The 143,678-nt window shown below is 39.0% G+C and overlaps 9 protein-coding genes across 15 annotated transcripts; 4 read left to right on the forward strand and 5 right to left on the reverse strand.

Annotated features, from left to right (window-relative positions):
• Positions 1–6,843: 6,843 nt before the first annotated feature.
• On the forward strand, positions 6,844–9,865 carry gsx1 (GS homeobox 1). Its single transcript, XM_042431762.1, has 3 exons — positions 6,844–7,040; positions 8,462–8,999; positions 9,109–9,865. The coding sequence occupies exons 2-3, from the start codon at positions 8,621–8,623 to the stop codon at positions 9,459–9,461; spliced, it is 732 nt and encodes a 243-aa protein (XP_042287696.1). The 5' UTR covers positions 6,844–7,040; positions 8,462–8,620; the 3' UTR covers positions 9,462–9,865.
• A 5,411-nt stretch (positions 9,866–15,276) lies between these two features.
• Positions 15,277–30,424, reverse strand: arhgap31 (Rho GTPase activating protein 31). Of its 5 annotated transcripts, XM_042430412.1 has the most exons (14): positions 29,804–30,424; positions 29,478–29,564; positions 29,008–29,180; positions 25,657–25,759; positions 24,929–25,073; positions 23,028–23,110; positions 22,824–22,931; positions 22,466–22,608; positions 22,171–22,381; positions 21,851–21,972; positions 21,426–21,482; positions 20,625–21,275; positions 20,370–20,518; positions 15,278–19,877 (listed from the first exon to the last, which is right to left on the reverse strand). In XM_042430412.1, exons 2-14 carry the CDS (start codon positions 29,525–29,527, stop codon positions 17,796–17,798), a joined length of 4,077 nt encoding a protein of 1,358 aa, XP_042286346.1. In that variant the 5' UTR covers positions 29,528–29,564; positions 29,804–30,424; the 3' UTR covers positions 15,278–17,795. The 5 variants fall into 5 exon arrangements, with proteins under 5 accessions (XP_042286348.1, XP_042286346.1, XP_042286345.1 ...); XM_042430411.1 differs by lacking the exon at positions 29,804–30,424 and having other exon boundaries at positions 29,478–29,787; XM_042430413.1 differs by lacking the exons at positions 29,478–29,564; positions 29,804–30,424 and adding an exon at positions 29,276–29,471.
• A 5,744-nt stretch (positions 30,425–36,168) lies between these two features.
• On the reverse strand, positions 36,169–43,305 carry b4galt4 (UDP-Gal:betaGlcNAc beta 1,4- galactosyltransferase, polypeptide 4). The gene is made up of 7 exons (XM_042430416.1): positions 43,224–43,305; positions 41,155–41,688; positions 40,126–40,358; positions 38,634–38,821; positions 38,389–38,511; positions 38,146–38,250; positions 36,169–38,028 (listed from the first exon to the last, which is right to left on the reverse strand). Exons 2-7 carry the CDS (start codon positions 41,414–41,416, stop codon positions 37,899–37,901), a joined length of 1,041 nt encoding a protein of 346 aa, XP_042286350.1. The 5' UTR covers positions 41,417–41,688; positions 43,224–43,305; the 3' UTR covers positions 36,169–37,898.
• A 4,318-nt stretch (positions 43,306–47,623) lies between these two features.
• On the reverse strand, positions 47,624–52,313 carry casr (calcium-sensing receptor). Its single transcript, XM_042431779.1, has 6 exons — positions 52,129–52,313; positions 51,728–52,034; positions 50,685–51,524; positions 50,353–50,583; positions 49,064–49,187; positions 47,624–48,968 (listed from the first exon to the last, which is right to left on the reverse strand). Exons 1-6 carry the CDS (start codon positions 52,311–52,313, stop codon positions 47,833–47,835), a joined length of 2,823 nt encoding a protein of 940 aa, XP_042287713.1. The 3' UTR covers positions 47,624–47,832.
• Positions 52,314–57,038: 4,725 nt separating this feature from the next.
• zgc:175280 (cationic amino acid transporter 2 family protein) lies at positions 57,039–61,884 on the forward strand. Its single transcript, XM_042430466.1, has 11 exons — positions 57,039–57,414; positions 57,526–57,681; positions 57,905–58,061; positions 58,219–58,352; positions 58,453–58,675; positions 58,933–59,069; positions 59,164–59,266; positions 60,370–60,503; positions 60,595–60,761; positions 60,996–61,104; positions 61,215–61,884. The coding sequence occupies exons 1-11, from the start codon at positions 57,045–57,047 to the stop codon at positions 61,355–61,357; spliced, it is 1,833 nt and encodes a 610-aa protein (XP_042286400.1). The 5' UTR covers positions 57,039–57,044; the 3' UTR covers positions 61,358–61,884.
• A 582-nt stretch (positions 61,885–62,466) lies between these two features.
• kif20a (kinesin family member 20A) lies at positions 62,467–71,179 on the forward strand. 3 transcript variants are annotated; one of them, XM_042430461.1, is made up of 19 exons: positions 62,467–62,673; positions 63,562–63,742; positions 64,193–64,318; positions 64,414–64,533; positions 64,826–64,964; positions 65,135–65,310; positions 65,901–66,000; positions 66,415–66,627; positions 66,998–67,109; positions 67,199–67,273; positions 67,399–67,542; positions 67,657–67,825; positions 67,961–68,113; positions 68,338–68,477; positions 68,722–68,824; positions 69,166–69,364; positions 69,454–69,545; positions 69,645–69,782; positions 70,456–71,179. In XM_042430461.1, exons 2-19 carry the CDS (start codon positions 63,575–63,577, stop codon positions 70,828–70,830), a joined length of 2,742 nt encoding a protein of 913 aa, XP_042286395.1. In that variant the 5' UTR covers positions 62,467–62,673; positions 63,562–63,574; the 3' UTR covers positions 70,831–71,179. The 3 variants fall into 3 exon arrangements, with proteins under 3 accessions (XP_042286395.1, XP_042286397.1, XP_042286396.1); XM_042430463.1 differs by lacking the exon at positions 70,456–71,179 and adding an exon at positions 70,285–70,311; XM_042430462.1 differs by lacking the exon at positions 62,467–62,673 and adding an exon at positions 63,229–63,362.
• Positions 71,180–71,303: 124 nt separating this feature from the next.
• Positions 71,304–77,567, reverse strand: cdc23 (CDC23 (cell division cycle 23, yeast, homolog)). Its single transcript, XM_042430464.1, has 16 exons — positions 77,420–77,567; positions 76,813–76,885; positions 75,820–75,957; positions 75,647–75,689; positions 75,445–75,550; positions 75,206–75,338; positions 74,767–74,944; positions 74,572–74,669; positions 74,256–74,337; positions 73,624–73,777; positions 73,340–73,459; positions 73,172–73,247; positions 73,017–73,078; positions 72,761–72,839; positions 72,119–72,238; positions 71,304–72,030 (listed from the first exon to the last, which is right to left on the reverse strand). Exons 1-16 carry the CDS (start codon positions 77,530–77,532, stop codon positions 71,878–71,880), a joined length of 1,728 nt encoding a protein of 575 aa, XP_042286398.1. The 5' UTR covers positions 77,533–77,567; the 3' UTR covers positions 71,304–71,877.
• A 32,667-nt stretch (positions 77,568–110,234) lies between these two features.
• Positions 110,235–135,627, reverse strand: LOC121909776 (GDNF family receptor alpha-4-like). Its single transcript, XM_042430465.1, has 8 exons — positions 135,138–135,627; positions 123,948–124,214; positions 123,712–123,804; positions 123,241–123,610; positions 117,089–117,198; positions 116,433–116,567; positions 114,908–115,044; positions 110,235–112,219 (listed from the first exon to the last, which is right to left on the reverse strand). Exons 1-8 carry the CDS (start codon positions 135,190–135,192, stop codon positions 112,019–112,021), a joined length of 1,368 nt encoding a protein of 455 aa, XP_042286399.1. The 5' UTR covers positions 135,193–135,627; the 3' UTR covers positions 110,235–112,018.
• Positions 135,628–140,068: 4,441 nt separating this feature from the next.
• si:dkey-251i10.1 (uncharacterized protein LOC100038774 homolog) lies at positions 140,069–142,453 on the forward strand. The gene is made up of 4 exons (XM_042431310.1): positions 140,069–140,277; positions 141,140–141,626; positions 141,721–141,861; positions 142,014–142,453. Exons 1-4 carry the CDS (start codon positions 140,167–140,169, stop codon positions 142,169–142,171), a joined length of 897 nt encoding a protein of 298 aa, XP_042287244.1. The 5' UTR covers positions 140,069–140,166; the 3' UTR covers positions 142,172–142,453.
• The last annotated feature ends 1,225 nt before the right edge of the window (positions 142,454–143,678 follow it).

Genomic DNA, 143,678 nt, shown 5'->3' on the forward strand with positions numbered 1-143,678 from the left:
CAAACTCATTCCTTTAAAGAGTGGGTACAGTTTAATATAATCTCAGAACTTTACTTTAAAATATTGCTTGAAAAAACGTTGCCAGTACATCATTAAGGCTTTTTTTATCATGTCTCTGAAAAGTGGACAGAATGGCATGACAACGGTTTAATTTCTTTGAAAATGTCAACATTTAAAATGTCAAAGTTTGTGCTGACAGTCAAATGTTTGTGTCCTAAAAAATGAAAACAATTCCAAAACAATAGTGACTCCTGAAAAGAGGCTAATGTGACATGAATGGAGAGGAAATGGGCCAAACCGCAGGAGGTCATTAATGAGAAAACCATAAACTTTGAGAAGTCACAGTGGTTTTAGTGTCTGCTTCCTTCAAGACTCTGAACTGTTACTCCTGAAGCTCATTCTGATCCCGTTGTTGAGATAAACACACTGAGAATGAGGTTATCTTGAACTGCTGGGCTGAAAATGAGTAAGTAATGGTTACATGAGTAGAGTGTTTATCTCCCCCTCCCTCCTGCTCTAACTCTCTGACCTCCCTCCTCCCTAACCCTTACCCCCCTCGGTGGTTTCCCATGGGCCTCCAATTGACTCAATTAAGTGAACACACAAATACCATATGCTTAAAGATGTTTTTTTTCTCAACCAAGCACAAAACAACTTGGCAGCTGCATTAAGGAAGCATACTGGAGCAATACTTTTGAAAAAATAAAACTTCAGATTGTAGGAAATTCTGCTATTTACCTTCGATTCTCTTAAGAAAGCCCACTGGAAACATCACAGCATCAAAAATGAAAATTGAGAGAGAAAAACAGCAACAATGAAGGAAGAGGAAGGGTGAATGAGGAGAGGGATGGGGGGAGGATCAGAGAAGTGAAGTGAAAAGGAGGGAGGAGTAGCGAGTCTCCATCAGAAGTTGTAATACTGCTTTGTTTTCCCCACAATAAAGTCTCCTACATGTTGGCCTACAGCACAACACTCGGTGGAGAGAAATGAGGCAAACAGAACATCGCAAAAGACGCTTTGCATTCTTTGGCTTTTGTACTTGGGGACTGTTCGTGAAAGAGCAACAGACACAAAATAGTGAACAAAAGGGGGGGGGCAGTGTGGATGAAGGCACTATTACCGACATCCCCAGCACTTTGAACAACTTGTCAGCGCAGACACTGAAGCGACTGCATTCTGTCACATTTGTGTACAAACCCCTTGAAAGGGCTTGCTGACCTGCCCATATCCCTTTATTGGGGTTCAAACGGCAAGAGGCATTCATTGTGTCTGGGAGAGTTCATTAAATTCATTGGTTTGACCTGTTATTTCTAGGCCAAAAGTCTGCTGATTTGGAAAAATGTGAGTAAGCCATACGTAATAGCCTACTGACCTTTGCAGGGTAACAAACCCCTTTGAAGAGCATTTCAAGGCTTTTATATGAATAGGGTCAAAGGGAAAGTTTGAGACATATCTATACCAGAACCAATGGATTTACATCAAAAGGGAATTTGAAATAATCCAAAGATATTTAGACCTCTAATGGCTCTGTGGAGTTTCTTCTAACAATATTTTGACCAAAACCCAACATCACATTATTTTACATTCACGAGGAAAGTTCGAGGATTGATGAAACGTGTCAGAAGACACAGTTGGAGAGTCAATAGTTGACAAATCTATTGTGTATGAGTATGAAGGACATTGGATGGTAAATGGTATTGGTTGATGCTATTTGTCTTATTCTGAAGTCAAAAAAGTTCACAAACATACTTGACCATTTTAGTTCCCATAACATCATCACATTTAGATGTAAATGTCCTCATTAGGAAGGCTAGACTGTCAGGTTCGCATCAGTTTCTCATTTATTCTTTATTCTCTCTGTTTGCTTTAAACAGCTCTCTTGCATCTACAAAGTGATAAAAGGAATCACGAACACTTAAAGAGGAATGCCAGTATTACCAGACCAGTGATTTCTAGAGTTATAGCCGTGTTAAAATTTACAACCACAAATCTGAGAAGTCGATGATTCAGAAGTTAAATATGTGTAAAAGTAACTCCAAGGTAGAGAGGTGTTTTGTAGTGTCAAAATGGATGCCAATCATATAAATCCAAAAGTCCAAAAGTCTGAGACCACTTTCCCAGAAAGGGTGTGGACAGAGTTCAGTTAAGGTTTTTTCTATTTCTAGTTCAGTTCCCCAGAGCTCTAAGATTTTTTGTCAGTTAACAGAACAGTATTGGAAGCTAAGCTGAGGGAAGCCACAAAATATCCAAAATGTCTCAGCCTACCACATCTACAAGTTCATGTACATGATTAAGTGTTTATACTACTGTATAATGGTGTTTGTATTGTTTATATTAAAATGCTAGACATTCTAAATTATGGCTGTAGCTCTGACAGTCAGCCAGGCCAAAAAATGAGTGTTTTTAAACCAGTAGAGCTGAACAAGAAATACCACCACTACTAAATTTGCTGCCCAGTTTGGCCAGCCACCTATTGAGGCAATATATATAACATAAACATTTTTAATTTGCTTTTGGCAGTGTCCTCCATTGGTGAGCAGATTAAACTTTGCAGTTTGGAGGTACGTTGAGTAGACTGGGACTGCACCAAACAAGCTTGGCAGTTTAGTTTTCTATTGTTTTGAAAACCAATCTTCTCTCTCAGACTGTTGACTTTTATGATTACTGCATGAACATCTGTTCACAACAAAGGTCTTTGTCAGATATCACTTTTTTTGATAATTAGTTATTCATACAATACACTTGGTTGCTGCAGTTTCAGATCTGACAACCACACTGAGACTGTCAGGCCAGTCTCAGACGGGCATAGCTGTGAGGGTGCACCTAGCAACAGCACTTGACCTGGACTCAACCACATCAGAGAGATCTACACGGCGGATTGAGCCATAAATTTAGCAGCCAGAAGAACCACATTGAGAAAAATATTGTGAAATGCAAATTGAAAAGGAAAAACATTTGAATGAACCAAACTTTTGAACATGTCAGTCACGACCATTCTATTGTTTTCTTGTCAGGAATAGTTGTATTTGATGCTGTCTGCATGTTTTGTATTACCATTTGCATAAACAAAAACAATTCTTAGTTTCATTTTAAACACTGTTTTTTTGCATGCAAGCTTCAGTGAATATGGTTGAATACAATAATATGTGTTTCAATTTTGTTTAAGTTACATTTTCAAACACAGCTGACTGCAGAAGTGACATTTACATGCTCACACCTGTGATCCTCCGACACTGCGAGGACTGCAGGTCCATGATGGAGGTTGCTAAGGAGACTTTTTAGGAACCACCTCAGTGAAACACGGCTCAAATTTTGCAAGTGTCAGCATGACGTATGACGCGTCGTTTGTCATATTCACGCCGCAGAGATGTTTCAGTGTGTAGTGTGGCCTCTTGCTTTTCATTGGAAGTGTTATTAAGTTTGAGTGTGTGTGCGCTGAGTGTGTGTCAAATGTAATTTAACATTCCCACCATAATTAATCCTACGAATTAAATATACTAAAACCTATATGTGAGTGAATATACACAACAAATAACACAAACGACAAAGAGCAACTCAACCTTGCTGGCTTTGTGTTTGTGATTGAATCTTATGTTTGTATCTTGCAGTATTTAAAGAGGTTGGCTTGTAATATCAGCCTTTTAAAGGTGATGTGGACAGTCAGTCACTGATGATTAGAGGGTGTATTATTGGATGGCTTTTTGGAAGTTAAGTGAAAGTTTAGAGGGGACAGTTTAAATCAACAAAAAGCACATGAAATAAAAAGTAAAAACCACAGAAGAATATTTTTAAGGAAGGGACAAAGAGTTTGGAGGTTTTATTGGAACCTATCAAAATTATGAACATGGTTTTGGCTCATGTATCTTTGCTTTGAATTTGTCTGACACTTGTGGAGGAACCAGAGTATAACAAGTGATTCAGTTGTGTTGTCTGACATTTAAAAAGAAGAAGCATCAGTTTGTGACCTCCATTAGCCATAATGAGTTTATTTTGTCCGCAACCTCCTACGTGCTTATTTTCACCACTTTCAATAATTGTTGTCATCATTTTAATTTGTTCCCTTTTTTAATTTTCTTTTTTGCTGGTCTCAGCTTAATAATCTGTTCCTGGACTGAACTGAGCTAAATATAAGTCCAAGAAGAAAAAAAAATTCAGTAACTTCTAATAGTATCTAAAAACAGTCCTTTGCACTTGTGACCTCGTCTTCAGAATGACCTGAAGCTATTGTTGCTTGCGTTATGATTTTGAGGTAGCAACTACTCTGGATTTAAGCAACTTTAATACTGCTGAAAACAAGTTGTGTATTATGATTAAGAAATTTACAAAGCTATATTTTGTGATGAAATATAACAGCTGTCTCTCCGGAGCATCTCAATACCTGAAAATTTCTGAAAAATATAGAAGCATTTCAGCTAAATTCAATCACAGCAAATAACTCAAAAAAGAGTGCCTCCAGGTTTTAAATCTCAGTCATGTGTCAGAGATCTCTCATCCTGTGATTTGTAGCTTTTAAAGAGAGTCACTCCTATTCAGTCAGAAATCAAATTACCACTCTAGGGCCGTTTAAACAGGTGAGCACCTTATCAAACACCCACTTTTCTGTGTACAAGCCAGAAAATGGCAAACCCGAAATAAAATGGTTTCTTTTCTTGAACCCCGTCTTGATTCTGGTCTTGGATTGATCTAAAGAATAGTGAACCAAATTTACAGATGTAAGGCTTTTTCATCGCCTATTTTTTAAAAAGATTTTTACTGCCATGTTTTGCATGCACTCCTGCTGCAAAAAAAGTAACTGTTGTGTCAGTGAAATTTGGATCACAAAAAGGTTCATAGAGCAAGAACTGTGAGACTTCGGGCTTTTGAATGATATCTAGTTTGACACGGTTAAGTGAGCATTCAACTGGTTGTTAACCAAAATGTGGTAACAAACCTCATTCTTTGTATTTCGGCCACTGCATCAATTAAACACTGAAGAAAAACATGGTCGAAAACCACATTTTCAAACACAATACATAAAATGATGTTGTAAAAAAGAACATCTGAAAACAACTTCTTGTGTGTTGAAAAATGTCAGTTTGATTTGCTCAATGCCTCGATGTTTCTTGTTATTTAAGGTAAAGTAAAATGTTATGAGATGTGTTTAATTGTGAGGCCATGCTAAAATTATCACTTAAATATCTCTCCAACCCAAAATAATCATACATTTATCATGAAATACCTCGTGATTCTAGATGCTATCAGTCACTTTTCAGCATAATAAAATACATACAAAAGATAAGATTGTTGGTTCTTTAATTCCTTGTATTTACAACTACAACCAAACATATTTTTCATATAACTTCCTCATGTTCACTCAAGTCCATGTTCACCTGTAGAGCCCTTATTTCTGTCACATTATGCTACCTCAACTGCCTGCATCTCTTTGTCAGTCTCCCTCTCTCTTAAGGATTCATTAGTCCCTATAGACTCCAGCAGCCTAAACATATTGCACCATTCAGCCGGTACTTATGTGTCATCTGTTATCTATTGGACTGGTGTTTGTGGTGAGCATATGAATGATAATCAGGCCTTTGTGTGTCCATAGAGGTGCAGCAGGATCTGCAGTCTGTGATGTTGCCTCAGGGGGAGATTAGGAGGGGCAGCCGGCCCTCTGTGTCACGTCGACAGTCACAGCGCCCATCCGCGGCTGGGCCAAACCCCACTGGGACCTTAAATCCTGTTACACTGTCAGCTAAAACCATCATTTGTATTAGAGATGTGTGGGTGTTTAAGTGTGTGTACATATTAAGCGAGGGGGGATAGTATCTTAAACTATGAATTATTCATACCAAAAGAAAAGGAGATATTGACTACATCTCCATAAACAGACTGCTCTCTTTATGTCATCAGGCACGAGATCTTTGGATATAATTGCATAAAAGCCCCTGAAAATGTGCTTCTCCAACAGGCACAGCAGGCACTGGTCAGCGTTATCATCAGGGGTGAATTTGAGTGATGGCAATTGTTCCAACTTAATATCTTATAAATAATTTACTATTTCAGGGGCATTTGCTTTCCCCCCCTTATCAAACACTAACGTTAAGAAGCTTTACCAACCACACAGCTGTATGCTAGTTACTGAACACATGAAGCTATGCTGAATTAGTTTGGCTCTTTGCTTTAGGAGGGAAAACACAGATGTGATGATGAATCTTATCATAAGTGGCTATAGATGTATATTTTTGTAGCTTGGAAGTACTGCAAAAAAAATGTAATAGAGTCTTTATAATGTGAGTGGGCTATTTCCCTCGATTATTTATCTATCTCAGTAACAAGTGATTATGGAGAATGAGATTCTTTGCACTTCTGGCCCGCGCCTCCAGAGGGAGGTCAAAACTATTTGTCAGTCTCCAGTTGGGATTGCAAATTAGGATGAGCCTCCCTGCGTGACGACCCATGAAACCTCTATTCCTATCCACGGGGTGACTTCTGTACATAATTTGAAAATTAGAGCCTTTGATAACATCTTTATGTTGAGCAATACATCAAGCTGCCAGCGGCCATCCAGCCTGTCTGCACGCAGTAGAAAAAGCTGCGTTTTGTTTAAGCCAAATTACACACAAATTAGTCTGTTTTATTCAATCTGGCAAACTCTTGAGAATGAAATAGTGCTTTAACATATAATAGAAACAATGGTGTTTTTTAATGGTTTGTTTTAAACACGTCATTAACTCATTAACTAATTAAGAATCTGATAGAATTGTATTTACAGGTTTCAGACATTGCAACGCGATTGGCAGACTGCTAAATGGCAAAAATCCTGGCAGGGAATGAAAGAAAAGACTAATAAAAAAATTTAAAATGGCTCTTGCAGATATAACAGGTTTTTGTTCGAATGACTAGATCTCGTTAAAGGGTTTAACTGCTCCTAATTTGTACCTACTTTAATGGCGCACCCTAATTACAGGTCCTGTCTTTATGGAAGATTAGTGGTGTGAAGCTGAGCACATTAGGCCTCTTTTATGAGGAGATAAACAGATCATCATCACACCGTCATGTGGGTATGTTTTGGTAGCTGAAGGGCTCGTTCCCTGGACGTGATAATTTATGGGAAATGTTGCAGGTGACTAAAATAAATCTAAACAGATCATGAATTAACCCCAAACAACACATACCTCAAAAAATCAAAATGAATACTGCAGTTATGCATGTGGACTCGACTAGCTCACCGTTATTTTGGCCTCGTGCAAACATAACGTCCCGAGGCGTTAGCTTGAGCCCAGTTAAGGATGTAGCTAATATATTTATCATTCATTTTAAGATATCAACAGATTATTGGTTTGTGTTCGCCTACCTAAGAAAGAGAAAAAAAACAGTAAACTCGGAGGAAGAGAAATCACATTCCACTATTTACTCACACATTACGGGTCCCGTCCCTTTGAAAGTCTTGTTCAGAGAGCCTTAAAGTGAAAGAAAATGTTTTCCTATTACTTAATTCAATCAGAGCGCGAGGCGGGGGCTTCACGCGCCGCGCATTGGGCTCCTCTATGACAGAGTCGCCTTTGTTGCGTCTATCCGCCGCTGTCACACACTTTAATTCGACTCTCTTTCTCTCTCATTGAAAACCCTCCACAATGACATTCAATAAGGGCCACAGAGTGAAAACCTGGTTATTTTTACATATTCTTTCCCCCGACTCGGCAGGGGCCCGAGCAAAGGAATTAATCACTGCTCTTTAACAGCACTGCCTTCAGGCAATGACTTGTCCCTTTTTTTGTGCCCAGAAATGACACATTAACCTTAAAATGGATATGCATAAACTTTACATTCAGCTGTTGCATTTATGTTTTGCGCTGTCAGTAAAGTAGCCACACATGTACAGAAGACTCGTCAGGCTGCACATGACGAATATTTAACCACAGCCACATGTGACACATATATACAGAAATTAATATAAGAATGATGGCTGTTTATTCAGGAAAAAAAGACATGAAACAGTATATGTTTTACTGACTTTACCTTCTCGTTATCCCACCAGATAGTACAGGCATAATGAACATATAATTTTGAAAGAAATTGATGGGAAATGTTATTAAAATGTGAATTTTCTGAAAGTTTTCACGAGTATTCTCCTCCCTGCCTTTGCTACACAGTTTAAAGACTATAAGATATAGTAACTTACACGTACACATACCTAATAGGCTGCTTAATGTCTAAGACAAAACTTGAATACATACACTGGCTTTCCGAATGTGACAGAAACGTTTTCTCTCGCAAATTTAAGCTGTGCTCTATGATAAAATGAGAGTGATGATAAAAGGGAGAATGGGCAGTGCCGCCTCTTGCGGCGTGGGTGGGGCTGACAAGAATAGACTACATTATGCAGTTCATTTAGTTAACAAGTGAAATAATGGGGAAGCGTGCAGTGGGAATGCCGAGAGAAAGGCACAAAACCCTATTGAGAGCTCTTGGCCGCTTACAGCGTAACCGTCACATGGCCGAACCGAGTCCACGGCGGCTATTTAAGGAGCTGCTGTGCGCCTTCAGCACCACTTCGCTGTCCACAGTCCCGAGGAGAGCAGGCTGACACCACGACGCGCCGGCTTCAACTTCAACCACGCTGAGCAACAAGTTTGCAAACATGCCGAGATCTTTTCTCGTGGATTCCTTGATTTTAAGGGAGGCAAGCGACAAAGGAAACGAGAACAATCCACCTTTATTTCCTTACGCCGTGCACTCGCCTCACCACCCGCACGGGCTGCCGGGCTCCTGCCACTCCAGGAAAGCCGGACTGCTGTGCTTCTGCCCGCTGTGCATGACCGCGCCCCAGCTCCACCCGTCCCCACCGACACTGCCGCTCCTGAAAGCGTCTTTTCCTCCCTTCACCTCACAGTATTGCCACTCAGCTCTGTCGAGGCAACACTCTTCATCCAACAGCGTCAACCTCAGCCACGGACCGGGGATATATCAAGCTGCGTACTCAGTCCCAGACCCGCGGCAGTTCCACTGCATCTCAATCGGTGAGTATTTTGACTAAACGAGTGCTGCTGAGTATACAAAGCCACATTTCACCTGCTTTTCATAATATCTGCGTGGCTGACCATCTCATTCTTCATCTTATTTTCACAGAAAACAGCAACGGCAAACTTCAGAGCAGCAAACGCATGCGCACCGCCTTCACCAGCACACAACTTTTGGAGCTGGAGCGAGAGTTCACCTCCAACATGTACCTGTCCAGACTGAGGCGCATCGAGATCGCCACATACCTGAACTTGTCCGAGAAACAGGTGAAAATCTGGTTCCAGAATCGCAGAGTGAAGCACAAAAAGGAGGGAAAGAGCAGCGGCCAAAGGACTGGATCACATAACTGCAAATGCTCGTCCCTGTCAACGGCGAGATGCTCGGAGGAAGAGGAGGATGACATTCCCATATCTCCTTCCTCCTCCGAAAAGGACGACGTGGACCTGTCCGTCTCTCCATGAACTCCACCCTGCCTCCCCTTTGAAAGATTTTGGTCCTCATGGTTTTGAATACAGCCAAAAAAAGACTGTTCCACTTGTGTTCAGTCGTCTGTACATAGAAAGAGAATATTTAATCAGGGAATTGCCCTGAATTATTGTATAGCTGTATACATGTTGTACGTTTTGTATGTAGTTTTTTTCTGAAAACGGTCCATTTGTTGTTGCCAATCCTATGAGTATGATAGGCATATTTGTAAAGACAAACCCAAAATGACAAAAAAAAACAATAGCAACATTGTTTCTTAGTATTTTGGGGAAGACAGTATTTTGTATACATGATGAATACTGGTTAGATTCATTCTGTGTGGATGGAACTGTGACTTCAAACTTGGAAAGCTGGAGAGAAATTCCCTCACTGTCACATCGCTGAGATCACCCTGAAAATTATATCTTCAGTGTAATTGAAAAATATTTATTTATTTAAAAATGTTGATACTTAAATAAAAATATTTCTGAGCGGTATAACCTGCGTTGTCTTGTGAGTTAAATGTTTTGGTCTTTACGCGCCACTGAGCGCGCACAGTGGCGCACATGGTAAACTCCAGCCAGGTTGATATAAGCAGTTTGGACTTTACTGGCTGCAGAAATTCAAATGAGGGAAAAAGTTGGTGTTGTGAATGTTAGATAATGACAATACTGTGTGACAATTTGGTCAAAAATAGTAACATTAATCACATCTCTACACATTTAAACTGACTGCGCTGTATGTGGGAACGTGTGGATGTGCGGTGCATTATTAGATATTTCAGACTCAGTTTCTTTGCAATTTTAAGCAATATATATTTTAATATTACTTTACATTAAGGTAAAACTGCTGTGCACAATGAGTGTTTGGTCTTCATGTTATGAGAAGATAAAGAAAAGGTTCATAATTTTTGCTCAAGGTGCCAAAAAGAAATTGGGATGGATAGTAATTTTTTTTAGATTCTCAGCCTGTCCTGCACATTGCAGACAAATAAAATGTGCTTGTGTATTCTGGGTACATTAGGCCATATGAGCTGAACTACATCCTGAACGAGTAAATGAAATGCTCGGTAATCTTTATCACGCAGAGGTGATAAAGACATTGTGAAAGGGTCCTCTTATGGGCTTTCCCTGGGGGACACTCAACCCAGATATCACTGCCTGGTCCTTTGGAGCTCTTTTCAAGTTTCACCCCGGCTGAAATGATCTGTCTCGTGTGACTGAGTTAATAATCAGCGTGGGTGTATAATGGTGCATCAGGATCGTGCATATCTTAAGATATCGATCTAACATGAAAATAAATGAGGAAAAGACACAGTTTGGTGTCCATGGCCCACATTGTTCTATTGTTAACGCACCAGTGTGCTCAAGTTTATTGTCGCTTTTATGAGCTCCAGGTGCGTTTTAGCCCTAATACAAGCCTCTTCTACTCAGCCAATATTATTTTTAAATAAAAAAACATAATTGTTAATTAGCATGTCATTTGATTTTGTTAATAGAAAATAATTAAAACCACAAAATGAAATACTGTGCCATGTCAAATAATACGCAGCATTCTAAGAAATAAATCCAGTCTTTTAGGCAAAGTACTTCTGTAGGCTATTCTGGTTAAATTAGTCTAAAATTATGTATATTAATTTTTTTTACTGTAGTTTAAAATATCTATAAATATCATGTCCAAAAAGAGGATACTATTGTTGGTTTAGCGTAAAGTTCCAGTTTTGTTCGCCTATTTTACGCACCGCTGCAGCTGCTCTGTGGCTGAATCTTTGCTTCTTAAAATGATATTTATTATGTTGAATAGGCTTTAAATTATATTTGCTTCCTTAGAAACGTATCTCTGGACTTTTTCAAAGGGAGAAAAAACTGTTCTTAAATTGCGTACAGCACGTTATCTGCATCAGTGTGCCTTTTTTGGACGTGAAGTTTCACTTGTAAACTTTCATTTAATTGTTCACTTAACCATTTTAACAAAACTCTAATATTTGCATTTGTTAAGATATGGGATTAGACTATTTTGTTAATTGCACCATAGAGCCCCATTTTGCTCACAACGTCCTCTGCAAAGCGCCCTTTATCCATTCAATAGCCCGGGGGTATGCGCCCTGGGGGAGCTTATACGCTCGGTGCTCCAAATGCTCAATTTATTTATTCTTAATTTTGTGCCGATCAATTCATTGAAGCAAAAAGGACTACGGTGTCTTTTTAAAAAGAAGAAAAGGGAATTGTGGACGTAACCTTGACGGAGCTGAGGAGAGGGCTCCCCTGACGCTGGAGAGCCGCTTGAGTCAACAGGCGCCCATCTAGCAGACTCGCCCCTGTCTTTATTCTGGCTAATTTTTTATTTACGGCTTTTCTTTGACATGTCTCTTATCTATCAGATTAAAAGAACAGCTTGTAACAAATCAGTCTGCACGATTTACAACAGCATTAAAAGGGGACAAAGGGAGCAGGCAGTCAGTACCTGAGAGTCTGGTAGACGGCGCGGCGCTGCAGCTGATTCGATGGTTTGAAAATACGCACGAAACAAAATACTTGAATCCTGAAAAAGAGCCTTTGTACGTTTCTTTAGAAATCAAGCAATTCTGCATGACAAAGGACAATTAATAAGCCGTCTTTTCACGACCAGCAGCTGGTTTCCCCGTCAAGGAAAGTTGGAAAAAATTCAGACTGAATGCGCGCAAAAGCCCTTTGCGCGCAGACAGCAACCCAAGGTGACCCATTTGGCACAGTTAAAATAACCAAGCCGAGGTAAAAGCGAGGGAACTGTCAAAAACATTTAAGCTGAAATATCTTGAAATTGCAAATCCCTTTATGTGGAGGGACGCTGCCGATGTGGGTTAGTCGTACAAAGGAGGTGGTTAAGTTGGAGAGGCTTTGGAAACGGACACGTGGCTTCTCAATGAGAGCTCTTTTGGACCCGCGTGGCTTGCTGTGGCACTGCACATTCAACTACTTTAAACTTATCCAGCTTAATAAATGTGTGTAGTCAACCCAACATGTTAACCTGATAACTTTAACAAAATACTTTATAAACCTTTAAACACTTTAGCACATTTATAACGTGTTTGTTTACTCGTTTTTACAGGACAAACGCCTGCTGCTCCAGGCTTGAAACCTCGCTTGTAAATGTGAAGTACTGAGTTATTGTTGGGAGAGGGAAGACTATTTTCAAGAGGATGCTTTTTTTAAAAAGCATCAAATGCTTCAATACGTTTTTATCTTCAAATGTCATAACTTTGTGTGTGTGGTGGCGGTTTTTATTTTGCGTACAGCTGCTTTTTTTGCCAATAAACAGCCTATTGGAAGAAAATAGTTTACTGACATAAATATAGAAATCTGAGCATGTTTATCTTATCTGAAATGGCAAAAGTTTTACATTTGCATTAATACAGAGAAGGCAGCTAAATATAAATTCTATAACAGGTACTTTCTCCTATATTTTGGCACAACTTCACACTAACAACTCGACATGGATCGATGCAACGGCAGCAGTTTAATTTGCTCAGGATGTTTTTTTTAAAGGACTGTGGTTAAAGTGGGAAAATTCAACAGCAACACGTCTCATTATGGAACTGTTAGTGGTGACAAAGTGTGTACATCCTGCTCAAGTGTCAGGGAAGGAAACCGCTCGTCATTGCCTTGAACTCCCGAGTGTTTTCTGCTGCAACATTTGAACCCATTCAGCTGTTCATAATCTGTTTAACAGCTAATCAGTAATGTAAGATGAAGGACTGGCACGCAGCTTCACTTTTCCTCAGTTCGCCCCTCTAATTGAATATTCAACGCGCGCACCGCGCTGCTGCCTTTTTTCAGCGTGGTGAGAATACGCCTTTTTAATTCTCGGTCCATACACAAGCAGTGTCAAAGGTCGAGAAATAATGAACTGCGCAGACATGGAAGTGACCTCTGCAAGCGCCACCGCTCGTCCAGAATGAATGCTTCTAAGGGAGATTTTGTTAAAAATATATATATATATTGTGACATTTGGGTAAAATTACATTTGTATTTTTCTGCCATCGTAACGCGTTTGACTGCTGTCACCTTCAGTCAGTACACATGTGAACATAGACTCAGCAAGATGCAAACAGGCGCTGATCAGTGATACTCCAACACCCAGGTAAAAAAAACAATTTTGTTTATGTGGACTTACGTACGTAGATTAAAAATGTACTGTATGTACATTTGTTGCAGCAGGCCTTCACTCTGTATTAGTAGGATATTGATTGTTTCAAACAAATATTTAATACACATACAACTTGACCTGTGGGTCCATAATAGTTTTTTTTTAATTATCTCATTGTGAAGCTTCACTCTACTTTAGGAAACAGCCGAGAGGATTCAGTTGAATCAGTGTGCCAGTGATTAGACTTGGTTGTGGTTTTAATATACGGAAGCACGCGGTGTAAAGTAAGAAGTTATTTTTAAAAGGACGACAGAGAGGCAAGTACAAGTTATTTACTGTGCGCACAACCTGAGTAGACGCACAAACATATTGGTATATGGCTCGCAAAGAGATGGCGTTTTCCGTCATAACTGTCACATTTCGACCACAGTGTTTGTCAGTAGTTGGGACATTTATGTCTCTACAGCACACATCATCGTGTCTGTCAGCATGTTTTCAGTAGCTCTGTTTATCACGCAGCTCAATCCTGCAGTGTGGTGCAGGAGCGCCATCTGGTGGCAAAGACAAGACACAGTTTGGAGATTTTGTTCATTACCAATAGATAATACACAACCCTGCTGTGGGGAATTTTGAAAAAAAAAAACCCAAAACTTTGTTTTATTGATAATTAAATTAACATTATTTTTGTAAAACCAGAGAATAGGTCATGGGGAACTGGCAGGGACTGTAAACCTCTAACTGCATTTGGCAAAGGCGCAACCATGAATGTTTGACTTATTCAAGGCAGCCACCATGCTCAATGTTTTCACTGTAGTCAGCAGTTTTATTTTTGTATGATATGGGAAGAAAAAAGCAGGAGTGCTGCTAGGTTTCAGCCAGACCACATATAACTGGGTGCAGTATCACCTTTGATCTCCAATGGGCCCCATCCGTCTCAGGGGCCCCTTGAATACTCCTCATTCACACAGTAGCACAATCTCTTTTATCTTGCCCCTCTCTGTGAGCTGCTTTCTGGAGGACTGTATGAAATTCATGAAATTCTAAAGAAAAAATAGAGGTTAGTACACCCATGTAATATATTCAATACCTCAGTTGTTAGAAGGTTACTAACAACTGGACTGAAAAAATCAAAGTCACTAAGGCTAAAATTAGACAGCTAAGCGAGTGAACTACATGCTAGTAGTAAAAATGATACTCAGAGATACTTTTTGACAATATCTTTAAATATGTATAACTTGTGTGATTGTATTCCCATATATGTGCTCACTTAAAATATGAGAGAAGAAGCAAAATAGAGAAAAGAAGTGTCTAAGTAAAGATTTGAAGAGAGAGAGGTGGAAGAGGAAGAAAAGACAAATGCTTAATTACCTGAGTCGTGTACAGTGTAAAGCCTGTTTCACTTGTCAAAAACACTGCAATCAGTAGTTTCCTCTCACTCTGAGTTCTGACTAAGTCTTTAAGTCTGACAACAAGGTGATTTGGAGTGCCAAATGAAACCAACAACACCTCCAAATAACATGTTGTTGCAATGAAACAATCATTGCAACAACATGTTATTTGGAGGTGCTTACCCTCCAGTCCTTACCCTCTCTCATGATGTTTATCAAAGTGCACAGTGTAAATCACACAACTGCTGTTTATTTTGTTTCAAAAATCTTTAAACTGACCTGCTTTATTGTGGCTCAGAGTTCCCTGAAGTGTAAATCTCAAGTAACATTTAACAAAAATCAGGTGAGTTGAATTTTACAGTGTTACAATGTTACAATGTCACAGCTTGACACTTTAGGTTTTAGTGAATGAGTCACATTAACAGAACCACTGATTGATGTGATTTTCAGAGCTTTTTATTCTCATAATTTTTTGTTGTAACAAAACTCACCAGGTGTCTTACAGTATGTACATTGCTTCAGGTGCCATCATCGGGATAATTAAGGCAAAACTCCACCTTAAAATCCTCAATTCACTTGTTTTTTTTTCCTCCTGTGAATACAGACAGTTCACTCAGTGATTTTCAGTATCAACAAGTATACAAAAGTTACAAAACCAAGAAAAAACACTGATATCCCCATTAACATACACATGTTTTTTTTTGAATAAACACTATAATCATTTGTCCAATCCATTCAAACTACAGTATAAAATACACTGTGACCTCTTTCAACATCCAAACTATGTTACATGCAGGGTGCTCACCCACAAATAGCACAAATGGTAATCATATCAGATCCCGTGTTTGTAAAATGCAAAGAAAAGAAACAAAACCCTGTTTTTTTCAGATGCTAACATCAGACTCAAAGCACCATCAAGGTCCAAACACATTGAATACAGTCAGCGTGCACACAGTCAACCTCCAGTTTACAGTCAGGGGAGCAGCTCCAGGATTTTACTTTACATAGATACTCTTTGCTTTTTTTCTACAATGCTGGTTTCTCATTATTGTCAAAAACAACAAATTAAAAACTGCCTTAAAATACAAAGCTTACAGAAAATAAAGATACACATGAATTAAAGTCCTTCTGTGGGTAAATACTATTAAGTTTCTGATATATGTATATCAGAAAAAGGATTTTCCTCTTAAATATCAGCTAAAAATCACATTGATCTCAGCTTATCACAGAGCCAAAAGTTACATACAGTATATTGTTTTACAAGTATAAATTTTACTTAATGTTATGTGTAAGTTATTAAAGGAATAAATAAACACATCTTCAGCAATATCTTTCCTGCAAACTACATGATCAAATTCATGGCTGTTAAACTGTTTAACAGTTTAATCGTCAGTTTACCTTTTTACTTCTTGTTAACCTTTACTGTACACTTCCTGCATTCAGAGCCCTTAATGTCCACCTCATGACCTCATGCATGAATATTTATGTGAAGATGTAATAACCTAATACATTATGAACTTTATACAGTGACCAAAATCAATCCATCAGCATGTCATAACATCGTTGACACAGAGAGAAATGCAACTTGGCCCTCACAACTTTATGAAGATGCTGGAACTGCACCAAACCAGAATAACGTCTATTGAAACATTTTCTGGTGCTCGCAAAATTGAATCCTGGACAAAAATGATTTTCAGTCAAGTTTAAGCAACTAATCTTCATGAATTTTAAGTATGATGTCCGTAAACCATTATTCTGCTGCTAATTTGTTAGTTAACAGATGTGATTTTCAACAGTCAAAGGCTCTGAGCAGATCTGGCAGTGATGCACTGTGACTGTGTAGTACCACATGTTTTAATGTCCAAATATCAGATATACTGTAACTTGAGTATGAAACTAGAGCTGCAACGATTAGTCGATTGACAGGAAATTAATCTGCAACTATTTTGATAATAGAATAATCATTTGAGTCATTTTTTTAAGCAAAAATGCAGAAAATTTGCTGGTTTTGGCTTCACAAATGTTAAGATTGCATGCTTTTCTTTGTCTTTCTTTGGGTTTTTGGCTGTTGGTTCGAAAAAACAAAACATCTCAAGGCGTCATCTTTGACTCTGGCAAATTGTAACAGTCATTTTTTTAGTTGCAGCCTTATGTGAAACTAAATGTCTGTCATTCTTAAGTCACCTCTGAAAACATTTCCTTCATGTCACATTTTAAGAGCGCTCAAATACATCATGGCTTTATAACAGGGTTCCCACATCTTCTTCAACATCAAATTCAAGGACTTTTGAGGCCCAATTCCCTCAAATTCAAGGACCCAACACAGCATAGTTGAGACACGGATCATGGTTAATTACTGTTACAACACAGAATTTTTATGAGAACTACAATGAGAACTTTACAGATGCTCACAGACTATGTGGTCTCTTGCTTTCTCTAACACAGCACAGATATAGCACAATATTCTATTCTTGAACAAAATATATAAATTCAAGCACTTTCAATGACCCATGTCTATTTATGTCTACTTTCAAAAACTTTCAAGGCCTTGATTTTTTTCTCTCACAAACTTTCAAGGATTACAAGGAACCCATGGGAAACCAGTTATAAAATCTCTCTCAAATACTTCATGGTTTTACAAAAGGAATCATAATTTTAAACAAATTCTTGATCCTTCAAGAAATACATACATAAAACAAAATACTATGATTTACAACAGATTATCATATCATCTTTTTTCAGTTTCCATAAAACTTTCCTTATATTCTGTGTCTATGTACAAACACTCAGTCTCATAATCAGTGACTGTGCCTCCAGTCACTCTATCTGCCTGTGGCTCCTGCTGTCAAATATCATCGATCTCCTCTGCGGCTGGTAGAAGCAGCTGGTCGACGTTTCCAGTCTCTGACCACTTTTTGGAATAGTCATTTTGTTTTGAAGAGCGATCCCCTCTGGCGTCTTGAAATTCTCCGCCATCTCTTTAGAAAACGCATTCACAGCTGATGTGTCATTCATGCTCCTGATGGATGACAGAAGCTTGCCGTCGTCGCCTGATGGCGGATAGTCCATGATGGGAAAGGGAGGGCTGAGCAGGATGAGACTCTGCGGCCTCTGCCTGTTCCTGAACGATGGCCTTTGCATGATGTTCGTTCTGTTTGGTCTGGGGCAATCCACAAAGACTTCAAGACTGGGAGCATGTCGCCTTGTTATGACTGGCAGTTCTGGAGTGGACGTGGTCCTTGCAGACTCGGCAGATTTCTCTACATGTGGGTGTCTTTGGTGTTTGGGAGCTGGCTCTTTATTCTCCAGCTCCTCCTTTAGATCTGACATCATCGGAGGAGGTGCGGAGTTGCTTTTCTCTGCGACCATTTTAGGATATTCCTTTTCTTGTTCCTTTGCTGCATCGACATCATTCTCGTGTCTGGAGTGAGGTATCTGACTATACTGCACCTTTGGAGGTACGACAGGCACAGCTTTGGCCTGGCACGTTTTTATCATGAAGGCGGTTCGGACTGATGACACGCTGACTGGGGCTGAATTTCGGCGTAGAGGCGCCTGGCGATCATTCAGAAACAATTCCAACTCCGAGGGTAGCCCGTTATTTACAGCTCCAGTTGAGGACAGTAATCCTCTCTGACATGAGGAGAACTCCGATGAATTGCGGTTCTGCTGATTAGATATGTCTCTAATGTATCTGTGCCCCAGGTCCAAGTTAAGAGAGTATGGCCTGTGCTGTCTGGGAAAGCTCTGTTCCTCTCTTCTCTCTGAAGCAGCTGACTCGCAAGAAATCTGTCTGTAAAACCTCTGAGATGACTTCTGTTTTGTTGTGTTGCTCTTCCCTGCGTGAGCTTGTGTTGCATTACTGCTGTTCACACTGACCCGTGTAGGTATTGATGGCAAATACGTCCATTTTGTGTCTGGTTTGCAACTGGAAGTTTGAGGAATGTTTCCTGAGAGGCGTTCAGTGCTCTTAACGAGAGATGTTTTATTAGATTGTTTATTATCGAATGAAGGAGATGACGTCTTTCCCTCCTCTGAGCTCAAAGGCTCCGCTACACAGCCAAAGGGTGACAGCTGCTTAAACAGTTCCTCCACGTCAGGTGAGTGCAGAGGACTGGTAACCCACTGCTTGGTGGAGCTAAGATCCTCCCAGGGCTCCACCAAGTCCAGCTCCTCTGAGGTTGCTCCGCATCCTCCTTCATCGTCGTCGAGGTTTGGCAGCTCCAAGGTCCTACGTCTCTCCTCCAAACATACTGAAAGCCTCTGAATGAGTTCCAACTCAGGAATCACAGTCTTCTTCACTCCACCACAGGAGACGTTTTTGTCTCCTTCAGGAATTTCATGTTTCTCTGATTTTTTGTGGGGGTCATCTGCTGCTGAGAAGCCCCGAACTGTTGGAGCATCCTCTAACATCAAATGACTTTTAACTTGAGTTAAGCAGGTTTCCTTAAAAGGAAGTTGGCTATAAGCTGGATCATCTTTCTTCAGGGATGTTATATTTGGGGAGATCTGATGCAGTTTCTTATTTTTTTTATCCAGCATTGCAGCAGGGCAGACATTTTCTGTGTTTCCACCGACAACTGCATCAAAGTTTTTGTGAAGAGAAAATGGGATGTCTGACTCTGAGGGTTGTTTCTTTGCCGAGGCTGATCCAGTGGCGATAAAGTGATCACTCAGAGAGGTATTTGACGAAAGATCCCTACATAACAAAGTCAGAGACGGAGAGCTGCGGCTTCTTTTTGACTTCACATCCATCGTTAACTTCATGTTTTCACAAGTGTTCTTGGAGGAGGAAACAGGCTTAAAAGTCTCATCCAGCAGGTCAATTTCAGGTTCAGTTATCTTCAGTTCTTGATTGAGATCAGACCACAGCTCTTTCCCAATAGAGGATCCCATGTCCTGAGAAGTAATGAATAATAAACAAAAGAACAGAAGATTAAAAATAACCACAGTGAGGACACCATTCATTTCTCAAACAAAACAAATAGTCACCATATAAGCAGATTTCACAGCTCTCATTACCTTTCTAGAAAACTGAATAATAAAAGAGTTGGAAAAAACACAACTACCGTAACTTTAAGATCTCTTAATTTAATGCAGGAATATGTGAAATCAGAATACAGTGCTACTGTTTCACCAGTAAATCCCAGCCATTTTTACTTTGGAGAGTTGCAGGGACCAGTGATGAATTTGAAGGCACTGACAAGTAGCCAAATCTAATACCACGTGGTCCGCAATTTTCAGACTTTGACTCTTTTTTGTTTCTTTTAAATCTTAATGAACTTGAATTCGTCAATTTATCATAAATCAACAGCACCAATGAATGATAATGTCTGTAATTCTGCTCCAGTAGAAGTACCATAAGCTAAAGTTCAACAGCAAATGATTTACCTGTTGCTTTGCTGTAGGCTGGTTGTGCAGTTCTTTCCCAGGAGATGGCGCTGCATCTTTGCCTTCTCTTGCATTTGCAATGGATGGCTGTTCCAGTTCAGAATTGTTGATCCCTTCTTGACCTTCTTGCACTACTTCTTTGCTTGTATCTAAGGGGAAAACATGTTTTTAACTGTCTGTACACTACATTTTATGACTTGAATATGAAACATAACAACAAGCATTTTAAAATGTGATAAAGGAAGAAGCCCTCACCCTCTGGTGGGACTCTAGACGCCGGCTCCTCCATGTTTTTCTTCTCTGTTCCTTCCTGCTTCTTGGGTTCCAGTTGGGGGAATGTATTGCTCTTTCCACTGTTGCTGCTCTGCTCCGCAGTCTCCTTGCAAGGTTTCAGAGCGGCTGCAGCTGCTTTTTCCTTAGCGTGGCCTCTGCACGGCGTGCTGTTGGAGCTGATAACAGCGGAAACGCGCAGTGGCACGGACACAGCGAAGGGCTCGGATATGTTGACGGCTCTTCGCTGATGCCTCGGCGAGGATTCCAGAGGGAAGAAACTTCCTGGGAAGGAGGGTCGAGACGAGCTGTTGTGGGAGGAGCCTGAGTACAACATCCTCCTGTTTTTCGGAGACGTGGGCTTGTAGCCGCTGCCGTCATCACCTTTGAACACCTTCAGTTGCTCTGGTAGTGTTTTTTGAGGGGGAGAAGAAGCACCCGGTGACCCCTTTTGGTTCATACTAGAGCTCCAACCTCCTGTTGCCCCGTCAGCTTTCTTCCCTTTAAACTCCCAGTTTTGGTCATGTTCATTCAGGTCATAGAGCGAGTCAGATCCCAGCGTTCTGGATTTTACATCTGGAACATAAATGCTGCCGGGTCCACCAGTTGGACTATTGTTTCCTGTTCTGTCATCATCTGTGGAGTAACAGTAATGTAAAAGATAAATAAAAACTGTAAAAACTATATTTTCACTGTAATAGATTCAACAACACCAATTTATAAAGAGGCAAAGACAAAGTTGTAGTTTGTAATATTTTCATGAAAATTATAATATCAAGGATTTACCTGTTGGTAAGGAGCACAAGGACTCCATGCTCCTGGATGGACGAAGAGCTGCCTTTTCTGTGGAAAAAAACAATAGAGAACACTTTAGCCTGTAAAATTTAAGAACATGTTTTGACACATGGACTGAGTTACTGTTAAAATTTCCACTAATATGGAAATGGTTTTGGACATTGCCTGTTTGGCTTGTGATGCCTTAATACACAGTGATATCTTCATGCTGCCTCTCATGTCTACAACCAAAAAATGATTTTTTTTCCATCACAGCTGGTTTCATTTGAATATATTTTTATATATTTTCTATAGGCCTCAAGAGGTGACACTATGTTGTATTTCACAAGAAAAGAAAAGCAAAAATGAATATCAGAGAAAAAAAAACCCATAATGTGTATGATTGATTATTGTTGACATTCTTGTTGGACACTCACCTGTGATCCCCTGTGCCCTTATGAACACGCTGCCGTTTCGGCTCAGTTTTCCCTTTGAGTCGACAGACCTTCCCAGGTTGAAGATGGACTTCCACTTCTTAGATTTCCCAGAAAACTTTCTCCTAAAAGATAAAGAGATTATTAAGCATCAGACAGCTTGCTTTCAATAAAAAATACACTGATTTGCATGAATTAGGCACATGTGCACACATTTATTGTCAAATTAATCTAAAATCATAAGTGCATCAAACACCCTGAAGCATATGGTTTGTAAATTAAACTCATAATGACTCAATAGACTGAACCCAAATCTGTCATACTTGCTGTCTGATATGTCTATGACGGTGTGGTAGAGCGTTGCAGTGCTGGTATCAGGCAGACTGTTCTCTCGCTGACGTTCTCTATGCACAGGATGGTTTGGACTTAAGGAGCGGGCTTGGGCTTCTTCCAGGCTCATCAGTTTCATCGGCCCACACTGACCACTGATCGGGAGTGTGGCATACTTCTTCTCCCCACACATCAAAGTTGGCCCTAGAGAAGTATAATGAGTCAGTTCATTCCAATACCAGTTTGAAGGGCTCAGTGGTGATTGTTTGTATTTTAGGAATGTCGTACCTTCTTTGGGTTTGATTTCCACAGAATCATCGCTGAAGATCTGCTCTGTGTTGTTTAGAATAAACTCAACCACTGACTGTTGTATCCGCACCTCCTGGAAAGCCATGTCTCCATTACCAGAAGAAGCCTCAATATCTTTAGATCTAAGAAAAAAAAAAAAAATTGAATTTCAGATTTGTTTCCTATTGCATATACTCCAAAAAAAGCAAATTAAGTTCATGAAAGCTATGTATGAATAAAGGAGCAAATGAGATTTTAAAAAAATCCTCTTTTGGATGGGGGTTGTAACATTACATTACATTACATTTTGCATTGACAAAAAAAAGTTTTTCAAGCACATCTGTTTAATGAAACTCACCTTAACAGATTTGGAGCCCAAACCAGGGCCAGGTTGCGTGTGTGCATGTTTGTCTGGGTGCTTAAGGTTGCAAGGTGGGCCAAGTGTTTGGTGAGGTACTCCAGAGTCCTGAGAACAGTTGACAAAATAAGTAAAACTTAGCAAACAGGACTATCAATTGTACAATTGTCTTAACTGTTGAGAGTGAAAAGGGCTAAAACTCACTTGAAGTGAGGGGTCGGCAGTTCTTTGATGACCTTCTGAATGTGAACAAGTCTTTCATGATCTCCCCGGACCGAGGCCGCTTCCTGCATGTAAAATAGACACATATCATGTCAACAAAACTCCAGGATTGGTAAAAAAAAAGAGACTTGAATCCATGTTCTCTTTTCAGTTTATGAAACACAGTAAAGTAGATTTTAATCACTACTCCACCCTGAATATGAACTGAATTCCCAAGCTTGTGGTCTCAGCCTGAGAATTATCTTCAATTTGTCCACAAAACCTCCATACATACCCTTAAACCAACATGACCTCTAACATCTGGTTTTTCTCAGGTTACCAGTGAACAAGATCAATGCATTGATGGACTGCAGGGTAAAGCTATGATCTCACTGCACAGCTTGTCTGACCTGGACCTTCCCTGCTCAACACATGTAAACAAACACATGCTGGTGTGCGTGCAGTCAAACTAATGTGATTGAGGCCCAAACAGCTGAGCAAGTTAGCTGCATTTGTGAGTCATGTGTGAGTTCATAAACATAAGTTGTTCTTCAAACATGCTCTTGTGCAGTCTTGTGGCAGAAACACAATTCCCCCAAAATGGATAATTAACATTAAGTATGGCATGACAAATAAATATCACAAAAGCTTCCATGCCAACCAAGTATCTGAGAATGGATGGGAAACACTGAAATTAACTTCAAATTAAATATTACATCCAAAAGGTGCCGCATCAAACGTGCGAAAATTAATATCTCGTGTTTTACTCAATAACACACACAACATCAAATATGCAGCCCATCTGACACCCAAGGAACTCTGCTTAGTGCTCATGTTCTTGAGGATGACTATATTCTTTCCAACAAAACTTGAGAAAAAAAAAAAAGTTTTACAACAGGGCTCTTGTGTGTGTATTTTTTACACCATGTGAGGAACTGATTTTTCCTAAAACACTGGAGTTTTCAGGCACGAAGCAAACACAAGCAGCACGAGATGTACGAATGCCAAGTTATGCAAATGGCTCGGCGAGGTACACAGAAAGCTACACAGAAAGCTTGAAGCAGGCCTTACAGTTTGGTATTTCTGTTCCCTTCTCTCCTGCTCCTCTCTAAAGTCTCTTTCACGCAGTTCATCCAGAAAATGTTGCCTTAAAGTTTCTCTCTGGTGCTACATGTAGTGATCGTATCTTCACAATTTTGGCCACACAGGTTGCTAGTTGTGTGTGGAATTGACTTTAAGATCTCAGTATACTTAGTGTTTTTGCTCTTGCTTCATTACAAAACCCTCATGTGACCCAAAAAGGGTAAAAAAACAAAATGTTTTTAATTTTTAAGTCAAGCTCTTAAGTCATATACATGTATGTGCATCAGAAAAAAATGATTTGGTGACAGAGTAGGCCACAAAAATCGCAAACACAAACAATAAAATAGACTGTAAACACTCAGTTTCTTACAGTCTATTTTGTCATATATGGAGGGACAAATGTTCATGATTATGAGGCAGAAAAACCTTTAAACTTTTAAATGATAACGATGATAACGATAATAAGCCAAACTGGCAGGCAGCAAGCCAAGTCATATGCTTTGTTTACAGTTCAGCTGACATCTGCTAATGGTGTTATTTTCTCCAGGGAGGAGATTTAAAGAGCTGATCAATAGTGAGCCAGAGAGCTGAGGTTACAGTCGTGAAAAATCATAATAAATACAGTCGATATAGCGTTGACACAAATATACTGAGGGACTGTGTGGAATAAATAGTGCTTATTGACATCTGGTGTTTTGGTTGCCATTCTGCCTGTTAATAATTACTTCTTTGTACTGTCAAACCACTTCTGGGTCACACAGATATTTTTTTCTCCCCTTTAGCAAAACTGTAAATGTGACATGAATGTGATTTGTACTTACAGTGAATTTGCTGTATAGCTCATATGTGAGCAGAGGATTGGGTAGCTCCCTGAAGTACAGCTTACATAAGGAACCCACACAGTGGATGTCCTGGAGGTACACTTCCTTTGTAAGGTCAGGGCACGCCTCAGAGCTGAATTCCTGCCTGCACACAAACACACACACACACACACACACGCAGTTAGCTGAATGCTTTGATTGTTTAACACCCTTGCTAAGTACTGTTGCAGTATGCTAGATTAAAGTGTATCCAGTCCACTAATGTTGTTATAGCCAAAAAAAGAAAGCTCAGTGATAATCTGAAAAAACAATATTATAAATATACCATGTCTATTAATATATTTTGGACCCTGAAGATAAGAAAATCAGCCGGACAGACATTTATAGGCATGATTTGAGATAATATTTGATTTAGCTTAGCATCAATTTTTTCGTGATTTAACTGAGGATAATTGGAGCTGTTCCAAACAGGATGTATACACCAGTGATTACAGAGGATGAGTAAAGCAATAGTAAGGGCCTGAAGAACATACAGCTCACAACCGGTAGACCAAGATTTTAAAAACTCATTCTGTATCATGAAATTATTCTTTTTACTTTGTATCAATGTCTAATATTTTCTATGACTTGAGGTTTTTGATGTACAGTAACATCAGAAAGAGCTGTTAGTACTGCAAATCTTGAGAAAAACATTAGCGTACAAGAAACGCGTCGCATGAAGTTAGTACCTGAGACGCTGGATGTTTGAGGTGACCCCCGACAGCCTGTAGATCCCGTCCACAATACCATGCTCCTCAATAAACTCTGCACATTTCTTCAGAACCTGAGGAACTTAAGTTTAAAGGTTGTGTTAGTCATTTCTGCAAACACTCTGACATGTAAACACTGTTGGGGAGGCATGTTGGAGAAACTTAAACACATTTTTTCCCTCCTGTTTTAGCTCTTTGACAGTGCAAGTACTGTTGGATTTGTGGGTGATTCAGGCCACATGAAATCTTAAAAGCAGGAGAAGGAAACGACTGTCAGTGTAATGTTTCAACGGTAACAATGCACATAATGTTAACTTCATGGTATGGGGTTTGTTCCACTATGGCCACTTTCTATTCCTTAGGGCCGCTGATTGTAGGTGGACTTTGACAGGAAGTTAAAAATGGTTTGTTTGTTTCAGAGGAAGGTTGACACACCCAGTCCTTGTAGCTGGTATTACTTACGACATTTCCTCTAATAGAAAACGGCTTTTGAAATGTTACCACTGACCTACACAGCTCCCTGGACTACAGTACATCACCCTCTGTACACAACCTTGTTTGGATGCACTTTTTTTTTTAAATCACCAGATTTAGCTGTTGCTCAGTGTCTGTTAAATCACATGCTTTGATTCAGTCTAAACCACAATTTCCCTTTAGCTAATAGTGAAAATAACAAATGACTGCAAATCTGAAGCTGACTGTGTTGTATTAATGATCACATAGGGATTTTTTGATGACCAAACTTAAGATCAGCAGTATTTTATCTATAGTTTCCCAAAGCGTGCGCAGACTGGTGCAGATTAGAAAAAAATCAAATATGGATTATTTGCTGAAACTATTTTCAAATATAAAGAATAACAACTTCAACTGGATCAAATTTAGTGTCTCACATGGACCAATGCGTCAACTTTTACCTTCTCAGTAGCGCATTATATTATGAAGTTATGAGTAAGTAATGATGTGTCAAAGAAGAAGCTTAATATCCTTTGAGTGTTTAGGTTATACAGTATGTGATATTTTTTTAAACCTTTTGATTGTACAAATGAATGTTTTTATTTTATTTCATGATGCCCATATAGTTGGTTGTTTTATCGGTGGTTCCTCTACCCAGTTGTAGACTATTCCAGGATTTAATTACACTTTTATGTTAAATGTCTCATGGTGGTAAGTACAAACTGATCATCCTGCAGACAACATGTAGAATCCATCCTCCACAAAATGAATGAACATTTTCGGCAATGGCTAATTTCTCCGTAATCACCATGGACACCAAGAATCTGCCATTTACATTCTCATGGGTTAGACTTAATTGGACTTTCAATTACATGCTTGTGGTCGAAAGCTGGATGATGAACAACTCTGGAGCCTTCATTTAGTGACTCTCAGTCTGCACTGAAGGAAGATGTCTGCTTCATGTAGTGGCAACAAAATACAGTTTGACTTTCGACTGATTTTTAAAGATACTTTGTGACTCAGACTCAGTTTCGGCACGGAGTCAACAGATGCAAATTGTTTGTTTCTGCAATAATATTCAATGTTCCATGAAATGCTGAAGCTCCAGCTGCTGCTCAGTGGTTGGCTTTACAGAAACCCTTAACAGCCCTTCCCAGTCTCTCTCCTTTTGTCAGGTTTTACAAGTTTGCCTACGCAACAACACAAGGAACATTTTATGGTAACATTGTTGTATGATGACTAAAGCACTTTTAAATGGTTCATGACCAGTTTCGCCAAACCTTTGTGTATGTGTATTTGCAACATTTCCCTCCTCCAGAGGACAGTTGACTCACTGCTTCTAAAATAATGGTAGTTTTGCAATAGGGACATGACATATATGTTCTAAACAAAATGCAGAGCTTAACAATTATTATTTTTGTCCTCATGAGACAGGATGTGTGAGCTTTATACCTTTTTTTGTCCGACACAGCATTTGAAATCACCCTCAAATGCTAATATTGCCAATAAGATATTTTTTAGCTCTTTGAAGAGTTTGTTATATCTCTTCTTATATCTCTATATCTATCGCTGTTATATGACAAATCTTAGAGATTATCAACAATTTGTGTTATACTGAAGTGGAGAGAGTGTGATGTTAGCTGTCAGGTTCTATTGTATTATAATTACTAAAGAAATGGGGATATATTCATATTCATCTTATCAGAGGGATGTACTTAATTATCTCTGGCTGTATGTAAAGATCCTCAATAATATCATGAGACTGTGAGTGTTTGAGCATGCAACTTAACATTGTGCTGGATTATCAGTGCAGTTGTGATGCTAAATAGGGATCCACTGGTTGTCAAACACTGTCTGTACACACTCTATACAGCTATACAGGCAATATTAGGGCATCAGGTATACTGCTCACAAATAAAGTTTAAAATAAAAGTTAAAGGCTTTTTTATGGTCACTAGTATCTAAACTGTCTGTGTCTGTGTTAGGTAATCAGTGCCTTCCAGTGGTATTCATCATTAAAATGCAGTAACAAACTAATGCTCCTACAATTTAAAAAACACAATACGTCTGACGGATATCTATGACGGAGGGGTATCCAAACCTCCTCCCTCACTTCCTGCCCTGAATGCCCCGCCTTACATTGTGGATATGTCCACCCCAGCAGGTCCTCCTCAAAGTTATCCTCAACACAGCTATCCATATGCCTGAGTTGACTCTGCACGTGGTAGATTTCTGTTCAATCTTTTCATGACATCATATTGCTGCCAAAAAAACTCACAGATGATGGTTGTAAGAAAAGAACAAAACATATGATCAGCAGAAGGAAAAGACTAAATAAAAGTAAAGAGTATAAACATCTACAGCAAACCTGACTGCATAGTTGAATATGTGATCAACCTCTGTTCTTTTTTTCTCTCTTTGGCTCCTTATTTTCTCTCCTCTATAGGCAGCAGCACCGCCCAGTCTTTTGTCAGACACAAAACTCGTCATAGGAACTATAGTCACTGTAGGAAATTGACACAAAAAAATTAAAGTGCCACACCCAAAGTCACCAATGGCTATTTAATACAGCCAATAGTTGAATGAATGGTCTTACTAAATGTAAAACACATGTATACTCACAATTCATACTATATATGTAATCCTTAAGCAAAGCCTGTATTATGTAAAGACACTTTTTTGTCTTTACTGTCCTAATTTCACCATATTATGTGTATATATAAACTATACTAATTTAGGAAATGACTAATAAAACTCAGTATAAATGTTATCTTCTCTGTATGAGTCAAGTAACTGATGTAAGAAACAGGAGGTACTTTGATGATAACTGCTTGTAAAGAGTGTTAGATTTCAAAGAAAGCAAAATAAAAAGTTTACCATCTTGTCCTGAGTTCTGGAGATGTTCTATCAGGTCACAGCCGAACGCATTTTCACTTCCTTTCTTTTTGGACTTCTGCTTAGTCCCTTTATTCTTCATGTGGCTCCAGTTAGTAGTCCAGATGATTAAAACAAACAGATCCTTGGAAGCGCAGCGATCGATCCATATGAGCCTGAGAAAGGGTGAGTTTGTAGGTCAAAAAGCAGCCACATAGAAATCCCAGCAATCAGCTCCCAAACGTCTGCATCCGCTCACATTCTGACTAACCACACACTGTTGGAGGCTGAGAGCAGAAGTGACGTCACTTTTTTAACTTTAAGTCCTTTAGATAGGCATTACTTTGAGTGATGATCAAAGAAAAGACATGGTGTGACTGTTGGTTCGCTGGGACGTGGCAGTCCACTGCTTTATCTCTGAAGGATTTGCAGAAACAGCATTAGAATCGGTTGGTTTCCTGTTGTTTTTTTACCCCCAGCCAGTCCTCTCTGCTCCTTTATATCTCCTCCTCTTTTCCTTCATTCCACACAGTCTCCCCTGTTCACTGGCTTCTCTGTAGCTGAGAAAGCACACATGAATCAATACGAGAGAGGCAAATCATCTCAGGAGCACTTCATTTTTAATCTGATTTCCCTTTTAAGATTTTTCTAATACTGTATTCTATGTTTAGAGATGGACTCGTGGCAGTGGTGTGGCAGGGATTTTTGAAATGTTGAGACTGTGTAAAGGGGAGGGAAGTGAAGTGAGGGGAGGAGAACAGCTGACTTCTGTTTCTCTCCTGGTTTAGGAATTACTGACCTCTTTTATCCAGTTTTTTTCCTCATGTGCCCAAACTCAGTGCTAACGGGAAAGCTGCTCTCTGCCTTCCTGATTGCTCCCAATGTATACAATTTCCTGTGCAAAGAGCCCAGGCTCGAAAACAAAAACAGACGGGTTCTGAAGGAAGAGGGAAGTGGGAGGTGACTGAAGTGAGGGCCTGAAGGGCACAGATGGGAAATGGGGGGAGATTGGGGGGGTTGGGGTGACGAGATGGACACATGGTTCTCATTACTAACTGCAACACATTTTATCTTTTTAAAACTTGACCACAACTTTATAAAAAAAAAATAGTTGATTGCATTAAAGGTGAAGTATTGATGTTAGTTTTGTGAAGTAAAGTAAGTTTTCCCCCAGTAAACTTCTGTTACATCCTGTCTTAAGCAAATGTAGTCTTATTACATCATTGTATTGCAGTGTGTTGGCTAAGAGGGATCATGAAAAACTCCATGTGAAGTGATGACATATTCCTCATATTTGAAGACTTCGGTTTCACATGTAAAATTACAGATTCTAAAACCCAAATTCCATAAACTGAGGTTTGAAATTTTGCAGCTGTGAAATACCAAACTGTCCTTGTGGTGATATTTTAAGACCTAATCACTGATTGCAGTATATTTACCCCTGTTGGACCACTGTCAAACCACAACTAACCGCAATGATTTACTGGATTTTTCAAAATTAAAAGTTGACATAAGAACTGAAAGCAGAAAAGCAATTCATAGCATAGCTTTACATGTCTGCTGCATTATTGGTTTGGTTTGGGAGTAAACAGAAGTTTTTGACAAAGTTTCACATATTCTGATTTACAAATGTGACACAATACCATGCTGGCTTGGTTATTCAGCCACTGGCATACAGTATGGTGCTATTGATCTCATACATCTAGTGCATTATGAAAAATGTAAAATTGCAGACTCAAATGATGCACAAGAAGTACGGTTCCTAAATCCATCAGGCCTTAAGAGCATATCAAACCTTAGCATATTTGAACCTGCAATAACGGATTTTTTGGCCACTGAGGAACATTAACATATTATCACCTTTTAGTTGATATGACAAACTTGTTTGCTGAAAGTTGCCTTTTTTCACATCCAGCAGATACAGCGCAGCATTAGCATTCATTTGGAGTCGTGTGTCTGGCTACCAGGTGTGGTGGCAGTTTCTGTAATAAAGACTCACAAACCAGAGGATGTTTTTCTTGGTTTAATACACTTGCAAGCGGGTACAATACCAGCAACAGATACATAGAGTTGTCTTAAGTAAAGTACAAAGTTATGCTCTGAGCAGTCCATTATTATACTCTTAGCAGATAGATATGGACAACATCCTCTTCAGTTATCTCTACACTCACAGTTTGCTATTGTTTTCTCAACAGACTACACACACGCACAGTCCATCACTGTCCTTTCAACGGACAGGTGCAACCGGCCTGTTATCTCTGCAAAGTAGTTTCACTAAAACATCACCAAAGTATAAATGTACATAGCAAAGTATCAGAATAAGTATAACATATTGTATTTTTTCCATTGCACAGGCTAATGTTAAATCCAATATTCACTCTCATTTTAGCTCTGTTTTGGTTTTCACTAACTCCTGAGGAAAATATTGCTCTAAAAAATGCTCCACTATGTTCACCAGCTAATTGCTAACACTGTCTGTCTGTTGTTTGGTGCTGAGCAGGGAGTGTACAGTGGGTTTTTAGGGTTTTATGCTGAAACCAGCTGCCTGCTGCATGAGAGCAGTGAGAGTAAAACAAAAATTTGCAATTTGGAAAACCAAAATAATGAGCTGAAAGTTGCTACGGTATAAAGCTCCATACACCTTTCACAGGCAAGCAATCATGTGATCCATTGTTAATAACAAGGATGGTGTGCAACACCTAGTTTACTTTGCTATGCTAACTGCTATGCTAGTTAAGTATTCTAGTTAATTTTGCCTGTATTCTTGGAAAAAAAAATTGTGCGCAGATTAAGCACTGCAATCACCCATCTGCTCTGCCTGATTATTCTTATTCAAGGTTATGGATGAGCCTATCATAGCATACACTGTCTCAAAGGAAACACAACTGATAACACACACACACACACAATGTACAAACATTATCTAGAGTTTCCATTGTACCTGACCTGGATGACTTTGAACTGTGTGAGAAAACTGGAGCATCCAGAGGAAATTCACACAAATGTGCTGCTGGGCTGCTGTAAAAATATACTGCAATGAAATAGTTTGACATTGGCAGGCATGACTGATAAATCAATTTAAAAATAGGTTACTTTACATCTAATAGTTGAATCTTTTGAGAACATGTGTGAACTCAACTAAAGTCTAGATAAAGTCTGGATTTTATATTCAATCTTGTACGTATTTCTTTCCCATACATTATTGCAATTACAAGACATTTACATCCCACCAATGAATTCATACACTCTTGTGTACAAGAGTTACTATATTTACAAGCATGAACAATACAGCACACATCACCACTGGCATTCTTTTAGCATATCTGAATGGACTAGTTTGTAGAGTAGATCTCAGTGTTCTATCTTGTAGAGTTGATATTTTTGTGCTGAAAGTGTTTTGTGAATGTCACATGTGAGCTAGATGACCGGGCCTGGCCTCGACAAGACAAAGCTTTCTTTCTGCACCATAGGAAGAGGAGATGACATCATTCTGTCCATACAAAGCCTCAGACATCCCGCTCTTTCTTTGCACGGGTAAAAAAAAAAAAAGAAGTCTATGCTGAGAAGATCTGAATAATAAGGGGTTACTTTTGTCCTTACTTTTAGTACATGTCCTCACTGTGATGCAATATCTTGGTAGATCTGCAGCACAATTTAGCTTCTGCTAAATGTGAGGGAGTGGAAACTATGCAATAATCAGGGAAAGTGATTCAAATTACAAAATATTCCTTTGTTGTTGATTTGAAGATGAAGATAATGTATTTCATTGATAATACAGTTCATGTTATTCACTGAGATAGAGCAGAACAGTCTAGTCAATACTTGTGATGAAAAACTCTACTCCATGATGGAAATAATCTCATTAAAAAGTGTTCAGAGTTTAAAGAGAATAAATCCAGGATTGACTGATGCAAGTCGATTTTTTTTCACTTGGTTGCACCCTTCTTATAACATTTTGGCTCATTCTTATTTCAGTTGCACCGAAACAGATGTGTGAAATATATAATTTTAAAAAAAAATGCAGTTTACTACAAAACCAAACCAAGTTTCCAGCAGACATGCAAATCTAGTGTGACATGCAGCTTCATGTCTGCATTATTTTTCTGGCTTCTTCTCTTGTATTGATATGCAACACATAACGTCAAGAGTGCAGGAAACATTTTGTCCTCATGCCTCAAACAGCTAGCCTAAATTTTGACAGAAATTTGTGGGCTGGCATTGTGACATTATAAATAATGCGGTTACTGTGTGATTCCAAACAAATAAAACTGCACCATTACGCAATGAAGGCATGGTGACAGTTCATGTTTGGGATACCACTGTCTATATTTAAAACACAGTATAATCCTCTGATAATTTAAGTGTTGAGTACTCCATAAAGGAGAGTAAACTACTTTTAAAAATGAGGAGCTGATTTTATTGCCCAAGATGATGCTGACTCATAATGGACAGTGTTCAAGCCCTCTTACGATTCGAGCCAACTCTGAAACTGGAAACATTCATCACTGTGCACTCACATTCAAAGCCTGGAGAATTAAATATCACAACAACTCCCTATTTAATCATGTCAAATCATATAATCATAAGAATCATACAGAATAAATCCACAGGTTTCTGTCCTTGTTTTTTGAAAGTCAAAAAACTGTCACATCAGACTGACATAGGTTTAAAAATGTGTTTTCATTTCTTTTCTCTTTTTTTTTTGCTAAGATTTGTTTATTTTCCCTTAAATGGTCTGCTCCTGTGCTGTCCAATTTTTCAGCCAAACAGAACTTAATCATATGGTTATCGTTATGCATTAAGGCTAATGTTTCACGAATTGCCTGTAAATAGAATCAATCTTTCAGTAATTAACAAGAGACTTCACTCATGTTTGCAATAATGGATACTGTGCTCTCAAGGCCCTCCAGTGGTCAGATCCATGCACTGCAGGCTGTTGCCATCCTCGTGGGACTGTGCCTCTTTTATGTAACCTGTATCATACCTTTCATAAGTTATTTATGCCATTCCAAATAAGCAGGGAGAGACTTTTTAGAGGGGGTTCATTTGAACCCTGAAACTATCCATAGAAAGGAATTTGAGAGTGGGGCAGGGAGTGGTGGTCTGGGTCTGGTCATGACTTACATTTCCAGATAAAGATGTTTAGGATCAATGAAGTCACTGCTGACTTTCACATTGAGTGCTTTCCTGCACGCAAAGCTGTTCTTTGTCTACTGGTCTTTATTTGTTTACCACTGGACACGTACAGTGTAATAAAAGAACACAAGGACAATACACTAGGCTCCTAAAAAAAGTGTGATGTGTGGTTTAAATTACAGAACTGATGATACCCCCATCTGAAGCATTATTAAAAAAACAAGGATATAAAACATACTGAAAGTAAATAATAATAAATATGAATATATATCATTAATATTTATAACAAATATTTTATTGCACCATCAATATATCCCAAACATTGCCATCCTTATGCACTCATGGTTGTCACTAACAAAACAAAATAATCAGGAGCATATACTATCAGATAAACCAAAATTGGAAAGCGGAAATGCATAAAACCATAAGACAACTGATAAGAAAAAATACGATTTATTGTACATGTGTTCTAGAGAGAAAATAATCATTTAGTAGTGAAATGCAATCTCTCATCTCTGCCATGATCTGTCTTCTCCCATAAACACAAACAAAACATGACATCATCCAAAATCAACACACAAACATTCAAAAAGAATCCCCCCCAAATTATGGCATCACATTTAATTTCATTTAAAAATTATTCATATAAAGCACAAATTCAAAAAAAACGTTAACGAAATATCGTATTGAGAAGTTGTAGTTTAACTTGTGCACTTACATTATTTTCACATATAAAAGTTTTGAACCCACAGTAGAAAAAACAAAAAATCAAAGACATTCATTCAGGCGTGGAGATGCGACCATGAAATTAATGGACGGTCAGACCACCAGTAACAGAAAAGTTGTAATCTGGTATTTAAAAATGTATATCTTTAACAATGCTAAGTCTCCTTCAAGAGCTTCATGAAGGGAAGTTCACTTCATCAACAGTTTACACATACACACAGAAAATTTTGAAAAAAAATGTAGTTACTATGAAGCTCTAGTCTAACGGTAATGAATATGCATATATAACAAGGAGTGGCTCATGTAAACTAACAAATTTTGTCAGTTAGTAATATTGCTCAGTCTTGAAGAGAGTATGATTTGCTGGTCAGATAAATAAAGTCAAAACATACTGTAGTCGCAACATACCAGCAGCTACACTACCGTAAAATATAAACGAAGTAAAATGAAGTCATTTATTTAATACATTTGATATGAGTGTATCAGACACATGCAATAATGAGAGCATAACTATGCAGATTTCTCTAAACTTAAATTTCTTCACATACTACATAGTAAGATAAGGTCATTTTGATTGGTCTCTAAAAGACTGTGATTATAATTTAGAAACTAAAAATAATAAATAAGAATCCACCACCCATCAAATCTTCCTTTAAAAATCAAGCATGTAAGGCCTTATATAAAAACATGCAGTATAAGAAATCATATTGTATCATTATGGCTCAAAAAACTACTTTTCAAGAAAAAAACATCCAAGGACGGTCAAGGTCCTTAAGTTCTGTAAATAAAGGCAACCAAGGCCTTTTTAGTGTAACGCTAATAACTATTATTATTTTATAGGTTTATTTAGCCAGAGGACTTTTTCAAAACAGGACTTTTTCACAGTGGACATTTTGAAATGTCATAATAGGAAATGCACAGGTGTAATTAATAACATTAATGATGACTGCATCTCATTTCAGCTAACCAGGTCCCTGAGCCATCGTTAATGTCATTACTTACACCTGTGTTTCCTGCTATGACACATCAACATGTCTGCTGTGAATAATCATGATCACTTTTTTCATTTTAACATATTTCAACAGAATATCACTTGATATGATCAGCCCTACATATATTTTTATTGCTTTTCAATGGTCCTTGAGTTTTCTGAAAAAAAAACCTGAAAGAATTTCTGTTTCTTTAAAAGGTACACTGTGTAGGACTTTCCTTAAAAATAATGTATAGACTCGTACAAAAATAATCCCTCTCAATCATCACTCATGACCAACTAAAAGTGTGTGGTGGTGTCTGTGTCTACAGAGACTCTGCCCTCTGCTCTCAGTCTGTGTCTGTTTGACTGAGGGAGCTTCTGGTGTCGTTGAATGTTGTGTTTACAATCAGCAATGGACATATCCTACACAGTATGCCTTTAAGCATTATGCACACCTGTTGTCTGCTGTAGGACTGATGCAAAACTACTACATATCATTACTCTTTTCTCAAAGTAATTACGTTTCCATCTTCTATCACTTAATTTGTGATAAAAATCAGTAACAATTACGGTAAATAGAGGTCTTGCATTGGACAGAAGTTGCTAGATGGGGAATTTTTAGTCTTTCATTCATCTTTTAAAAAGGTGTCTTCTATCAACAGAACACCAGAAACAGCAAACCTTTTGTAGCGTTGGCTTTGAGTTTGGCATTTTTGTCTTGTTGTAGTCTTTAACAGGACATTAACTAACCAACATTTTCACATTAATTTAACCTGAAAACACTTCCTCAATTTGATGTGATTTTGATGTGCCATTTCTCATAACTCTACTTAACTTGGATCAATTTGTTGAGATCTATTTTCATTTGGAAATTAAGAGTTGTTAATATTCAAGTAAAAGAGGATGACCAATTTCTATAGTTATTGAAAGAAGGCAATAGTTTTCTAATATGTGATACACCAACAGTATCACAAGGCTCTGTTGTTGTGAGTTTTTCTACCACCTAGTGGTAAAAAAATATAATCAATTAATACAGCTTTATATAATTTTATGAACTGGTCCAGTGTTCTCTTTACACAATATTACACATTGTCTACAGTTTGTAGTTAACATGTCAGTCTCAATAAAACAAACATCTCTACTCAGCTACCTAATAAACGCCTCATTGCTTGTAAGAGTTCAAGCAGCCTTGAATCAAACCTAATCATTAACTTTAAACTCATAGGCTCTGCACACTCTCACGGGTGTTCTCGGTTATGTGGCTGACCAGACCTCTGTGCAGGTTAAAGTTGGGAGGAGCTGGGAAATGTGTGAGGTCAATACACATTATGTACTAGTAGAAATATTAAAGGTGCAAAGTGTCCTTCCTTAACAGGAGTGTCAAATTTAACATGAGCATGAGGAACGCAATTAATCACAGTCAATAAACTCCCACAGAGTCCTCAGAAGAGGTCTTACTAAGCAAAATCAGTGACAACACCTGTGTGGGTGGACAATGGGTGTGCAGTGTTTTAGAGAAAGTCACTGCATCCACAAATGAAAGCACACAAAATACACATTGTCCACATGTTGTAGGCTTTTATATAAATAAAAATGTCAGCATGTTTAATGCTGAGGCAAATAATAAGGCATATATTAATCAAAGATTGACAGCTGAGTGTTTTAGCAATACATTTCAAATACAAAGACTAGTTTATCAGCCAACTTCTCTGTTTGGCCGAAGCCAATCTTTTCTTTCAAACATGTTTTGGCAGGCTGCATAAAAAGGAAATCCTGGAGTAAAACTGGTATTGATATGAATAAATGAAGGCAGCATGATGTGCAAAACTGTGCAAAGACGAGCCGGCCAACTTCTTCAGTGACTGCGGTCGCCAGCTGAGCTTAATTTTAATATGTAAACAAAACAATGTGCATTTTGTGTGCTTGATATGTGCTATAATCCTGCACATATGTAGTAACTTTTCTGCACTCAAGGGCCTAAACATAATCTATAAAATATATACCATAAAATGTTTGGTTTTTTTGGTCACAGCAGGGCTTCCTGTTTGAAATCTCAACTCTACGGCTTACCGATGTCCACAGTAACATTCACATAAAGAGGCAGCCTCTCTAATGACATAGTCTTATATGAGCAGCTATTGAGTCCGTCCTTTTTCCATACCTGTGGTGTTCGTCCTAACAACTTCATCCTGGAAGGTAAAAAATAAGAAGAAAGAAATGAAGCAGCACAAAACAAATACATTTAAGTCAGCCACAACATATAGAAACAAGTATAACAAATGATTCCCATCTCTACATTCACTGACCTGTCTTTGTTTATTTCATTGCCACTGTCTCGTTTATGAAACACCATGGTGTAGCGAGCTATATCAGCTGGCGGCCGCACAATCTTCATTTTCTGCAGCTCAACCCTGTGCAAGACAGCAGACCCACATGTAACGATGAATGAATGAATGAAGGAATATACAGTATACCACATGTGCTATACATGGGTGGAAACAAACACTTTGAATCCTAAATACTGTTTCCATCACTTGTTTTTGTCTCACCTGATGCGAAGGTCGTCATCTTCTCCGCCCCAACCCCAGTAAGTGTTTGAAAAACCATTCACTTGAAGAAACTGGTCTTTGGTCATGGCTGTGACTCCCCCAAAGTAGCCTTTGTAACGCAGCCTGAGAATGGAACAATATAAAGAAAAAATACATTTCTTGGTTGAAAAATGATATCAGAACAAATATAAAGTTAAACCATTGACTCATGACTTACAGGAATTTACTCTTCATCATATACTTACTTGTACCCGGTTGCATTCCGGCCAACCACCAAGTGTTTGGGCTGCTTGTCACAGATATATAAATTATAATCATTTTCAGGAACCAGATCCACATCATGGAAGATGAAGCACTCCCAACTATAGTCCTTCAGTGCCTCCAAATACCCAACATTCAGTAACTTGGCACGGTTAAAAGTTGCATCACCAGCCTTTAAAAAAAAACAGAGAACAATAAAAATTACAATCTGCTATTGTACTTTATAGACTGGGTGTTGTTCAAAGTTCAGTGTGGATTTATGTCTTCTTCTATTACATCTAATGTTTCCTTATGTGTTATCCAATAAAAAATGCAAATGTTTTAATAAGTAGAAGGTTCAAAGTACAGGGTCAGTCTTGTTCTTGAGTAACTTTCATGGTAGAGATGGTGTCTTCATATTCAGGATATTATAGGAAAATAGTATGCTTAGCAAGTGAATGTGGTTTAATGTGCTCTATTCCATATACCAGACACCAAAACATAAAGCGCTTCATACATGAAGGCACAAAAGAAACAAACTAATTTGGATAAATATGTGGCTGTGTGTGAACACTGATGCACTATTGATTTGCTTGTTTATTTTTTTTTTTTAAACATACTTTCATAACACACACACACACACACACACACACACACACACACACACACACACACACACACACACACACACACACACACACACACACACACACACACACACACACACATATACACGCAGCCCTTAGGTACAGTATTTACCTGCACCATAGTTTTCCTTCTGGTAACTCATAAAAAATCATTTCCTCTTGAAGTACTAAGAATGTTATTTAGTTGCAGAAGATTTGCCTTTGGCATGAGAAAATGTTTTGGCTCACTTGTGTCTTTGTTTCCAGCAGCAATTTCAGTGTTTTTTGTTTTTTTTTGCTGGAAATGACTCGTTGTATATTTAAAGCCTACAAGTGTTACACGTTTTAAGTCTCCATTAGAGATGCACTGATATGAAAACTACCAGCTAAAACAGATTTTCAATTATTTGGAGAAAAACACTACATTAGCCAATTTCATTCTCCTTTCAAGTTTTATGTTTAGGTGCAGTCACATCACATTTGGTCTCACATGTTTTTATTTCTTTTTGATTGACAGTACATTACCGGGACTGATAATCAGTTTCTTAAGAATTATCCAATATTCTGTACATTCATGCAAATTTTCACTTTTTGGTCAATAAACTGGTTTAGAGGAAAGTTAGCAAACATGTTAAAAGGAGAAAACTAAAAGTTAAATGGTTTCAGATATGAGCTTAAACTGCTACTAAACTAAAACAATTACTAACACTAATAATTGTATAAATCATAAAATAAGAACTTTCAACTTCAATGCAGTCCCTTGATGAGATAAGCCAATCATGTCAGTTCAACAAGCATCAACCCTGATATTATAATAATTTCTTTCACATGAAAACTGGGACATAAGACTGAGCATGGTGTAGAGCGATACCTGCTGGATGACATAAATGGCATAGTGCAGCTGCTGCCTCTGCAGAAAGGGGTGCAGGTGGTGCAGGAGGTAGAGGAGGTGTCTCTCTCGGTTGCGATGAGGGATGAGTATGGCTACGCTCTGCCTCGCTGTACAGTCTGGGGGCTCATACTCGCCTTCAGTCACTCCTTTGTTCCCATTCTCCACGTCCTTCATTTTCAGAGAGGATTCAAAAGACAGCTTCAGAGCCCCCTCTGTAGAAACAGAGTTAAACAATTTAATCAGAAATCTGAGCCTTATGTGTGTCTTAAATATGATTCATTATAAACAATAATCAGAATAATTCATGTGCACAGTATCAGATTTAAATGAGGCTTTGCAGAATAAACTATTTAAAAACAGTCTTCTAACCGTTTAATTTCAACTAGTCTGCTTGCTTGTTGATCTTATACAGGAAACAGGAAGGATAACATGTAGCACCTACAACTGCGTTTCACACATGTTTTGAGAAACACTGGGGAAAATTCCTGAACTGTAGATTAATTTGACATATTTTCTTCTTATAAGTAAAAATATTTAGCATAAAAAAGTATAACACAAAATTAAATGACAAATTAAAATAAATTAAACAATAGATTCTCCAGTTTTAATCCTATTATCTTACATCCTTTTAAATGTTGTTTTCATCATTTTTGTTTATGCATCCCACAATTTCAACCATCGCTTTATTTTTGAGAAACTAAGCACATCAAAGTGATTCTAATCATAGATTATTGATTGGCACAAACCCTTGTCTGTTTTTTATCAGATAGCAATGAACTTATCTAATCTACTAGTCTTTCATCTACTTAGTGATGAAAGACTAGTAGATTCTTTGTGGAGAATTTACAGAAACTGCAAACACACCGTTCCTATTTAGCAAGCAGCCATATTTAATTTACCTCTAAGAAGATGACTACATTTTTTCTTTTAATTAGCCAAATATTAAATCCAGTAAAACCATAACAACCTATACACAGAAAGTCTGTCATGTCTTTAACCTAAACTTACGTAGCAGTGGTGACTCTTGAGGGCATCCGACTTTTGACGCTGGAGTATTTAAGCGATCTTGCGTTGGCGTCTGAGCGTTAACTTTATCTCTCAGATTGTCTCCTTTGACAAGAGTCTGTGTTGTCGCAGATGAAACCTGAACTGATTTCACAGTTTCACCTGAAAACGTTGCAATCCATGCCAGCACCGAGAGCGAGAGAAGGAGCAGCACAAAGTACTTCCCCCTCCGCAAAATCTTGCACACGGGTGAACAGAAGCCCATGGCTGTCTGATGTGAAAACGATAAAAGTATTGACTGTCGATGCTGTTAGTTATAGTTTAAGATATCTCCTCTGTGCAGGACATCTCAGCAAAATACTGACAGCCACAGTTTCACTGACCAGTCATCCCATGGCGATGAAACATGCTGCTGAATTACAAATCAATATATGATGATCACTATGAAGTAAGGAAAACTTATTGGTGAAAATCCATCGCTGAACTCTCAAAATCCAGTTTCAGGAGGTGAGGACAAAAACTTGAGATCTCCGTCAACTGTTAAATTGATAAAGAGAGAACAATGTTACCGCAGAGAATGGGTATATTTGCACAGTAATCACTCATACTATCTCGACTTCTCGTGTAAAACTGCATCCTGAAAGGGCAGGTTCTGGTTTTGAAAGAGATATATCTGTTACCTTTCATACGAGGACAAAAAGCACCCGATGAGATGTTATCTTAGAAAACAAACCAAGTTACTTGTTTGGAGCTTTTTATTCCACGCTCCCCATTTTTCTTTTCTTTAGTTTTGTGTTCAGAGTCATTTAATCTGTTACACCGTATTGACAAGGCTTCCTCAAAGGTAATATAACACTCAGTAACTACACACCTGTCTGTGTCCCCTGACAAAGTTTAGTATTATATTGCAGGGCTGTTTTACCACACCTTTCTCCTCTCCTGTTTTTTTTTATTTCATCAAATATCCTCCATGAAACGGAACTCTCACATGTGATCGCTGTTAGCTCATATTAAGTAAGGCTGCAATTTACTATTATTTTTCATTGACGATTAATCTGTTGCTTATTTTAGTGAGAGACTAATTAATCACTGGTCAAACAAATGCGAGATAATAATGAAAAATGTCAATTTCTCAGAGTCCAAGGTGACCCTCTTCAAATTTATTGTTTTGTCTGAGAAAATCAGCAAATCATCACATTTGAGAAGCTGGAAGCAGAGAATGTGTGGCCCTTTAACGTGATAAATGACTTACACTAAAGACTAGTAATCATCATTGCACGTCATTATATTTCTGTGTAAATTATTGATTAATTGGCTAAACGTCTCAACATATTTGTATAACAAAGCTGCCCAGTTTATACACCGGAGAGCAGTGACCATGAACAGTTGCCTTCTAAAAAAAAACATAAAAAACCAAAACACTGGTTAATCTTACTTAACAATACAAACACAATAAGGCAAAAAATCCACTATACTGAAGGCAGGTTTTGTGGGCTGGTTTGTATTTTAACGTTGGCTAAATTTACGTACGAGCAACCAGCAACTAGAAAACACATAAGCTAGTGAAGCTACTTCTATTTATTGTAGCTTATTAGTGTTCGTTGTCCAGTGTTTACTATCTGTTGTATCTAGCAGGAAAACTTAAAACTAAAAGCTTTGACATGATCTCCCCTGGTTGTCTCCATCATCTGAGCGTGTCTGTCGTGTATTTTTGAGGACTGATGAGCTAACGTTGGCTAGCTCTAAACAACCATAATACTTATTCTATTCGTATAAAGACACTAGACAGGACATACAGTTACCTTTCACATCATCGACAGCTCCTTCTTCTCCTAAACATTGTCCATGTTTTATGGAGTAAAAGCGAGTTGGCTGAACTAACTTGGCTGTTAGCTAACGGCAGCTGACGAACGCGGATGTGTAGAGTTACTTTAAACTGATATTAAAGTTAAATATTAGCATTAACAGTCGAAAGGTTAAAAACAGTATGACCAGCACAGTGTGTACGAGCCCGAGTCTGTCATCTGCTCCATTTTAATGAAATTATTAATATATTGGTTGGCACATCTTACCTTTCAAGCTAGCGTTACTCCTGTCCAGGTTGTCAACGCAGTAGCAAACGACAACACTGTCAAGTCAACATAAATACACCTACCTGCCTATGTGTCTTTCCACAATAAAACCTGTGAGGTCAACATAAATGCACGCACTTCCTCTGTGTTTTTCACAATAAAACCTCACTCACGCACAACTCACAGATGAAACTCACATTGACCATAACAGGATATTGGGAAACAAAGAATATAGCCTCAAAGGTGCCGTGTGTAGGGTTCAGTGTCATCAAACGTGTAGGTGAACCTACGGTGGCTGCGAAAACACGAAAGGTTTGTCAATTCTGAGCTACTGTAGAAGCTACTGTAGAAAGATGGCGGTGCAACATGGCGGACTCCCTAGAAGAGGACCCGCTCTCTATGTAGATATAAAGGGCTCATTCTAAGCTAACAAAAATACAACAATTCTTATTTTCAGGTGATTATACACTAATTAAAACATATTTATGAATATTATGTTCCATACTATATTCCATTTCTGCCAAAATTTGTTTTAATGATGTTGACCTTGTTTTTGGCCCAGGATATGTGCTGGTCTGTGTTTTGTGTTAAACTGTGATATATATCAAAATAGTCTACAAAAGATAGTCAAAATGTGTTCAGAGTTTAGTAAGAAATACCTTAGGATGTCTTTGTACCCGTTTTATTTATTTATTTATTTATTTTAACACAGTGAGTAGTTGGAAGTGCTCTGATTTTGAAGGCAGCGTCGACAAACAGGAAAAGGTTGTTCTTTTTTAGGTAGCTTGATAAAGTTCAGCGCGTGGTATCTATGGTGGTATGTGTTGTATAAATACTTCCGGTATATTGTTTTCAAAATAAAGGTCCTCGCTCCTCATGACAGTTTGCTACACTTCTAATATAGCCATATGTCCATTTTGGGGGCAAAACTGCAAGTCCGCCACTACATATTGTTGTTACGAGTCAATTTATATTCACCTAAACATTTTGCAACAGTCATCCTTGCCTCCATGTTAATGAACACCCTTTAATCAATATCAGTACTGAGTAGATACTGTAGGTTATATGGCTGAGCATGGCAACAAAATAATACATATCTATAACATTTTAACTGAGCCATTTGTAACACTAATAAGGCCATGTAAATCTGACTTTAGCTATATGTAAATCATATGGATCGATTCAAATATGTTTGTCTAAATTGTCAACTGTTTTATCTCTACCTAGCTTTCCCTTCAATGTTCCCAGTACTTTATTGAAATGAAATGTAAAAGCAATAGCCTTAATAATTGTTGATTATAATAGTGATTGTTCAAGTAAAGCAGTGAAAGGAATTTGAAACTGAATGGGCCATATATTGGAGTTTTGAGCTGTGGAAAAAAGTTTTTGTTTGCACATTTGAGTAACTGCAGGACTTTGTCAGAGCCTTTGTTGGAAGTGGACTTTTCCTCTTCCTCTCCTTCTTTGCCCAGGACCAGGGGCTGTGACAAATGTTCCCAGCAATGTTCCCTGGTTATTTTGTAGAATATCCGTCTCATCCCATCCTGCAGATCAGACATGGACAACATGCTGCTCTCTCTGCTGGGCTCCCTCTGTGGCTCTGTGGATAAAGGTCTTTTCCTTCTGCTAAAGGAGGAGGTAGTTGTCCAGCTGCTCTTCAGTCTGCTTCAGGTCAGCCATGATCCTGGATGTCTCAGCATGTCATCCTCCTGTTGAGCCACATGGGGAGTCCTGCACTCCTCAAAAGCCCTTTGCCCTCCTTTTTCTTTTTTAACAGAGTTTCCTTCAGCTGCTGAGAATTTCTTTTTGGAAAGATCCTTGTCATAAAGTTATACGATGTTCAATATTAGTTACTTTCCTTGAGTCAATGGATTCTGCTTTGTACTGTTTTTATTACCCTTCATTTAACTCAAGATTGTGTTTCCTCTTGGTTTAATTCTATTATATATTACTTGAAGGGCTTTTCCATCTCCATAAGGCACCTGATTTGATTTAAATTTTTTTGTCCTGTTCCTTGTTCTTGGAGAATTTTGTGGCTTGATTGTGCAGCTGCTCAAGACCTCACGCCCCTCCCGTTGCATGTGGTGGATTTTTCTACAGATTTTTCCTTGCAGTTTTTCCTTTGCTGCAATTCCGAGGATGGCGTTGTTGAGCTATAAATACACAAGCCTTGGCTTTCTTTTATTCACATTAATACATTTAACCTACTGTACAAGAGATAATAATTTAACTCTCATTACTGGAGCATTTGCTGGATAATTCATTAGAAGAATTACAGAGTTGATGAAAAACTCAGTTTTTTATTTTATTTAATACAGAAGTAGATAAATATACTTAGGGTAATTCAGAATGCCCTGTTTGTTGTACTAAATATGTATACATTGTTTTGATATTACTGATGCATTACTGTAATGTGTAAAGTCTAAATGTTACAGCTAGTCATAATGAACATTATTTTAACTGTTTTATGTGCTAGTTTAATTCTTAAACAATGCAGCATATTTTCTAAGATGATCACATTACCTCTTATGTAAAATATGAAACTGCAGTTAACTAGTAACATGTATAAAGCAGAATAAAATGGAAATAGGGATATAAAATACAAGTACCTCAAAATTGTACTGAAGTATATAGTATTTGAGTAAATGCACAGTATCAGTCAAAAGTTTGGACACACTTTCCCATTCACTTAAATGAGAAAGTCCAAACTTTTGACTGCTACTGTATCTATATCCGGCTTGAGGAGAAACAAGCCATCTTTGAGAGTGTAAATTTCTAAGATCTTCATAGAGTCTTGTCCACTCAGGAAATTGTCACAGTTTAGTGTTTTATTCACAATTGACGGTCAGATAGAGTGTATTTAAATTTGAATAGAGCCTTCCTCAAGCTGCTCCTCCCTCTTCTCTTTACCTCCTGCATACTGTGAGGGCATGACTGTGTAGTGTAGGCCTATACTGGGAATGACATTAACATGTGAGACAGGCCTGCACTGTTTGCAGTTGTCAGAGACTTGTGATAAGCAAGCAGAGAAATCTCTCTAAAACATTTACAGCAAAATGTCCTGCAGACCTCCTCTATCAGCATGTTCATTATTATTATTATTATTATACTATTGGGGTTTTTCAGTTTACCTATTTCTGAGAGGACTTTGGACATTTTTACTGACATGTTGGTTCATGTTTATTACAGTTAATAATAGATTTCTTTGCAGTCTTTGTTTTCTTTTCTTTACAAAGTTCAATTGAAATTTAGTTCTAACCAAAGACACCCCAAATAAGATGGCATTGACTTGGCAATTGACCTTGACAGACAGCCTGTTTTTGAAAGACTATACTTCCATTTCTTTTGTTATCTTGTGAGTGACTGTAACAAGCGTAATCACTTAGTATTCTATGTTCTGCTTTCATCCTGTAATTATGTGTGTATGGTGTGACTCATACATCCTCTGGTTATATCTGTCCCATTAAATAGCCTGAAATGTCCTCTGGTCAAATGTTGTCCCATATTATTCATCAGGCCTACATGCTGAACACTTTGTATTAACTACACAGTTGATTTGTCAGTGAGCCTGAGTTGTCTGTCCTAACCAAGCTTTGATTTATGTTTATGTATCTGGTCTTCAACAACCTTGCACCATTTACCCTGAGTTAATGTCAGTTACACCTAAATAAGAAGAGTGTAGCTGCTCTTGGAGGTTGTATTTAGACACAGCAGTGATTTGAGCTGAATGCTGACAATGAAAATGCTAATATGCTGATGCTTAGCGGATAGAATGTGAACCATGTTAATCGTTGTGCGTTAGCTAAAATTAGCACTAAACACTAAGTACAAACAAGTCATTAGTTTTGCAGGTATTTGGTCATAATTGGACAAATTAAAATTTTGACCAGATGATTACACTAGATGAAAAGTAAGGGGATCGCCAAAGGGAATTACATTTCAACCTGAGGGTGACATGGCTGTCTGTACCAAATCCAGCTAGTTGTTGAGACATTTCACTCAAAATCATAAATGTCAGGGAATCAGCGAGGTCAGTGGGATTCATCCTCTGTGCAGTATGGATTTCTGTACCAAATTTCATTGCAATCCCTTCAATAGTTGGACCAAAGTGGTGGACCGACTGACATCCCAACATTGCCATCCCTAGAGCCATGGATAAAATAGAGGTCAGGTGGGCTTTGTCAAACATAAGATGCAGGATTTCAGAACTCTTATTTTTGTTTTACAATATTATCATGTAAAAGTGCCGTGTGTTGATTGTTTTTGGATTCCATAAGCATATACTTAAGTATTTTTCTTGATGGATGAATGAATAACCCTCCACACAAAAAACAACAAGGTAAGGATCTAATGTAATGTTTTTAATTGTACAAAATATGTATTATTAATATCTGGCTTAGTGTACATCAATGTTAGGCTTAAAATAATAAAAGTCACAGGATTCCAGTACAATATATTAGCTGGACTGATATTGTTTTCCTGCAAGTAACATGTCATCTTTCTGACAAAATAGGAGAAAAATGGGAAAAAGAAAAGGTCTATGTGTAAATAAATTTCAAAATGAAGTCCAAAATACACGATATTAATGGGATTACTGGTGCATACACTATCACATCAGAGAACTCCTTCTTGATTCCTCAAAGCTCAAGGACAGAGTAACTGTTCCACTGCCAAAGCTCACCCTTGGCTTATGCTTTCCTGAGGGTGGATCACAGTCATTGCTGTTTGTCTTGAGGCTGATGGATGAGGACGGAGTGGAGGCAGAAGATCCACCAATGCTGCCGGACTTTTTTCTTGATGCTGTGCTATGTTTTAGTGTAGCTTTGGCAGCCACTTTGAAAGCATGGGCTGCCGTGCTGCATCGGACTTCCTCGATAGTGTTCCTGGAGGGTTTGAAGAGAATGATGTAGACCTTGTTGAAGAAAATACAGGCCAGCATCCCAAAACTGGATGCAAGTATAGCAATGACCTCCACAGCTGAAACAAATTTGCCATAAGTACTAAAGTAGGCAGGAATGAATGAGATCCAAACAATAAAGAATATGAGCATGCTAAAAGTGATGAACTTGGCCTCTGTAAAGTTTTCTGGAAGTTTTCGTGATTTAAATGCAAAGAAGAAACATATAGCCGCCAGGAGGCACGTGTAGCCGATAAGAAACCCAAGAGCCATCACAGAGCCCTCGTTGCAGGTGATAAAAATAATCTCATCAATGTCATGGTTCATATAGCTGGAAGGAGGGGCATTGTAAAGCCAGACCACACATATCATTACTTGGACAAATGTGCAGAGAAACACCAAAAGAAACTGCAGGTTTAATCCCCACCATTTACGGTGGAGACTTGTTGGGATCTTGGCTTCAAATACCAAAAGCACTCTATTTGTTTTCACAAGGATGCAGGAAATACAAAGAACAAAACTGATCCCAAAGGCAGGTTGGCGCAAACGGCACATCCAATCCTTCGGCTCTCCGATGAAGATGAGAGAGCTGGAGAAGCAACAGATAAGTGAGAACAGAAGGACGTAAGACAGTTCTCGGTTTGTGGCCTTCACTATTGGGGTGTTGCGAAATCTGACAAACACTCCCATTACAAAAGCTGTCAAGACAACACCCAGCACTGCACATATGGCCAAAGCTATCCCGAATGGTTCTGTCCAGGAAAGAAACTCGATTTCCTTCAGGAAGCAGAATGTATGGTTCCCATTGGACCAGGAGTTATTTGGACACTTGGTGCAAACACTGGCATCTGTATAAATAAGAAGTCATTTGTGTTAGAACTGCAACATTCATAAGTTGTAACATTAGTAGAAATGAGATTGTGAATGTCTGGCTTCTCAGTACCTTTATGATAACTGTACTCTCCGTCTGAGCACTCGGTGCATTCAAAGCAGCATGTGGGCATACTGTCTATGATCCCCTTTCTTGTGCCTGGTTCACAGTCCTCACTGCAGTTTGAGAATGGCACCTGCGAGATATAAAACAGACAGAAAAAATAAACATAAACAAGGTAAATATGTGTTCAATTATAATTTATCCAGGATTTTCTATAAAAATAAAACAACCAGGGTTCCACTTCCCAAAAGCACCTAAAAGCTGCAGGAAATTGAGATTTTGCGATTGCAATAATAAACGTAAATTCAAGAAATCTCCGCAATATTTGCAAGATCTTGGAGTTTTGCTAAATTACTGCAACTTTTTCACATGAAATGGCCAAAACAACAGACCTCTTGTGATTTGGACCAATTGTTGCATTTTGTGTCATGGTAACTTACGTCATCACATTCAGCAAGGATTCAGGCACGCATTCAGGTGGAAGATGGACAAATCTCACCCGCCAACAAAAATTACTGCCATAGACTGAGCAAAACGATTCCCAGATGTTCCCAAATGAGGTTTGCATTTAGTTAGTCAGAAGAATACAAGCTGATGTGTTGTTCAGACATGGACATAATCTGCCTCAAACATAAAAATGGGCACTTTGGAAATGAAACTATATTTTATGTTGATGGATTTATTTTAATGGCATTATTGACTGATTTTATTTGGTGCTAATGTTGAGATGAAAGTTTATTTAATAAAGTCTTACAGAACACAGTATTTTCTTTTTTTCCTGTGGTTCTCATATTCAGAAAATAAATTTAAAAATTAGCACTGAAATATAGTTATTTCTCTTAGAGCATTTAGCTAAAGAGCCTGATAATTTTCTCAAAAGTTGGCAGAGACCAAAAAACAGAGCTAAAAGAAGAGTGAATATTAAACTTTAATTCATCAGGTGGACACCAACATGACTCCAATGAATGCTAATGTTGGTCTGTGTCTACTGGATGTGTTAATGGGTACCTGCTTCCTATCATCTTTGACCTTTGATAATATGTTTAATGTTGTGTTTACAGCTTGTTTCATTGCCGCCAAGTGGACAAAAAAGTCTGTTAATGCAACCTTAAATCCATGGACTGAGGATGCTTTTGTCTGCAGCCGCAGAACAGCTGTTTATCAGCAAGTTTTAAGTCTTCTTTCCTCACTGTGATTACATGCTTACCTGCAGGAGATCATGTCTAGAGAATGAAGAACACACCAGCAAACACCAGAGTACATTAATGGGAACATACAAAACAGTGTGAATGACATACCTCAGAGCTGTATCCATTCCACAGGATCTTTGTCTTGTCAATGGACAATTTGGCTCCTCTCTTGGTGTGCATATTGTAGTATCCAACCTCCTCAAACACAACAGAGCCATCTTCAGTAGACCTTTGCCAGTTTATAATGGTGTAGTTTGCTGCCAACTCTGCGTTCTCATCAAAGTGCATCTTCTCCCCCATACTGTTGGTGTAATTCAAATGTCTCAGCTGCTTCAGGGCCTGTGAAGCAGAACCACACATTTGGATGATTCACATATTAATAAATTGATTAAGTAAAGTCTTTAATTGCTTTGGTAGTGGGTAAATGCACAACATTTTACCTGCCATGCTTCCATTTTCTTTATATCTGCACAGGAATTGTTAGCAAAAAGTCCATGTCCAGGTGTGCAGGTGACGATGTCCTGCAGGGCCTGTGCAATGGAATAAACTGCAACATACACATTATAGGAGATTCGAAGGTGTGTGTAGTCCAAGTATGGGGTCTCAACACTTGTGATGTCTTCCTCACCAGTACACAAAGGCCTGAAACTAGTGCTGCCATTCTCACTTTCTTGGAGTCTTGGGCTGTCTTCCAGATAACAGTTGAAGGTTTCTTCCCAAAACTCCCTGACAAATTCATTATGACTGTCTTTCTTTGGTTGGACTTGTTGCAAGAACTCTTTAAAGCCAGATATGCGTCCCGCCTTTAGAGCAAAGCCAATAGTCCCAGCCACAACATCAAGATACTCTGGTTTAGCAATAAGGGACGAGCTTGCCCAAGCTTCACTGGCTAACCAGATGCGATCTGTGATGTTTCTCCTGACCATCTCTTTGATTAGAGGCTCCACATCTGGGCCGCTGGCAAACACAACAATAACTTTTGCTGTGGAGTTCTCAATTCTGTCAGCCAGTGCCTGGATTTCATGATCCTCAAAGTACTGAGAAATAAGTTCATTTAGGTGAATGCAGATGTCTCGCTCTTCTGTCTCTTTCTCAAACTTCTCAATCCCTGGGCGTCCATAGTCATCATCAGAGGCCACGGCAATGACCCAGTTCCATTCAAAGTACTCAATTATGTCTGCCATGGCTGTGGCCTGGTACTCATCTGTAGGAATGGTTCTCATGAAGGACTTGTATTGATTCTTGTTACTCAGTAAGCGACTGGAAGAGGCATAGCTGATCTGAAACAGGAAAGATTTCATGTCATCCATAAAGTTTGTCATCTTCATAAAACACATAATCCAGGAGACTGTATGTTTCCTGTAAAAAGTATAATCAGGTGAAAATGTATTGTGTGTGAACATAATTTTCAGGATACAGGGTTGCCATGTAACATTTGCTCTGATTTAAGGCCACGCCTGAGGTGGAGTATTGACTTACTCACCTGAGGAATATAAAAAAGACCCAGTAAATTTGCAACTGCTGTGGAGACAGCAGATCCAGCTGCTCCTACTACTGCGATGGTTGATGGGATGTGATCAGTGCAGTTGCAAAACTCATCTAAATTCAGGGAGTCAATCTTATTTTGGGCAACAAAACTAAGGGTGGCCTCCAAGGCTTTTGAAACCGCGTTGCATGTGTCAAAGATCCTGTAGCCCAATGTGATGTTGGGCAGGAGAGTGCTGCTGTTATTAATCTCGTCAATTGCAAAAATCATGGCCTGGAGCCAACGGAACCCACGAAAATTGAACCTGCAAAACAACGTAGCATGGATTTAGATGAGTTGAGCACACTCAGTTTCCAGAAATGCATTTTGCCAACATGTTAACCAGTCACAAATTTTACCTGACACACTCTGTGGATTCTGGCCGGGCTGCGAGGTCTTGGTCTTTGGATGCAACACCAAAGTGTATGGGGAAAAGACCTCCAAGCAAAATATCACCAGTCATCTGTGCTCTCTGACGGGGTCCATAAGTTGAAATGACATAACTGGACCCCAACAGTATCAGATAATACAGAACAAATCGCATCTTTTTTTCTGTTGGGTAGGATTATTCCCTACAACTCCCCAGATTGAAGATACTCTAAATATTATCTTCTCTCATCAATCTGCCTGCTGTGTTGTTTTGTGTTATTCATGTTTGCACTGATGGGAATATTTGACTGAAGGAAGAAAGAGAAAAAAACATGTTATGTTCTTGATAATTCAGCAAGGTATAAAAATAATTGTTGTAGCAGGGTGCAACTTTCCCATCTAGACAGGAACAGAAGGCGATAGAGGCCAACATGACCTGAGGCTATTTTTACCTTGCAGGACTCATTTTTTAAGAGTTTAGATTTTTTTAAGAGCTGACTTCTCTAATAACGTCTCTACAAAGAGATGAAATTTAACATTCAAAAGATTGTATGTCACATTCATTTAGAGGGTCGTCATACTGCTTGAAATATCCATCTGAACCGAAATAGACGCAAGATTTACATGAGCTGAGAGTGAAGTCACACTCTAATGACCCTCCTTCCTGTAAATGCTCAGTCTCATGCTGCTGTGGCCAGTGAACCCAGTCACCATGGAGAAAAGCTATAGCAGCCCTGCTGCATCTGACTAATACTCCTGGAAAAATGCTGGGGCAGAGCTGTGATAATGAAGTAACGTCTACAAAAGTCACTCACTGCCATATTAACCATTATAGAGAAGTTCTAAAACCATAACTCTAAAATTTTTATTCAACTTCTCATTGCCATTGCTTTGGATGGAAAGCTCATTTTGTATTAAAATATCAATTTCCAAAAGAAGTATTGTAGAGGGGGTTTCATAACAAAGGAAAATACTCTACAACATATTCATATCCAGCATCCAGTTGGTATTCACTGTCCTGCCAAGTTTTACCTTTGTAAATTACCAAAAAAAAAAATAAATTAAAAAAAATATTTATTAATATAATTCATTTTTGTTCCAAATTGATACAAATACATTAAAACATACTAATGTTTTCTAGCAAAGTAAAATCAGTAAAATACCCTTAATCATAAAGTGCGCTGACTAATGCTGGATTCTATAAAATAGTTCTTCTGTGCTTTTTAACACACAAAGTAGGCTGAAACAAATAAAGCATTGAACATGGAAAATAACACAGGACAGAACTTACCGCTTGAACTCCTGAGTGTTATTTAAGTACAGTCAATCTGCAGCTATGAATTTTGAGGCCTTTAACCAAAATATCCCAGGTGCTGAATGAATTCACTGGACAATGGTGTTAGTTTCTGGACCTCTTTCTCCATATGAATCATTAACAGAGAGAGGGGTAGTCCATTTCCTTCAGCTAATGAAGTCTACTCACAGTTCACTCCCCCCTGAACTAAAATCACCACAACCAAAAGTGGCGAATGAGAATGAGTAGGGAAGGTTACTTTAATTAGCAATTATCCACTATTGTTGCTGCATTACAACAATACAATCATGCAAACTAGCTACCTTCATTGACAACAACTAGAAATAAAAGAAATAGGTGTTTCTGTAATTTTTCAAATATAACAATCTTTTCTCCTTCTCATACATGTCCAAAAGGTAATACCAACATTTTATGAAGGCTTACTTCAAGTTTTCAGTCAGTTGTTTAATCAAACAAGGAAAAACTCTTTTCAAACACATCTCAAATTGAGTGTCACAGTGCAATATAACCATGTTAATTATATTAATGGAAAAAAAATAAACTCTCAGTACTTTTTGTACCCACAAATTAAAAATTTGCCCTTCTTATTCAGTCGTTCTTAGTGCCTTTGTCTGCATGTGCTTGACATGCAGTGATCATCGTTCCAGGCATGCAGGTTTAATTCATGATGCCAGGAACCCCTAGAAGCAATGGATTGCATCGTTACGTTATACAAACAATTAGTTGTCTCCTTATGCTCTGATGAACGAGTCTTCAATTTGTTGCTGAGCAGATGTCTCCAGTAAAAACTATTTCAGTTTACAACATGTTGACTTATCTGTGCCCCAACCAAACGCTGTGTCCACGAGACCTCAGACGCATGAGAGATCTTAAAGGTCTGCACACTAAATCTGCTTTGTAGTTTTTTCTTTGTTTCATGAAACTTCTTTACAGCTGGAGGAAGTCCTGCCCTTCAGCTATACAAGAATCACATTAAATAAATAAGAAACTATAAAGCAAACCTGGAATCAGAACAACTCCTATAGAGCAGTTTTGTCAGCAGCAGGAGATTCAGAGATCATAAAATGTTTTCAAACCCTGTATCAGCAGAGCTGAGAATACTGCCCTCATGTGGCGGATGAAGAATCACACACACAAATTATTTTAGTAGAAGGATTGTTGTAGATTTCTGTAATGAACACAGCTGCAAAATCTCCATTCTTTATAAAGTTAGGCTAACTTTTAGTGAAAAGACAAAACATGAACTCATACTAGAAACCCTCCTTTGTTGAGCTATGTGGTGTGTTTTATTGTTTTCACATCAGTGTTTTCAGGCCAAAATAAAATAAAATGAAACTTAATTATAATGATTTGGTAAGTGCTCTCTGGCTTCGCATAACAAATAAATCACATTGTATGATACTCCTGCACAGTCTTTTGTTTATGAGCCCTTTTAATAGGTTTATTAATTAAAGCAAGGTGACAGCAATATTTTATACAAGTATTTCATTTAAACTAAATGGCAGTAAATGGTCATTTTGTGCACTGCTTTAATTTGTTGCCTTTTAATATTCCAGGTACAACATCAAAAATTGTATAAAATAAAATCTTTATTTTTTGGTTTATTTTAAATGTCAATCATGGTATTACTAACCATTCTCCACACTTTCTCATATGACTCACAAGTGAGAATGTTTTTTAACTCATTCATTATGAAAATTCATACAAGAGTCATATGTTAGCAATTACTGACCATTTCAAAAAGGCCTCTGAGCACTTTGATGAGGAATTGAAGCAAAATCTGGTTTATAGGCCTCCATCATATCAGCGTATCGGCACATACATGGAGACACTGAATGTTTTGTCAACTGCTTTATGAAATGTATGTTACTGTCTGACATGCCAGTAGTGCCCTCCAACAAATCATTCTGATCCTCTCCTCTTCCGAAGTGGCACGTATGTCTGAAATGTAACATAATGTGTAAAAAATGTCGAGCTGTGAAGAGTCCACAGTGAATGGATTTATCCTCACAAATAGTGTGGTCTGAGACACATCAAAACACAGTCGCACACACGGCAGTGTTCAGCTCAAAAGGTAAGGATGTCTTTCTTAATAAGTATACTGGATGTGATCATAGTTTATTAGCTAGTATCAGTTTGGTCAATTCAACATATGCATCATTTTAAAAGGAAAGGTTATTATCTGATTCGTTATTTAGTCAGAGATGAATCATCAATAAATCATGTAAACAGTAAGATAATACATGTATACTTAACTCCTTTATTTCTGTCTTGTTTTAATTAGCTCACTAATGACACTTGAATAATGTGATTATTCAAGAAATAATCACTGTCTAACAAGGACGAGTAAAATTCTTATATTCTCAAACAATATTTATATCTTTACAGTTTGTGGGAATGAATACCACTTACTGTGCAGGAACTGTACTTTGTCATAAGGTTCATTTACAGTATGCATTTGTATGTGCCTATGCTTATAGCTCATTGTATATGATATAAAGGTGATCTTGTTTATTTCATAGTAATTGGTAGGTTCAAAGACCATGTGCTGCACAACACAAACAGAAAAATCACGTGGTTGTGTTATGAGAAATTATGAAAACGTTCTCCTGTGTGCCTCTCACACTTACAATCATTTGTGACATAATATTATAAACTGTATCTGTGGTTACATTAATACCAATAGCTGATTGGAAATAAACTTGGATTCAAGATTTGTCAGCGCAATGATGAAATGATTTGGAATGAAACAAATCCATAAAATTAGGAAGATATTTTACTTGTAAATGAGCGTACTTGTGGCAATTTTTTTGAATAGGGGCAATAGATAGATAGATAGATAGATAGATAGATAGATAGATAGATAGATAGATAGATAGATAGATAGATAGATGTGTGTGTGTGTGTGTGTGGTGTGTGTGTGTGTGTGTGTGTGTGTGTGTGTGTGTGTGTGTGTGTGTGTGTGTGTGTGTGTGTGTGAATAACCAAAAGTATATACAAAAGGTACTGTACTAAATAAAAGTAAGTAGAATAAAAAAGTTTAATACAAATAGAATTTTAAACCTTAAGGCAAGACATGGCTATTAATGTGCAAATTAAATGTAAAACGTGCTTTTCCACTCAGTGGAGGAGTAGGAGTGTAGGGGGTGTGTAGTGTTGTCCATTATGTGCAACATCGTTCTCTCCACGACCAACTCCAGCACAGAGCCTGCCTTCTTTATAAGTTTGTTCAGTTTCTTAAAGTCGCCGGCTCTGATGCTGCTGCCACAACAGATGGCTGCAAAGAAAATTGCATATATGCATACATGCAACATATGCAACATCTTGCTGCACACATTGAAGGACCTAAGCTTCTTCAAGAAGTAAAGATAGAATAAGTTAAGTTTCCCTCTTTTGAACAGAAAATGTTATTAAGTCGGTTGTTTAAAGTGATTAAAATCACAAGCTCTCCTTTGTTCAAACCACTCTTTATGGTTTGTCTTTTGAAAATCTTAAATTTTAAATATATGCTCCACCCCTGTGTCAATCTACAATCCCATTTTGTGTCTTAAGTAATCCTCACACTGAATCCAAAATGTTTTGATTAATAGGATGTCTGGTGCAAAGATACTGCTATTCCTGCAGAGCCTGTCACGCAGGAAACCTCTGGAGCCTGAAGGAGAGGTGTCCAACTTTCGACGATGCCTGACCACACTTGACCTGGTGGCTCTGGGGGTCGGCAGCACACTGGGGGCCGGTGTGTATGTGCTGTCAGGAGAAGTGGCCAGAGCAGTGGCTGGGCCAAGTATCATAATCTCCTTCTTGATAGCCGCAGTGGCCTCAGTCTTTGCGGGACTGTGCTATGCTGAATTTGGAGCTCGTGTTCCCAAGACTGGCTCGGCCTATCTCTACAGCTATGTGACTGTGGGAGAGATATGGGCTTTTATCACTGGCTGGAACTTGTTGCTGTCTTATGTCATAGGTAATAAATGAGCCTCAAGTCTAAAATAAATAGATTTGTTTTTTATGGTTGCTCATAACACCCCTCTGTTTCTGTGAATATTGTGTCTCCTGCTTGTTTTCTGTTTTTAAGGGACATCAAGCGTAGCCAGAGCGTGGAGTGGAACCTTTGATGACCTCATTGGAAATGTCATTGTCAAGTCTCTGGGCAAACAGGCTGCGATGGATTTACCTGGATTAGCTCCTTACCCAGACTTCTTCGCAGCTGGCCTCATAATGCTCTTGGCAGGCAAGTTTCACAATCTAAACCTCTATGACTTGTTTCCAAATGTAAAAATGTACAATTGTAATTCATTTGTTTAAAGAAATTAATGAAAATGACACAATTAGTAGATGATCATTATTTGCAGTACACTAGAGATGCTTATTGAATAATCTTTCTATATTTGACAAACAAGTCTCCGCTGTATTTACAGTCAGGATCAGCTGTATATTTTCTGTTTCCTTTCTAGGGATTCTTGCATTTGGTGTTAAAGAGTCTGCCATTGTAAACAAGGTTTTTACAGCAGTTAACATCCTAGTGTTGCTGTTTGTTATCCTTTCTGGCTTCATAAAGGGAGACATCGACAACTGGTACATTGGTGAAGATTCTCTCCTAAATGCATATGAGTATGGACTCCTATTTTTCTATATACTGTACCATTAAGAAAAAAGCATGGTTGGTTCCACACAGTCACCTCTTAATAATATAGATAAGTGACCTATCTATCTAAATGTGGGTAGTTATCAATCAATTATTACTTAATGACATGTCTATTCTTTGCAGAAACCATACATCACTGAATGAAACTACCAGATATGGCAGTGGGGGATTTTTCCCTTTTGGTTTTGAGGGAACATTAGCAGGAGCAGCCACTTGCTTTTATGCATTTGTTGGATTTGACTGCATCGCTACAACAGGTAAATGAATTGACACAGATACAGTACACTGCAAGACTAAAAGGCATATTACAATATAACACAAAAGACTTAGTATAAAATCAAATGTGTTGCTCTTTAGGAGAGGAGGTTCAGAACCCTCAGAAGTCGATCCCTCTTGGTATCGTGGCATCCCTCCTCATCTGCTTCCTGGCTTATTTTGGTGTGTCTGCTGCCCTGACTCTCATGATGCCATACTATTTGCTCAGTGTTAACAGCCCACTGCCTGTGGCCTTTACATACATTGGTTGGGGCCCTGCAAAGTATGCAGTGGCTGTGGGATCCCTCTGTGCACTGTCAACAAGGTATGACACACAATGTGCCATTTACAAACCCAACTCCACAAATCAAAGCAAAATTAGCTTGTTTTACTTTACTTCAACTTAATTTCATTTTCAGTTTGTAGGGTAGTTCATTTGTATTTTAAGCTTATCAGCAGAAAATCCCTGCAGTACAGTACATAATTTAAATTAAGAACATTGGAATCAATATTACACATTAAAACAGAAACAACTTAGCAGATGGTTATTGATGGAGTCATTAGAGGTTTTTTTCCCCACAGCCTACTAGGCTCCATGTTCCCAATGCCCCGTGTTCTCTTTGCCATGGCCAGGGACGGACTTCTCTTCAGACCTCTCAGTAAAATGAGTGACAGACAAAGTCCTGTCATAGCTACACTGGCTTCAGGTGTTGTAGCAGGTAAAACTCATGAAAATCTGAAGTATTTTTTTATGACGATGAAGAGGAAATTATTTAAATCTATATTAATTATTCTTGGTTTATGACTTTGCAGCTATCATGGCATTATTGTTTGACCTGAAGGCGCTGGTTGACATGATGTCCATTGGAACACTCTTTGCCTACACTCTTGTTGCAATATGTATTCTCATATTAAGGTATGATTCATCATAAATACTTAGGACAATGAAAGTTGTTATTACTATTTTTGTTTGTGAAAAAGCTTATATTTATATGAATGGAATGTGTGTGTGTGTGTGTGTATGTGCGTGTGTGTGTGTGTGTGTGTGTGTGTGTGTGTGTGTGTGTGTGTGTGTGTGTGTGTGTGTGTGTGTGTGTGTGCGCGTGTCTGTGTGTGTGGGTGACAAAACATGCCTATGTGGAAACACCTGGCAGGGCTATATAGCACATGTACAAAGCTTTAAGCAGGTTAAATGGTGAGAACAAGAGAAAATGCTGTTGTTCATGTGTAACTCAATGCCTGTTGACAGTCTTACAGTATAAGTTTTGTGTGGATTATAGTATGTCTGGTAAGATTCTCAGAGAATTAGGTCATGTATTTGTCAAACATAACAATATTCACTTTACAAATGCTTTAAAAAAAATTCTTTGCCTCAGGGATTAATGAGACATTTATTATTATAGACTTGACACATAATATATGCATTATATCAAAATAATGGTTGATAATACTTACACAGTACTACTTGACAATATGTTAAATCATCTGTATTGTGCACAATTTCCAAGGAAATAATCCCCAAAAATGTCCCCCAAAAATCCCCAAATGAAACTGAATGTAATGAAATCAGATAGCAGAACAAGAAACAATGATCAAGAAATGTCTGCAAGAACGTTTAGAACAGTATTTAAAGATTTAAAGAGGTGGAGAGTTTAACAAAACAGGAAGTTTCTCTCTGTTTTGCAAAGCTGTTGTGAAACTCTACTGGTTAATGAGCTAATAGTACACTCTGATCCACTGTCATTAGCAGCTGTCTGAGACAGTTTCTGCATTAACAATGCAATTTGTATTCCATTTCAATGCCCACAGGGGCTGATTAAGGATCATTAAATAAGATAAGATTGACGTAATGTGTGTTGGAAGCATTAATAGCACATAAACTATATTACAGGCAGGGATTTAAATAAATTGAACCAGGACAAAAAAAAGAAACAAGAAAGTTTAAGATACCTGTATCAATATACAGAAATAGAAAATGTTATATCAACCCAATTTATTTATATCTCCTCACTTTTATAGGTACCAAGCAGATCTCAGCGAGGAGTCGAGTTTGAGCAAACCAGAACCATTTACAGTCAGTGGAATATTATGTCCTCCTTCACAAGCCACCACACGGACATCAAAAAATCTGTCTGTTTTAGCTGTTTTTATTAGTAAGTGATCTTCTTCACATCATCCTTATTGTTCTGTATACAGATGATTTTTATTGTCAATAATTCCTGGAACTTACAATGTTCTCCTCAGTCTTTCTAGCCATCATCTTAAGCATCTTCATATCCGGGGCTGTGGACTCCCTGCAGGCCCTGGAGTGGTGGAGTCTGCTCTGTGTTTCTGTGATCATACTGATGCTGGTCCTCATTATCCTGATCATCTGCAGACAACCACAGAGTAGAACAAAAGCTGCTTTCATGGTATGCCATGATCTTAAGGGCTGTTTTTCTGGGAGAACATTACAATAACATAGTTCAGTAATTATTTCAGTCAGTGAAGAGACAATAAGGAAAGTATTAACTTTGATTACTGAGTGTTGGAAATCCCTCCTAACAGAAAAAAACTGAGTACATTTCTTGCAGTTGTAAAGTTCCAAACATGGAGACTGTGTCATTTTTATTGCTTTACCTTTCATGGTGTTTCTGCTCTTTCAGGTTCCTTTTGTGCCTTTGCTTCCTATTTTTAGCACCTTTGTCAATATCTATTTAATGGTTCAACTTGGATCAGATACATGGATCCGCTATGCTGTGTGGATGGCAGTAGGTATGTGAACAATATCACTATAAATTGTAAACTTTCATTAAAGCAAAGTGTGTGAAAATGACTTAATAATCAAAGCATTAACACAGATGATGTGATTTTTCTTTGAACAGGTTTAATAATCTACTTTGGTTATGGTGTTCATCACAGTGTGCAGAAACAAAGGCTTCAAAATTCACACAACCGTGTCAGTATTCACAACATCACCACCACTATGGAGCAAAACTTTGAACCTGGACAAGATTTTGATGGCTAAACGGTGTGACAGGATTGATTTATGGATATAAACATTCAGCAGGCAATACAAACTTGGCCAATATTAATCAAAAATTGAATTATTTCCACTAAATGACATTACTCTAAGATCAAATTCCACCTCATTATTTAAGAATGAATTTGTGGAGGATTGTTCATAGTCCTATGTGTAATATTTTACAAAGAATAGAGCAATGTCCAATGGTATAATGCCAATTCAAGTACAAGATAGACAGGCTTTGTTTAAGAGCCAAAAGATAACATTTATCTTGGAGGTAAATGCTGCCACTAAATCTAGTTCTTGCAATATGTAATTAATATACCACATTTGGTCAAAGAGATGACTGTGGTAAAGTTCCCTGACTTTCTTTTATAATTGACACAGGTAGTCCACTGTATGCAAACTCCTAACGTATAGTCTAATCCAGTGTTATACAACGCTGTTTGATATATTTGTATCACTTTCCATTATCAGATGTAACATTTTGTTATATGCACATGAAATAAACTTGAAAATTTAAGTTTTAAGATCTACAAGTGAGTCTTTCCTGCCTCCAGACTCTGTTATTACATACATACACACATACACACATACGTACATATCATCAAAGTAATGAGGAGGAATTATACATCAAAGTAATGAGGAAGAAGTATTATAAGAATGGACAATCTGCTGTCACTCTCATTTACCAGATAATGTGATAGTGTAATATCCCCTTTCTCTCTTTCTTTCTTTTTCTTTCTTTCTTTCTTTCTTTCTTTCTTTCTTTCTTTCTTTCTTTCTTTCTTTCTTTCTTTCTTTTTCTGTCTTTCTTTTCTATATAAATTAAATCCAGTGTGAGAACCTTATTAGCCCCATGAATGTCTTATAAGAACAAGGTAACAAGTTAACAAGTGAGCACACGTCCACAAATTTTGAAAAACACGTTATATTAATTTACAACATGTGACAGGAACCCATGAAGGCCGACTTTTTGTTCAAGGAGGAACAGTTTACATAGAGCACCTTGTGAGTTCGTACGTCCATGCATGGCAGCCAATCAGATGGCAGACAGCGGAGAACAGAGCGATTCAGCCAATCAGCGACTCGCTCTGCAGGGGAAGCGCATTGTTCAAAAACCAAACGCAGTCCGGTAAAAAATAAACTCAGCTGGGGCTCAGCTCAGAGAGCGCATCGAAACCGAGACGAAGCTGTAGGTTAGGGTTAGCCAGTTAATTCAAGTACATGAGCTTTAGCGACTTTGCATAGTTAACATAAGAACATTTATTAGATAAGTTGCCGGAAACCGGTTGCTAGTAGCACTTTTGGAAATCGAGGTAAGTTACATTAACTTTTGGTTAAAGCTGTGTCGTTTGCATGTTAAACAACAGTACACCTGCTAGGCACGACGACGGTGTAAAAATTTGACAAATAAAGCAAATTATAAATGCTGACTGGACTAATACAGAGATAACGTTAGCCAACAGTAACGACATTCATATGTTTGGTTCATGTGACCGCATAAAACAGGTTGAAACGGTTATAATTGAGGTTAGCTAATATGAGCGAGAATAAACTGCCTTCGTAAGGTTAACACTAAGCTTCGAAATCTATTTCATTAACTGCCAGGACAGTTGAGTTTTTTGCATATAAAGGGATACTCTGGTTTCAAACAGTCAAACCTGACTTCTGGCCACCTCATGATAAGGTTTATCAATACTCTACATACCTAAAAGACACATTAAAATTGTCATTGACTGTTTCTTAAAGATTTGGGGAAGTATCTTGTGTGTACAGCCGCAGTAATGGCGGCGCCGCAAGATGGCGGAATCTGTTGCCGTCTGTAGTGCAATCCTTCTGCACCAAAACTAAACTTGTCAGGGCAGGTGATAGCCCGGGAAATCATGTTCCTGTTTGGCTACTCAAGCAGATACTATTTGGCTTTGAAGGGCGAAGTATTCTTCATGCAGTCTTTATGTGTTTTCTCAACTCTCTCTTGACACACCTTTATTTTTGCTAATCATCTGTGAGTGAGCTGCTGCAATTATTTCAATGCTTAATTGTATCAAACATTTTAGTCTGACAAATAAACATGTTTTCATGTATTCTGTATGTATCCTGATGGCTCTATGTGAAGACACATTACAAGATGACTATACATGCATCTCCTGGTTTACAGCCAGGTAATTACTTCATACTTACTCATGAACACTTCTTTGCAACAGGTAACTGTTCAGCATGGCGCTGTCTTTGTCCTCCCCGTGTGGATGCCCTTCTGACGAGGAGGAGGAAATGGCTGTGTTTGAGTCCACAGCAGCAGAGCTCGGAAGCCTGGCCAGACCACGTCTACCTGAGATCTCTGTCATTTCTCCGGGTCTGGACACTCGGCCGTCCATCACAGAACAGGTGAGAGGAGTTGGGAGTATGCTTTTGTGTGCTGTGAGTTTTCATTGTAAACAAATCAGGTTTGTTTACATTCATCATCTCTCACCAAAATGCATAGTGTGTATTCTCAAGACCTAAGAAGATATATTAAATGAATGTCCTACCTGGGGGAACATTTGTGAAGCCTTTTGTTAAATGTTTTGAAACCTACAAAGCATTGATGTGTTTTAAGGCCGCAACTACTGATTATCTTAATTATTGGCTTATTTTTCAGATTAAATGTTTAAGTCTTTAAAATGTTTAAAAAAAAAATATATGTATTGAAAAATGACAAGCACTATTCTGTAAAACCAAAGGTCACGTTTCAGATTGCTTGTTTTGCTTTTAAGTATCAAAAGAGTTTCCCATTAATTTTCTGTTAATTGGCTAATCGATTGTTTCAGCTCTAATGTTTTTAATCCATGTTTCCAGAAACTGGCAGGAAAACCTGCAGTGGTGAGACAAGGAAGCGGTGGTGAAGGGAACTCAGAGAAAGTGATGGTTTATCTGCGCATTCGGCCACTTACTGAGGCGGAGAGAGAAGTGGGAGAAGAACAGGTCAGACTTTGATCACAACGTTGCAGCCATCAGCATTTCCTCTAGTGTTTGTTTTGTTTTTTATACTGTTTGCTAAGAGTTTTCTCATCTTGTAGGGTTGTGTGAATGTCCAAGATGAAGAGACTCTTCTGCTCAAAGCTCCAAAGGACTCTCAGAACATGAGGACTGCAGAGAGGGGCGTCACTCAGAGCATTCACAAGTTTAGCTTCTCAAAGGTTAGAGAGTCACATGTTTACCTGCAGTAAATATAATTGTTGATGCTGAGTTTTATAAAAACAAAAAGAAAAATGGGGAAAAAGACTAATTTTGTTGGTGACCTGGATGGAGATGACTGATATGCTTAACATGTTTGTTCATTTATTTATTAAATCAACAGAACTGATCATATTGCTGGTAAATATTGTATGTAGTCACTGTTCTAAGATTACTATGAATGTCAGTAATAGCCAAGGAGGCCTAACGCTGGAGAAATCTTTACATAAAGATATTTTTACCCATCTTTATTAGATCTTAGGACCAGAGACGACACAGCAACAGTTTTATGAGTGTTCAATGAAGAAGATGGTAAAAGATGTGCTTCAAGGAGAAAACCGCCTGCTCTACACTTATGGTGTCACCAACTCTGGAAAGACTTACACCATTCAGGGTAAGATTTTTTTTGTACTGGTGATAGCCCAGGTTTTATTGTAATGGTAGTGTTTGCGGCTCTGTGAGTTGGGTTTGTTGTGGATGCTGATATAGCTTTTAGTGCTTACATGATCAGTTAAGTACCTAAAATGTAAACATTTTTAAAAAAAACTTGACTTTGACTCACAGGGACTGGTCAAGAGGCTGGCCTCCTGCCACGGGCTTTAGCGTCTCTGTTCAGAAAACTGCAGGGTCGTCTCTACGGTGGCATGGACCTGAAGCCTGTCATGTATCAGGATGTAAGACATCTGGACCCCGGTGAGGTCAGGGTGGAGGAAATCCGCAGAAACTCCCTGCTTAAAGAGGTAAACAGAAGAACCTTCTCCAAAGGTCTAATATATCTTTGTATATTTCTGTCTCGTACTCCTGGCCTTTTCTCTCACTGCAAAGTGTCATTTTCAATAACTCATCCTGAACTCAGACATAAACAAGGATTCCATCTTGTTCAGTCGGTTAAAACCTGCACTCAGTTTTGATTATGTTTTAAGCCTGTGAAATATCCAGCTAGAATCAACTGAGCCAAACTAGATATGTGTTGGATAAATGAGTGCACTATGGGGAGTGTTTAGATGATGACGTGACTCTCACACAGCTTTTTAAGTGTAAAATTACATTTACAACTCTCTTATATCACTTAAAAGTCCGTTTTCAGTGTATGTGCGCTGGAGGTGTCAAATTTCTACATCACACTTGTGTAAGTTGTTTATTGGACTGTAATTGGCCTCCAGACTAGTTGTGATGTCACAAATCATGCTCATATGTACACGTCTTAAAATTCAGGTTTAAGGTGACCACAGAGAAACTTTTCCCCTTTTAATACAATAAGCAAAACACTTTTCTGAGTTCTTACACATAGACACTGTATGTACTGATGAACTCCTCTTGTGTGTTACAGGATGAGAACCAGACTTCTCGTCGAGGTGGCACCACTACGATTTGGGACAGCGGCATTGGAGGACTCTCCTCTACAAGTAACATTGCTACCCAGCTGGAAGGTAAGGAGGACGGTTTGAGTGTTGCAGTTACAGCTACTAAAATGACTCATTGTGACTGGAGCTCTATATGCTTAATTGCATACACACCACATAGACAACAAGGTCAATTTACATCCAGTTAAATTCATACTTGATTGAACCGATTGAAAACAGCCCCACAAAGTGTTTCAGTGAGTATAAAATATGATAAATTGTGATAATATTTATGGTTTTCATTGCAAGGTGATGTTTAATCTTGTGTCTAAAAAAAAAAAAAGAAATAACATGCTAAGTCCTCTTCTTCTTAATTCTTAAAAATGTATTTTATTGAGGGATATCACCATTAATGTGTTGAGATACATGTATATAGTGGAAGATTCTTAATTATCTTACTGTCTTCTAAAATATGGCACATTTTGGATTTTCTCCCTGCAGACACTGACAGTGTTTGTCTGGAGCCTGACAGCCTTTCACACAGCGGAGGTGACGACCTGGAGGCAGGGGTGCAGTTTTCTATCTGGGTGTCCTTCTATGAGATCTACAACGAGTTCCTGTATGACCTACTGGATGCTGCACCCTCCATGCAGCCCAGGAAAAGAGTCACACTGCGGCTTAGTGACGACAAGCAGGGCAACCCCTATGTGAAGGGTAACATTGACTCATTCTCAGAAATAAAGTTTTGTAGTACAATAAACTGTTTAGTATATTATCAGTTTCAGCCTCTTGAAGCTCAGTGGCGCTTTACAGTTCATTTAGCAGGAAATGATGTTAAAAACTGTAAACTGGCTCTTTCTGCACTTTACCTGCAGTCTTTTCACACCCCATTTGGGTGCGAGTGCAACACCACATTATAAGAAACACTGCAGTAGATGATGATGAAGCAGTATCTTTGCTTTGTTATAATTTTAACACGGGTCTTTTAAATATCAGTACAGTAAAATATAAAACATGTTGTGTTGTTGCTGCTTTTTTACATTGATGGAATACAATTTTTATCTACTTCCTCTTGTTATATCAGACCTGAACTGGATCCAGGTCCGCAGTGCTGAGGAAGCTTGGAAGATTCTGAGGGCTGGACGTCGTAACCAGAGCTTCGCCAGCACTCATCTCAACCAGAACTCAAGCCGCAGGTAGGGGCACATTAAACTTTTGCCTTTCAAACCTTATTTTGACAGATTTGTATGACTAACACTTATTGCATCTATTATCATCCTCTCAGCCACAGCATTTTCTCCATCCGTGTCCTGCACGTCCGCCCAGAGGTCAATTCAGGCCAGACGATGCACATCAGCGAGTAAGTTTAACCTATTGTTACCTACTTAAATGTTTATTTATTTAATATATATTTATTTTGAGCTCTTCTATCCTTCACATTTTTAAAACGTGATAAAACAATGACTCTTACTGTCTCCTTTGTAGACTGACTGTGTGCGATCTGGCTGGGTCTGAACGCTGTAAAGAGCAGCGTAATGGTGAGAGGATGAAGGAGGCTAACAACATCAACACCTCCCTTTTAACACTGGGACGCTGTATTGCTGCTCTGAGGCACAATCAGAACAACAAGTATGTGCTAGACCATAACTTGTGTTGAACAAATATTTTATCAGTTTTTATTATATTGGAATGAGCTGTTTGAGAAAGAGCCACATTTTGAAAATTTCTTCATAACATCCACAGGTCACGACCCCCTCAAGTGGTACCCTTCAGGGACAGTAAACTGACCCGGGTGCTGCAGGGATTCTTCTGTGGCCGAGGAACCTCCAGCATGGTGGTCAACATCAATCCATGTGCCTCCATCTATGATGAGACTCTCCAAGCCCTCAAATTCTCAGCTATTGCCACCCAGGTAAAAAAAAAAAAAAAAACACACTTAAATTGTATATTTAACTTCTTTTTAGAGTGACTGATTTAGTCTTTAGGGATAAGATCAAAGAAAATAATGAGAAATTTAAAAAAATATATATCCCTTATATCGTTTCAGCTTGTCCATGGCCCATCCACAAAGACCAGAGTGGCCTACATCCTTTCTCTCCTGCGTGAGCCAACAGCAAATGGTAATGACAGCACTGTGATTGAAGAGGAAGAGGATGAGAGTGATGTTGAAGATGGAGATATCACCTTGTTAAATACTGAGGTAATATCTTCTATCATATCACGTGAGAGCAAAATATTTACTTTTCACTTTTATACACATGTATAAAATAATCATAAACTGTTGCTATACAGAATTTTGCACATTTAGATAATGTCTTTAAGATCAACTAAAGTCAGTTAAAACCCAGGCAGTGAGGGTTTAGAAGGCACCGCATTAAAAATGTCTCAAAAACAGACACTAACAACTGACTGTACTTTATTAAGGCTCTGCTGCAGGCCATCGATGTCCTGAAGAGAGAAGTGCAGCGCCAGCGGAAAGAGAAAGAAGTCCTTGAGGCCAATGTGCGAGAGCAAGTGGTCTCTGAGATGATGGATGTCATCTCTGGAATGCAAGATGGTTTCCGGTGTGTGTTGAGGACATGTAATAAAAGTATTTCTAGCAATGGTTTAGATGCAAAACTAAGCAGTTCCCTCTTAATAGAAATTACCCAGCAAACATTGTCCTTTTTTTTTCTTTTCCTTTTTTGTATTCTTCATCAAAAGGAAAAACAACCCCTCTATGGGAAGTTGTAACGTTAAAATAATAAGAAAATGCTGAGCTTTGAAATGAATGCAGATACTAAGTTGAGATGTCTTCTCGCCCTGTAGTGAGACCTTGGAAGCAGAGAGGGCTCTAATTGAAGAGAGATGTGAGGACAAGATAACTAGTCTGCAGAAACATTTGAAGAAATTCTACAGCGAAGAGCTAAAGGTGAGAACTGAATGATCAGCTTTAAGTTGTAAAGTAAAATACACAATAAAACTATCCCATGAAGGTCTGCAATCAGAAGTTGTTTGATATTTAGTTTGTGAATAGGTATTGATCTGTGCTGTGATTAATACTGCATATATTGTCTGTCAGAGTCTGTTTCCTGGTCATTTTCTGTTTGGTTGACTTTGAGGCAACATTCTGTACAATTTACACATCAGTTTGTAATTCAAAGACAACATATGTTCACAGTGCAGCTATGTGGATCTATATTTGTATACCTTTCTGTATTAGACATAAGAGTGTGTGTGCTATGAATTCTTTCTTTTCTTCCTGTCTTTTAGGAGCGTGATGAGGAGATTGAAGCTTTGAGTGCTTTGCTTGAGAAGAATAAAGTAACTGAATCGGTCCCTGCATCAGTGCCACAGGAAGACTCTGAGGGGCCTCGACGTTCTCGGCGCCTCACCACTCAGAAGAAAATAGAAGTTACACTGCGCACTGAGCTCAACCAGTGCCGCACCGAGCTGCTTACCACGACACAAGGTACAGTCTGACTGAAAGACTGCTCTGATTATGTGTTGTCTAGATACTGTTAATGGTAGTTGACTGTGTTGTTCTGCTTGCCTGTACAGAGATGACAAAGCTGAAGATGCAGCTTGAAGTCCCAGGTTCAACAGGAACCCTCACCAGTTCTGCTGACCGCAAGCTGGAGGAGGGTCAACGGGTCAGTAACTACTATATCAAACGCAGCATCGCTTTTTACTTCACGTGAGATCCTCCATCCTCAGAGAAGCTAAAATTCAGATTTTTTCCCCCCCAACAGAATCTTCGACAGCTGCGCCTGGATTTACAAAGGCTCGGGACAGACCTGCAGTCTGGTGAACGAGCCTGCTGTCGCAACACAGGAGGGGAGAGGCTGCGTCAGGCGTTAACCGCTGCAGACGAGACGCTAGTCAAACAGGTACATGTATTATCATTATGTCATTTATATTTTAAAAACAAAACAAAACTGAGCTTTTCTGAAAACCATGCTTCTGTGTTCTAAAAAAAAAAAAAAGGTGCCTAAAAACATTCAGCTAAACCAATTGGTATAAAATTCTTTACAAACAATAAGTATCATAGCAAAATAGTTGAATTATGTCACTTAAAGGCTTCCTATCTAACATGATCATTTTCAGTTGGAAAAGATAAGTTTCCAAATAAAAAATGTAAAATAAGGTTTTGCTCTCTACTGCAGACATAAAGTAACTCTGAAAAAATCCTGAACCAAACTTCAAATAGGGCAGAGTTGACAGTAATTACAGTTCTGCTCAGTTTGATGCTGATTATGGATGCTCTAACCTTAGAGAAGCAGTAATTATTAGTCTTTTTAAAGAAGCATCTGTTAAAAGTGCAATTCTCAATTTTGCTTTTTTTTTTTTCTCTCCCTCTACTTTTCACTAACAATCTTGATGCACAACCAGCTTTTAAACTAAACTGGGGTTTATAACATCTGCACCAGGTGATAACTGTGCTAGAGCATGTTTTAGGGTGGCTTTTTTCCCCCCCGTCACTGTTCTTTACTACTCAACCTCCCACCATCACCTTCACTTCCCCGTGTTCTTGTCTAACCCTGTTGGCTGACTTCTTCTTAGGACCAAATCCTGATGGAGCTCCAGAATGGCCTGATCCTGATCAAAGCTGATTTAAGGCGTAAAGCAGAGACCCTGGCTCAGATGAAGCCTGACCAGCCCCAGCTGCCCCCCTCGGGCTTCGCTGCTTCCGCCACACCGGGGTCATGCAAGAAGAGGGGCTGCGCGGCCGCCGCACCAAGTGACACTGAAAACCGGCCTCCGCAAAAACGGCCCCTTTTCCAGTCTCTGTTCTCGACACGCACACCGACGCGTAAATACGGCTGCACTGCTGCTGAAGCAAATCTTACCCCCTACTCACGGATCTTGCGGTCTCGCCAGCAGTCTCCACCTCCTAGTCCTGTCCCCACCCCTCGTAGTCTCCGGGGGAAATACTGAGAGCTCTTTAGAGCTTCAGAGCGAGTGTGTAATTGCTGTTAACTTTATGGTATTTTTATAGTTTTATTTTATATATATATGTTCACTATTTGCAGTGTCGTTACCACACTGTTGTCATGCCAAATACAGTTATAATGTTCATGCCAGCAAAACAGTTATGCTTTAAATGAGGTTGCAGTGTATAACAAAGGCAATTGAGGTGCTATTAAGCTCTGTAGTGAATAGTTTTGGACTATATGATAAGAATCAGTATAAGATTATTTGTGTAATCAACCATCTCTGCTTCTGCAGGTCCTATATGCCTTTAACTACATTTCTGTTTTCTACAATAAAATCTATGAAAACTTTTTTTTTTTGTAGTCTAAATACTAAAGAAAGATGCATTTTAAAAGATTTTTTTCACTGTACTAGTAACATTTAATTCACTGCAATGTTTTCATGTATTGTACAACATGAAACAAAAATACAAAGAGTCCTTGCAAAGCTGGTATGCTTTATTTAAACTATTTACATATATACAGTGTTGAGGCATCATGTGACTGCACATCAAAACATGATGTGTTTGTGTGTGTTCTACATATTGTTTGTGTGTGTGTGTGTGTGTGTGTATATATGTAAATAGTTCAAGGTGTCCTTTCTTTGCACTGGGTCTGTGCTCTGAGGGATTGTATTTGTTTGTGCTTTTTTACACCCAGAATTAAATTATATAAAAACTGCATGTCTGTTTAAAACTATTGAAAAAACCTCCTGAGACTAGTTGAATCCAATGCAGTATGTAAATCAGGCTAACTGTCCCCAGAATTTATTGCAAGAGCTTGGATTGTTTTTACATTTGCAGCATAGAACTTCTATCCTGGACAAAAAATGATCAGGATTGCAAATTTTATAAACCAATGCAATTTTAATGCAACTAATGAATCTGTATGCGTCAACAAAAAAATCCTTCCAACATGCTCTTTTGGCAAAGTCTGTCAAGCAGCCAAGCGTTTTTAAGCCACAGGATACACAAATTGTCTGTTTTAAGGCCAGTGAAGAGGAGGGTGAGTGTCAGGGTGTGAAGGAGATGAGGTTCAGCGGAGACACCCTCCTCACAGGAGTGTTGTTGTTAGAGAGGGGAGCAAACAGATCTGCTGATGGCGTCTCAATCTGATCCCGGACCTGTGAGATCTGCCTTAACAGAGCCTTTCCCTCTTCACGAGCCTAAAAAAAGAAAAGACCATCACTAAAGTGTTTGTGTCTCAACTACAGCAACTAGAACAAGCTGATCAGATTATGTAGGGACACTTACATCATTGTAGTCGCAGCAGCGCTGAGCGCAGAGAGATGCCTCATCGTACAGTTTGTTCTTGAAGTAGTACTGACCCAGGTACCGCAGGGCTGTGCTCACTTCAGCATGTTCCAGTTGCTCCTGTGGTGACAACATTTTTTTTAGAAATAGATTTCTTCCAAATACACGCACACATGAACATCACCTCATGGGCATTCATAGGTTTCTATAACAGCTTTCACTCTACTGGGAAACAGAGTGTGAGAGAGGTCAGGCACGGATGATGGCAATAAGGCCTGACTCACAGTCTGCCCTCCAGTTCATCCCAAATGTGTTGGATGTGGTTGTAGTCAGGATTCTGTGCAGGCTAGTTCAGGTCTTCTGCACCAGATTCAGAAAACCCCTTCCTTATGGACTTGTCTTTGTGTACAGGGGTATTGGCATGTTGAAAAGAGGAAAGGGTCTTCCTCAAACTACTGGTACACAGTTGGAAACACACTGTTGTCTAAAATATCATTGTATGCTGTAGGAGTGAGATTTCCTTTCAGTAGAACGTAGATTCCTAGCCAAAACCATGAAAGACCTCAGACCAAAAGTACAAAAAAGTATGACGAGAGGGTGTCCAAAACTTTCATATGTATTCAGACACTTTAAAATGCTTACCCCACAAGAGAAAATGTCTTGAATGTAAAGCATGTAACACTGGGCAGCATCATCAGACTCATTCAGCTGTTCATGGAGCCTGTCAAAGACATAAGAATTCATATTTAGCCCTTTTTTCTGGGTAACATAAATAACATGTTGACATAAAACAGCAGAGAAACAAGCTGCAGACCAGAGCTTCATTCTGTCCTTCAAAAGGAATCATGATTTAAACTTATTTTTGTTTGTATATCTCAGGATACAGTGATAGACTTACTTTGCCAGTTTGAGTAAAGCCATTTTTTCTACATCTCCAACAGAGTACGCCCTCCAGTAACACTGGACAAAAAGAGAATATGTCATGGATTTAATCAGAAACCTCAATGAATCTAGTGCACAGACCAGGAAACAGACATTTTGTAACATGCGTACCTTCTTGGCTTCAACTTGCTGTGACAGTTTTTCGTAGCTTTCACCCAGTGCAACCAACATGCGTGAGTCATTGGGCCTGCAAGAGTGTGTCGAAACAATTCATGACCATTTGGATTATGAGCATCACATATTTTAATATCTGGCCCTTTTATTTAGTCAGATCCATACCTGAGCTGGTGAGCCTTTCGATAATAGTACAAACAGTAAAAGGGCATCTTGAGGATCTCATACGTCTGGCCTAAGCCATACCAGGCACGGTAGTCCCGCTTGTTCACCTCAATGGCATGCCTGCATGATGGGGAAACAGTAACAATACACCTGATTTGACTCCTCCACACTGATGTAAAAGTTCAGGCAATAAATTAAAGACTCCACCATTAAAAGACCTTGAACAAGACATTGAGATATCCACCAAAATAAATGCTGTTTGCGCTCTACGTCTTCAGGCTGACCTGTAAGCTTGGATAGCAGCTGAGGTGTTCTTCATTTCCATGTATTCATGGCCCATGAGAGTCCAGGCACCGAGACAGCGAGGGTTCAGTTTGAGGGCCCGCTGAAAGTAAAGAGCTGCTTTCTCATGCTGAGAGCGTAAACTGTAATAGTTACCTGTGGATGAGACACACAACTTATCACCTAGTCCAGAGACATGTGACCTACTAGCACTGGCACTTAATTTCTTTGATTTAAGCACCAGTTATCCAAAACTCTGAACATGATATGTGGTTTAAGTGTAGAGCTGCAATAAATAGTTTAATTATCATTTAATATTATTTATATGTATATTTTTGTATTATTGTTTTAGCATTCAAAATTATATTTTAAAACATTTTGTGTGACCAACTGACAAATTATTTTTAAATGTAAAAAAAGAGAAACGATAGCCACTATTAGCACTTGTGAAGATGTAACCAGTTACCAGTCATCATGTTTTGCACTTGGATAGATTACAAACAATAAGTTGTCAAAGTTATTATGCATTTTCTGGATTTATCAACTAATCGATCAATCAATGAAAAATTGTGCTGGAGAACGCTGCTTCTGTAAACAGCAGCATTGGTGTTGATCAGATAGGTTCAACACTTACCGATAACACAGCATGTCTCCACTCTGTACTTGTCAATCTCCACCAGGTTGTGGGCCAAGTAGCTCAACTCTGGCTTCATGCTCTGTGGAAGAACCATCAGCAATAGAAATTATGGAATAGAAAGAATGGGTCTTCACAAGAGCATCGGTCCTGTGCTGAAAATCTGTCAACTCCTGACAGTCCTGGGTACTACCCTTACAGTATTTAGTCCATTGAAAGTGCTAGTGGTCGATAATCTTTAGACCTATAACGTTCCTGTAGAGGGGAACCCAGTATGCTAATCAATAAAGCATGATGTTACAAGTGGTGAACTCACTTTGACGTAAAGCAGGTTGGAGAAGGTGTCCATGTTGTCAATGCGGTACGGATCCTGGTCCCTCAGCTCATTGAACAGAGCCAAAGCTTGGTCAATATCTGAAATGCAGACAGACAGACTATAGTTAAGACTCAACCTATCCCCAAGACATTCTTCCAACAGGAAAATTTCTTATTGAAAAGGTAAAAGATAAACCTCTGATGTTGTGGTAGGCGACCGCAATTTGTGAGATGATGTAGGTGCTCTTAGAGAAGCCAGCCTCGATGAGGTTCTGATATTTCTGCAACGCTTCTTTGATCATCTGTAGCTCTGTGTACATGTGGGCCATGAAGAAGTCTTTCATCCAGCAGTCTGCCAGAGACAGTGACTTCAGCTGGGGAGAGAGGACAAAAGACCACAGTAGGTGGAATCACTTAAATCTGTTTAAATGACCTGAGACAGAGCTTTTTTCTGTTTCTTTGCATTGATCAAATATGTTTTGTTTTTTTTGTTTCATGTTTTGTTCTGAGACATAAAATACAGTTTAAAAATCATGTGACTGTGTTTCTAGGGTTGATTTTTGGGCATAAATGGTGACTGTGGACCTGAGTAGATGAAGAAAATAACAGTTTTCATAAACACAAAAGGTAGCTACCATTTCTATGTTGGTGACAAGGTTACTGAGCTCCAGCCATGCTCCCCAGTGAAGAGGAAGGGCATGAATTGCCTCAACAAACACGTCCACTGCCTCCTTCAGCAGATCTAGCTTTCGTAGTACCACCCCATACCTGTTTTAACACACACACACACACATACAGTTTATGAGCATTTCCCTGTATTTCTCTGCATAATCTGAAGAAAAATAAAATCTACACTTAGGAGGAAGGTTCTTACAGGTACAGGGTGAACCCATCCAACTCTCCTGCACTGTGCTTCTTACTGAGTTCAACCCTCAGCTCTCGCAGAGCTTCATTGCGCACCTGACCCTTCTCCAGAGGACCTACAACCACACAGAAAACACAAAATGGTTCAGTCTTAAAGGGAAGCAAAATTACTTTCAGTTCTCTATTATTGGCTCAAACAGATAAGTCCTCACCCAGGCTGTCAACAGTCTCATCATCTTTCTTTTTCTCGCCTGACTGTAGACAAAGAAGGACACTTTCGAAATCAGTCACAGGCATTACAATCAAAGTGAAAGCAGTCTTGACATGAAATGACATCAAGACATTATAAGGATTGTAGACATGTCAAATATTTACAAACTCTTACCAGATAGCGAGAATACATATAGAGGAAATAAGCCTTCTGACTGCAGCAGCCTTTCAGAAAGTAGGCAGCACGGTCATACTCTTTCAGATCAAAGTAGGATTTGGCCAGTGTAAGTGCATCCAGGTCTTGTGCATCTTCCTGCATTTGGGACAGATAGACAATTAGAAAGAAATGTCATTCTAATCACCAATATCAAGTAATCTCCATTACTGTAAAACAATCAATTCATCTAACTGAAAAACAAAATGGCTTTCATGAAGTATTTACTGTATGGGCCACGTCAGAAAACAAGATTAAGAGTCAATTTTCTTTTCTACACAGAAAACTGTCAGCAGGGGGCAGTATAACCTTTCTCTTCTTGAGAGGGAAAAAGCTGATTAGATACAATATGTTCTGCAACGCTGCACTTCTTATTATCTTTTCTTGCTTGTGTACATTTGACTCTCATTTTTTAATGCTGAAATACATTTTGTATTATTTCATGTTGTAAAAAAATCCCATGAATCTGATGAAGAATTGATTCTACTAAATAATGAGCAAGATATAGCTTATTCGATTTATTCCTGTTGGAGTGATGTTTAATTAAAGAATAAAACTATATATTTGTTGACTGATTTCAAAGATTTACATCCAACTGGGTTGGGGGACCATTGGTGCGTGGTCAGGCTGAATTTCGAAGAAATGTGTATCAAATTATACACAAGACATATAGAATATCTGAATTTGATTGAGAAAAAAATCATGATGTTGTATGTTATAGTATATATTTAATCCAGTGTAAACATACAGCTTCAATGAAGAGCTGGAACAAGCAAACAAATTATCATTTTGTTCTATATTGATATACACTATGGAATAAAAGGATTTTTGAACCCTAAAACCACTTCAAGGGGAAATTAATTATGGGAGTCTAGATGATCAAGGCTTTCAAATGATACAAAGAAAAAAAACTAATGAAACCCAGAGGAGCCTGGGCACTGGCAGTGTACAAACCTCAGTAAAAGGCTGTGATGGGGGTAATTCATCCTTGGGAAGAGGGTCCAAAGCAAATGCCAGTTCAGAAGCCCTAAAATGTAAACACAGAAAGCATGTGACGTAATTGTGCTACTGATTACAGTTAGGGTGATCTTTAGGGTTATCTGTTATTACATTTCTCTAACTTGATCCAGTAGTTATATCTTGTAATCAAAAACTACAAACAAACTACAGATTGAGGTCAAGTAATAAGGAATAACAATACACGCCATGTACCTTGATTACTAACGCATGATCTATGTACAAATGATAATATATGACAGCGAAGTCAAAGACTATTTTAGCTCACGGTGTTTTGGTCCCAGGGCGCACTTTACTTTCCATAATATCACAATATAAACCACCATCCTTGTGAAAATTTTACGTAAGTAATCATTTAACAGCGGTCTGAACTGGAACATAACTTTGACAGGTTATTTAGTGTGAATTCAAACAGCACATTGTATTAAAATGAGACACTGCTAACGTTGCTAACAGGCTGCTCACTTGGCGTTAACGCTTAGTTACTGAGGCAACAGAACAGAAACAAAGCGGTTAAAGGCACATTTATGACAGTCAGTCTCACCACTTCGCGCTGTGTAAAAGTCCTCTTTCTTTACAAAGCGAAATCGCCGATATGAGCTGTTTCTTGATTTGCACTAGGTCCCCAAACTCAGTGCAGAGAGCCGCCATTTTCATATTTTACCAAGCAAGTACGCGATTGGTGGGAGTTACGAAGTGTTAGTCCCGCCCACCGAGAGCAACGTCACTTCCTCTTCCTCCAAATAAATAAATAAATAACAGTTTTCCTGTGACCTTAATCTATTTTTAAACCAGAAGATTAGATAATCAACTCACAGTGAATTTGTTTATTTGGTACTTTTGATAAAATGCCTGTCAAGAAAATGTGTATGTTATTAATCTTATTTAGTAGCAAAATTCCATACATACTCCAGCAAATTTGCAAAACAGAAACACTACCTGTCTTCATGTATCACTTAAAATCCTACCCTAAAAAATAATAAAATGATCACTGTCAATGTAGTCAGGAAAACACCTTATTTATGATTCTAATTTATCAAAACAGCCCTTAAACAACATTATCAAGCAAGGGCGTTCAAGAACAGCATAATTACATTGATTTCAATCAGTAAACAATGCCACAGTTACAAATAGTAACATAGCATGCACCTTCATAGGATTAAATATAATGTGTTGTATCCATTCAGAACAGAGAGAATAGGCTACTGATCTGTTTTCTTCACCTGTAATCACATGCTGGATAAAGACTTCATAACATCATCAGGGCTGTTCACTCTCATCTGGAGATCTCCCTTAACCCAGGGCTTACAGCTCGTTTAGCCCTGAGCTTACAGTCATTTTACACTCAAAACTTCAAATGTGAGATATCCCCACCATTAGCCCAGGGCTTAACCCAGCAGCAGAGCAGGGTTATCCCTGACTTTTTAAGTTTATACCCAAAGGATCAGGTTAGAATAACTGCTATGAACTGTGGAACAAAGCAATGGGATGTTAATTTAAATAATTGTGACTAGACTACATAACATGACATAACATAACATAACATAACATAACATAACATAACATAACATAACATAACATAACATAACATAGCATCTGTTTTAAGGTATTTTTTGGAGCAGGTACTACAAACAGCAGCTTCATTTTCATCATGTCATCATGCAGGTATACGGCATTTGCACAGGAATAGCATGACCTCCAGTTTTCAAATGCTTGCTGCTGACCCCTACAGTGTAATTTCTCAGTTACTATATACAGAAACAAAACCCCTTTCCTGCAATCTATTCTTAGCCCTCCCTATGCTGATCTTATGCTGTTGAATACTTCGACCACAAACCTGCCTGACAGCTCTTTCAAGGATATAAAGGATAAGGTGGGGTTGACCTGACTTTCAGAAAACACTTACAGCCACCGTGCAGTAACTTCTTATTTAAAAGACAAATTTTCTGCAGGTTCACATCTCATTTAGATGCAGAACACACACAGAATTTAATTTGCATCATTAACTTTAAAACTGTTTCCACAGATTTTACTATATCCAATCATTTTTTAGGTATTTCTTAAGAACCCAACCTTCTGGAGGAAATGAACAAAGCCTTGAGAAAACGCCAGCATATAATCAGTATGAGATAATTCACTATCAATGGGTCCAAGCCTTCACAGGATAAAACCATTATGCTTTTGATGAACCCTGCAGCTGTAGCCTGCTGTCAGTATTATCTGCATTTTCTTGCGTGGAAGCAGCAATCACTTAATCAACATCTAACTCAGTACCAAGTTTTGAAGGAGCAGAAACATTATGACTCTTTCTTGTACCAATGATGTGTCTTTTTTTTTTGGATTGTCTGCCCAACTCCTGTCACTGGCCTCTCTGCTCACCCCGGCTTCACTGGTGCAGGAATGACATGGCTCATCATGTTCCTGTCCGTCAATATCCGGAGCGTCATTGGGTTTGGGATTTCTATCACACTGCACAGAAGTAAGAGAATAGCGTCCTTTCCAATATGCATAATATTAATATTCTTTCATATATATTCATATATTCTGAAAACCATAATCATTATTAGCATAAGCATGATATGATTTGTATCACACTTTAGGTAACATAATGAAAGTGAATTAATTGAAAGTGAAGTGAAGAGTTCAATCACACTGAGTCAAAGAGACAACACAGTTGTAAGTGAGAGGAATTATAATCCACTCCTTTCAAAGGCTCAAATGTATGTAATGACAAGGATCACAATCAGTAAATCCAGGACCAGAAGGCACCCTTGAAACAGTAGACCAACAGGTGCATGCTGAGCTGGCACTAAAACCCACATGACAGCTGCCAAATGCACTTTGATCATAGAGAAGGCTCATTCTTCAAATATTGTTTGGCCAAAATGTTTCTCTTGTAAGGCTTGGATCTCTTTCATGCACACAGTGACCACAGACAGCACAAAGCGTTTTTAGATCACAGACCTCGTACAGGTTCAGGTCCACAGTGGCCTCATCCATCAGAAAGGAAGAGCAAAAGGAACACATGTAGCCAATGCTGAATCAATAAACTCTCACACTCTCCTTTTTATCATTTATTGATGATTCAGTGGTAGGTAGGACACATGAGCTTGGTATCATTTGGGAAGAACAAGCACGCAATATGATGCTATTTTCTTAATAAAAACTTCCCTAGCAGATTCATGACAGGAAACAGCTGTGTATGGATAAATAATCTTCAATAGGCAGCTAAGTTAGTCTATGAAACAAACAGTTATTTGGCATTTAATGATGTTATAGGATCTGTTATTGAATATGACTCATAGAGAATAAAGTTTTCCAATGCAAAAAAGCTTTGGGAAGTAAATGTTGAGCTAAGTTAAGCAACATTTTACCTATTTATTATCCCTGTTATCATGTACATACTATATATCCTCCCACACATCACATACGTGTGTGTATTAATGATGCAGCAAATCTATGTAATGATGGGGGTGCATATCGTGTGCACATTAAACAGTAGGCGTGGCACATTTTTTGTAATGCACCTTTTGTTCTTCAGATACATGTTCAGATATCAATTACATGTTTTTTAACTTTTGGCTTTAAAAAAAAAAAACTTTCTTTTTTTTTACAGCAGGTGTCACTTTGTTTGCAACTTTGCTCGGCCAATAAAATTTGAACTTTAACGTTTTGGTGAGCACAAGGCATAGGGATGAAAGATGGGGATGGAGGATACATATGTAGCACTCATACTTACCTATTTCTGCCTAGAGGTGGCACTGTCTAATGGGATTCACTTTCGGTAGGAGCACGAAAAAATATATCTAGTGTATTCTTTGAAAACTTTTAAACATTGTGTAGAGATTTTGATTATCTGTGTCCTTGAATGTGCTGGACTATGAAGATTTGTTTGTATTATTGGAATTCTTCTACAAACCTGACAAAGAAGTTGACCGTCCACATCAATTTCTTCCTATGTCCTTGAAAGGTACCTCAAGAGCAGCGTGTTTGAAATGTCTTTCTTAATTGCTTGAATTTAGCTTGAACTGAACTGGGACTTTGGTGTAAGAAATTAATTGTCTCTGGTACCTCAGGTCTCCTCAAGGAGATGTATGGATGACAGATTTTTTTAAACTATATTCACAGTGGAGGGAGAATAAGTCCTCCAATTAAGTTTCATATGATACTGAGGCTCTGGTCGTTTGGTTTGATATGATCCATAAAATCCAACACGTCAAAAAACAAGATAGCAGAATATAACTTTCCCTTCATTTGGATGCAGCCTCTCCTCTCACCTTCCTGCATTTCCTACTCTCTGTTGGACATCCTCTGTTGGACATGTTTCCCTATTTTCTGCACAGAGCAAAAGCCACTTACTTAAGAAGACTGACAAAGTAATCAAGTAGCGCTGCAGTTTACAAGGCCGAGCACATGGCTCACTGAGCAGGTTGAAAGAGGTGCAGAGAGGTGCATAAGCCATCCCTTCCACTCAGCCCTTCCCCGCTTTCTTGTTTTCATCTCATCTCATGTCTCTCTCTCTCTCTCTCTCTCTCATTCTCTCACACATACACACATACACACACACTCTTTTTTCCCTTGCCTCTATAATACTCCACTTAAACATCCCACACACACACACATATCCTGCAGGTATGGGGCAGTGAAGTGCATGATGGAGCTGCTGAGACAGAATTTTGAGACAGCTGTGTAATTGAAAGGGAAAAATGCCAAAAATGTGCTTGATTGTTTTTTTTATTTATTTTGTGTGTATATGCTTTCACCTTGGCAGCCAAAGCTGTTTGTAAAAAATCCATGTCATGCAGAATTATTCAATCTAGTATTTGTTGTTTTGATGTATAGAGTTTTCTTTTTTAAAAACAAAAGTCACTTTTTAGATCAAAATAATATTGTGACGTATGTGAATCTGGCAATGACTATAGATTATATGTGTTTGTATTGTTATGACTCTGTTATGGCTCTGTGGCCACAACACATTAAAATGCCAGTTAAATATTCGCAACACATGACCTTCATCCTACCCTTGGACTACTACTTACCCCACCCATTCTAAGCAACCCTGGTACCTGAGGGGCAAATTAAGAGAACAGGCATTGCCAGAGCAATTTAAAAAGGCAGAATGAACTGGCAAACTAAAGCAACCTAAAGCAAAACACGACAAATAAACCATGAAACAAACAAAAACACTCTATCCAGGTACCCACTGGTCTAACTAACCAACCCTGGTCTGTCCAACAGGTTTCAGCAGTAGCTAGAAGATCTGAGGTTTTAGCAGCCAGTGACAGATCCCATCTTACACAGCTAAGTGAGAGTTTTTCACCCTACCACATGTGACAGGAACATCTGGAGCATTACCGTCCCTCTCACTGTCCAAACTCTCAACAGGAACCTCAGAATCTGAAAGCACAGGCACAATCAAAAGTGTGGGAGTAACATTTACTTCCTGAGCTACGGAATCACTTGCATCACTAGGGCTATAATAAAAGTGAACGCTTCTCAGTTTATCTCTCAAAGATCAAAGGTTTGATGAGCTTTATGTGGTTGAGGTTTTATCTGCTGCGAACCAGAAAGTGTGTACTCCTCCTCTGAAAAGTTGACTGGATACTCTTACTTTTTTTTCTTCTCTTATTTCACGTTGCAGCTCTGTATCCAAGTGGCATTAGATGGTGGAGATTTGCCTCAATGGTTTGGGGAGATAGCAAGAAAGAGCTTGAAAATAATATCAGCAAAAATGTCTGAGGCAGAAAAAAAAACATATTTCCAAGCAGAAATGCAGCAATATTTTCCCCTTAAAGCAAAACATTTCTGTGCATCTGTTACGTTTGTGTGAGTAAGCGTGAAAAGGCGAGTTTGCAGGCATGCTCAGTCCCTGTAGTTTCGATCTTCAGGGCCCAGCACAGGACCCTGTGATTGGCCACTGTTAATGTTGTTTAGCTGGACTGAGAACAGCCAACAGCCGTGTCTTATCAGGGCAGCCACCACCTGAGCACTGGGCACTGCACCACACTGCCTTCACAGTCACACACTGGTCTGCACTGGATTGTATTTATTGGATTTTTTTTTTTTAATCATCATGACATTGTGGAAAAATGAGAAAGTCTGACATTTTTCTGCTCTCTCTGTTGTCTATTCTTTACCATGAAGAAAATGTTTTGATAGAGGTTATAAGGGGAGAGACGTGAGGAAGAAAGGGAGGGGGATAGCCTACTGCAAAAAAAAAAAAAGTTCTGCCAGTCAGGCAGAGCGTTGCAGTAACCACATCCTTCATGTCAAGGTGGCACATGATGTGTCCCAGAAACATGTCAGACCATGGATAATGGCTGAGACAGATGTGTCATGTCTGTGCTCAGAGGGGGAGAGAGGGATATGTTTTGGGTATGGGATTAATTTGCCTTTTGGGACAGGTGCTGAGAGGAGCGGGAGCAGACACAATAAATCTAATGTTACGTGCAACCCCTCCCCCCTCACCACCACCCGGCCAACACTGGGAACATGTAGCTAACTAATTCATATGGAAAATCTCTGTCAGCGATGTGCTTTTACACCAGTGTTATTATTTCCTGTAATGTGATACCCTTCTTGCTCTCCTTTGAGCAATATGGATTGTGGCTCTGTACTTTAGTGAGTTGGTAGCACTCATGTTACCATCTGGTAACAACAAATTATAGTTAGTCAGTCTGAGTCTCCCTTGATTTAAACCAGACACTACATCATATTCTAACTGAAACTGAAAAAAACATCATGCCCCGAGCTTCACTGAGTACAGGTTTTTAATAATTTCATATCACTGGGTCCCTGGTCAACTGTAGGAGTTATAGCGCATGGATGAATTTAGATATGTAATAAGCCAGTCAAACATAATTATCAACATGTGATTCAGGTCAGAAATGGCAGCGCAGAGTGTGGATGAAGATGATGGGTTGTTGCACCCAAGGCTATGTATATACATTATTTAATATTTTATGATTCATGACTTTATACATGAGTTCTAATATCAATTCTCTTTCCGCCATGAAACCCAGAAGAGATATTATTAATTTATAACAGGACTACATGTTCTCTGCTCCCTCCACCAAATGGTGCAATGCACTCAGGTAATGAATGAAAGGGATCAAACATGTGTGTTGCTATTACGCCCTTACAAAGTGGTCAACTCTTGCAAGTTGGCTCTTTTGTCCATTGAATGGCTTCAAAAATTAACTGACAAAATCAGTTGACTAGGTTAGAAAACAAAGTGTTGCTTACTGTAGCAGAGACTGAGGATGATACCATCCAAAATCAGTGTAGATGTAGTGTGCCAACCAACTTGTCATACGTGGTCACTTGGGACAACTAAACATCAAAGTTCATACACAATTTTGAGAACATCTCCCTTCTAGGTACCCAGGAGTCTAGAAATCAACACTGAGGTCAAAAGATTTGACCTCTCTAGCCTCAGCAACTGGCATGGCTATGTTGACCCTTTAAACCTCGCTGACCTGCCTGTGGGTCAGTCATTTCAACACTGTTCAAACTCACAGAACTTCCTTTTAAATTCTGGTTGTGATACGTTGGTTTAAAAAAAATACCACATATTTCATACACAATAAGAATTCTGTGTGAAATAATGCATTAGACATCTCGAATATTTCCATTTGATGAAAAGGTGCAGACACAAAAACATGAACTCTCAGATTTGAATATTTCATTCAGTGTAAATATCATGCAGCTTCAGTGAAGAGCCGATACAGAATATATAGGCCTATGTTATGGAATATTGTCACCAAATCTCCTGTGCAGAGCCAAACCAACAATGAACTGTATTGTGTGTATCCAAAGTCTGATATATTGTATACCTCCGTGCTGTCGACTTCTGTTATTGTCCAGCGAACTCCATTAAAAACATGTCAATGAGTCACACTGCTGCACTGGGTGACATATTCCTTCACCACAAAAAGTTTGGTCAAGGTTGTTTGTTTAGAAATGGCTCCAAAGACGAATAACAGCAATCACTTTTTCACTCTCATTGAAGTGTTTTTAATAGTTTTTGGACAACAATGGAGGTCTAAGGCACGAATCTTGTAAGTGGAATTGTTGGTTTGGCTCTGTGAATGAGATTTGTTGACAATGAGAAAAATAAAGAAAATAGCCAGATATATACTTTAAGGGGTTAAACGCCCAACTGCTTGGGTAAAAAATGAAACTACTCAGACCAAAAACACTCATCTGCACCAGAGGTGGAAATGACCCCTGCAGACCACACTATTTTTCACCCTGACAGGTGAACTGAAATACCCTTTTAATTTAAAGGTGAGGTCATTCAGGTCATGGTTACACACTGCTGCCGCCACATCTGCACATAGCATTTAACAGTTTTGTTCTCCTCACTGGAAACTCACATAGAGTCCATTCTTCCTCCTGAGTAGAGTTCATTTTCATTGTTGCAACCGACATTTACGCCCTGCTAGAAGCCACTGCCTTCTTTTGTGAACTGGCTCACCTCATCTCCTCAACTGAAGGTTCCCACGCTAAGCACTGTTATCGTGTTTGGTAACATTAACCACACCAATCTGACTTTTGAGCTCCCTAACGACAAGCAACAGATGACATGCCCCAGTGGCCAAAACACTCGAGCAGCGTTTATGTCAAACACTGATGCTCACCGCCTGCTTCTAAAGGCTCTGCTGGGACTGTCTGACCATGTCACACTGGTTCTCTCAGGGAGTGTTTCAAGTGCATAAATTGGGTTGTGTTCCCTCCAGCTTGGGACACTTGATGAACTCACTGACACGAAAACATCACACACAGCACATCGTTGTGTGTGAAGATATGTGTATCATTGCAACGGCTGACAGTGAACTGCTCTTTTTGAGATCAAGGCCCAGAAGAAGCAGAATGCTGAAGACCTCATCAAGGCTTGAAGAAAGGCGAAACATCACTGAGTCCCCATTATGCCACTACTTTATCCCTTCGGTTCAGACTGTTTGTGGCGTCATTTGTGCTTGTACATGGCAAAACACTTTGAGATTTTAAAAGGAAGGAAGCTATATTCATTTGGAAACTAAAAAAAACACACAAAAAACATGCCTTCCTCTCCTTCTCTGTCTTTGTTTTTCACTCTAAAATACACATAGTGGCCTTGAAACAAAATTAATTAAAAACCAAGCAAAATAATAAAAAACTGATAATATGTGAACAAGGACAAAGGAATCATTAAGATGACTCGACAGCTGATTTAAAAACAGACTCACTGCTTTGAGTTTTTGTAGAAATGATGTTCAGAAAGACTTTGATCTACGGTTGCATATCAAGTTAAATTTTAGTTTTGAGTGACATGTTTTACATATACAAGGTGGCTACCCTTCCTCATAATTATGGGGTTTTACATATTTTAAAGGTTATCAGCTAAGATACTCATACTTTACAGTCAGAGAGGGGAAATGTCTATTCTGTTTCTACTTTCTGTGGTTTGGATTTATTGTGGTTAATAAAGCTCAATCGAGAGCATGTGACTGAGCTTTTGGTTTAAATTCTAAAGAGTTGAATTTATTCATATAGCACCTGTCATTCAAATGAGCTCATCAAAGACGATGACACAACAAAAGAAAAACAAAATGATTTGCTAATGATTTTCTTGTACATCTCTACACACCACATCAGGAAGACTTTTTTATTTTTTACCACCAAAATGTCCAGAATTTATTAAAGAATGACACTCTTGAGAAAAAATAAAGAGCTTTTCTCCCAGTACTGGATGGAAGTCATCCATGTATTATTTAGGTTTGACTGCATATTGTCACACACACACACACGGACACACACAGAGAGACAGAAAGAAGTAGTGGAAGAGGAGGAGAAATTAATTTTTCATGTGTCAACACTGGGACGAGAGTGTGCAATTCACAGTGATCTCACAATTCATGTTTTGGTTTTACAATCTAATAAAAAGAAAACAAACTTCAATATCAGTACATCACAATTTAAATCTACTCACAACAAGGTCATAGTAGCGACATTTTATGATGCAGTTGTGATGTGATTGCATTGTTTTTGTCTGATGTTTCAGAAGCAAAACAAATATATAACCCCAAGCAATAAATAATGTACATTCTGAAAACCCTTGAACCAAACTCATCATAACAGCCTCATAAAGCTTTTATCATGTGACGTGATTATGATCTAATAATGGAGGCCGCTGATATGCTCAATTAATGTGGCACCCCTCTGAATGTCAAAAAATGTAACATCTTTGTAGTATCCCATTTTTTATTTCAGTCTTGTCTGCAGCTAAAGGACAACTCTTGAGTCAGCTCTTGATTAAATAGATCTATGGATCAATTTTTCATCCTCAAAACCCTTTTTTTTAAATGACTCGAGGCAATTACTGCAGAGTTTGCCAAAGGTCTGTCTCTGTCTTCCCTTTCTGTTCCTCCTTTGCTTTTCCTTTACTTGCATCATTCACATCTGCTTTTGTGGAGTGAATTAGTAAAATACTGCACTAATAAAAGAGCAGTCAGCTGAAGCTGACTTATTGAATTAATAAGCGACATAATCATAGCTGATCTGTAAAATTATGTACAAACCAAAGCATTAAGAGCATTGGGTGTAGCACACTAGAGAGCGGCTGGCTGCCTGTCACATTCTTTGCATCTGCTCCTTGCTGCTGTCAATCCCATCTTCAACTAATTGCTTAAGATAGAGGGTTGCAAGTCTTAAAGAGCTTCCCCTCTATTCAATTCCGCTCCAATAAAAACTTGAGATGCTTGGCTTGTTTATGGCTGCCTCTTTTGAATGTTTACCGCATTAGGATCAAAATTAACTGTGAGATTTTGAGTCCCTCGAGATTATATTTGCATTTATAATTAGACAGCTGGTAAATTTTGACATAATAACGTGGCAGACTGTTTTGCCACTGTCACATATTACATAAATATTAAAGAAACACCTTCTGAGCCAAAATAAGAATCCATTCAGTGCTCACAAATGTGCCATGTGCCTGTTACTTTCTCAACTCTAGTCTGTACAAGATCACACATTGTTCATGCGTTTGTTATGTGGAGGCAAAAGAATGGTATATTTCATCAGTGATTGAAAAATTAAAAATTCATGGCTTAGAGGCTTTGGGTTAAAAGTTAAAGGATTGAGACGGAGCTGCAACCAGCTAGTCTTCATCGTAATGCCATTGGAATGTATCGCACTAAATCGCGTTCATTGTGTACAGAGTCCTGCAATGAATCACGTTGTTCAGCCTGGACTCAAAAAACTGAATGACTTCTAACTGAGCACTTCCCTCAGGAGGCAACCAACACCTCAAAGACTGGGATTTAGAATGAACATTAGATATCTTTGTATTGTAGAAGATGGTTTTTGTACAAGGGGAAAGCTTAATTCTTGTTGTAGTACCGAGGATGGATGCTTTACAGGTCATAACACTAAATAATTTAATATATATAAAATGCATGACTTTTTCTTTCTACCATATTAACTCTTTTTACAGTATACTGTAGTCTAACTAATCTATCTTTTATATCAAAATCAGATTGTTTTTACAGGGTAAACAGTATTTTAGTTGGGAGCACACACTGCACCTGTAGCCAAACAAAAACACCAACTAAATAAAAAAAAAAGGACTCCACATCCTCCCATCAAATAAATATGCCTTTCTCTCACTACCTAACACCCCACTGATTTTCATTTTTGAACAATCACTCCTTACATTATATCCTCCTCCACCATCTTTAAAAAAATACATAAAATTAAAGAACAAAATAACAATATGCTATTTTTTTTTACAGTGTTTCATACTGTGACTTTAAACAAAAAAGTATTGCCCAATGTTCAAATTTTCCATCCACACAGAACAAAAGACCTTTGACAAAGAAGCACCAAGACCTTTAGCTGACATCATATGTCTTACCTTTGTGTTTTTTTTAGACTGAAACACCATTAAACACCAACAGTGTGTAATGTCTCTTGTCACACCAGTGGCCCACACACTTGTGGCAATCAACAATTCTGCACACTCATTAATGTTCACACCCTTGGCTGTGCTGGGTCTCTGGCCGTGTTATTAATTTCCATGTAGAGATATCTATGTTTATTTATCCACAAAATTCCTGTAAATAATTGGTGTTTGTGGTGGGGAGCAGTAGTGTGAAAGAGTCACTGATACCCAGTCTATTAACTTGTTGACACTTTGGGGTCGGCCCGACTCTGGGCTAATGTGGAGTGTGACCGAGCAGAACCATCTTCATTATCCCGGCGTAATGTTTCATTGCTTCGAGCTTGTGCACTGATGGCCACCCACCCACTTCTGTGCTTCCACCTCTCCTCTTCTATTTCTCCATGTCTCTATCTCCTGTAAATGTGTGATTTTGAAGGGCTGCTCGCCATCCAGCATTTAAAAAAAAAAAAAACAACATTTTTCCGCTGATTTCTAGTTTATTTCACCCTCCGTCCATCCATCTCCTTCTTCTACTTCCATCTTTTTCTGTAGTGTCAGAGCTTTATTGCATCATCTTTCTTTGCTGTACTTGCACTCATATTTCTTCCTCTCATTTTGCTTTGAGATGTTGCCATCTGTCTGCACTCGCTGGCCTGGCTGCTCTTGTATTATTTGTACATCTTCCTCACAATTTTGTTGGGGTAAATCACAGCTGCTCTCTGTTGGTAATTTTCCCTTTCCTTTGACTTCATTCGTCTCTGTGGCACAGTGAGGTTTTTCAGCTGTTTTTAAGGTAACAAACCCAGGCCTACAGGGCATCTCTTAATAGCTGAAAGAATTTTTGATTGACTGCTGCTTGAAAATATTTTCCATGTTGATAGAGACATTCATGAATTACTGCTATGTCAGAAAATCTGCGTTATAAAACAGTCAGAAATGCATACATATATATATTCATACATACAATTTCAGCATTAGTAGTTGTGACAGGGAGTCAAGGGAACACAGTGGCTTTTGGAACATGTCCCCGTTTTACTTTATTTGCATTCTTGATCCTTATTGTAAATCATTGCACATCTACATGAGCTGTGCCAATTAAAGTTCAGGGAGTAAACAGCTCCAGAATCATTATGCATTAGAGGAATAACAAGTACTATGGAGCTGTCCAGAAGAATCTCTCACCGCCTTTTTACTCGTACCCCAGACTGTCATCTTGTCACTTGCTCTGTCAGGAGCTCTTAAGTCACGCTAGCATAGAGGCATGAGGAAAAAAAACAACAAATTACCTTTTCTTCAGTAAGATTAATTGACACAGATGTGAGGAGGAAGCAAAAGAAATGAAAGTAGAGCTCAACCAGGTGCAAATGATCGATCTGAATCCAAAACATGACCTTTATAACAAACCCTTCCCACGTCTCTCTCCGAAATTTCTTCGCTCTCTCCTCTCCGCACTGTCTAATAAGGCATAAATGCTGCATGCTGACCCTGGAACTACACCATATTTTGCTGTTGAAGTCATCGTGGGAGAAAAAATTTAATGGACTTGTAGGACTGCCTCGTTTTAGATATGCAGTCTTTAAGCAAGCTGAAGTACTTGAGGATGATAGAGGAAATTCCTCTTCATTCTTTGAACTGAACTGGACATTATCTGCTGTAGACGATAGTGAAGTGAACAGAAGAGAAGGCAAAGTGCAGCTCTTCTATGATTTACAGCCATTCACTAGAATATGTTCTTGGTGTATGCAGGTCCCTAATCCATAAAACATGACTTGTAGTCTCTGCAGACAACTTGGCGGTGTTGCTGTTTTCTACATTAGAAGCTGATTGACGTATTCTGAAACTGCTCGCTTGACCTTACAAACTGGACAGGCCTGTTCTATACCAAACATCATCATCCAATGTTTCAGAGAGGTCTACTGGTTTAAAATCACCCATAACTGAGGCGAGTGGCTTCTGTGACGTTGGCCACCTGCTGCCCCTAAGTAAAAAACAGCTGGAATGGCTGTGTCAACACATCCTCCCGTTGGGCTGTACATTCCCCGAGCTCCCAGCCAGTGAGTGTGACACGATGAAGACCATCCTCCTGTTGGCCTGATTGGATTAGGCCATAGCCCAGTCTCCCTTGAGGTCAGTTCATGTCAATCCTGCTAATGATGGATCAGCTGGATGACAAAGGACGCAAGGTCTAAGTGGTAGATGTGGATTGACCTCTGGCTGAGGTTTTACCTTTCTCTTCCATTATAATCCCATTTATTTACACACAATAAAGTCACCATGCTTGTATTGTCAGTGTAATACATACCTTAGTCTTCTAACACAATCAATGGTAATGTCAGTTAGTTGAAAGGGAAGCACAGTGTACGAACTACCACATCAACTATGCTGCAGTATAGGAGACAAACTGAGCAAAATGTGCTGTAAAGGTATATTTTCATGCTCAGGAAGACACAAACAGTCATATTCTTCCACCAAAACTACTGACATGATAATTGCAGGCATATTCTGCAACTGTGAACTGACACTGACAGCAATGTTTTATGTGTTTTCATTTATTTTCATAGGCTTCTTCATTACTATGTTTTTATATCATTCTGAAATAAAGAGTTCTTCCAGATGTTACAAACCTTCATAAATGATTTATTGTTGCTTTAGTTGCATCAAAATGATGAAAGGTAACGTGTACATAATTCTACTTTACAATGATGACATCAGCTGATCTAGTGAGATGACAGGGTGCAAACATACAGGTGACATTTGTGTCAATTAACTCTAAAACTGTCAGAATGGCTTACTAATAGATGAAATTATTTCAGCCCTGAGCTGATGTTATTACAACAATTCCTCATCTTTGTTATTACTGCTGTTTTGACATTGATTCTCTATATTTCCCAAAGTGGTCACAGTGTAAACTTTGCAACCCTCAATCAAAACAAATCAAAACAACATCTTAATGAGTTCCTCTTAGACTGAAAGTAACACTGGACTAGACCGGGTCTGACTCCCTCATGTGTTCTCTAATCATTCTCTGTCACATTTCATGTGTTAACGAGGGCATTCTCCCCTTCACTGCCAAAGCTAGTTTACAGGTACAAGTTGATCTCATGTTATCCTGATGATAACTTGTTCTTTGGTCTGCATAATCCACTTTGACACCCTCAATCGATTTCACGTGCTGTGATTGGCTGAGATGCCACACAGGTCTCTGTGGTGTTTGGCATGACTGTACTCCTGATGAGTTTGCCACGGCTGTCACGGACATGTAAGCAATGCATGAGTAATGTCTGTGTTATCTCAGAATGATTTATAGTGAACCAAAACATTTCTGTTGTTTTTGTAAGTGGTGAGAAGTCTTTGACCTTGAGATTGACCTTAAAATGCACCAAATCTAGTCAGTGAAGATGCTGCTTGTTCGCTTTAATTTTCTTAAAGCATCTTGAACCTCTGCAGTATTTGAACCTTTCTTCCCCTTTCAGTTCAGGTTTACGTCTGGTCTCTGTGCAATGATTCCCTTTGCACGGGACCCGTAGCTAATCAAAGCCTGCCTTTCTGCTTAGCTGTCATGCACACAAATTCCCAACAGCACATCCTTATTAGCCCTGAGTTTAAAGCGCACCAAAGTCAACTGACAGGCCCTCCAGGCTCCCCAAGAGCAATTCTTAAGAAGTGTTTCATTCTGTCTGACAGACATATGTGGATCTGAGCTGATGACTTTGCATCTTATGTCTGAATATTTCTCCTGCCACCTCAGCGTCCGTGTTCAGGGTGTAATGATTTCATTGAAGGTGGGTGTCACTTGTGTGTGTGGGAGCTGCAATCATTTTAACCAAAGAGAAGCCAAATTTGATCCCATCTGAAGATCAAGCAAAAAAGAAAAACTCCCAAAGCTGCTTTGATAACATCACATCATCAGTATGTGTCCTACTTGTCCCCAGAAACTAGAACCAGGATTCAGTGTTTTGGTGGCAATTGATAAGACGCTAAGGAGCATGGATTTTTTCATACCTTAGGGTTTAGTGAACAGATGTCACTGTCAATGGATAAACTTTTAAAGAAAGAAACAGCTCTCTTAAAAGCAGAAACCCCAAACTTTCTGCATGCTGTTGCCACCTCAAGCAGTGAGAAGTGACTGATTTATTTTCAAACTTCAGTAAATATCTGCGGAGTTGTTTATTAGAAGTTTTGCAAGTTTGCTGTTTATTAGACACAGCTGCAGAAAGATACCTGAAGGATGTATCAGTTGGAATAGTGTAGTAGTGGGACAATAAATCCAAAGGTTTTAATGGACATAAAGTGCATTTTCTCTGTTTTGAGCTGGCTTTATTGAGATTCTCACCTGTCACAGTTTTGACCCTAAGAGCCAATCAACATTTCTCAAAACAGAGTACACAGACTCCCACTGTCTCTCAAGACAGAAAATATTTGCAATATTTCACCGCAACACTCATATATTAATAATGTATGAAAAAACTATTACATTCTAGATGTGTTTTGTCATGATTTGCCCTCTATTATTGTTTTGCAGAGCTGTGAGACTTGACTTATTTTATACTTGACCTGATTTGAGTCTTGAAGGCAAAAACATTCAAGTCTTTAGTTTTGTCCTGTCAAATCCCCAAACAATACAAACAGATAAGACAGCACAGGAATGTAATGTGTCTCAGTATATATATTATATATAATACTTATCGAAAATACATCACAATGAATTGACCTCCAATTTCCAAATGAAGTCTTGTGACTTGAGACTTTACTCTGACACTTGAGGCCTGACTCCTGCAGATACATTAATATATTCTTAAGCATATGTGTCTTCTATTTAATCAAAGCAAATATGAGGCTCTCTGTAGGTCTTCCTCCAGCTGCGAGCGCCTGCAGATGTGTTCCCACCAGAGCTTACTCCGTTCTTCTGTTCTTTTGCGGCTGTGACAGATGGATTATTCAATAGTGTAATGAATGAGGTGTCAGAAACATTCAGCTCTGCTGTTGGGCACAATGATTTCTCTCTGTCTACCTCTGCCTAGCTATACATTGCTCTTATTGATTATGATGAGGCTTTCTCCTCTCCAGTTATTACAATATTGATCTCAGACAGATGCTGAAGAACAGAGCAAATAGAGGAGTGAAGTTTTGGACGCTGAGAAACTAAGAGCAGAGGCAGCGGGTAGAATTGATGGGATGTGACCACATACGAGCACAATGTCAAACTAAATACAGTTTAAGTATGATGGGATGCTTTTTCTTCGGTTTTGAGGTCTTCATTATGGGAGGTAACACTCCAGGAGGGGTTATTGTAGCTGTGGCTTTCTCCAAGGAGGGGAAATGTTTTTATTTTTGCAGCTTGGTCTTGATCTCAAATGCAAACATAAGACCAACTTTCGCATGTCCAGAACTTGTTGAAATTTTTTTTTCTGGTGCTCTCTTTTATTTTTTTATGCGTTTAACATCCTGGACGCACGTTATCTATTGATATTTCTTTATGTTATATTGAAAAACACTGCTGAGTTTCTGAATAGTTGGGCTCAAGTTAGACTTCACTCTGACTAAATCTCCCTTTAGTCTTGTGTTTAATTTGACCGCACTTTATGTCTGTTGAGCTTTATTGAGGTTGTCCTCAGTTTGTCCCTGGCTGCCTTCCCTCACTTTGTCTCTAAACAGAAACTCCAGAAGGTCCGGGGAGGATTGCATCCCCTCAGTTCATTTCTGTGTGTTTGCTCCATCCTTAGAGCTTAGTAAAGCAGAAAGCCAGTCCTCTCTCTAAACTCAGCCTCCCTTGGTGTGCGACCTCAATTACAGAGGCAGAGAGATTATGGGTCAGAATTAATACCACTCTTAATCTGTACACACTCCACTCCAACTCCCTCTATCTCCAACACTTTCCACACACTGTTATCAGACTTTGTTATCAAAACTTTGCCTTCACTAGTCATAGAAAACCCAATATCCTGCAATCTAACTTTAAAATTATGATTTTTCCATGCCAGAAACTTGTCATTCAGTTACTGTTGAGAAAGTTAACTAAAATTATTTTTTTTTGCAGTGACTTGACTGTTTACCATCAGAAAGAAGGCATTTATTTCTTTACAAGTCTTGTCACTAACCCCAAACAATGCCACCAATACCTTCTTTACAAGCTTTATTTGCACATTAAAATGAGTGATGCTCATACACAAACCGAACTACCAAGTCACATTTCATACCTTTTGTTCCATATTGCCACTCACACTATTGTATCAGCATGTCAGTTTAATTTATGTGCACATCATTTAGTCTGATATTCTAACATAGTATACTACTGCCATCAGATTTGATTAATGTTTTAGAATTTCACTTATTTTACTTTTATATAAGTTATTACTTCTGCCAAAGATTTGTTCATCTTGACTTGTCAAGACGACTGTTCCTCACTGTGTCGCCAGCTGTCGTCCAAGGAAATAAGCTATCCACTGCTCTGTTGCCAACTGACATCATGTGCTGATCTGATTTGAATATGAAAGACATCATCACGTCTGTACATACAAACTAAGAATTTAAGAGAGAGGACAATCAGTGAACTTGAAGCCATGAGGCCAAATTTTCACAAAGTACTACATGAAAGAAAGATTGTTTTTCTCCATTGCATTTTGTCATGTTGTTTGCTGCCATCTGCATTTTCCTTGCTTGCTTCTTTTTGGACCAATTAACCCCAACAAATTCATGCAAGGTGCCTCAGATTACTTGTGCCTGCACTTACATGCACTTGTACGAATTTTGCATATGGCACACCTCTCGGATATTATTTGTTACAGGCTAAAGATGAAGGTGTGTATTAAAAAAAATGTGAGTGTAAGCAATGAAACAAAGAGCAAGTTGGAAAATTGTGGCTTAGTGCATAAAGAACATAAAGACGTTTCAGCAAGTTGAAGATGAATGTTAGTCTTTTTGTGAGTGACCAGGAAAGTCTGAATTATCTCGCGATGCAGTTCATCATTCTACATTGTTAAGAGCTCAATAAGGACGAAATTGAGCATTATGATGCATAAGCTGAAAGGCTTCAGTTCACAGGTACTTCAAATGATCATTTCCTGGTATTAAAGCTGAGTTACCCACAGTCTCTTCCCTTGTCATCAACGTGAGAGCATATTTCTGTACTAATACTTGAGGCTATTCCTTAAGAATGGCTGGATTTTATGAGTAGTGCAGTGGTTCATCTGTTGGAGTGTGTTAGTGCATTTATGTTAGTGTCTGTATTTATGTGTGTATGATCGGGGGAAGGGTGGAAAGGGGGGAGAGTAAGAGGGAGAAAGAAGAATAAATGCACATCTCTTAAAGGAAAGCAGGATTTACAGCTTTAAAGCCTTTGGCTGTATCTTAACCTCTGAGATATCCCATCTCCCCTTCTCCTTCCTTACTTTCGCTCCTATTCATATATCCCTTCACCCCCCCCTCCCCGTAATTCTCCACATTCCCAGACGTTTCACTGTATTCTCTCCTTCCTATCTATCTCAGCAGAGGAGAGCAGAGATGAATCCATTAAGTTGCATAATTTACCCGCAAAGCAAAATTCTCAAAAAGCGCCTCTGCCATTGTGCTAGTTTCAATAGCGAGTAAGTGCTTAACCTCAAGCTACTGGACTGTAGACTTTTAAGGTCTGACCGATAGCCTCGGTGTACTCTAAGGCAAAAAGGCAGCCTATAATCAGATGGCATCTGACCTGAACTGACTCTTACTGATATTAAATTTAAAAATCACCAAAATCACCAACTAATACACATGAAAATGCATTTACAGCTCCAAAATTGTATCTTTCAGGGATTAATGGTGACATATGGATATATTGTCAAGTGTTTGGGAGAACAAAGGGCTGTCATGTCAGTCTAACAGAAGTAAGTGCAGTGACATCATCAGAGACACACTCTGGCTGGCATTTATAACATCATAACGGTTGTGTTTTGTGTGTAGGCAAAGGTAACTGTGGCAGTATGTTGTTGTTTTTTCCATGTAGTGAGTGTGTGCATGTGTGTTTGTGCTTATATGTGTGTAAAATTGTGTTGTATCAGTATAAGTACTTTAAATCTCAAAGTGGATTTTAAAACCTCAAGGTGAAATATAAACAAGTGTGACTCTACTTCATTAAACATGACAAAGAGTCTCCAGCCATGCCAGTAGCTCTGTGAGACTGTATAGTGATGCTTTGAGCTAAATGCTAACATCAGCATGGTAACATGCTCACAGTGATGTTGCCGACATGTTGATGTTTAGCAGGTATGATGTTTTACAAGTTTACCTCCTGAGTTGAGTGTGTTAGTAATGACTGATAATTTGCACTAAAAGTACAAAGTACAGCTGAGGCTGATGAGAATGTCATTAGTTCTGTAGGTATTTGATCATAAACCAAAGTATTGGTCAAAATGAAATGTTGACACCAGAGTTATTACAATAAATCCAGAGGGGGACATAAATGTTGTACCACGTACAACACTGTTTCATTTTATTAATGTATTGGAAATCACTGTGATCATACATGAGCAAAATATATGAAAATATATGATGTACTCACTTGGATGGAATAACAAATTTAAAGTGCAAAGCGTACACATAAACGAACGCTGACAAAATTCTGAACCATTTTTTTCCCCACAAACTCAGTTTTCAATATCTGAGATATCCTGATGTGCTTATATTAAGGTAGAAATTTTGAGTTTCTTATCCAAAAGGTTTTTACAAGTCAGTGAAAATGAATTCAAAACCAAATGCAAAACAAGATATTGACAGAACTTTAAAACACTGACTTCATTATACATGGTAATATATTCAAAGCAGTTTTTTAAGTCTGATAAAAGTGGCTGTTGGCTAAAATGAAAACTTGTTTTGATAACTTGCAGCACTGGTCTTAAAAAAATGATGTGAGACTTTTGACTCAGACCAACCCATCTGGATATAGATCCTCATACATGTCATAGCCTAATTATTACAATTTGCAGAATTATACATAAAACATAAACCCCTGTACAATGTTAGATAACGAAAACTTATAATAATATATTTACATATTTGTGTAGTGTTATAATTGTTATCTACATTGGGTAAGAGCAGACTATAAAACTGATAAACAACCACGCATAGTGGCAACTCATAGCTATGACATTTACGGAGGGAAATTAAGCCCTCCTGTTGAAATGAATAAAATAAAATGAATTTTATGTAACGGATAATGATTTATACATTGTTATATACAACACAGTCATTGTGTTTATTTTTCCTAACGACAGACAGTTGACTTCATGAACAAAAATAATACATTTTAGTGTTGAGTTTTGACTTTCACTTTTTACTGCTCGTTGACACTGAATGTAATGTACTGGAGGCCATGCCACTGTGGCCATTAGAAAATCCCCTTTGTGTTGTTCAGGAGTGCACATGGTCAAACAACGCATTTGGTTTGAAAGGACCTGTTGGATTGGACTGTAATAGTGAATAGGAATCATATTAATTTAAAAATGGAGTAGTTTACAATGTTGATTTAGATTTTTTTAACCTAATACATACCTCCAAAACAACTTTCTTAGTTGTGAGAACATTAAATTGACCTTCTTTCATACCCTGAAGGCCTAACCTCAACCATAAATGTTACTTGCCAAGCCCCAACCCTAACCTTAACCTTTATGTCCCCAGATGGGAGCTGAGTCCCCACATGTGACTGTGTAGATTATTGTCCTCATAATGTGGTTAATACATGAACACACACACACACACACACACACACACACACACACACACACACACACACACACACACACACACACACACGCACACACACCACTTCAAATCAGCAACCGCTGATTCTGAGGCTGATTTATTAACCTCTTTCATATAAAGTTGCTCACAGAAGACATGTTGAAGAAAAACTCTGAATCAGTGATGTTTGCATGAAAATTACAACCTGACATGTAGCAACATGAATGCTAAATAAATAACAGTTTTCTATATCTGCCATCATACAGTCATGTCACATCTACAACTGATTTGAATAGAAGTTGTTTCATAAATTTGGTGAAATAATGAAGAGAGATTAAACATGCTGAGTTTCATTGACTGAAATTGTAAACAAGTCTTTGATTCTGGTCACATTTTTAGCACGCTGTAGACTATTTACTGAAATTGAGGTTTCTGATTCAGGAACAAATCATGTTTTTTCATTGGTGGCCAAACAGAGTGGGTGCTGCCGCTTTTATGCAAGCACTTAATTACGGCTATGTTTTATATTCACAGGCCTCCTCTGTGCCTCCATCACTGTGCATCCTGGAGCATGAAGGTTTAACAGTGCAAAGCTCTCACTCATCACCTTTTATGCTTACGCTGACAGTCCTGCCCTGTCCACTGGCACTTATTCATTGGCAGTGTTTTATCATTAAGTCCACTCTTGTTCTAAAGACATACATCAAACACTTCATCTTCATTTTCCTCCTCCTCCCTCCTCCCTTTCTCTTTCTATCTCCCTTCTCTTCAAGCACAGACATTATGCCCCTACATTGTTGTGAAGCAAGCAATTTGGCAGATGATGAGACATTAGGACATATGCTCTCTCAGCACTAAACACAAATGAAATCACAGGTGAAAAAAATACCATTACCGCTTAAATATTAAATCAGAATTGTCATTCGTTTTGTACCAGCACATTTGCAATACCACAACCTCAAGCATAATAGCCTCATACATATCAATAGATTGTCATATTATTGCTTCTCCTAATAAGGTTATGATTCGGTGGACACAGGGCTTCACCCCCTTAGCCCCCACACTGCCTCCTCTCTCCCTGAAGTATCACTGCTGTCAGCCTCTCTGGGCCTCTTCTCTCCATCTGTTGCCTCGTGTCTCTCACTACACTCTGTCACAGAAACATTTCCTTCACCCTCCTCCACCACCACCCTATCACCACCATCAACACCCCTTCCAAAAACTGCCATTCTGCATCCTCTCAGTCCCTCGCCTTCCTGCTTTTGACCAACTATAAGATATGCAGTATTGTTTCGTAGAAAAATAAACTAAGACATTGGTTTCTCCTTGTACGTTTTACTTTCTCTTCTCACACAGTCCCTTTTGGGTCTGCTTGCATTGGATTCTCACTCTTGAATTCTCTCTGTAATGGAGTATCGTAGGGAAAAAAGTGAAGGTCTGCTACAACTCACACACTCGCCTGTTTTCTCAGTCTTTATGTTTGATAGAGTCTGTGGGAATTGCTCTTGTTTCCTCTCATCACTCGGTTCTTCTTATTCAGCCAGCAGCTGTGTTTTGGCTGGCTCATGTCCCCCTCGCTGCCTTCTTCTCCCTGTCTGTGTTGTAGAGCTTTTCTACTCTTATCGATCGTTTTTACAAACATTTCTATGTGTCATTTCTGTGCAGGTCAATAGTCAAAGCTTAGAAAACTTTTCTTAGTCTAATATCAATTTATGTGTGCCATCGCTGCAATGTGCCAAAGCTATTTGAGCTCTTTGTTGTATATTAGAAGATATTTCACAGAACAAGAAAAAAATGTTAAATGTGGAATTGCTTTGGCCTGTTCAAAACTTGACTAGAAAATTTTAACAACCGGAAAATTCAGAGATATAAAGTGAGATGTAAAGTAAAATTCAATACCCCATAAAAGACATTTTAATGCTATTTGAGATGGATAAATCCCTTTGTACTGTCAGTTCAGAATATCTTCTTCAAGACTAAATGCTACTGAATTCATTCAAAACTGTTTGAAACTTTGGTAGGAACAAGAACTCTGCATCTGCAGAACTGTGCATTTTACATAAAATACATAAAATATTGTAACTTATTTGTTTTAAAACCTTTCTGTTAAAGCAGCTTTATGGTTGGTCATCAAACTACGAGCTGTTGCATGTTCACACACAAAATAAATAACAATGAACTGGTTGTTCAGGTGTGTGTGTGTGTGTGTGTGCGTGTGTGTGTGTGTGTGCGTGTGTGTGTGTGTGTGTGTGTGTGTGTATGTGTGTGTGCGTGTGAGTGCATGCATGTGTCAGAGGGTTGGGGACCACTCCCCTTAATTATAGTTGCCTGACAAGGACAGAACAGAATATAATGACGCATCATCCCTCATCAAAATCAGAGCAGTGGTGTCTGAAATGTCACCTCAGATATCTGGTTTGATAGACTGGTTGGGGACAGATTTGGTCCGCATATAGTGAGACTATTTTTAAAGGACTACTCCACTGCTTTATCTCAATGTTTTTAGTAGTGGGGGTGATAGTGTAAAGTCTGTCAGTATTATCGTATTGGAAATTTATGAGCCTAAATGTAGAGGGGAAAAAAGTTTTTTTTTTTAAACTTAAGTATCAAGAAAGCGCCAATACTTCTAAAGCCAGATTTTTATGCGTGGTAGTTGGGTCTCTTGTGAAAAAGATGTGTGAAAGATGAGCACACTCAGCACAGAGGAAACCAATTGTAAATTCAGTCAATGAATATAATCAAATATAAGTTTTACTGCATGCTCACTCAGTATATAAATTACATTTCTAACTTAGGAGGTAAGAAAATAAATAGATTTAGATTGAAATTGTCAGGCGTTTGGATATCATCACTGCAGAAGGTTTTAGAAAACTTAAATGTTAAGGAGCAGAAGCCGTCCTGGTGGGGCTTTGTATTGACAGGGGAGATTAACCTTTTCAAAATATTTAGAAGGTGTAATAGAAAGGTTTGACATTTTGTGAAATACACTTATTTGCTTTCTTGCAGAATAAGATGAGAAGATTGATACCATTTTCACTAAACAGAGTGGTATCAATCCTCTCACCTAACTTTTGGCAAGAAAGAGAATAAATGTATTTCACAAAATGTCCCAAAAAGTTTTCCTTTAAGTGTGTTACGATACTGCTGCAAATGAAACGCAACACATCGGAGTCTAAAGTCAGTGGTGCAGGACATTTGCAGCAGGATGCAAATTAAGCCAAAGAGACGCAGCCAACAGGCACAGTTAGAGCTCAGACATGATGGGATGTACTAGGGCAGGTGCAACTTAGGCCACAGGGCCATCAGGGAAAATAAATGTTTATGGAACAAATACAGAAGGAGGTAAAGCAGGGTCAGAAGCTGAACTGTGCAGACATGAAGAAACTCAGCTGAATGGAGCTGTGGAGAAACCAAACCTGTTCTCAGGTCAGTCCTTCTGTGATAGGAATTGCCATAATATCCTCCCATGAATCATTAAACTCATGGGTTCATCATCAGTTAACATTTTTACATCCATTTCAAAACCTAAAAGTCTCTCTGTCATTTTTTTTTCCACAGAGAGGAATCAAAACCCTCCAAACACAACAGTCAACTTCATGCTGACATCACTAAAAACTATCCATTACACCACATGCTCAATGACCCGTTTCATTGCAGCTACAGCTCATATAGTCCATAAAATCAGACTGGCCCTTAGCTTATAAATGTTCTATTATCAATTTATGGCATCATCACATAATCCTTCCATGGTAAACAAACACAATGTCCATATAAAGTTGTGTCCACAAAACAAAATCTGCTTTTCAGAGTTCTCAGGAAAACTCATTTCCTAAAATGTGTTGACTTTAGCAGCCTGGCAGGCTTGTAGTTACAGCGGTTGTGTTTCACTGTAGGGCAATGTTTATATGCAACAAATACAGTGAGGGTTGCAACTGTCCATATGGAAGAAATTTTGTAAATTGCCACTTTCTCAAATATTTAGCCGCAGTCTGAGGTGTATTCAGTGAGGCGTTGTGTCTTTGAGCATTTGTTTGTCATTGCGGGGAGAACTGTTTGCTAGATTTCATTTTTGCAAACAGAGGCAAACTGAGGTTTGGCAAAAACACATTAGTGCAGAGTCCCGGAGTTTCAGACATAAATGACAGCTCTATAGTCAGCACTTACAGTGAGAATGATAATAAACATTTATATTAAACTGCCTCGTACATTTTCAGTTGTAATACTTGATTTTTCCCAATGTGACTTATTCAAAACAGCAATACTTTTTTATCTAAGTCCATCCAAGTAAGAAAATATGACAGTATGTTATTAAAAGAAACTGGAAAAACATTTTCTATTTGTTTTATTTTAACAAAAAATAAGCTAAAAGCATATCCGAGTTTCAATAGCATTCATCCAGTTTGACCATTAGGAGAGTTAGAGGAGGAGAGAGAAATGTCACAACAGGTGGAATACAAGTTCAATGACATTTGAGCTCTGAAAGAGCACTGACACACTCATACTTACAAGAATGCACACACACACATGCACACACATGTTGATTTACAGTGCTTGTGAACACATGTATTAACTAACCCAAATCATTATCATTTTCTCCATGACCCCAGATCTTTAACCCTTAACCTAATCATTATTGTAACAACCCACAACCAAGTCTGTACTTTAAAATAATGGTTAATATGTTCTCAAAATGGAGTCTCAAAATGTCACCATGAAAACAAATTTGTGTCCCAACAATAACAATGAATTATAACCACAAACACACACACACGCAGAGTCAAACACAATTACAAAGGGGATAACTGAGTGCAGCCTGTCAACCACGTCATTTTTATCACTTCAAGACATACTAAAAGCAGACAAGTGATTTGTCAGTGCCAAACAACAAATAATATTTAATTGAGCTCATCAACCTGAAATCATCAAACAACAAAAGCCTTTCTAGCTCCAGGTTGATGCTTTGGACATTACACGGCTGTCCTAACAGCCCTGTAACAGCCCTCACAGATAAAGTGCTGTGTAACAACTCAGTCAGCCAGACTTGGAAGCTGTGTGGATAATGACAAGAAAGGATGAGATGAACACATTCTGTTGGCTGAGATGAGAATGACCTAATGGAAAATATGGACTGTAGGACTGTAAGTTTAGAAAGATTTGGACCAGCAAGAAGTAGCATATGAGGCGCAACATTTTAACAATACAATGTTGTTTAGCTTTGTTTTCTCTAGATGATTATTTTTGGATGATACCACACATTTTAAATGCTTTATTGAATAATTTTCAAATAATAGAGCAGTATATCCATGGCAGTAGAAATCTTCAGCATATGTCTGAGTACATTACAATAAAATCCTTTCCTCCGTCCTTAATCTTGATGATTAAAACTGGTCTCTTATTTATGACTATTTTATCTTTGTACACCTTTTTTAGATTTTAACAGGCAGTTAAAGACACCCAGACTCTGTGTTAAGGTTAAATTAGAATCTCATGTGTTTTTCCACTTTAAGCCCTTGATTTGACGATACTTATTCATTTACTCACAATAGTTCCCTGCATACATGCCATCAACCAAGAGCCAGGATATTATACTTGGTGTTTTACTTTTTTGTTTGCTTCAGAAGTTACAGCTAAATCTTTAAAGTGCTATCAGTTATGTTTACGTGTGAAATAATATGCACTGATATTTTTCTGGTGGTGTGAATATATAAATAACTGTAATTAAGCAGTGATAATTACACAGCATGAAGCTGAGACATTACAGTATACTGTTATTATATGACCCGATAATGTACAATCTGCTCATAATTAATAGACTATAGAAAATTAAATATAGAATTTGAAATAGAGCACAAAGCATTAAAGTAATTGCAGAAAGCTATTAGGGCACCTTTATGTTAACATTTTTATCCTGTGTTGACAGGTGACAAGTGATTATTAACTCTCACCTCACACAGAATTGCTGAAAACCTGCAGTCACAGATTCACATCGGGGGGAACTTCTTCCTTTGTAACTTGCAATCATTATAAACTGAGTAGGCCTATTTTCCTTGCAAAATGTCAGAGCACATTAAAATCAAGGTCTCCCACACATGGATGAAAATAATTGCGCGCCATCATTCTTTATTTGTCTGGAAGAAATGTGCTCCACAGGTATGGTATGTACAGGTGTGGTGACTGTTGTTATTTCTGCAGAGAGTCTCAAGGCCACAGAATGTGATTACAGTCTTTTTCTCTGAGTTTAGTCATTTGGGGGAAGTAAGAATTGACTATTTAATGATGCAATTAGGAATAATGTGCACAATCCAATGTGAAAATCCTAGTATTGTAAATTTGACTGTACATCATCAAGCAGGGGTGAACTTATCAAAAGGCATTAATGAAAAAATAAGTCTGAAATTGTTCCTCGCATACTTTATTTTCCAGTGTAGTACGAAGAGAAGTATAGCTTTATAGAGCTATATAGTTATATCAGGAGCTATGTTGCTCTCTGCATGTAGCAGTCTGGAGACAGCAGGTGAACCAGCTCTGTGAACTGGTGGGAGGTAACCGGTCTGATGAGATGTTCAGGTTCAGAAAATTACCACAATAATGACACATGAAGCAATTTTTGCCAGACAAATCATGATGGGCAACAACACAAAAAAAAAACACAAGTAAGACTTCTGTTCAGTTTCATTGTTGAACTTCACTGCACTGCAAAAATTGCTTATTCATTGTCCACAGAAACTTTTCCAATCAATGAATTTTAAGTTTAAGAAAACAGAACTGAAGTGAACTGAAGCTTAATTTGAATATATAAATGTATGTTTAGAGCACTGTGTTGCTTTAGAAAGAAACAATATGGCTAAAAACTTGTTGCACAGTTCAAGTTATAGAACCTAAGGAGGCACTCTCAAAAAAGCAAAACAAAAAACTACTACCACTGCCTTCAGAGCACTTTCACAAAATGCAACTCAATGTAAAAGCAATGCAATGCCCCGTTAGCAAACATCACTCACTAAAAGTATGAAGAGTCCAGCAGCACATCATTTTAACAGAAAATGTCGAACTTGCAAACAAAACAACATCCACAACCTTTAAAGAACCGTTTGCTCTACCACCTTTAAAAAACAAATCTCAAACTTAGACTTCAATAAATAAGAGTATGATTGTCTACATGTAAATCAGAGTTGAAATGGTGCCCTTTTAACAAAAAACCCAGAGCTGCACTTGCTAATCAGTGAAATTGTGTACTGTTGTTTTTTACTGTGATGACAGCCTGCAGTCACTTGACCCTCCAGGGCACAATGTTGTCCATCCCTGTCTTCTTTCACTCTAAATAAAATGTTTGAAAACTGTTATTCTGTTCAGTCTAGATTTTTTATCTGTAATGATGTTAAATTATTTTATTTTTTGCAAATGCTGCAAAAGTAGCTGTTGAAATTTTTAAAGTGTGTTTGTCTGTAAGATCGATGTGAGATGTGAGATCGACTGCTATTCATTGTAGCCAACAATACAGTTACTGTATTGTTAATTCTGAACTCTCATCCACCTATCGAGGTGATATATTAAATCAGAAGATATTTAACATAAATTTTGGTTTTGTTTGGGTAATGTTAATCCATGAATATAACTGAAAAGCTGTTGTGAGGTATCAGAAATCCTAGGAATGAAAATCAGTCAGAAAAACAAACTAGGGGTCATACAGACTGGCAGGCAAAACAGAGAAATGTCAAAGAGATGAATAATAGTAAATTAATAGTAGAATAGTCAGGTGATGGACTAGAGCAGCAGCTTCACAGAGGATAATAAGTCTTTTTCACAGCAGATATTTTGACTTGTCAGAGTAGGAAATGCACAGATGTTATTAATGACATTAACGATGCACAGGACCCTGAAACTCAAGCAGCTAAATGGAATTCAGACATAATTAATTGTATTCTTTACACTTGTGCTTTTCCTACTGTGACATTTCAAATGTCAATGGCAGGGTTTGCAATGACAGGAAGTGGAATAAACAGAGGAAACAGAGGGAGACAGATAGATGAATAAATGGCATTCATAATGGACAAAGAGAAAATAATACTTTTAACTGTTAAGATCAGTCCACTGGCTAACAAGTTAGGGGGCTGGGTCCTGGCTGCAAATGTTAAAACATGTTGTATCACTCAATTTAATACCAGCCAAGTGTGATTTTCTGTTTGGAGCATTATTTGAAAAACTCATCAGAAATTAGATAGCCCTGGCAAAGGGACAGAGGCGCCCTTTTAGGGTTTGTTCAAATTAAATTATGAAAACTGGTAAAGTGTATCATCAAAGAAAAAGTAAAATCACTAAAAATATTTGGAGTGTAAAATTACAATCTTAATAAAATCCTAACACGCCTAAAGGAAGTGAGTGCTGACAATGATGACAATGACATTGTAGACTGAGCTGTAGGAGGCTGAACTCAACCTCCTCTCCAGTAACCTACTTCTCCAGCTGCCTGCATAGTGTTTCCTTCCCACTGACAGATTTGTACAGGCCTACAGTCCAAATCAATGAAGCAGTTGAATCACAGATAATATATCAGCCTTACACACCACGTCATGCGTCTTACTTAAATTGTTTTATACCTGATTCCCTCTGGATCTGGACCAACTTTGTCCGTATACTACCCTGATCTTAAATGTCCTGACAGCATCATTTTAGTATGCAGGTCTAATTTCACTGACAGAAGTATATAAGATTTGTGCTTTTTGAAAACTTTTTAGGTAAATCTTGCTCATGTTTACACAGTGGCATGTCAGACACATTCTCTGGAAGTCGAGAACAAGAACAGTATACAATGATAGAAACTGGAGAGAAACTAAGTGGGTGATCTGATTAGAGAGCGGAGTTTCTTGCTGCACAAATTATCATATTAATAAGAAAACCTAATTTTCCTTTGTGCAGTATGATTCTGAGTTCATGCCTGAGTTCATATTAATACAGGCCATGTAATATGTGAAGACAAGTACTGTATGTTGACATAGGATTATCTGCAAATGAATGCATTGATAATTAACATAACTGCTTATCTTTTATATTGTGGGGATGGTGCTGGGATATGAGGCTGCTCGAGTGCCTCCTGGGGAAGCACAGTGGCTCAGTTGATTACTGTCGCCTCACATAGATAGAGGTGTTTGGAAGTGTTGTTCTCTCCCCTGTGTTTGCATCTTATTCCTCACAGCCCAAATAAAAAAAAAATGCTAAGCCTGTAGTAGTGTTGCTGTTGCCCTTAAATGACCTTATCAGTGTGTTTGCAAGTTTTCGCAAAAAAATCATATAAACTTTGTATTTTTGCTGATCAAATAGATGCCATGTTTTTGATGATTTTTGGTTGTATTGACTGTCTCAGGCAGCCGTTGGATTCCATTCATTTCAATAGAGTTAGAAAATCAATTAGCACACTGGTGAAATTTGAAAAGTCATTACTGCATTACTTCTCAGCAATCATGTAACTTTAAAAAAAAAAAAAAAACTAACAGCAGTCAAAAATAATGACTGCTAGAACAGTGATGGAAAGATTTGTCACTGTTAACAGAGCTCAAATAAAAATGCTATTACATTTCAGCCCCAGACACAGAAGTAAAATTACAGTTTACCATGACAACTATTTGGCTTTCAGCTTTTCATGGAGAGGGGAAGATAACTAAAAATCAATTAGTTGACTCTTGAAACTTGCAGTGGGCATTAATAGGCCATTTTCAAAGACCACATTTGACATGCACAGTAAGAAAAGCACAGGTGTAAATAATAAAATGATGGCTGAATTTCATTTAGCTGCCTCAGTTTCAGGGTCCTGGTTTTATGCATCACTGTCACACTCATGACTTAATGGGACGCTTGAATAGAACAGATCCATTGTTAATGTTATTAGTTACACCTGAGCTTTTCTTTTTTTTATTTTGTCAACATTATATCATCATTGCATGATAATGGAGCAGATCTCTCTCTGCTCGGCATTACCTCACACCAAAAATGAACACAGATTTAGTGTTTATTGTGATGAATTACGGAACTGAAGCAAGTTTCAAGAGTTGTTCATTGATTTTTTTATACCATAGAGAAATGAACAGAAACCAATGGATACCAGGAAAAAAAATTAATCTAAAGTTGTATGTGATTTGTAAAAGAAAAACTGTTCTTTTAGGCTTTGGCCTCAGGACTAGAGTCTGGTGGCTGCCCACTGCTCCTAAATACTTGGGATGGATAAAATACAGAAGATAATTTTTCCTCAGGGGGATTAATAAAGCATAACTTAACTTCGTAGACAGTTGGCTGAATTTGGACACAAAAAACAAAGTCCCAGGGCCCTCATGCTGCACTTTTTATAATTAAAGTGCAGGCTGAAGCCAGTTTCCGTTACAACCTCTTTTTCCTTTTTCTTTAAATCATTTCACTGTAGCTTGTTCCTGCCACAGTGGTGTCATTTTGGATGTAGAAGCCCCACAACCCTGTAATCACCTCCGTCAGTCAGAAGTAAAGTATAAACACAAGAGTCTTGGCTCAGTTCATTCAAAGTGGCAGTGAGTGAGTAAAAACCAATGATTTATCGTTTAATTTCTGAACCATTCAGTAATTTATGTAAATTAAAGTTTAAGTCCAAATAGCTTTGAAGTTATATATTTAACCATGTATTTAAAATTCAACTGATTAACACACCAATTTGCACTGAAATTGACATTAAATTTCTTCCAATCCCATCAGGATTGGTTTATTAGTCTTCTACTGGACCACTTGTGAAAAGAGAAGAAAATGTTAAAATGTTACAAGTTCATACAACACACAGAAGTCATTTCTTGGTAATTAAAAGGCATTTCTTTCTGTTAGACATGGAAATTGCCAATGTGGCTTTTTATTCTTCTTTTAACAAACCGGCACACTGTTCTGCTATGTCACAAAATTACACAGTTATCACACATCATAGTCAAAATCATTTGGCATGTTTGATATGTTTTAAAAACAAGGTTAGCATGTGAAACATATTACTGTACATAGTCTCTCAAATGGATCAAGATACAATCTAAAAACTGCCTAACTTGACGATATTCACATATATTTTTTTAAGAATTTGATTTGTGGATGAATAAGCTTTTTTCTTTAATTCATTAACTCATCAAAAATACAAGCCATGTTTGATGCAAATGTTTAGTTTACATAGTCTACAAATATAAACAGATGTAATGAAATGTGAAAATACATGTAAACTCACATTCAGTCATTAAGGCCAGAGCGCACTGGATGCAATTATTGACAATTTGATGCTTTAGTTACAAGATTTGAATTAGCAGCATCACGGATACTGCACTACGACACTGAGATGGGTTATGTTTCTTAAGCATGTTTATCTATCAATACATCTCTGCAGTGGTCAGGTTCCGGTTCGTGTATTTGGAAACCAGTTGGTTTGTTCAGCGAGACTCAAATATTCAATCCAAAGTTCAAAACATGTTATTTTTTTCATGCCGCTTGCAGTCACACTTCAGAGCTTTGTTAACCGACGTTTTCCTCATCCACTTTTTTAGCTTCCTATAGCCGAACTCTCAACAAGACTGCGGTGAAAAACCTGCATGATGTCATTTTGCTCTGAAGTGGGTAATGGTCACTGCAGGTCCTCTAGCCTTACAACATCCATTTTCCTCCTACACTGACTTCTGAACCAAGTTTGACATATATATATATATATATATATATATATATATATATATATATACCTGCATTTGCAAAAGCACGGCTCATATGCTTCCAGTGCGTTTCTGCCTTTATACAGTCTGTCCTTATCAAAAGTTAAGTCTTCATGTCAGTAACCCATCATGTAAACAAGTCCAGTAGCGAGGGTGAAAAAGTTAGTGGGGCCATACTGCCTCCTCAAGCAAATTCAAACATTTAAGCTTCATTAAAACATACTACCAACAACATTTATAGTCAGTCTGCTGTGGGATTTGATGAGCATGTAGAGCTGTGCTCCTTTGACATCTACAGTAAACCTTTTTTTTTTGTGATACATCTTTAGAAATTTTCTGTTCTGATCTGCTTGAAGACAGTCAGGTAAGTGGACTGCTTTGTGAAATATTCACATTTCACTGCTCAATAAAAATGAACACATAACCACAATCAAATGATCATTTGAGTCATCAGAGACCTCATGAAGCAGTAAAGTTAGAAAGTTTCCCTCACAGAGCTCAGACCTCTAATTGCTGCAAACTCATCCTCAAAATTATAAGTTTGTCCCTTTAAAAAATCTTCACTATACTTCTCTTCACCTACGTCCTCGCAGCTGCGTAATTTCACAAGAAAATGAGCCATAAGAGAAAAAATCATTAACATCAGCAAAAGATATTTCAGGCAGAGATAATGGCTCAATGTGCTGCTCAATGATCAGAGCAGCCAGCAGGCTTTACAGCCTCCTGTGTCCGTCCCTATCTCTGCATCTCGCTCTCACAACGTCTTAAAGCACATGATGAAGGGAAGGAGCACTAAAAACACATCTCCTAAGGACAAAAAAGTGAGAGGGTATGACAGCAGCAAATTGGCTATTTCCTCCCCTGAGCCTTACTCCAGACTTTCCCTGCATGCTGAGCAATTTGAATTGTGCTGTAATTGCTTATGTTGCTTTTCTTCGCTCTTCATTTCTACAATAGAGTTTGATCTCATTGCTTTTGCCCGTGGTTGAATTCTCAGCCATTCACCCCGGTAGGAATAACACTAAGTGGCGTGTTAACAAAAGAAGCAGAACAGAATGACTGCTGCACTCTGCTTTTTGGTGCATAAAGTGAGAAGCCTGAAAAGACGTAAGATCTCTCAAGCATAATGTGATAACGTGTCTTATCACTTTTTTAAATTGGTGCAATTTTAAAAAGTATTTTTAATGGTACAAAGCGGTTTAAGAGTGGTGCAGTCTCTTATTAGCTTGTTGTAAAGTGGATTACTTGCTGAACCATACTATGAAGGAGGGAGAGGAAGAGCCGAAGGGGCAAAGGAGAAACGGATGTGACATGAGTCATGAAATAGAAATCAAAAGCCATGCTCGGGCTTGGTTGCAGTAGAGAAGACTGGTTATGGTTTTCGGGAGCACATGTGGTGAATGTGGCCTTGGGCAATGTGCTTCTTGTTAAAAGAGGGGATGTACTATGAGTGTGAAGCAGACTCTAGATAGAGTATTTGCCCAGACAGCACTTCTCAATTCACCCATGCACTCATATATCTGCTCACGTTGTTCCCTTCCTTTCACCGGAGAGGACTCCAGCGAAGATATGACAGATACTGCAAGACTACTGATATCTTTTAACTCTTGAGGAGGCAGTGATAGGAGAAACAGAATCATAAAATAAAGGCAGGGGGACATTGTGAAAATGAAAAAAGAAAAGGAAATGTTAAGAAGTAGCTTTTCCATTTCTTCTTCTTTGCAGCTGTCCTCTGTGGTTTGTTCTGAGGGCTGTGATGGATTTGAAAGTGGTAGCGGGTGTAAAATGTGAGCGTAGGATGGGAAGGAAGACAGAGCCTTCAGTAGCTCCAACACTCCCAGTCCAGGATAAGCGTTGGCAGCAGCATTAATGGAAACATGGGTACTGCTCGGACAGCTGCTCCCCGCTGACTCCTTGTAGCCCCTGATTCAATGTTAGAGTCCTTCTCAGAGTACGGCGGGATTACGTTGAATTCCTCGCTTTCTGCTTCCTCCTGCTCCTCTTCCTCGCTGTCCTCCATCTGAAAGAGTAGGGGAAGAGTGATTTTTCCAATTAACAGAGGAGGTGAAGCATGGAGGGGAGTTCAGGATGTAAACTTGAAGAAACATACAACACAGAATTTAAAACAACATATGAAAATATCCTAAAGCTACAGATGAAACAGGGAAGACTGACCTACTGTATCACACCCAGTATGCATCACTTGTTTTTTCACAATAGCCTCACAACAAATACAAAATTTGTGAAGCTAATAATGTAATTTTGACATGGTGTCAATATAAGTATTGATTCATTTCTTTGGTAATATTTGAATTTTTGTATTACTGTGAATTATGTTGTTGCTGAGATGTTGCTGAGATGTTGTTGCTTAGATTGGGGTCAATAATGTGACTTTGTTTTTCTTTTAAGTATGTACATATATTATTTAGGTAGTAATCAATAAGCCTCCTCGGTTTTTTTCTTCTTCCTTCACATCAATTTTTTTCATGTTGTTAGTGTGTATTTGTTTGATTTTAACTTGTGCAAAATAAATAAACTCAAACCGAGAGGCCTCCTTGTGCATGAAACACTAAGAGATGGTATAATCAGCGCAAATGGAGCAAAATGATTCCTTACTTACATTCCTTATACATTATCTAACTTTAATGCTGATTGGGAGGAAACTATAAAAAGAAATCATGCATGCAAGGCTCCTGCACACTGTAGTTAGACTGTAAGCACGCTAAAGGAATTAAGGGCAAAAACACACCTCCAGTAACTTAGATTTTGAATTTGACTCATTCATCAACCCTTAAAGCATAACCGTGACCGTCTTTATCTCCATTAGTTTCATCATTGTGGCTAAGAAAACAATAACAGTGTATTGGCAGAAATCCCACTTCAAGGTCAGCACCGAAAACTCTCTGATAGTTACTCGGCTCAAAGCCAACATGTCTGACAAAATATGTTTCTGAGGTTTAATGCTGTCATAAATACAAACACAGGGCCACTCCACATGAAGTCATATTTGCAGCTGAAAAAGGGCCAAACCAAACTGTGTGTGTGTGGGAGGGGGGGGGTACAGATAGAGTAAATACTGTAACGCTCTCCACTATAAGCAGGAAAGAGTCCTCCCCATCGATACTTGAGTCACTGAGTGATTGACTGACTGACTAAAGTGACATCATTGGTCCGCTGAAGGCCGCCGAAGCTAAGTATCCCAGCATGCATTTCGCACCAACCAACAGCAAGCAGCAACTGTGGAGATTAAGCTGTTGTAATTTTCACTGTTGGACTGTTAATATGTCACTTTGTTAAGTTTTAATATTTGTTTTCAGGTGAGAAACTAACCATTTAGATTCCCAATATGTGGTCAGTTTATCCAAATAACACCTATTTGAGAAGAGAGGATCTGTGCGCCGTCAGTGTAGCTTCCTGTCACTTCCCACACATTACATAGGTCTAGTGTCATTTCAAAATAAAGCATTTCCATGTTCATGGTAAATAAAATAAAAGCAATGGAACAAATACATTTATCAATGCAAACTTTACACACATGAAACACATTTACTGGGGTCATTTACACTTAGCATTAATGATTAACTTCACAGTTACTGCATCAAAACTATTTTTCAGGTTGTGGGTAAGTGAAATAATATATAAGACATATAAAAAAAATAGCTTAAATCTTAACTCAACCCTTCTTACAACAGTACTGTATAGTCTGACACCCAAAATCTGGTGCAATGTATTTAAGCTTTTTTTAATGTTTTTATTACATGTACAGTAACTTGAGTTACAACTGCTGTATGAAAAGTGCGATACAAATAAATAAACTAAAATTTACATAAAAACAAACATCTTAAAAATGCTGCGATGTCTGATGACAACCAGGCAGCGTACCAACTAAAAGCCCTCTAGAGTTTTATACATGGTCCAACCATATACTAAGTTTTGACCTAGTCTTTTTTAACATTGATAAATGCAAGTACTTCAGTAAGTTAAGAGGTACAAGTCAATTGAATTTAAAGACAAAGAGATTTTTTTTTCCCGTTTTGTGATTTTTAAAGAGCAAAGAAAATCTTGCTTCTCAGCTTGCTGCAGAGATATAGAAGTGTACTCCAGGGTGTGTCAGTACACTGATGTCATTGTTGGGTGGTCACAGGTGCAACAGAGCACACTTTTGACCACAACCAACCACATCCATCGTGATGTTGGATGTGGTCAGAGGTGCAACACATTTGAAACTAGGACACTTTCGGGAGACTTTAACTTTTTTGCTAGCATTACAGTATGATTTCATAGTGCTACATAATAATTAAGAAACGCATCATCCTTAAATGAACTTTATATCTGGGTGTCAAATGCAGGCCACCAGTGGCAGGGTTTTGGTGCAATAGAGGATTGTGGGAAGAGGAGATGCAGAATGAGGAGGATTAGGATGGTGAGAAAATGGGGAATATGGAGCAGATGGGTGTGCATACATGAATATTATAAGTAAGGGTTGAGTCTAATGCTGTAAACACCTACAGTTAATCCTCAACCACAATGAGAGGGAAGGGGAGAGAAATAATCTGAGGGAGCTGCTGGGTCCAACTCACTGCTGCAGTCCCTTGTGATACCTCAGTGTTACCACCTGATATACAGTCAACCACTTCTTCAGTTCAGCTTGTAGAAAATGTCTAACACTAGCATATGGTGTGACAGCGAAGAAGCAGAGAGCTCTTACGCTGTTGAATTCAGGGAGAGTGTTAACGCTGACGTGAACCCTCTCCTTATAGACGCGTGTGGAGGGCTGAGAAGCTGGCACCGGAGTGTTTTCCACAGGAGGAGGTGCGGAGATTCCCATGGAGCTGATGGCACCGCCTGAAAGAAAACCAGCAGGGACCATCTTCACTGGGTTCACATCATTACTCATCCTTGAAGCATCACTAAAATATTGTGAATTTATAAGCAGAAGATGCTACAGCTCAAGCTAAAGCTGACAATGATCATCAGAAAATTACCTTTTAAACTAACTTGTATTTCTATTTAGGCTTCTGACCCTCATTATTTTAGTTTTACACAGTAAAGACCGTACATATCAACACATACTGTACATTTTATAGTGACTGAATTACTTTACTTCTTGAATAGGATCTTTTGGTGCTCTTTACACCCCTGCTGGTTTGGCAGCAGTTCAACAAGAAGCCACTTTATGTTTATCAGATCTGGAGAAAGGATTCATTGACTACACAAGAACTTGGAAACCACATTCACATTTGGCAGCAAGCCATACTCAAGGGAGAATGTCTCTTGGTGTTCATTTATTTATCTGAAAACTTTACGGTACAGTGGTTCGCACTCTCTATCAATAATGGCACATTTGAATTCTGTATTATGCACATTAAAAAACACATCTCGAGATCAGTTTAGTGTTTGACAGAAAAAAGCTAACATTTCCTCTGTCATTATCTTGACACAGGAGGAACTGACAGCAATAGCAGACGAGCTGCTTGACATCAAAATGAGCAGTGTGTCAGATGTTTGGAAATATTCTGTCACTCAAATTACTGGATTGAGTTGTATGAATAATAAAATGTTCATGCTTCTACTTAAAACTCTTAGATACTTGTTTCAATACAACCAAGTGTAATAATAAATAGCTCCTGTATTAATTTTCAATTAACATATTCATATTTGTTTCATATACACAGTATATATATTATAATCATGGTTGCGTGACACTAGACGCACCCTCATCTTTGCTGTAGTTTAAAGATCTAGAAAGTTAAAGGGGACGTATCATGCACATTTACTGATCTATATTTTTATTCTGTGGCTATACTGGAATATCTATGCAGGATTTACAGTTCAAAAAACTCTTTATTTATCTTATACTTCATGACCCTCGGTTCAGCCTCTGTCTGAAACAGGCTGTTTTAGCTCCTCTCTCTTTAAGGCTCTCCTCCCGATAAGCCCACTCTGTTCTGATTGGTTAGCTTCCAGAAGCTGCCCCTTGGCAGACTTTTAACAACAACCTTAGCAACAAAGGCTACGTTAAAATCTGACATCATCACAAGGAGGAAGTAGAGGTAACTTTGCAAATGAAGTGTTCAAAGCAGGTTGAAGCCCTGGCGTTTAACTTGCAGGTAGCATATTTACATACGTTCATCTCAAGTTTTGGACCTTTGACATATTTGTCTTTGTGACTTGCTAAGTACAAGCAGCCCTGTACGTGCATTGTACAGTCTGCCACATGACTCTTTACTCACGCAGACATATATTGTTGTTGAACATGTGCAGGATACGCTGACAGCCCTGCCATTCGTTGCCACTGCCATCACATGTGCACCACTGGGATACCTCTGTGCTGCTGTTGCTCACATAGTTGGGAGTCATGATGGTGCCTGGTTATAGAAAGAAGACAAAAGTCATATTACAAGTGCAACTTTGAAAACTTTGAAAGTAATATTTCACTTAGCCATAAGATTTTCATTTTCAGAACACACTTCTGTGGAAGGTGCGACACAGCCTACCAACAATATTAGTTGCCCTGGGGATCCAGTGTCACCAGTTTTGCAGCTATTGATATTGATAACTGCAGGTACACAAAATTACTTTCTGAAAAATACAGCGTGGGAAACAGGAAATAATATTACCTGGATCTTTCTGTAGAGCTATTGGGAATGCAATTTTTAATTCAAGTTTTTTTAAAGCTTACTGGATCCCCAGTGCAGCAGCTATAGCAGTTGACTATTTATGAACCTCTGTAGAGTTATTTTCTGCAACAAAATAAAAATTATATAAGTAAAATATCACTCTTAGACACCTACTGATGATTTCCAATAACGAGTCCCCTGAGTGGCTCTATATCTATTTTTTTTAACTATTCCATCTTTCAGTCTCTATTTCTTTTCCTCCAACTCACCTATGAGTCCAGCGTAGGCCTTCAGGCACATGGCTCTGCTCTCTCGCATACAGCCAGAGGCAGACACAGGGGAAGGCTGGCAGTTGTGTTGGAAATCAGCAAAGCGGGATCTGATGCACAAACACAAAAACACATGCAGAAACACAGAAGTAAAGACAGTTTTTCATGTGTCAGCACTGGGAGGAGAGTGTGCATTTTAAAGTGTTAACAATTTTATTTTCAGATTCGGGATCGAGCTAAAACAAAAACAACACAAACCGGAAGATACTACAAGAGCACAAAACAAAAAACAGAGAAAGAGATAGCTATGCACTTGTATTAAAACCATATGTTGTATTAAAAATGGCAGTTGTTTTCTTGCTCTTAGTTTCTAAAGCCAGTAATGGTGGCCCTCCTGGGCAGCCACAGTCGCCCACACCACCCACCTACAATTTACAATTTAATTTAGCAGATGCTTTTATCCAAAGCAACATACATCTGAGAGCTGATACAACACAAGCAGGGATCTAGTCAGGAGAGAACAACACGAGTAAGTGCCATAAAGCTAAGTTTGAGTCCAACAGGACGTAGATGCCAACAGACAGTGCACAGAGGCAATGCATAGAGTGCATAGAAGCAGATTTTTTTTTGCATTTGTGTTTTTTTCTCTACCTTCAGTCCATCAAGTGCAGAGGTGTTTACGAAAGAGCTGGGTCTTTAGTCTCTTTTTAATTGAAAGGGACTCTGCAGATCGAACAGAGTTTGGTAACTTGTTCCACCACCGGGGAACTACAGAGGAGAAGAGTCTAGCTAGCGACTGTTGGGCTAGGGCCCTGTTGTGGTGTACCAGGTGCCTTTCATTGGCAGAGCATAGTGAGCAGGAAGGAGCGTAGACCTGAATGAGGGAGTTCAGGTGGGCAAGAAGCTGTTTCAGTTGCTGTTTTGTGAGCGAGTGTCAGGGTTTTGAATTTGATGCGGGCAGCAACTGGGAGCCAGTGGAGGGATATCAACAGCGGGGTGACATGTGTTGTTTTGGGCTGGTTGAAGATCATGCCGCTGCATTCTGGATCATCTACAGAGGTTTGACCGTACATGCGGGGAGGCCTGCCAGTAAGGAGTTGCAGTAGTCAATGCGTGATATTACCAGAGTCTGTACCAGGAGTTGTGCTGCATGCTCAGACAAGTAGGGTCTGATCTTCCTGATGTTGTATAGGGCAAACCGACAGTTGAGTTGTTGAGTTGGGTTGATTTGAGCTGGATGCTGATGTTTTGTTGTATAGAGGGACTGGCTTGGATGACAAGGAGCTCGGTCTTAGAGAAATTGAGTTGAAGGTGGCGTTCTTTCATCCATGCCCATATATCAGCAAGGCATGACGAGACCCGAGCCGAGACTGTGTGGTCTTCCAGCGGGAACGTCAGGAAGAGCTGGGTATAGTCAGCATAGCAGTGGTATGAGAAACCATGGGAGTGGATGATTGCGCCAAGTATGGCGGTGTCTTTGGGAACATAATCAAAAATTTTCTTCTATGGTATGCAAAATTTTAATTGTAATAGTAGTATTGCATTGTAATCCTATAGCCAAATATACAGCAGTTTTTTCAAAACAATTTTACTTGTTTAAAATTATTAGTATTGATGGTGTGAATAATATCCTCAGTGCCAACAGTATCTTAGAGGTTGCCCAATGTTCACGATGTCCACAATTAATCTATGAAACGTGCACACAGTCGAAACCAATGTTACTTGTAATTTATAGCTGAATCACTCAGACATTTCATCAGTAATCAAAAGCAGTCACTGGCTACTTCATTAGGTACACCTTTGCAATCTAATGCAATCCAATAAAACAGCTTAATAATAAATAATAAAATAAAATAATAAATCCTACATTCACAAAGCTTAAATGTTTTTAAGTTTTTGTTGACATTGTCAGAAAGGTGATAATTCTACTTTATGTTTATTATTGAGGACGTAGTGGGTGGTGGCGGTGTACTGGAGTGCATTATATCAAATGTTGTTCCTAATATTTTGTCCACTCCGTTAACATACTTGAGGGGGGCAAAATCTTTGGAACACTTTTCAATGAGTGTGTAATACTGTGTATCTTGGGCTGAAACTGAAGACACTACACAAAGGTGGTGAGTGTTTCTGTGCTTTTCCCACACTCTTAAGAGGAAACACATGGTAACCATGCATGCAGAACAGAAGAACCTCATGTCAACTGTAGTTAGAGCTCCTCTCTTTTGTTTTGTTTTAAATCTGTTACCAACAGTGACGGATTGGCCATCTGGAAATGGGCAAATGCCAGAAGGCCCACCCGACTATGGGCTGCTTGAGCTGCTCAGAACGGATCATTGCATTGATAAAAATAATAATAATAATAAATAATAATTTTGTCTTTGATAATTTTGATTCAAAAAGTTATTTTATGGATGCAGCCCAAAACATTTGAAATCAGCCCCATTGCACCTTTTAATGAACACATTCTTCAATGATCCCCTCGATGTAGCTAGTGGAGAGGTCAGATGAGGGCAGAAACCCGGGAATTGAGCTAGTATGAAATTTACAACAGGCTAAAAGAAAATGAATTGAGGCACCAAATGACCAAATGGGGGAGGGGGCAGAGAAAAAGAGAAAAAAAAACAAAGAAAGCTCTGTTGACTGAGAGTGAAAAATGTGCTACACCTGCGGAAGTGTAGCTAGGGTCACCAACAGTGCTGCTTTAGCTAGCAGCGCTAACATTAGCTGGGGCAATGACCTAGACATTAAACTTGTCGCAGAGCCAGACCAGGGAGACAAACAAGACAACGAGGGAAACAAACAAGAGGAAGAGGCTGAAGAATCAAACTTGAGCACTGGACTTGTGGCAGAAACTGACGATAAACAACAAATAGCCTTGAAAAGTGGATTACCGGAGCCGGAGGCAACTGAAGCATGAGGGGATAGCGGAGCAGCAGGTGCAAGTGTGGCTTCAGAGGATGCTCAATACGAATTATTCAGACGCCCAAATTCCAACACACTGGCATTGTTTTTCAAGTTTCACCCACATTATTCGGCTGACAAACCAATCAAGAAGGCATTTTGCCGCAAAGATGGATCACAACATAAATGGGTCAGCTATTGTGCTGAGAATCATTCTTTAATTTGTGCAGAATGCCTGGCATTTTGTAAAAAGACTAAGACAAATCCCTTCATTGACAGATGTAACAATTGGAGGCACTTACATCAGAGGCTAAATGAGCATGAAAAAACTGTTACTCATATGGAATGTGTAATGACATACTTTTCATGGGTAAGCCAAGCAGACATCGAAAGTTTGCTTGATTCAAATCAAATGTCAGCCCGTCAAGAACAAGTGCACAAGAGGCAACAAGTTCTAGAGCGTTTGTTAAACACAGCAAAACTGATAGGCAAGTGTCCACTCACATGGTAATAAATCTGAGGCTGCATACTCATTAACTGACATGTCGGTTGATCATGGGAACTTTTTGGAAATACTTGTGACAGTTGTTTAGAGCAGCATGTACAGGAGTGCTTTGAGAAAAGAAAGGCGGGCAAGGGAAGAGGTTCATTAGTGACATTAATATCCAAAATAACTGTGAATTCAGTTGTGGAGTCTATCCGGCAGCTAATCAAAGAGAGTGTTTCTTCTGATGTCATCCAGGCTGGAATGTATTCAGTACAAATCAATACAACACAAGACATAACATCAAAATATTATTGCAGTGTTGTAGTCTGCTACAGCATTCACGAGAAGCTACTGGCAGTTGTCAAATGAGAATCATTAGCAGGGGAAGACTTTCTAAAACTGCTTAAACAGACTTTGAACTCTTGCAAAATTGATGTGAAGAAGTGCATTGGAAACTCAACAGATGGGGCCACAAATATGCAGGGACAATACAGGGGGATCTCTGCATGGCTGTCGAAGGAAGCCCCAAGCCAAGTTCATGTGTGGTGCTATGCCCATGTTCTCAACCTGGTTATGGCTGAAACTACAGGTGTCGTGATAGCAGCAGCATCATTATTTGGGTTGGTTAATGACATTACAGTGTTTATTTGTGACTCATATCAGCAAATGAATGTTTAGGAAGGTGTCAGTCAGGACCCCAAATACCGAAGGATTTCACTAATAGGTGAAACAAGATGGTCTTCCAAGGATGCTGCACTGAAGAAGATATTCAGATCATTCACCCAGCCAGACAATGTTTTGTATGTGGCCCTCGTTGAGACATTGTTCAAGATTCAAGATAGTTCTCACTTTAAACCACCTGTGCATCTAAAAGCACACACCTTCGCAGAGTCACTTTTAAAGTACAAGACAGTTTTGACTGCACAGGTGTTCCTGTGCAATTTAACACTGACTTTGCCTTTGTCAGAGACTTACTGACACCATGAAAGAAGCTGCAGACAATTTTATGAAATGGGTAAACAAAATATTTCAAAGTGAGGAATTTAAATGGAAGTGCAGGCCGCATTGCCAGCAAAACACATCAGGAAAAGAAACACTATGTCAGGGGAGTCTGGTGATGCAGAGGACACATCTACAGACTCATTGGCAGCCTATAGGACTTATGTCCACAACATAATTCTCAATACAGCACTGGAATGTATGCGTCGTCGGTTCCTGCAGCATGGGAAACTTTATGCTGATCAAGCGTGTCTGGATCCTCATAATTTCCCAATGACAAAAGCCAATGGATTACCCCCGAAATGCACTTCAGGACATAGTGTAAGTTAAAGCCTACTTACATTTGATGAAGATGCAACAGTTGAATTTAAAGTCTGAGTTGTCAAACCTCACCACAAACTGGGACACTCTGAAAAGGTCTCTACTGAATGAATACACAATCAGACTGTCACAGCCTGTTGCCTCAGAGAGGGAGGAAGAGAACAGTCAGATGGAGATATATCAAGAAGATATTGATCCAGTGAGCAAAAGATGTGCAACATGCAAGAACTGTGCACTGTGCTGCTATTTGCTCCTGAAGCAGTTGAACTTGTTTACTTGTTTATGCGTATCACACAATAGGCTTGGCCTACAAATTTTTTTTGACCATCTCCTGCACACAAGTGGCATGTGAGAGAAGTTCCTCCACAGTGAAGTTTATTAAGCATCACTTCAGGAGCAGAATGTCACAGCACAATTTGGAGGCACTTATGCTGATGGTGACGGAGAAATAGATCCTAATGAAGCTGGACTCTGACAATGTGATTTACAAGGTTGAGGAGAAAAGCAAACTCCTTTGTAGTTTGTTAACTACATGAAGGTAAGACACATTTATTTATTATTATATACTGTGTCTGTGCATTGCTCTTTTCATGTTCTGGTGAAGCTGTTGTGTTATTATGAACTATTCCTTAATGCTGAGCCTATGTATTTGTCCCTTTATTGGAGCGTATCATGTCGTAGCACCTAGCGCTCTGCTGCTCTCAGACTGTATTAAATCATTGTCTATATATGTCAGCAACAATAGCAATTATAGTGTGTGTCATTTGAGTGCTTGTTTTTGAACCAAAACAGAGAAGTTGCAACCAGACGGTTAAACAATGAGCTGAAAATCGTTATAAAGCTCCATAAAGCAGAGAGCTGCATTGTCAGGTGATAATCCTCTCTAGGTTCAGCACCACCAGCGATCCTTGTCGCATTCGACATCATCATTTGATACATTGTAATTATAAAATATATATATTATCAGCATTTAATGCAAACTACTTTGAGCCCTCCATTCCTATTTTTTGTCTAAAAAAAATAATCCTTGAGTTTTTGTGGTCCGAAAGAATTGTCACCTGCTTTTATTCCACTACAATAAATTTTCTGGTACATTGCTATGTTTCTTAGCGTGTTTCTATCATTGTGGTGATCACTAGAATAGTGTAAAACCAACAGATATAATAGTATGCGTATGCGTGCACTACAGATTTACTGACCTCTTCAGTTAGCTGAGATGTGTATAACATAGCTAACATGCTAATGGCCGTACATATGCATGTGTGCCAAAAACAAAACTGGTACCCGCTCATCAAAACACTGCTCCATGGTGCCACTAGTGGTCAAAAACTCGACAGTGTGCCTTTACTGTTGCATTTATTTTGTTCTGTGTTGTTCTATACTGAAAGACCCTTATCAAGGGCACTTGATGTACTGCATCAATACACCCAAACAACCTTCTTACCTGCACAGCTCGTCTCTTGAGCAGTAATTCTGCAGGTTGAGGCAGTTGGGCTTGCCCACTTTCTCCTCCCCTCTCACATTCTCCTCATAGGAACACGATGGGACGATCGTTTTCCTCCGGCGCTCCCCACACAGAGTATCAGAGCAGGGGCAGAAGAGCAATGCGAAGCTGTACTCCTCTGGCACGCGCTCCAGGAAACGCCGTAGAGCTTTGTGGCATTTCTGACGGTTACAGCTGTTGTCAGAGACTGTTGCTCGCTTGGTGCAGGCTACAACATATTCTGACCGCAGGGAGCCACATTTCTCATACAGGCCACAGTCCTGGGCCGCCTTCAGACACTGGTTTTGACCATCCACAGAAAGAGACGAAGCTGGGAGTTGTAGGAGGAAAACAGAGGTATGTATTTCAGGAAATAAAAATTGTGACATACAGTTATTTTTGTGGCAAACTTTTAAGTATTTGTAGTGGTACCTGCCATGATGGAGGCCATACGTGACATCTCAATGTTTCTCACCAAATTTAACTTCAGTTCTTCATATGGGGACACTTCATACTCATCGTATGCTAAAACAGTAGTGAAAAGCATTATTACATTGCTTATGCAGGTGAGAACTCAAAAAGCACCCCACACGCATACACACACACACACACACACACACACACACACACATACATGCACACACAGAGATGCCAATGCTTAAACCCACCTGCAAATCTCACTGTCCAGTACACCCTGAGGCAGTGTTCCTCCCTGCGAGAGCCACGCTGACACTTGCAAACTTGAAGGGGGCGATAACGTTGCAAGGAATTCTGGGCCTCTAGGCACTCCAAACGGGCGTCTGGGCCGAGGGGTGACACCGCCTCCTCAGCTGCGCAGTACTCCAGCAGTCGGTAGAGGACCATGCAGGACTGCTCCTGGATGCAGCCCTGCTCCGCCACCAGACAGTCTAGGGACGCAGACACTGGCACGCTTCCTAAAGGAGAGGTGGATACTGTTAGTGGACAAAGCTGCTGGTTGTCAACATTACCACCAATATGTGTGTTAGTGTATTGTGCTAAGTAGGTGGGTTTATGGTACCACCATTCAGTCCTTCCACTGCACAGCAGGTTACTATAATATCCAATAAGGAAGATTAAATTGAAAGGACACAAGTGTAATAGAGAAGCAACGTGGGGGAAACCATAAAAACACAGGAGTCTCCTGGATAATTTAACAACACTATAGGATTATGTTATGATTATAATCATCAGAATTGTGTCGTCATCTTCTCATTTGGGCTCCTTGTTGACTAAGTACGAACTCTTTCACCTTTGCCTTTTTATTAATGCACCATCATTTTTTCTTTTGTAGTTTGAACTACTGAGAGTTTCAGTGTACTGTGTGGAGCAATTCCTAAGGCAATTGCTGCCATTAACCATTAATTATAGTCCACCTCATAGTGTTGCACTTTGTACATTGCACTACTTACACTTTTTTACTCACAGCACCTTGTAAACCTGATGTTTGCCATTACTTGTTGTTGACAGTGTTTTTGTTGTTGCCGTCTGTACAGTATGTTTCTTGTTACTTGTTGTTGACAGTGTTTTTGTTGTTTTCGTATGCACAGAATGTTTCTCCCTTGTTTTTTTTATACTGCACCAGAATTTCCCTCCAGGGACAATAAAGATTATTGAATTGAATTGAATTGAATTTAGCTGGTCAGAAAATAAAACCTAAAAGATGAATAAATAAGGATGTTGTGGAAAGTGAATTTGGTAGTTTCCTGCATCAAAAAGGATGCTTCTCGACAGCCAACTCTCAAGTGTCGGATGCCTAGTCTTCCTGGAAGTACTTCCTGCAAGTACTACACTTGATGTTCACTGTAATGGATTAGATTTCTCAAGAAAATGTGGAGTTTCTTCAAGTCTCTGCACGTTGAGTTTCTCATCTTATTCATGCCATACTGGCATAAACACAAACTAACTTGTACAAAAGCACTTCTGATATCATTGTAGAAGGACACATGAACAGCTGGAAGCAAAACCTTTTGCAACAAGGTCCCTTTAATTTAGAACAAGTCGTATACCAATGGCAGACACTGTCTCCACATGTAACCAATTTAGCAATTATTTCCTACCAAACCAACCAGTTTGTTTCCAATTTTGTTTTCAGCTTGAGCCTCTGTCTGGATTCAACTCAAATGTCCATTATGAGGATGTTTTCACTGACATTCCCTCAGACACAACATTTTTATCTGATAGATGAATCAGCACGTTACACCTACAAACTATGCTGCTTGAAGGTATTGTAGAATTATATCTGCTGTATATGTCTTGAAAAGGATTAATCCCTTTACGTTATGAGTACAAATGTGTTGCATATCAGCAATGACATTTCTTTCAGTAGAAAAACATGTCATGTTGGTCCATAGTAATTAAGCATTAAGGGTGTTTTGATTGGCACTGTTCTCTCCAGAATAACTAGAAGTGGAAAGACTACAAATCATCTCATAATACTGATTGTTGCCCCATAAAAACATAATGCTGGAAGGCCAGAAGCAGCTTGAGGGAGATGAAAGAAAGAAAGTGAAAGCCCTCTTCATAAAAATGCATTTTGATGGAGCATTTCAGGAAATTAATTTTCTCAAATGTGACACATAATTGTCGCCACAAATTATACTTTTTACACAGTGATTCCAGACTGAGAAAGAAAATAGCTTGGTAGGCAATATACACACACGTTTTCCGCTTTGTCTCATTAATTTATTATATCCTGTCATTTTTAAGGAGTAGGCAGACAAACATTTTAAAAAATTATTTTGTCCAACTGGAGTTGGAAATGGAGTAAATGTTTGAACTGAATTCATGTCCATTAACAAATATCCGTACCTATTTCATCCTCACATGTACTTATGCTTCAGCACATTAACATACACATCACACAAGCTCATATACAAACACACACAGCATTGTGTTAGATCGGTCACACACTTCGATTAAGCTCCTGCTGACTGGCGGCACAAAGCGCGGCTGCAATCCAATTCTGCTGCTGCATATTTTGCAATCTCAGACGCCACATGAGGTCCACATCTCACTTTGGCGTGAGACATATCATAAACAGAGGCTACGCTTCATCGCCGCTGCAGGAAACCTGCCAAGGATACTGCAGTGACTCCAAAAGGAGAGGTGGGAAAAAACACTAGTAACACACAGGGCAATGAGTCATATTCACAGTCGCAGCTCCCCAAGGTGTATAAAAGTGATGATTACATGTCTGTCTGCTTATCTATGTATCATGATACCTTGATAATTACATTAAAGCATTGAATCCCACTGTGTTTAGCTGCAGTTTAAACAGGCTTCATGTAATCTCCTGTTTGGGCAGTGAACAGTTTATTCATTATTCCTTCTCAGTGTTTGCTCCCTCAGGCTTACCACTGATAAAGAGAGACTATCAGCAATTTTATTTTCAGAGACTTCCTTTGTGCGTACTCTCTCTCTCTCTCTCTCTCTCTCTCTCACACACACACACACACACACACACACACACACACACACACACGCACACACACACAAATAACCAAAACCTATAAAATGCCAAGCAGCTCTGTTAAATCTTGTCCAGTAGACAGGTCATAATTATTTTAATAACTTGAACATTATATAATGTCATGATGATTAAGAGACAATGTGCTCACACCAATCTGTTTGAGGTGCAACAAATTGTTAAAGTAAAAGTCTGGGTTGAGTCAAGTCAAGTCAAGTCAATTTTTTTTAATATAGCACCAAATCACAACAGACTTTATCTCAGTGCACTTTTCACATAGAGCAGGTCTAGACTCTGCTCTTTAATTCACAGAGACCCAACATTCCTACATGAGCAAGCACTTGTGACAGCGGCAAGGAAAAACTCCCCTTTAATGGGAAGACACCTCAAGCAGAACCGGGCTCTAGGTGGGCGGCCATCTGCCTCAACCAGTTGGGTTGAGAGAGAGAGAGGGAGGGAGAAAGGGGAGAGAGAGACACAGAGAAGCACAGCAACAGCAATAATAATAATAAAAATAATAACAATAGAAATATGACTGATAGTAATAATAGCAGGCCCCATGCCACATCAAGCAGGACCACGGCAGCAGACAGTCTACAACCATGATCCATGGAAACCTGAGATCCATAACCAGACGGTCCGCAACCATGATCCATAGAAACCTGTGAAATGGGTTAAGGGAATGGTTGGTCTAAGTGAGCAGTGTGTTTTTAAAGAAGAAAAAAAAGAAAGGAAAGAAAACTGAACAGGAGATGAATTACTGTGATATGTGAGCCGTAATACACTTTATTGATTTCTCACTGGGTTGATTAATAGAATATGTGAGGCAAAGCTGAGGAAGGTTAACACCATAAATGGCAAAGCCGCACACCAACGTTCACAGGGAGTGGATCAGTTTGGCGAATTTCTCTTCCGTCCTTTCAAACGTGTGGGATGGGCAGCAGTGCGTCCAGATTGTTGTGTAGTAATTTCATGTGAGAGGAGACCGTGGCAGGAGAGTGTGACTCTGATGTGAAGTGTGTTTGGGGATCGTAACAGAAGGGACTTCTTGGAAGGAAGTCACAGGCTCAAGGAGGCAAAAATGAGACTGGATATATTTTCCTGTGACTTGTCTTTGCACTCATTCACCTCACCTGCAGTAAAACCAGTGAAGTCCTAACTGGGCTGTACATACAGTGTATTTACATGCACATTAATATTCCACATAAAAGTCTGCTATGGTCTTCTTTTGCATCTGGTGACTTTGGTTCTGTGTCTGTGTAGACCAGAATTGACCGATGATGACTAAAATATTTGAGTTTTGCTGAATATAATTTTATCCTGGTTTGTGTAAATGGGATATAGTATCCCAATTATTGTAGAATTAATGTGAAAGTAGATGCACTAATTGACCATACTGGAAAACATGGCAGCAAGTAAACTGAAGCACAATAGAGCACATGTTTGTAAGTCAAAAGTAATGATGATTTCCCTGCCAGAATGCCTATTTTAATTTTGATTCAAGCCACTAAATTAAAAAAATATATAAACATTGGACAGAGCAGATGGCTACTGAAAGGGAGGTCTTTGTTAACATTAGCAACTAGTAGATTAGGTCCAAGCCTAAAAATAAACAAAAAATCTCCAAATGAGTGACCCCATCTCATTCTAATAATTAAAATGCCTTTATTTCACACAGCAAGGCTGGATTAAAAACATGGCACCATAAGTTTCTCTTAAGAGACATTAAAGGGGAAGTATCATGCACATTTCCAGGTCTATATTTATATTCTGGGACTCTATTGGAATATCTTTTCATAATTTACAGTTCCTTATTTAATCTCACCAGGTAAGGCTTCAAGCTCAGGGTCATCTGTCCTCTCCTCCCACAAGTGTGTGTGTGTGTGTTTTTTCACGAGTCGAAGTTACTGAAGTCTCTTCCTTGAAGTAGAAGATCTCAGCTTGTGTTGGCTCAGTGTGTGCGACAGTCAACGGGAGCCTTGAGAGCCTGTCAGCATTCATGTGCCGGTCCACCTTCCTATACTTGATGTCATACTGGTGGGCGGACAATAACAGAGCCCATCGCTGCCTACGACCAATCACAAACAACAGGATGCCAATATGAGGACCAAAGATAGCAATGAGAGGATGATGGTCCATCAGTAGCATGAATTTTGCATAGTATGTCAACAGGCCAAGGAATGATCTCAACTGACTCACATTCCTCGGGGATGGAGCCTCCAGGTCTTCACCTTTGATGGTGCCTTGTAGAGTCTAGTGCTGTCAATTATGTGTCCCAGGTACTTGACAGAAGGTTAAAAAAAACTCACACTTGTCTTTCCGGGCTCTCAGACCATATTCCCCCAGCCTTTGTAGTATCGCATCCAGGTTCCTTAAGTGCAACTGCTCATCTGGTCCTGTGATAAGCAGGTCATCCTGGTAGAACTGAACCCCAGGTAGCCCACTCAAAATCTGGTCCTTTGCCTTTTGCTGAAAAGTGCTGGAGCAAAGGTAATGCCAAAAGGGAGCCTCCAGTACCTGTACAGACCTTTCTGTGTCACTATGGTCGACAGTTTCTTCTGTCGACCTGAAAAGAGGGGTAATGAAGGATAATAGATACTGCTCTACAGTCACAGTGACTTTTAAATCACCACAGATCCTTGAAGCCCCATCCTTTTATGACTGGAACAATCGGTGTAGCCAATGTAGTCCCACTTGTGCTCATTGGTTTCAATACTACTTAATCGTGATGTCCTTCATGCTGCCAAGTTCTCCATCAAAAACTCTGGAGTGCTTCTTCAAGATCTCCTGTAGGGGGCCCGTGTCTCCATCATTAACCAGGAACACTTCTTGCCAGTTCAGTCTGAGCTTTACCAGTCACCTGCAGCCTAGCAGAGCTGAATGGTTTCCTTGAATGATATACAGTGGAAGAATCTTTTTCTGCTTCTTGTGTTCCACTGTCACTGTCCACAACTCCTAACACTGGAGTAGCCTCACCAGTGTAGGTCCTTAATTTCAACTTGGTCACTCGAAGAGTAAGGTGCTGCATCTTCTCCTTGTAAACAGCTTCTGATACCAGTATTGAGTACCGAGTATCCATCATCATTGTCCATAACAGATAAAACATGCACTGTATCTTCATCATCAGACTAACAGTCACTCTGCTTGTCCTGTTCATGCTCCATCTTATTCACATGTTTCTGTGGAAGTCACTTCATCTCAGTGTGCTGTTTGTATGTCTGGGTCTTTTTATTTTTACAGGCACGTTTCTTCACACAGTTTCTGCAGTCTAAGTCCTTACACCAACACTCTTATGCCTGGTGCCCTGTTTTCCCACAATGGTAGCATGGCTTGCCAGCTGCTGCCTTGTTTTTGGACTCAAAGGGCAACTTATGCAGCTGCTGTGCCTCTCGGGCAGCCTTTGACTTACTGCCCTTATGTTATTTTGTGGTCCTGACACAATCCTTCCCTTGTAATTTTATTAAGTCTCTTTTCCACTGCGGAGATTCCTCTTTTCGCCACAGCAGCACTGTCCTCCATTCTGGTGCTATCTTGTCTACACTGCGGTAGCTAGCTTGCGCAGTTGCCCAGCTAGCCTCACACTGTACACCTGCGAAGAACTCGCAGCACCACTCGAAGAACCAAAAATAACAAATACAACACGAGAGTGCATTACCTCATCACCAGTTTTGTTGTATACTCATTCTACTATTTGGTAAAACAACTAATAATGAGGAAACATGAGACCAGGGAGAATTTGACGTGGGCATGTAGTTTGTTGCAAACTCAGGTCAGAGGAAAACATATGTACGTAACACAAGGACGATGTGACCGTATCTCAAAAGGGATAAACTTAGGCTGTCAATACACAACAGATGCATTTGGTATTGTTGATTTCCAAGCATTCAAAGTTAATTTTCACATGAACAGATAACCTACACTGCAGCCATTTATTGTACAAAACAGCTTCCCAGCACCTCCAAACAATTATTGTTGAGTAAACAAGTTAATCTGCACTCCCTTTTCATAATAACTTGTATTACACTTAAAAGTTTTTTTCCATTTTTCTGTGTGTTATGATCCCTCATCTTTACAACTCCTTTCTCCACAATCCCCCCAGAATACTGTGCCTGCTGGATTTCATTATTCTCTTCAAATTCTCTGCCTCCAATTTTGGCCAAATCATCCAAAATTTCTCCATACTGTGTCCATCCCACATCTTTTCACTGGCGGCTACTGTGGCTTTCCTCACACAATCACATCAGAACCACACTGATGGCGGCAAGAACATGTCAGTGAAGAACACACATACAGTCACACACAATAACAAGCAGAAGACAAATAGAAAGTCCACTTCAAAGAACACCTTGAGTTCTTTTATTCCCCCTGTAAAAATACCCTGTCTTCACAAAAAGCTGCAATTTAATTTAATCATACATCGGCTGAGGCAAGTGCCCTGCTAACTTCTTTCCAAAAAGTTATAGTTGTAACAAAGTTTCACATACTGTACCCTGAGCCCAAAATTGCTAGGAATTGCATTGCAAGCGTGAGTAAATTACACCTTTGTTTACTCCTCAATTTGTACAAGCTAACAAGAGTGTATCTCTGTGTGACTAAGACTCTGAAAAGCACAGCACAGTTACACTTGCTTTAATCAGTTTTTAGGCACACACCCCACAGAGACAACTCCAGCCCTGGAGTTATGTGCAGCTTTCAACAAGATGCACAGCAGTGAGGAATAAATAACTCAAGGGGTGACCATTCTCATTATTGTGGCTTACAACAGAGATGGGACCACCCAAAAAGAATAAGCAGAGTGGCTTTTCCCAAAACAACTGAGATGAGTAAGAACTAGTTCCAAATACATCTTCATACAGCTTGTTTAGCATTCTGAATGCATGTAGTAAGGCTCCAAATATCCAATATTAAGGCATCACTAAAGCTAACAACTCTATATTATGTACAAGAATCATCATTTCATGTTCTGAATCAACAGCTGCCCAGTGCATCCAGTACATGGATAATGGCCCTGTTTAATGAGCTGTGGCGCTGGATTGTGCAGCCACATCACGCAGGCTACATCTTTCCTCTGTACTCCAGGTAAAATGCATACTTGCATCAGGTGCCGCATCAACCAGTCAGGGTGTCTGGAGCTATGTAAATATTTCAGGCTTCTGCCTTCTGCTGCCTGGTGCAGTCCTAAATTACGATGTGCCAAATCATTTCTTGGCAAGAAAGTGACACACATATCGAACCAACAAGGACGGTTTCCATTGGGCCGTAGATTTTTGCAAACATGGTTGGTGCCATCAAGTGTGTGCATGTCAATCAAGATGCAGAGCACACACAAACATGTGAAGTATAACTGGAAATGACACATTGATATAAATGTAACAAATTAACATTAAGCAAAGTGAGTATTGCCTTTGCAGAGCAGCTTCACAGTGAATTGAGTAGCCTATGTGTCATTCAGAAATGCAGATTTTGATGTTTAAGAGAATTTTAATTAAAATGATTTCTTTAAAGTAAAACATCAAATATTTGAAATAATTGCATATTCAGACAGTACATTTTGTTTTTTTTATCTAATGTCCAATGGGCATGTTGCCAATTTAATCTTTGTGTGCTGTCGTCCTCAACGAAACTGAATTACAGGAACACAGTGTATAAAGACAATGCCTCAGCACAAAGAGAATGAAAAGAGAAGAGTCCATCGCACAGTGGGGAAGATAAAGAAGCCAAGGCTTGAATAAACCTGAGCACAGGAGGTCAGGGCATGCAAACCCCTCAGCGTGTATATCAAATAGTCAAACCCTGAATAGAAACAGCTCAAGCATGCAGATGCAGAATCCACCTAAGACCTGTGTAACTTTCCTCAGCCTGAAATGAGCTCTAAGAAATTTATGACACTCATGTTACGGCTCAATCACGTCCACTAAATGAAGTACCAAAATAGCAACACTCAATCACCAGTTGCGGTCTGTTCTGGGACTTTAGGAATAATCCACAAAGGCCTTCCAGCAAAGGGTCAAAGTAGGGTTTAATGTCATTCAGCTAGCTTTCCATTGATTTATCTGTCAAAGGTACAGTATGGCCATTCATAGTGATCTCATGCATTATTTGTGAGATGTCTGTCCGCTGCACTGTTATTCATTTGGAAACAGATGAATGCAACAATGCATGCAAACAATAAAACATAGGTGGTAGAGAATAACTGATATGTAATTTGAGTATTAGGTCAAATCAGTGGCATATATCGGATGAAATAACAGCTTATAAATCTCTTTCCTTATGTAGTTTGATGCAAAGTATGAAGTCCTGCAGTGAGGAGTTTTAGCCCAGAGCCCTGTGGATTGTCAGCGGTGACAGACATTTTAGAAAGGCTACATCTATAGCTGCTCCCACTGTTACAGTGACATTGTTAAGGTGAGTTGTACAAGGTCAGATATATTACAAGGTCAAAATAACATTGCATGAAATAGAAATCCAGTATACAGGAGCTGTTTATACAAAACAGCTCTATAGGCCTTAACAGACTACATTTCTAGTAGACTGACAAGCAGCTCTACAATGATTTATTGAAAACCAGACTAAAGTCTAGGGAGTTCTGTACAGATTTCACTTTTCCAGTTCTGCTGAAGTTTTCTTTAATGGTGTCAGTTAACAAAATCTAAATCCAATAATTTCTTTTGCAATTAGGTATAATGGCATGGCACTTTATCTACTGTAATTTGCATTTGTAATGACTCAGATCTCAATTAAATAGCACTGCTTTGCTTGGTGTGTTTCCACAAATGCCTGACAGGTGGGCTTGACACACAGGATGATATACCAGCTGCCTGAAAGGTTTGACATTCAGAAGAAAGCATTTATCATTTTATGATACTAATCTCTAATGGGCAGCCTTACCTGACATTATCTGAATTTTCCTGAATGCTGAAGCCCCCCCACCCCCTCCCCTGCCGTACTACAAGCACACTGAAAAAAATCAGAACAATTACAGTATTTGCGTGTGGTGCTGCAGTGAAGAGAGCACTCCAGCTGAAGCCATTAGAGAAGCTGTGTTTTATATGAAGACTATTTCATGTTGTCTGTGTTAACAGTGGATCAGGACACATGACCTGCCATCACATTCAAATACTGATAAAACATTTCCGCTCCTTTTAGAAGAAAACTTGTGACCAAAAATGACATAATTCAATATCAATAACCAAAGATCCACTGGAAGATTTCTTACCCAGCCACAGTCAAGTTATTGATTTCAATGATTATAACTCATTTTGCAAAGCTTTATACAGTCCCAGTCAAAAGTTTGGACACATCTTCCCATTCACTTGAATGACAAAGTGTGTCCAAACTTTTGACTGGTACTGTATGTGTGGATGTGGCAGAAGAGGAGCACATAAATAAAAATGTATTTAATATATCACAGACAGCTACTGCACCTTCTTTCTCCCGCTTTTGTCCATTTGATCAATAAAAGTGCCCAAAATTATATATTATATAAAACACTAAAACTGCAAACCGGTCAGTTATGTTACTGCCATGAAGTCATGAAGTCCGACAAGTTACATTTTTTGCTGTCATATTTAATCTATCCTATCAAATTCTAATGCACATTTCATGTAAAATGTCACTGATTTACAGATGTTGTAACCGAAAAGCTTTCGCATAAAGGAGAACACCATTTAGTTAAAATTTCATGCGTGATATTTCCATGATCTGGGACAGTCTAATCAATATTTGGGAGATGAACAGCTCTCTTTGGAAGGCATCCAGGGCAGAAAGAACAGACCTGAGCGTATGATGTCATCCAGATGTAAAATGTAAGGCTGCTCTTAGATAATGAATGAACCTGATTTTATGGTTGGACCTGTTTAATATCATTTTGAGGGTTGACTTGAAAGTTTCACTCAAGCCTAGAATAGTGTTCTCATTTGTTATTTTTGACACTCAATCTTTCCAACTTTATTCCTTTTTTTTCTTCTTCTAAAAAAAACTGTCCCCTAGTAAATTTACAAAAAAGTTACCACTGTATGATTTACTTATTATCAGAGTGTGGGGAGTCTAAATAATATGGAGTACAATATGATCAGAAATAACTGAAATCCAGTGTCATCGTGTGCATTTGGGATGGGGGCTTTGTTATAAGCTATAATTGTTGCTCTCCAGCAGACAGATGCAGGAAAATCTCTGACAAACATGCATCTTTTTCCAAAGTTCTTGATACTGGAAAACAAAATATTTTCCAAAAGGAAACACACACTCTGAGCTTTACACCAGCAGATTTAACAGACTAAATTATAAAATCTCAACAGCATACATGCACGGTGGGTTATCCTTTACACCTAGAACACATAGACCAGCTGTGAGAGATGAGAAATGTCCTTACCATGAGAGAAAACATTGAGCAGAAGTCCGATGATCATCATCCTGTCCGGTAACATTGGAGAGAGTTAGGGTTCTGGGGGAAACTCGCACCCGGCTCGCTGCAGCTCAATGACCCGTCTCCTGCCACATCCAGCCTGCTCTGCTGCTGCTGCTGCGCCCGCACGGACTGACACAGATCGGATGGGTTTACAGCGCTACACAAAGTTGGCAAAACTCAACCGTGCACACAACTGGAGCGATTCAAGTTCTCGCGATTTTTGTTGTCCCATTTATGTTTCTTATATTCATCTCTAATGAACGCATTCGGCAGATTTGAAACAGTAGTACTCAGAAAAACACATTTATCCCAAAAAGTTTCCCTGCTGCTGATTTCCACTAGTCTTCAAGTGCGAGCCGTGTCGCATTTGCGCATGCATGTGGTTGCGCAGCAGCTCCACAGTTGTCCAGCCAGAGTTAAGATCAGAGAGACTCGGAGACTGCATGGCGCATCTCTATTAAAGGCGCAATGTGATTGGCCCCTAAAAGGACTGAATAAACCCATGGGATGTTAAAATGTTTCCTGCAGGAGAACAGCTAGGTTGTAGCAGCCTGCTCATAAGTTTAGTCATCAACATGATTGTCAACAGAAGGTGTAACTGGTTGTATTAAAAGTCAATTACTTTGATGTGTGTAGCAGATCAACAGCATTAACACTCACTCATCCATGTTTTTCATAATTTTTTTATGGTTTAATGGTTTTAAATGCTGACACTGTTCAATGTAAACATCCACTGATTGAACTCTGCATTCTATAAAGAAATAAAGCAACAACAAAAACTGTTTTCCGTTTCCATTTAGCCCTATCTGATAGGACCATGTTTTTTGTTATAAATAATTGGCTTGTTTTTTTCTCCCCCGTCATATGTGCCTTTATGTGTCTGCTGAGGTGAGCCTAAATGTTAAATTAAATATGTCCCCTCTCCTCCTCTGCCTTGAGACCAGTCTGCAGCCCCAAAGCCTTTTCCATTCATATCAGCTTACAGCAGGACTGGGACTGTGAAATCTCCACTTGTTCAACTGCCGCAGCCTACCTGTGGGATAGTGGATAGTTCTCACACACAGCAGAAGTCATTTTTGTTTGTGCCTTCTGAAGGAAACAAAGCGTTACAAAACCTCATTCTGGGTTCAGTTAAAAAAAAATCAATCCACAAAAATGATTGCTGATCTCATCTACTTTTTAAAAAGTCACTCAAAATTGATTTTTTTTTCACTTTGCAGTCTTTTATAGATGTTTGTTTGAAACATTTCTCTGATATGAAATTACAGAATGTGTAGAGAAAATACTGCACTCATAATATGATTAAATAAACCCACTGCTGCCTCTCACAAAAAGAGAACAAGAGCAATTAAAAACTGCAAAGTGCAAGCTGATGACCTGTTGTCCTCACTGTAATTAAAAGACAGCAGAGGGATTAGTGGATTAATTTACACATCCTGCTCAACTGGATGCTCAAGTGGCAATAAGAAATACAAGTGGACAGTGACTGTCATTAACATTCACATCCGCCCAAACAAGAACAACAAAGCAAAGGCACACAATAAGGTATGGTTATCAATAGTAACCATGGCAGCGGGAAGACCTTCACTCCACTGAAAGTAAAAATTATGTTCTTGCTAAAGTTGCTTCACAAATCACACAAAATATTGCACAGTATGTGAGTGAATAACATTGAACAACTTGCTTCCAGTGTGCTCTCAGCAAAGTCAAGTCTTCTCCCATTCCAGCTTTTGAAGTTGGTCTGTGGTTGGAGGTGGCAGTCTTCATCATCATCAGAGGAGGAGGTTTGACTCTGACTACATGATAACACAGCAGCTCCTCCCTGTGGTCAACACTGTGCATGAAATAAGACATGCACAGGCTACTATACAGACCCTAATACTCCAGTTATGTGAGCATTGGCCTATTATAGTGGGATAGATAGATAGATAGATAGATAGATAGATAGATAGATAGATAGATAGATAGATAGATTGATAGATAGATAGATTGTCCTTTAAGGAAATGTTTTGCCACCGTCTGTATGGAGCCTCACATAAATACATATATACATAATACAGTACACATCCACAACATAACTACATGAGAGACATCCATGTGAGATTCATCCCCATTCATAAACATATACATAGCACATATAAAAAAAAGTAACAGTCATCAGGGTATTTTGTTTAGCAATGCTATGGCAGAGGAGACAAAACTCCTGTCATAACGTGCTCGTTTCCAGGCCAGGGATCTGTATCTGTGACCAGATGGAAGCAGTGTGAAAAATGGATAGAGGAGGTGCATGGGGTCATGTTACAATGGTACAATGTTGCGCAGCGAGTTTGTTCCTATTGGAGGCAGTTAACATGGTGAAGAAACAGGAGGAACAGTAGAGAAGAATGGGTTGAATTATACTTTTATAGAGCAGTAGCAGAAGGTGGGGTGGGGCGGAGGGGTGGGGGGACAACAGAAAGTTGGCAGCTATGTTGGCAGCGTTTGTGGATGTCAGTGATGTGTTGTTCAAAGCTCAGTTTATTGTCCAAAGTGAGTCCAAGATATTTGAAGCTCTCCACCATCTCAATAGTTTCATTATTGATGCAGGTGGGGTTGTGGGTGGAGCTGCAGGCTGTGCTGTGTGTGCTGGAAGTGTTAAAGAACAGTTCTTCTGTCTTTGTTACATTCAGCTGCAAGTAATTGTTCTTGAACCACTGTGCGAAGTGGGAGATGGAGTCTTTGTAGCCCAAAACAGTTATTGTCATTAAGGAGTGCAAGTGTGGCAGAGTCATCAGAGTACTTGAAGTATGTGGTGATGAGTCAGGGGCTGATACAGTCATTGGCGTAGAATTTATACAGGAAGTGGCTCAGGACACAGCCTTGTGGGGCTCCATTGTTGGTAATGGAGGTTGAGGTTGTTACAGTGCTCCACTAACTGTTTGAGGTCTGTCACTGAGAGAGTTTTGTACCCAGTGGATGAGAAATGGGGGGACGTTGAGATACTGGAGTTTCTTGATCATCTGGCGGCGTTGAATGGTGTTAAAAGCAGAACTGAAGTCAATGAAGAGGAGTCTGGTGAAGTTGCTGGGTGATTCCAAGTGTTGTAGGAGGGAGTGAAGGAGGCATGCCACAGCATCCTCAGTCCCTCTCTTGGCCTTATAGGCGAACTCATGGGAGTCCAGTTGTGATCAGACACCCACATCTGGACACCATCCTGCCCCGGAGCCGGGATAAATACCTCACTGTACAGCCTTTGTTTTAATTAGAGCAGTCTGAGTTTTAGGTGGTTCCACTAAACATGGTTTGGTATAATAATCAACAAAACCTAGGAGACAACTATATTCAATACATTTTCATTACTCTTATAGTTATCTACATTCTGGCATCATAATGAGGCATCATATTCTGCCTCTGGGTCTGTTCTTCAATGGGGCTTGAAACAACTTCAGCTTCAACTTTATTTCTAGTGCAATATCACCCCAGGGGTCTCTGCACACTTTACAGGCTGAATAAAAAAAACTCAGACACAAAGTATCCCCCCTCTCTTCCCCCCAGAAACCCAGTTACCACAGTTAAAATATGTCAGTACAACACTGGCAAAATCAAGGATACCAGTTATATGTAGTAGGTCAGCTGGATTTTTACCCAACCAGTGAATCTAGCAGCAACGAAAGCACTGACAAAAAAGATGAAAGATGGAAAACATGAACTAATAAACACAAGTAGTTTCATAAACTGTCACAGGAACATATGCTCCACTATGGTAACATTACATTGTCAAAATATTGAGACCATTGGTAAGTCAACAATATGTCAAATCAGTCATTTAAATAATAGAAACTATGTAACAATACCATTAGAATGAATTACGCTTCCCTCGCATCCTTTTATTTTTTGTGGATACTCTCACTATTCTCTTTATATTTTCAGTTAAATCAATGTTACATAATCTTTTAACATTCCAGTCTCATTTGTAATGTATGTGTATCTAGGCCTGTGCTCTTCAGCTAAATAAAGAGAAAACTTTAAGTCTCTTGTCACCATCTAGTGGCCAACTTTGATCAAACCTAAACTATATGAATAAAACTTTTAGAATTTCAGTACCTTTGCTGCACTTGTCGCTATAAAATACACACATTAACACATATTATCTGTCTGTAAAAACCTAGGACCTTGCAGGTAGGCCAACAAATGAGCTCATCTACTTGTGACTCCAGCTGAACAGGTGTAGACATGACACTATATGTTGCTCGAGAACATTTTGAAGGTGAAACATGTGACATTCAAGAGGCTAACTCGCAGGTTTTGCTAACAGCACAAACAGCACACGCATAAAATAGACACAAGCTGAAAAAATCCAACAACAGCTCATCTGTTAGCAGTTACTACTTTATTATAGCCCTGTTAGGTTATATAAGACATGTTAATTCAGAGGAATGTTATTTTAGTTTTCTGCTCGGTACATTCGCTGAGATTTGTTTAATGGTATTAATTACTTTGTCAACTTACACCTTGTCTACACAGTTAAAGCTGATTATTGATGATGATTGAGGGATTTCAGTCCTCCGCACACTGAGCTCTGACCCTATGACTTTCCTCCAGTATTAATAGCGCAAATCTGTAAATGCAGAGCCGCTGTCTATGATCTGTGGGCGTGATGAGATTTAAACTCTAAGCTGCAAACCGAACAGCAAGTCCTCACAGTCTGTTTTATTGTATAAATTAAGTTATTTCACTTGTAGTTTTAATTTTATCAGGATTTACTGGCCTAGGGCATATGAAAGTACGCAGTGACGTATGTCGCTTTTTAATTGGTGAAGGATGTGACGTTTAGGGATCGACCAATACGCTCAAATCACAGTTCCCGCATTGTATCGCGAGCTATTGTGTTGCATAAATCCGCAACGGCGCTTAGCAATCGGCCATTTCGTCGGTGCAGGCCATCAGCTTTAGAGGGCAGTGGGGGTGTTGTGTGTACTGGTTATCTGAAAAGGCACATCAAGAACATAGCACCATGAACGAGACAGCGGTTTCATTCGCCAAGGATTTCTTGGCCGGTGGTATCTCGGCTGCCATCTCCAAAACAGCCGTCGCTCCAATCGAGAGAGTGAAGCTTCTCCTTCAGGTAAAATCTGCTGCCTTCCGGGAGGTTCAACCGCCTTAGCCGGTTAGCTGCTAACATGCTATTCAAGATAATTAAGCACTCATCTTTACGGGCCTGTCATCGCAAATCCGCAGTCTCAGCATTTTTAAGCAGCTGAGTAGTATGCGTTGTTGTCAACGTATAATTCACGAAACTAAATGAGTGTTGGGCATCAGGGTTTAAGGTCATCATGGGATGGGGAAATGACCTACACGAGCCGGGATGCTAACGTTAGCTTTCCCACGGTAACCTTAGCTTGATGTAGCTAACAAAGGACAAACGCCTGTAATGACATTGGGACATTATGTACAAACAGCAGTAAACTTCTCTAATTTATTTACAACTTTACTATTGTATAGGGAGTCACAATAGCACAGCACGTCGAGTATATTTTTGCTTTTATAATGTTAGTGAAATGGTTTCGTTGGCTAATGTACTTGACGCTAAGTGAGATGGTTGTAGCAAGGCCCGGCAACAGTCATTCATACCCGGGTCAATGGCTTTTACATCCTTTTCTGTTGAGCCTGCTCGAAGACATTGTTTCTAAACCTTCCTACACTCGCTCTGACCTGTCTTGCCATTTTATTATTTTTATTAGATGTTTCATTAATTGGTTATTAATTGATTGGTAGATCAAATCTCCGCATAGCAGCCATTATTATTGATCGCTAGTAAACACTGATGGCTCTGTCAAATTGCATTTGTATGTAGATTTTGCAGCAAGCTTTATAGCTTAAACATGCACCAAGGTCACAACAAGGAGACCTTGTGGTTGTCACATGCTCATCAGTTAATTGGCTTCCCTATTTCACACCTAACTGGTCTTTCTTTTTCATCGTTCCAGGTCCAGCATGCCAGTAAGCAGATCACCGCAGATAAGCAGTATAAGGGCATCATGGACTGTATTGTCCGTATCCCCAAGGAGCAGGGAGTCCTTTCCTTCTGGAGAGGTAACCTTGCTAATGTCATCAGGTATTTCCCCACCCAGGCCCTCAACTTCGCCTTCAAGGACAAGTACAAGAAGATCTTCCTTGATGGCGTTGACAAGCGCACCCAGTTCTGGAGGTACTTTGCCGGTAACCTGGCCTCTGGTGGCGCAGCCGGAGCCACTTCTCTCTGCTTTGTGTACCCCCTCGACTTCGCCCGTACCCGTCTGGCTGCAGATGTGGGAAAGGCTGGAGCTGGGAGAGAGTTCAATGGTCTGGGTGACTGCCTGGTGAAGATCTTCAAGTCTGATGGTCTTAGAGGCTTGTACCAGGGCTTCAATGTGTCTGTGCAGGGCATCATCATCTACAGGGCTGCTTACTTTGGCATCTATGACACAGCTAAGGGTATGTTGAGTTTTATGCATTCTGACTTTTTTTTCCTTCTTAAGAAATGTGGCCGTAACTCAGATCTAACATCTTTATTCTTCTGTGTTTACAGGTATGCTCCCAGACCCCAAGAACACCCACATATTGGTGAGCTGGGCAATTGCTCAGACTGTGACAGCTGTGGCTGGCCTCACCTCATACCCCTTCGACACTGTCCGTAGACGTATGATGATGCAGTCTGGACGCAAAGGAGGTAAGTTTATTTGTAATCTATAGAAGTGTTTTCAGTCAAATTAAATTACATCACTCGGATGTAATTTTTCTGATGCCGCCACGCCTTTACACTGCACCAAATTTTTATTTCTGCCGCTTTTGTCTAACTTACTCTCTTCTCTCCTTCCTCAGCTGACATCATGTACACCGGGACCATTGATTGCTGGCGTAAGATTGCACGCGACGAAGGTGGCAAGGCTTTCTTCAAGGGAGCCTGGTCCAACGTGCTCAGAGGCATGGGTGGCGCCTTCGTGCTGGTGTTGTACGATGAGCTGAAGAAAGTCCTCTAATTCTTCATGTTGTCACATCACTGTCCAATTCGGCTAAATGTAATAACTTTCCATTTCTATGGACTCAGCATTCTGCCTTATTTATGGGAACAAACTATAGTGTCTCACCACTAGCTGTGGGCAATGGCTGTACGTTGTGCATCTTTGATTTTAAACGTTCCGCACCCTCTAAACCAATGTCATTCCTGTTAAAAGAAATATCTGATACCTCCTCCTCCTGTCATTCACTAGGTTTGTATGGTCCCAACTTGAATAAATCTATTCTGGGGAACAAACTCTAAACCATTGATGTTAACTGTCTCCTCTACTGTGATAGCATGAGATGAGCACTCACTGGATAATGAAATGCACGAAGTGGATTACACCCAACTGCTATATTTACTCACGCTTATCTCCTCCTGAGCCTTCCTGGTCTGACCGCGCTCACTACTAGGATTGTAGAGTTGAACACTTGAGTGTTTGGTCTCATGAAAACAAGAAATTGATAGCAGCAGACAGTGTTTTTGTTTTTTGTTTTTCTTAATTGTTAAATTTGTGATTTTTAAAAATAACTAACCAAACTTGATGTTTCGGTTGTGATCCTGACCAAATCTAAATGTCTTCAAGGGATGCAGTTTAAGTTATTGACCACAAACTGCAAGGAAATGTAGACTAGCTCTTGGGAGGCATTCAGTATAAAAATAACTACATTTTTTTTGTAGTCATAAGTTGAAGAAGTGAAGTGAGTGGATACCCAAAATCTTTAGATCATAATGAAAAAGTGAGATTTTGACACCAACCCTACAATGCACAATAATGAAAATACATCTAGTGGCATTACACTAAATATATTCCTCAAGACTGAAGCAGTGTGTGAAAATATTTCAACAGCAGTCACTACTACATATTAAATGCGGTATGAAATTTGCCACACAGAGCACGAACAAAGCTGACAAACTTGTTAGAACACATGATCAAAAGGTGTGACAGATGCAGTGGGTGGTAAAGGTTGGGTTAGATGTTTGAATTAGTCATATATGTACACCCAGTGAGCTTACAAGCTTGAGTCAAACACGCCTATTTGATTTGCACTAGAGTAGATGTGATGCAAGATAACAAAAAACAGGCGTCTGTAAATTGATGTTATCAGATTTAATGTAATAGATTAAATAGTTTGAGCTCTCCATTCACAGGTACATTACTTCCTACAAGCTTTACACGTTGTTTATGGTCACGTAGAATATATATTTTTAATGTTTTACGATACTGCAAACCAGGAAATCTTTATTCCGCTACAATGTCGGCTCAAGGAGAAGACATCAGGGGTGACACTACACAAACACGGAAGTCCCAAGGTACAGGCCTCAGATTTAATCCTCCTATTGGCCCGAAATACTTAAGACTCACAGCAGGGGGCGCGTGTCTCAAGCTTAAGGGTGAATCACGCGCGCTCCCGTGCTCTCTGCGCATGCTCGTGTTTCTCAATGAGGGAGAAAAGATCCATCTGCAGTCTTGCAGACTACACGAC

The sequence above is a fragment of the Thunnus maccoyii genome, chromosome 13, assembly GCF_910596095.1.
Source record: "Thunnus maccoyii chromosome 13, fThuMac1.1, whole genome shotgun sequence".
Lineage (NCBI taxonomy): Eukaryota > Metazoa > Chordata > Actinopteri > Scombriformes > Scombridae > Thunnus > Thunnus maccoyii.

Coding starts and splice junctions, on each gene's coding strand:
- gsx1 (XM_042431762.1), top strand. CDS start 8,621: ATGCCGAGATCTTTTCTCGTGGATTCCTTGATTTTAAGGGAGGCAAGC. Junction 9,000..9,108: donor GTTCCACTGCATCTCAATCG/GTGAGTATTTTG, acceptor TTATTTTCACAG/AAAACAGCAACGGCAAACTT.
- kif20a (XM_042430461.1), top strand. CDS start 63,575: ATGGCGCTGTCTTTGTCCTCCCCGTGTGGATGCCCTTCTGACGAGGAG. Junction 64,534..64,825: donor ACAAGTTTAGCTTCTCAAAG/GTTAGAGAGTCA, acceptor CATCTTTATTAG/ATCTTAGGACCAGAGACGAC. Junction 66,001..66,414: donor CATTGCTACCCAGCTGGAAG/GTAAGGAGGACG, acceptor TTCTCCCTGCAG/ACACTGACAGTGTTTGTCTG.
- casr (XM_042431779.1), bottom strand. CDS start 52,313: ATGCGATTTGTTCTGTATTATCTGATACTGTTGGGGTCCAGTTATGTC. Junction 50,584..50,684: donor AGAAAATGGAAGCATGGCAG/GTAAAATGTTGT, acceptor TCTGCTTCACAG/GCCCTGAAGCAGCTGAGACA. Junction 49,188..50,352: donor GGAATGGATACAGCTCTGAG/GTATGTCATTCA, acceptor TATATCTCGCAG/GTGCCATTCTCAAACTGCAG.
- zgc:175280 (XM_042430466.1), top strand. CDS start 57,045: ATGTCTGGTGCAAAGATACTGCTATTCCTGCAGAGCCTGTCACGCAGG. Junction 58,062..58,218: donor TCTCTCCTAAATGCATATGA/GTATGGACTCCT, acceptor TATTCTTTGCAG/AAACCATACATCACTGAATG. Junction 58,676..58,932: donor CTCTGTGCACTGTCAACAAG/GTATGACACACA, acceptor TTTTCCCCACAG/CCTACTAGGCTCCATGTTCC.
- b4galt4 (XM_042430416.1), bottom strand. CDS start 41,416: ATGGGCTTCTGTTCACCCGTGTGCAAGATTTTGCGGAGGGGGAAGTAC. Junction 40,359..41,154: donor TCAAGAGTCACCACTGCTAC/GTAAGTTTAGGT, acceptor CTGTTTCTACAG/AGGGGGCTCTGAAGCTGTCT. Junction 38,029..38,145: donor AATGAAATAAACAAAGACAG/GTCAGTGAATGT, acceptor TTTACCTTCCAG/GATGAAGTTGTTAGGACGAA.
- si:dkey-251i10.1 (XM_042431310.1), top strand. CDS start 140,167: ATGAACGAGACAGCGGTTTCATTCGCCAAGGATTTCTTGGCCGGTGGT. Junction 140,278..141,139: donor GAGTGAAGCTTCTCCTTCAG/GTAAAATCTGCT, acceptor TCATCGTTCCAG/GTCCAGCATGCCAGTAAGCA. Junction 141,862..142,013: donor GCAGTCTGGACGCAAAGGAG/GTAAGTTTATTT, acceptor CTCCTTCCTCAG/CTGACATCATGTACACCGGG.
- arhgap31 (XM_042430412.1), bottom strand. CDS start 29,527: ATGAAGGAAAAGAGGAGGAGATATAAAGGAGCAGAGAGGACTGGCTGG. Junction 21,276..21,425: donor CTTGTGCTCCTTACCAACAG/GTAAATCCTTGA, acceptor GTTACTCCACAG/ATGATGACAGAACAGGAAAC. Junction 19,878..20,369: donor AGCCTACAGCAAAGCAACAG/GTAAATCATTTG, acceptor ATTACTTCTCAG/GACATGGGATCCTCTATTGG.
- LOC121909776 (XM_042430465.1), bottom strand. CDS start 135,192: ATGTTACCGGACAGGATGATGATCATCGGACTTCTGCTCAATGTTTTC. Junction 124,215..135,137: donor GCTCAATGTTTTCTCTCATG/GTAAGGACATTT, acceptor CCTCTCCTTTAG/GAAGCGTGCCAGTGTCTGCG. Junction 115,045..116,432: donor CAACAACAATATATGTCTGC/GTGAGTAAAGAG, acceptor GTTTTCTTTCAG/GCGGTGCCATCAGCTCCATG.
- cdc23 (XM_042430464.1), bottom strand. CDS start 77,532: ATGAAAATGGCGGCTCTCTGCACTGAGTTTGGGGACCTAGTGCAAATC. Junction 72,239..72,760: donor AAGACATTTTCTCTTGTGGG/GTAAGCATTTTA, acceptor TTGTCACCACAG/GAGCAACTGGAACATGCTGA. Junction 72,031..72,118: donor GCTGCTGCGACTACAATGAT/GTAAGTGTCCCT, acceptor TTCTTTTTTTAG/GCTCGTGAAGAGGGAAAGGC.